Raw genomic sequence first — 123,577 nt, 5'->3', positions numbered from 1 at the left:
CAAGTTTCAACCACAGCTTTTTGGTCCCTGGTAACCTGTTTTGCCCATGTCAAACAACAGCAAAAAGACATAATTTCAAACTCCATTAAGTTCAGCCTGCAAGCAGCCGATTGAAGCTGCTCCTTTATGGGCTTCCTTGGTCATGAATGTCAGTGTAGCAAGAGGTACCATTCAATTTAGTGACCCTACACAACTTTAAGTTACCTTCACTGAGATTCCCCCCAGGGCTCTGGAACCGCTAACAGGGTGAAAGGATGGACAAGGAGCGTGAAAAGCCCCTCTGAAGGGGAGGTCTTAAGTCCAACGCAGGGAAATCCTAGTGCTTCTGCCTTGCGCTTCTGGATAATGTAATCCAGGTTCTGAGCAGCAGAGGGCGCTGAGACCACGCTGTTTAGAAACAGCTTTGGCAACTGATCACTGTCCTTTATCAAAGGGAGAGGCTCTGTTCATTTTCAAACGTAGCCAAGAGACATTATTCCGGGCTTTACTTCAAGACTCCATGTGGCTCAGCTGTCGGTGTTTAAAAAAAAAAAAAAATGAGATCCTCCAAGATTTCCTGGTGGAATGACCACGGAGTCTGATTTGTGAAAATGGTTGAGCAAAAGTGCCTCCAACTTTAAGCAAGGGACACTGGCTGATGAAGTTAAGTTTGCACCAAGATCCTGCTTCTCTAACACCATTTGTTATACTAAAAATTTAAGAAACAACTGAAATGTCAAAGTAACTTTTACGGTGATTCAATAAAAAATAATGAACCATCAAAGTATATTTGGGACCTAATAATTGCATTTTGTGATAGTGATTCAGGTAGAAAATCTAAAATGTGCTTCCACCATTTTATGGAAAGAAAAAAGGGAGATGGGGTGGTTTAAAAAAGGAAATGAGGGGAGGCACCGGCCCCTCCCACCGTTGCCGAGATGTGACCCCGGGGGCCGCACTCGTGTGCGGCTCCTCTGCAGCTGCACCCGCGTGAATCCAGACCCAGCTGAACCAACTACAACATGGACTGCTCCTAGCAGATTGTTTCCTGCCAGAGAACTAAGCTGCGACCCCATGCCCGCCGGGGAGGGGAAAGGTATTTCTCTCTCTCGCCTGTCCCTTCCCAGGGATGAAGGGCGAGGTGTCCGCCATATTATGACGACCACAGATGGGGTTTACAAGCTTGCAATGATAGAATATCTGGAAGAAATCTCCCTTGACTTAGTTGTTAAAGTACAGAAATACAAAACCTCATTTCTCTTCACAGCAGGTCTGACTCTAGTGGGGTGCTCCTAATAATAATGGTGAGGTTTGTGTTGAAATATTGAATGTAACCAAAGTAAATAGAAAGTAAAGTGAAATTTATCAGTTACAAGGCGGGGGGGTGCAGGGGTGGGCGGGATGGGAGGTGTACTGTGGTTTTTTTTTTTTTGTCTTCGGTGATGGGATATGGGCACTGGTGAAGGGATGGTTTTTTCAGCATTGTATGACTAAGACTTAAGCCTGAAAGCATTGTAATTTTCCACATGGTGATTCAATAAAATAAAATTTAAATAAATAAATAAATAAATAAATAATAAAAAAGGAAATGAGGGAGGGCTGAATAATGTAGCAGAGAAGCTTTTGCCCTGCATGAGATCAAACCAGATTCAGTCACCTGCACCCCAAGTCTCACCAGGGATGACCCCTGAAAAGAGCCAGAGTAACTACCCGAGTGACTCCTTAGCTGTGTCCCCCAGCCCCCCCAAAAAAAGATTGTCAAAATGTATCAACTGGGGCTGGAGAGATAGCACAGCGGGTAGGGCGTTTGCCTTGCACGCGGCCGACCCGGGTTCAAATCCCAGCATCCCATATGGTCCCCTGAGCACGGCCAGGGGTAATTCCTGAGTGCAGAGCCAGGAGTAACCCCTGTGCATCGCCGGGTGTGACCCAAAAAAAGCAAAAAAAAAAAAAAGTATCAACTATTTTGGCAGTACATGGAGTACTGATTCAGAGAAAGAATAAGGGAACTGACTAATTCTAATCCAGGCTTAAAAAGTCAGGCCTTGAGAGAAGAAGCCGGGCATTCTCGTGAGCAACGTGGCCGGAGAATGCTCCGGACCCGAGACCTGGCCAGCAATACCGGGGATCCAGACGGAGGAGGTACAGCCGGTACACCTTCTCCAGATGGAGCCCCGGCGACAATGAGCAGCACCTAACACGGCTCTGGGATGCAGGACTGGGATAGCGGGGGGGGGGGGGGGGGGGACTGGAACTGGAGTGGGGCTGCGTCAGCCCAGCGTCCAGGTGGCCCCGGCCGCCGGAAGTCACGCCCTCGACCCACCCTCGGCGCCATCTTGCCACATTCAACAGAGAAGAAGCTGTATGTTTTCTAAAAACTGAAAACATACAATCTTTTAATGGAAAACTAATTATCAAATGCTTCCTTGGTAGTAGGGCTGTCTTTCTTGGGGGGGGGGGGAACTCCAACAACAATAGTGAGTTTTGTGTTGAAATATGGAACGTAATCAAGGTAAAGAGAAAATGAAGTGAAACTCATCAGTTATACAGGTGGGGGTGGGGGGGCGGGGCGGGGGGTATACTGGGGTTTTTGGTGGTGGAATATGGGCACTGGTGAAGGGATGGGTGTTTGAATATTGTATAACTGAGACATAAACCTGAGAACTTTGTAACTTTCCACATGGTGATTCAATAAAAATTAAAAAAAAAGTGTGAAGAACAGAAACAAAACAGAGCATAAAAATACATGGTCCTATTGGGCCAGAACAGGGGCTAAGGCACTGGTTTTGCAGTGCAGCTGACCCTGGTTCAACCCCAGCATCACACAGGGTCTCCCAAGCACCAGCAGGGAGCCCTCCTGAGCACCAAGCTGGCAACAGGTGCTAGAGCAGAGGACACCTGTCCCTGCACAGCAGATCAGATCTGTCCCTGCAGTGACCCAGTGGGGAGTGTCTGGGGGCATTTTACGAGCACCAGGTATCCGGCCTTGAGTCTCACCCAAGCTCCCAAGGATGGTCACCTACGCTTAGCGAATCATTCCTAACTTCAGCACCCAGCCCGAACTGGGATTGGGCCGGGGCAAAGCAGAGTTGGGAAGGCAATAGGTCAGAAATGCTGAACTTTAGGGGCCGGAGCGATAGCACAGCGGGTAGGGCGTTTGCCTTGCACGCGGCCGACCCGGGTTCGATCCCCGGCATCCCATATGGTCCCCCAAGCACTGCCAGGAGTAATTCCTGAGTGCAAAGCCAGGAGTAACCCCTGAGCATCGCTGGGTGTGACCCAGAAAGCAAAAAAAAAAAAAAAAAAAAAAGAAATGCTGAACTTTATGTGATTGGACCTTTCTGTAAGCCGAGACCCTCCATAAAATGTGTGTATTTGCAATAAAGCGAGCGGCCCTCAAAAAAAAAAAAAAGTCAGGCCTTAGGGCTGGAGCAATAGCACAGTGGGCAGGCGTTTGCCTTGTACGTGGCCGACCCAGGTTGGATTCCCAGCAACCCATATGGTCCCCTGAGCACTGCCACGGTTAATTCCTGAGTGCAGAACCAGGAGTAATCCCTGTGCATCTCTGGGTGTGACCCAAAAAGCAAAAAAAAAAAAAAAAAAAAAAAAAGTCCGGCCTTGTGATCTGTACTGGGGTTGGGAATTTTCTTCAGCATCTGATGAGACCCTTCCACATCCCTGGTGGTTGGTGTCGTGTCTCAATTCACTGTGCCCTTTCCTTCACCATATAAGGACCTTTGGATTAGCTACATTCTGACTGGGTTATTATTTTTCAGGGCCACAACCTGGTTGTGCTCAGGGGTCACTCCTGGCTATGCCCAGGGATTCTAACCTGGGTCTGCTTCACCTAAGCAAGCTCCTTAACCCCTGTACTATCTATCCTGCCCTCACACATTTAAAGACTAGGCTCTAAACAGTTCATCAGTGCAGCCCATTGTAACTGGAGAGGAGTGGATTTGGGCCACACAGCACTCCTCAGGGCTGATCCCCTGGCTCTATATACAGGGATCAAGTCTGGTGGCATTCTGGGTACCTAGTGTTGTGCCCAGAATCAAACCTGGGTTGGCTGCACGCAAGTAAGCATCAGACCTGCAGGTATTATCTTGCCTTGCATGAATTAGAACCAGAGTTCTAAACACCCTATGCTTACTCCCCATCCTGGACTGGGTGTGGCCCTGGAGGCTCCCATTTTGCCAGGCCTAAGCACTGAACTATCTGGAAAAACCAAGAGACACAGAACCATATTGTGGTATAAGTAGTTAATAAAAGTAAAAATATATATATATATGAGAGCCTCTCAAAGAATGCTTGGGGAGTCACTCCAGAGGACACTCCAACTGTGCCCTATAGTTCAGTGCTGGTCCAAAGAGGTGCTGCTGAGGGCCACTGAGGCCACCCCAGAGGTACCAGAGACTCAAGGCCTCAGGCAGGCAAGGCACACTTTCCGGTTCTTTGAGGTAGCTCCTTGGACCCTTTGTGGGTACAAAAAAATGAAAAAAAATACAACACCACCCATACACCAACTCTTGTCAAGGACATGAAAGAAGTAAAATCTAACACACTGCTTTTAAGTACAACCATATGTACTGGCATTTGGCATTTAAAATTATATATTGGGCCAGAGAGCTAGTACAGAAAGTAAGGCAATTGCTGTGCACATGGCCAACTACAGCTGGATCCCCAGAATCACATGTGGTACCCTTAGAACTAAGAAGTGATCCCTGAGCAGAACCAAGAAAAAGCCCTGAGCACAGCCACGTGTGGCCCAGCACCCCCCACCCCATGATATAGTCACACACCCTGTGATTCGGGCATCGTGCGCCAAGGAAACAAGATAAAAGGGAAATACACATTTCAAGTATCTGTAGTTTTAATTATAACTCACAATGATGCATAAACAGAGAAATGAATAAACAATAGTGTTACACCACAAAACATCTCAGCTATATAAAAAAGAATAAGCTACTCATACAACTACCATTACTGGATCTCAAAATGAATGAGGCAACTCTGGACAAAAGAGTAAACTCTTTAATATATCAGAAAAGCAAATCAATGCTTACCTGGAAGGCAGAGAGTACAGAGGAGGTATTCCTCCAACAGCAAGAGAAACCATAGCGTATCTTCATTACGTGACAATGATGGTTTTAGAGATTATACGAATGTCAAAACTTACTGAGTGGAACTGTTCAAGTACAATTAGCTGACTGCATGTCACTTCATATTAAAGCTTTAAAAATGTGGTTCAGGACTGGCAAGACGGCGCAACAGGCTCAGCACCTGCTCTGTATGGGGGGAAGCCAGGTGCTGTTCCCAGTACTGCAGTCGGTCCCCCAACACCATGGGGGTGGCCCCCAAACAAAAAAGTAAATCTAAGTGGTTCAAAATAATTCTTATTTCCTATTCTATGGAAAGCAGCTCTACATACCTGACCCTACCATCTTTCCTCGATAACAGCAAATATCCACAAGCAATAACCCTTTCTCATCTGGTTCAACAAAATACTGACAGGCCACACTGGTCACTTCCTCCTGCTGCATTCCTCAGAAGGAAACTTTCCTTCCACTTTTCTTCATGTAAGCAGAACCCAGCAGTTCACAGAGCGAAAAGAACCCAAGGTTAAAGGTGACTTACTAGATAAGGATTCCAGGAGCCAGAGCAACCGTGCAGCAGTACAACTGTACAACTATACTCGCCTTGCACATGGCTAACCTGTACTTGATCCCCGGCACCCCATATGACCCCTCAAGTCTGCCAGGAGTGTTCCCTGAGCGCTGAGCCTGGAATAAACCCTGAGCTCCGCTGGGTGTAGCCACAAAAAAACAAAAAAAGGATTTTAGAGTCTCAAAAACTATAGGCAAGTGCCAAGGCCAGAGAGCTTAACAGTAGAAAGTTCTCTAAGGAAACCTCTGGGAGATGAACAGGAGCTCTAAAAATGCTAGTCCATATTTTCTTTGTATAAGATAAGCATAGTTCTTTGGGCCATAAATAAGTCTAGACACCTAATTTTTAAAAAAGAAAAAGGAATGAATACTCAGGGTTCTTCCTACAAATGACAGCACATTGTGGTATGTTTCCCTCAACACTCTGGTCATCATAGACACTTCCCAAGTGGCAGAGGTGAAATGGCTTTTGCTACAGAGCAATTTTATCAACCTGGTAAGGGCCCTGATACAAGGCAGTACAATAGAGCAATCTCAAACACATGGGATTTAAGGTTAATTAGAGGCATGAAGTTCAATACTGAAGGATGACACCAACACAAGTACTGTTGTACTGAACACACAGTAACCATTCACTGCAGTTTTTCTGAGGTCAACTTTAGGGTAAGAGTGAAGCCTTTCTCAAATTCACTGAAATTCTAAGGCCTTCCCTGATGACGAATTATCAAGTGTGTAGTGAGGAAAGATTTTTGACTAAATGATTTTCCATATTTATCACAATGATTTCTCTGTGAACACTATGAAGTTTTAGGAGGCCGGAGTTGTAGGTAGAAGTTTTTCCACATTTGAGACACCATAGGCGCTTTCTACTGTGTGGACACTCCTGTGTTTAATGAGACTGGAGTTCTTAGCAAAGGATTTCCCACACTTACTACACTTGTAAGGCCTTTCTCCACTGTGAACTCTCTGATGCTGAAGTAGGGCTGAACTTTGGCTAAATGCTTTCCCACATTCCTTGCATTCATAAGGCCTCTCTCCAGTATGGACACGCCGATGTAGAATGAAGTTAGAGTTATCAGCAAAGGACTTCCCACATTCATTGCACTCATAAGGCTTTTCTCCTGTGTGGACACGCCTATGTTTGATAAGTCTGGAGTTTTCGGCAAACGATTTCCCACACTCAGTACATCTGTAAGGTCTGGATCCAGTGTGAAGTCTCTGGTGCTGACGGAGAGCAGAGCTTTGGTTAAAAGTCTTCCCACATTCACTGCATTCGTACGGCCTTTCCCCAGTATGAATTCTCCGATGTTTGACAAGTGTAGAGTTCTGGCTGAATGACTTACCACATTCATTGCATTCATATGGTCTTTCCCTAGTGTGAACTATCTGGTGTATATTGAGATTGGACTTCTGGCTAAATGACTTTCCACATTCTCTGCATGAATATGGTTTCTCTCCAGTGTGCACTTTCCTGTGTTCAATAAGTTCGGATTTCCGTCTGAAGGATTTCCCACACTCCTCACACTTAAAAGGTCTTTCTGTACTGTGAACACTCCAATGCTGAATGAGATTGGGTTTCTGCCCAAAAGCTTTCCCACATATCTCACACTTAAAAGGTCTTTCTCCAGTGTGAACCGTCTGATGGCGAAGGAGAGAAGATCTCTGACAGAAACTTCTGCTACATTCACTGCACTCATAAGGTCTTTCTCCAGTGTGAATTCGCCTGTGCTTAATGAGTCTGGAATTTTCAGCAAATGATTTCTCACAGTCAGTACACTTGTAAGGTCGGGATCCAGTGTGAATTCTCTGATGCTGACGGAGTGCAGAGAATCGTGTAAAGGACTTGCCACATTCTCTGCACTCATAAGGCCTCTCTCCAGTGTGGATTCTGCGATGCTGAAGGAGAGTTGAGCTCTGGCAAAATGCTTTTCCACATTCATTGCATTCATATGGTCTTTCTTTGGTGTGAACTCTATGATGGACAATGAGGTTGGACTTCCGACTAAAAGACTTCCCACACTCCACACAATCATAAGGCCGTTCACCAGTGTGCACCCTCTGATGAGTTATCAGGTTGGAGCTTCGCGTAAATGATTTCCCACATTCCTCACACTCATAGGGTCTGTCTCTAGTGTGATCTCTCTGGGGCCCAATAAGGGGGGTCTTTGTAAGTAAGAGTTCGCATTGCTCTGATGAGAAAGGTCTTTCTTTCGTACGGACCCTCTGATGCTGGCTGAGGCTAGCACTTTTGCTAAAGGAGCTTCCACATTCATTGCACATAAAACAACTTTCTCTCAGGAATCTCTGAAAATAACCAAATGCTTTTTTGCAGCTGAAGGCTTTTGTGTACTCTTCCCATTTGTGAAAAGGCTTTTCCTTCTGAAAGGACACCCTACACTCATTTCTACCATTTGACTTTCCCTTTATATTAGCAGTCCGTTCCTGGAGAAATTCAGAATTGGCCAAGAAGGCCTGTGCAACCAGTCTGCAGTAAAATGGCTTTTCTGATAAACGACACCTGCAGTTCCTCATGAACACAGTCCCGTCCACATCGCTCCTAACAGGTCTCTCAGCACCACATTGCCTCCAATGCTGGTGAAGATTTGAGCACAAAAACAACTGTTCCCCACACGTCCCACAGCTGTGTAGCTGCTGCTTGTGATATGCACCATGGGGCTCCTCCAAGTGCAAAATGTCTCTCAGTATCAGGCCACACATTTCACAGGGATGGGTCTTCCTGGGAGACAGAGGTACTTTAAGAGTCCTGATGGGTGGGACTCCTTGAGCAGCAACACTTTGATCAAAATGAACCTCCTCACTCTCCACTTTCTGGCAACAACCTGAAAGCAAGAAGAAACACTGGGTAAGAGCATGCTGCCGCTGGTGGGAGGAAACTGTCTACATCCACATACATGCCTGAGGACCCAAAGAATGAGGCCACAAGATAACCTGCAGGAACAGGGAGCCAGGTTCAGACTGGTAATGGAAATGTCTAGCAGGCCTCAACTCATAATGATGGTGGAGGCCACATGAAGTGAAGTCTCACGTGGTGTGATACAGAAACAGGGTGTGCGCAAATGACGGGGCAGGTTCACACAGTATAGATAGGAAACTCCACCCAGAGAAACAGCAGCATTGATTAGGACACAGTCAGACTGAAATTCTTACTACAAAACACAGTGGTCAGTATTGGAGCCCACTTCACTGAACATGGATTTCTGCCCATCTGGGGAGAACCGAGGGATGTCAAACCCACTCCCTGACTGAGTGTAGGTGCTGGGTGACACAAGGACTGAGGGAGGCACAACATACACACAGCCAATGTTCACTTACAACAGTTCACCCCATCTTATCATAGAGAAAATGTATCGTAGAGGAAACATTACAGACACTGTCTGAGGTGGCCTTTCGAGAACGCACAGGGAACACTTCAAAGACTAATTCCTGGTGAGGAAAGCAGTGTTTCTCAACTGGGGACCACATGGCCCTGCAATACTTCAAAAATGAGATCCACAGTACAAATAGAGGCCAATCATACAGAACCACAGGAAGAAAATGATGGCTGAAAAACACTGATGCCGAGGGAGTGAGGAAGCCGATCCAGAATGCAAAAGACTCAGGTCTGGACACTGTGGACCAGCCAGAAGAGGACAAGTAAGGGGGCTGAGTGCAAGACCCCCCAACCAAGAGCCTTCTGTAGGACCACAGGAAAGCAGCTCTGGTTGTGTTCTAGACAATAGACAACCCTAGCCATGGAAATGGTCCTAATGGGAGAATAGAGAAGAACTTCTGGAGAGAAGCAAAGGACAGAGAAGAATTCAGGAAAGCAGGTAGTGGGGGCTAGCAGAGAGTCGGTAGAGCACCTGCCCTGCAGTGTGATTCCCAGTATTCCCTACTGTCCTCTGAACACTGCCAGGAGTAATTCCTGAGTGCAGAGCCAAGAGTAACCCCTGAGTACCACCGGGTGTATCCCCCCACCCCCCAAAAAAAACACAACAAAAGAACCGAAAGCAGGAAACAGGAAGATCTGAGATGTTACTTACCCAGAGATGTTACGATAGCCAAGTTCTCCAGCATGACGTCACAGTACAGGCGCCTCTGAGCCTCATCAAGCAGGTCCCACTCCTCCCAGGAGAAGTATATGGCCACATCATCAAAGGTCATAGTGCCCAGCTAGGATGGTGACAGAAAAACCAGGAATGCTTCAGTGCCAAGAGTCACAATGCATTTTCCCAAACACCAATGCTATGGCACCCAGATCCAAAGATTCTCCACCCAGTGAGCAAACAACCCTGCTGGCAGAGGGGTGCCTACATCCTGACAGCTCTGACCACCAGCTAAACGAAGCTGAGCCACAGACTCCCAGACCATGGGCCAGTGCCAGCTCTAAACTGTGTTCCATCCCTTCCTGACAGATCTCCCTGGCACAACCAGTCAAGTTCCTCATAGTGATGCTGGGGCACCAGAGAACACCTGCCTGGGCCACAGAACCTGCTGGCTGCAGCCTTGATCTGGTGCCCTTTGGCTAAGATGGTATCTAGGCCACACCTCATGGTCCTCAGGAGACCAGGCAATGCCCAGGGCTGCACCTGGGCTCCCACAGGCTGCGCAGACACTCCTGGCCCAACTACATGGCCATGCTCACCCCTGCTGTCCCTGAGAGCTCACCCCCGCTGTCCCTGAGAGCACGTGGACTGAAGTTTCTTTCTCCTAATCTTGTTCCTGTGGCACCTGAGGACCTATAGCTGAGCAAATGAACATGCTGACGCCAGTGGTGCAGCTGTGGTTCATTAAACACTCAGTGTAAAAAACCTCGATGCGCCAATAATCGTGTCGATCCCTGCTCTGAGGAGCCACCCAGTGAGGTACTCTCAAGACAGGAGAGAAAAGCTCTGTGAGAACAAGAGAGGGGGACCCTCAGATTCCAGGGGAGGGAGTGGTGGGCTATCCGAATTTAGTGAGCCGAAATGCGAGTCCCCGTGCCACCCTGTGGAGACCGTGTCAGGAGAGTACAGGGTCCACAAACAGTCACTAAGGGCTCTGCGTCCATCACTTGGTCAACACACGCCATACCCAGTGTACAATAGTACATTCAGCATCTAGCAGGGAGCCTAGCAAACACAAAGCAAACACAACCCCAATGATCTGTCATCGCCTGACCAGTCCCTGCCCAGACATACATAGACCCCGCCCCCATCCCGTACTACTTCTACAATTACTTGCTGTCACCTCAGAAAATAGGTGGCCCCAGAATTCTCAAAACTCAGCCCATGAATCAACCAACCCAGGCCCAGGGGCTATCACCATAACTAGCCTTGACCTACTCAGCTGAATGAAATGCCCCCACTAGTCATCTAAAATCACGGGGAGTTTATAACGCTGAACAGGTACTTCCTCCAGTCAGGTGTGGGGTGTATGCCTGAGGGGGCTCAGGACCATGTGGAACCCTAGTTGCAGCAACTCTCCAGTCCCTCAAATTGTCATTTGTATCCAGGAGACTTCTGCTTCTCTGCATTTCACTCAAGTCTGTTCCTCCCTTTCAGGCCTGGTGGCCCCCAGATCCTCAGTGCATATACCCGCCTCTGACCCCCGTTTATGAAGCCATGTAACATGTCCATCACTGTGTTTAACGAGCCAAGCGGACCAAGCAAAGGATCAGCAGATGGTCTGTTTTCCCTCTAGGCCTCAGCACACTTTGCTGTTTGCTCCTGGGCTCATTTCTGTAGTGAGCAACATTAACTTCTCTCTAGTCTGAAACAGACTCTGGGCAGGTCTCTGGGCACGCATTTCTCCAGGGAACTAGAAGAACACCACGGAGAGTCCCAGAAGGTGCTGGGACACCCACAGCTGTGTGAGTTCCAGGAATGCTCCTGGGCAGGAAAGCTGAGTGGCCTGGGAAATGCAGGGACAGGTGTGGGTGGGGTCCCCTGGTCCCGGGTCAGATGGACAGGTGGTGGTGGGGCTCCCGGGTCCTGGGTCAGATAGAGGGGCAGGTATGGGTGGGGTTCTCTAGTCCTGAGTTAGATGGAGGGACAGGGTGGGTTTCCCTGGTCCTGAGTGATGGAGAACAAGTGTGCATCAGGTGCCATTGGGCTGAATGACCTCTGCACTCAGTTCTAGAACCAAGTGGTCTTGACGCTCCTCAATGGCCTCATCACTCCTCTCCAGTCTATTGATTTTCAGAGGCTGCGGGTAGGGGTGGGGGCTGAGATAGTACGGTGGGCAGCACTTGGCCTGTACGTGGCTGACCTGGATTCGATCCCCAAGAGCCCGTATGACCCTGAGCCCCCCCCCCCCCCGGAGTGATCTGTGAGCGCAGAGCCAGTAGTAGGCCCTAAACCCCGCCAAGAGTGGCCTAAAGAAAAACTGAAGCAACAAAAATAGAAAACAAGCATATCAAGAGATTAGAGGGATAGGGCAAGGTTATTGCTGACCCCAAGTTATTCCTGGGCACCACTCAGCACCCCAAACATTGCTGGTGTAGTCCTCAGGCCTGAGCACCACCTCTGAGCTCCGCGTGCTCCGCTCTGTCTGAACCACCAGTCTGGCTGGCTGAAAAAGGCCCCAGAGCACTATAAGGGAGACTCCCAAGGTAAAGTACTAAAAGTGTGCCTGTCATAAATGTGGTGAAAAGACACCACTGTGGATGTGATCTAGTTCGGCCTCTATGGAAAACAGGTCTGGAGTCTTCTGAAAAATAATGGAGGGCTGGAGAGACAGGCTGCCAAAGCCTCCTCAAAATTTCCCTTTACTGCGTGGAACTGGCTGCCACAGGAAGGTCCATGATGTAGAAACCAATTAAGGTCGGAGGTCAAACCACCACACACACACATTCCCCAGTCAGTGACTCCCTGGGTGCCAGGCAGCCCTGTTGATAACCAGGACATCTCACCTGACCCTCTGACCAAAGCCCTTGGAGTCTGCGAAACTAGCCAGGAAGAAACAGGAGAAAAGGGTTCAAATATCCATAGAAATGTCATTTACAAAAACTAGAAAAACACTAATATATTCATGCAGACATGAGCAAACCAACAGTGATACATCAACCATTTACTTCTCAGTAGTATAAACAAGATGAACTATTCTTATTAGCACCATTAATGAATCTCTAAAAAGCCACACATTACTTCATAAAAAGGGGACAAAATGACAGGACAGTGGGGAGGGTGTTTGCCTTGCACACGGACGACCCAGGTTCAATCCCAGCATCCCTTATGTTTCCTCAAACACCCAGGAGTAATTTCTGAGTGCAGAGGTAGGAGTAACCCCCGAATATCACCGGTATGACCCAAAAAACCAAGAGAAAACAAACAAAAAAACACTTCACTTTAATGAAAAGCAAATAAATGGTGACCTGGCATGATCATTACTGTGACTGCTCACAACCAAAGGGTCTGCACAGAACAAAAATGTAGCAAACAGATCATCACTTTGACACATTTTAAAAAAATGGTTCAAGACAAATCTGCATTTCCTATACTTTATGGAAAACAAGTTTGACAAACCTGTACAAATTCCACCATCTCTTACCTCGTGGCACAGAAGGGTGCCTGGCCTCAACGACAGGCCACGAAGGCCACATATCCACTAGAGATGAAGACCCATGGCAAGGACTCTCCTCCACCCTCGTGTTCCACCCTACACAGTAGCAGCCTTAGTACAAACAGCTCTATGAGGCTAACCAAGACCTACCAAATATTTCATCTCCACCTCAGCTACAGAAGACCATGATGTGGAGGTGCTGCGAATTTGTGATTTTGTGTATCCCTTAACTGTCTGAGTGACATGCTTGGCCCTTTAAGAGACCATTCCACAGCAGTCTCTTCCTAACAAACTCAGTGTTCCTGTAAAGTTAGACCCTGCACCCATATAAACACAAGAATTGTGAAGCCACTCCCATTCTGTGAGAATAGATATGTCTCCACTAGAAAACCTGGGGAATAATTGTACTCACAGGACTGAGCACAGTACAGTATACCCTGTGAACGAAGATGAGTCTAGTTGTTCACAGAAACAAAGCTGCTCATATGTTATGGGCTCTTCTCATGGCCAGTCATGAATTTCTATCTGTAACCATGGGGGGATATGAGCTACATTCACTGTAGAATAATTTCACAATCTACACATGTACTGAGCTGTACTGTATACTAGAATTAAGTATGCTGTTAATCAATAGAAAAACAAAAAATAAACCCTGTTCTCCCCATGCCCCAGTTGGTTTTCACACTGCTCTCTCCAGAGTTACATCTGAATGCTGAGAATCCAATAGCATCTGGGATGTAAATAAGGAACACACATCCCTGCAAACTTCCTTGACGCCATGTATATTCTAAGATTTTAGGAGATATTGGAGATACAGGTCTGTTATGCCACTAAACCATTCCTTGAGGCACACAAAGACTGAGCAAAAATTGTCACCCCTTCATGTTAATACAACTGTTTTCAAATTATCCCACCCAGTGACAGAAACTAAAAGAAATTAAAAGTGCCTTACTGAGATAGGCCTGCATTTGCTCACAAAAATGAGAAGGAGCAGTAGATGGGTGGGAGGGAGTCAGTCTCAGGGTTGAAAGCTGAAGGGTGGGAAATGCCAGTACAGGACTTATGTGAGAACTGCTCTGAAGAAAGACACCTATGCTTGTAAATCACAAGTAGAGTCCTTTGGACCCCAGATTATTTTTTCTTTCCTTTTTTGGGTCATACTGGGTCAAATCCATACTCAAGGATTACTCCTGGCTCTGCACTCAGGAATTACTCCTAGTGGTTTTCAGGGGACCATATAGGATGCCCCCACCTTTCTTTCCCTTTGCTTTTAGGATCCCAGATTCTTAAACTGATCACAATCCATGTGGAGTCACAGAAGTGAATGTGGGGTTCATGAACATTCTGATGACAAAACATTTTTGCATGTGGACAATGATCGAAAAGTAACTCAAGGGGCCAGAGAAATAGTACAGCAGGTAGGGCACTTTCCTTCCATGCAGATGACCGTTTGATCCCCAGCACCACATAAAGCCCTCTGAGCACCACTGGGCGTAGCCCCCCAAAAAGCAAATGGGGGTTGGAGCAATAGTACAGCAGGTAGAATGCTTGCCTTGCATGTGACCGATCTGGGTTTGATACCTGGCACCACTTGTACTTCCCATGCCCTACCAGGAGTGATCCCCGAGTACAGAGTCAGGAGTAAAACTTGAGGACAGCCAGGTGTGGCCCAAACCATACTCCAAAAAAGGGGGAAAAAGTATTTAAAAAATCAAATGTGTCTGGGCTGGAGCAATAGCACAGCAGGTAGCCTTGCATGCTGCTGACCCAGATTCGATTCCCAGCATCCCATATGGTCCCCTGAGCACCGCCAGGGGTAATTCCTGAGTGCAGAGCCAGGAGTAATCCCTGTGCATCTCCGGGTGTGACCCAAAAAGAAAAAAAAATGTATCAAGAATCTGACGTATTTCTGGCAACACTCAACCATGTTATATTTTCAGGCAAAAAAGCTTCATGAGTAGGAAAAGTTAAAAAACCTACTCAAGACCAGTGGTCAGTCAGCTGTTTTTTATTGCTGCAACCCATGTAAAAATCTAAAGGTAATGTAGAGGGGCCCGCTCAAGCAAAAATGTAGAGGGGCCAGAATGACAGTACAATGATGTAGGGTGCCTACCTTACATGTGGCAAAATCGGATTGATCCCCAGCACCACATAAGGTCCCCCTAGCTAGCCCGGTGAGATCCCTGAGCACTGCTAGGTGTGACCCAAAAAGCAAATAAATGGGGGTTGGAGATAGTACAGCAGGTAGGGCACTTGTCTTGTACACAACCAACTCAGGTTCAATCCCCAGCATCCCATATGGTACCATGCACTGCCAAGAGTAACCTCTGAGCACTGCAGGGTGTCCCCCATACTGTCCTCAAAAAAAAAAAAAAAGAAAGAAAGAAAGAAACTAAACAAGAACTAACACATTCTGGGTCCATCAACTAACTGCTTCTCTGTTATAATATAGTATTCAGAGATAAAACCAAAGCTTTTGTTACTTTTATTGCATTAATAAGGCCTTTTCTATGAATTCTCCAGTGCATAATGAGCTAGAATTTTGATGAAAGAATTACCAACCACCCACTGGGAGTTGGAGCAATAGCACAGCGCGAAGGCCTTGGATACGGCCAACTCAGGTTCAATTCCCAGCATCCCATATGGTCCCCTGAGCACCGCCAGGAGTAATTCCTGAGTGCAGAGCCAGGAATAACCCATGAGCACCGCCGGGTGTGACCCAAAAAAGGAAAAGAAAGAAAGAAAGAAAGAAAGAAAGAAAGAAAGAAAGAAAGAAAGAAAGAAAGAAAGAAAGAAAGAAAGAAAGAAAGAAAGAAAGAAAGACAAGCATTAATTACTCTTAGGTCCATCAGCCATTGTGAACATTATTGTATATAAGATTACTCAAGGGGCTGGAGAGATAGCACAGCGGGTAGGGCGTTTGCCTTGCACGCGGCCGACCCGGGTTCAAATCCCAGCATCCCACATGGTCCCCTGAGCACCGCCAGGGGTAATTCCTGAGTGCAGAGCCAGGACTAACCCCTGTGCATCGCCAGGTGTGACCCAAAAAGCAAAAAAAAAAAAAAAAAAAAAAAGATTACTCAAGAGGGGCTGGAGCCGGGTTCGATTTCCAGCATCCCATATGGTCCCCCGAGCACTGCCAGTAGTAATTCCTGAGTGCATGAGCCAGGAGTAACCCTTGTGCATCGCCAGGTGTGACTCAAAAAGCAAAAAAAAAAAAAAAAATTAGCTTAGAGTTTCCATGTTCACTAGTATACACACTTTCTGTAACGCAAACACTTCTGTGCTCAGTAAGACCAGAGACTGTAATCAAGGGTTCCCAATACTCACTACATTAAGGCCATTCTGCAGCGGGAGGGCTCCAAGGCTGTGAGCAGACCTTCAGCGGAGTCACTTCTAATAGTCTCTGCATTCCTACAGTCTTTCAATAGTACATTTTTCTACGGTGTTTGTGCTTATTTGATTTCCCACATTCCTCACACTCCTAAGGCCTTTCTCCAGTGTGAATGTCAAAGGAGTGAGGAGACGTGGCAAAATGCCTTACCGCACTGGCTGCACTCATAAGGTCTTCTCCAGTGTGAACTCTCCTGTCTTGAATGAAAGAGGATTTATCAATGAAGGGTTTCCCACATTCAATAACACTCATAAGGCCGTAATCCAGTGTGATGTCTTGATCTGACAGAGTCCAAAAATTACAAAAAAAGATTTCCCACATTCACTGTACTCATAAGGCCTTTCTCCAGTGTGGATTCTGCAATGCTGGAGTGAAGAACACTGACTAAACACTTTCCGTGATCACTGCATTTATATAGCCTTTCTCCTGTTGCAGGAAAACAGAAACTTTGTTAAATGTCTTCCCAGGTCTGCTGCATTCATGGCCTTTCTCCAGCTGAGCACTTGCTCTGAGGTTCAATGAGCTGGGTCTCTTTGTTAAATAATTTCCCATAACCCCCACAGTTATAAGAGCTTTCTCTAGGGTGAATTTTCAAGTGTTTAGTAAGCTGAGACTTCTGCCTGAACATTTTTCCACATTTCCCACACCTATCAGGGCCTTTCTCCAGTGTGCACGCTCTGATGCTAAAGAACTGGAGTTTTGGCTAAATGCTCTCCCACACTCAACGCACTTTTAGGTCTTTCCCCAGTGTGAATGAACTCTGTTATCCGTGAAGAGTGAAGATTTCTGGCTAAATGCTTTCCCACACTGACTGCACCTACAAGGCCTTCACTGGTGTGAAATCTCTGGTGCCCAACAAGAAGGAAGTGACTGCCAAGTAATCTCCTGTACTCATCACATTTCAAAGGATTTAAGAAAATGCAAACCTTTCGATACTGACTGAGGTTGGGTTTTTTCCCTAAATGATCCACATTCCCTAAGGCCTCTGTCCAGTGTGAACTGTCTGATGTCCAAGGAGTAAATAATTCTTGCAGAATTTTTCCACATTTGCTGCACTAATAAGGCCTCTCTCCCACATGAACTCTGTGTTTACTGAGTCGACTTTTCAGCAAATGATTTCCCAGGGCCACTGTGCTCACATGGCATTTGTTTAGTGCAAACTTTCACATGCATAATGTAGCTGGAGCTTATGGTAAAGTGATTCCATATGCAGCACGTGTTCATAAGGTCTTTCTCTGGCATTACCAGCCTGTGTTCAATGGCATGTTCAATACTATCCCACAATCTCCAGATTCAAAAGTTGTTGTTTTCCCATCATGAACTTTCTGACTGTGATTAAGGTTGCAGCTCCTATTAAAGGATTTCCCATATTTGCTGCACATGAAATTTTTTTCCAGTGAGGAATTTCTGGTGCTAAACAAGTGTAGGATTCTAGCTGCAAACTTTCATCCATTTTCCAGAGTTTTCATGAGTTTCTACTCTCAGAAATTTTGACCTATACTCAGTTCCATGATTTAACCCTTTCCCTGGGGTAAGTGGCCTCTTGCTGGAGAAACTCAGAGCTGGCCTAGAAGTCCTGTACAATAAGGCTGTTGTGAAATGGCTTCCTGGACACATGGCATTTACAATTAATCATAAAAAAGCCTCCACTCACATGGCTTTCAAGGGTTCTTTTCTTCACTTACTGTACTACTTCTTGTGCTGAAGAAAGTCTCCATTTACATGACTTTCCCACATACCCCACAACTATGTAGTTTCTGTTTTGACCACGTTCCCTGATTCTCAAGCAAGTATAAAACATAACTTGTCGGGACACACGTTTTACTGGGGTGGGGGTTCTTGGATGACAAATATGCCTTGGGAGTCCTGACCTGTGACATTCCTTACACTGAAATACTCTGCTCAAAAGGAGCCTCCTCATTCTCCACTTCTTGGCAACAACGTAAAAGCAAGAAATGTTGATGAAACTGTATGTTGACTCTGGGGGAGGGAACAGTCCATAGACAAGTGTGTGCCTGAAATCACTGGTGACTCCTAAGAAAAGGGGTTGAGGACTAGAGCAATCATAAAGTAGGTAAGGATTGCCTTACACACAGCTGACCCAGGTCTGATCCCCAGCACACCATATGGTCCCCTGAACACTGCCAGGAATGATCCCTAAGTGCAGACCCAGGACTAAGGCCTGAGCAACGCTGAGTATAACCCCAAAATAAAACAACAGAACAAAAAAAGAATAGGGGTTTGGGGGACAGAATGACCATACAGCAGGTAGGCTGCTTGCCTTGCACAAGGTTGACTATGTTTCAGTTGCCAGTAGCCCATATGGTCCCCTGAACCCTTTCAGGAGTAATCCCTGAGAACTGCCAGGTGTGGCCCCAAAACAAAAACAAAGAACAGGGGACTGGGTTCAGGGTGACGATGGGATTATTTAGTAGGACTGCTCCAAGGCAGGGAATACTGCAAATGATCCCAAGTGGTATACTCCTTTCCCTGAAAATAATTTTGCCAGTGACACATGACTCAAGTTAGATGAGTACTCCAAACCAAGGACAGAGAAGCTGCTGATCCAAGACACTTAATGGAGGATTCCAAGATTGGGAATGTATTAAAAATGGAGCAGACAGGGATGACTCCCAAGAACAGAGCTAGACACAACTGAACACTGCTAGGTGTGGTCCTAAAATAAAAACAAACAGCAAAAAGGGCTGAAGAAGAAAAACAGAAATGGGATTTGGTCACTAACATTAAGGATTAGGTGTCCAGTATAATAGGAACACAGAACTGACATTTCTCTCCCCAGGGAAACAGTGCTTGTGTAGGTCCCACACAAGCTCATTTTGATGAGTCTAGACTAGCATCATCCGTGGACAACTCAGGATGGTTCACACCACTCCAAGGTGAACAAATGCAGGGATGATGCAAGAACTAGAGGAAAGACAGTATCACAGGAGCAACTATTGCTAATCCATCACCAAAGAGGAAAGAAAAGAAACAATATAGAGAGAATCATGGAGGGGCCAGGGAGAAAGTATTAGGGCTTTCTCTCCCTGAAAGTGTAACAGCGATCCTCAATATCCCCTATTGTACCCGGTCACTACCAGGAGTAATTCCTAAGTACAGAGCAAGGAGAAATCCCTGAGCACCGCCAGGTGTGGCCCCAAAATTAAAAAAAAAACAAAAAAAAACTAATAAAAAATAAAATAAGGGGCCAGAGCAATAGCACAGCGAGCAGGATGAGGACCAGATAGTACGATACATAAGGCTGAATGCATGACTCTGACCACAGATTCTTCCACAGGATGGTGCATGCAAACAGGTTTGCAGCCTGCTCAAGCTAAAGAGCCAGGAGAAGTCCATGGCCCCAATATGCCAACATACTTGTTTCTGGGGATAATGACAGGACAGGGACTGGTTCAGAAAACTAGAAGATTCTGAGGTCTTACCCAGGGAGGTAATAAGTGCCAACTTCACCAGCATGACGTCACAGTACAAGCGTCTCTGAGCCTCACCAAGCAGATCCCATTCCTCCCAGGAGAAGTCTATGGTCACATCTTCAAAGGTCACACTGCTCTGCTATGATGGTGACAGATGAAACCAAAATTCAAATATGAAATTTCAAATTCACTCTACCATAGCCATCCACCTTCCAATGTTCCCCCTTCAGTGGACAAGTACCTGTACAACCAAGGTCCTTCACATCTGTTCCAACTGCTCAAAGGACTCACCCCCCCCCCAAAAAAAACAATTCAGTTAGACAATCGGGTATTTTACCTGTTGGCCTGGCACAAAGGCCCATCCTGAAGGCCATCTGTCCAGTGCGGCCCCCGTGTCTAGTGATCAGTGCAGTACTCTGGAACCAATAGATGCCCCTCTGAATATACATCCTTCTTCAGAGAGCATCTCTCTCAAGATTAGCACAGGCAGGATCACAGCCACCAAAACTTCACTGTAGGCATCTCCCCTCCTTACATGCCTCATGCATCTAAATCACTTTCTCTTAATCCCATTCTTACACTCAGGTGGCACCCAAATGCAGGATACCTAAGAGTAGACAGTTGACACTGAAAGCAATTTAGTACCCAGGTAAATTCAGAGTCTCTACAGTAAGACTACAGATGATACACAACACTCATCTCTTCAGTTTCAAGAAAACCACAGGTCTATACAACTGTGTTCTCTGTCTGAAGATTAGGTGGCAAGAGAAGTAGTTCCAAGGGGTGGGGGTGGAAGGTAAGGTGCCAGAGAGGGTAGTATCAACAGTAACATCATTTTGCCAGGTAGTCCAACAGAGCACCAAGGTGTGGCCTGGACATGCATAGGCTCAGGTCCTTGAAAGAGTACTGATACTGATGAGGGCGTCAGGAAGTCAAGCTGACACAGCACAGGAAACAGAGACGCTTCATGCACAGAGCAGAAAATGCAGCCACCTACATGCACAGAGCAGAAAATACAGAAGCTTTCATTAACAGAAGAAAACGCAGAGGCTTTCACACACAGTGCAGGAAACACTGAGGCTTTCATGACCAGAGCAATGGAACAATACAATCAGGAAACAAACCAGGTACCTTGATTGAAGGCTGAGATAAACCCACAGAAGTTTTTGCCATTCAGGTGGCAGAAGTCAGTAGTCATGAAATGTACCACTGGTTCAGAGTCCTGACTGACAAATGGTTCCGTGAACCTGACATATACAGCTAGAACTTAAACCTTGGATCTGATGGCCCAAGGAGCCTAATGAGAGCTGAAAGAGTTTCACCTATGTCTGCTTCACAGCAGAAGTCCTCTCTGCAGCAGGACTTTCAGATGCATGAAGTATTTTACGTCCGGACCTGGGGTCATCACCAGGCAGCATTCCCCTGTGCCTGATCCATGCCTGAAACCTAGAAACACTGGCCACAAAAATGTAACCCTAAGTCACTGGAAACAGATCTATGTTCCACCTCCTCATTATCAACAACTCCCTCCTGGAAGCACACAGACAGAGGGTTAAGAGTGGTGTGAGACAAACCATAAGGTACATTGAAGACAAGGTCGGCGAAACCCTCCACGATATTGAAGATAAGGGTATCTTCAAAGGTGACACGGAACTAAGCAATCTAGTAAAAACAGAGATCAACAAATGGGACTACATTAAACTAAAAAGCTTCTGCACCGCAAGAGATACAGTGACCAGAATACAAAGACTATCCACAGAATGGGAAAGGATATTTACACAATACCCATCAGATAAGGGGTTGATATCAATGGTATATAAAGCACTGGTTGAGCTCTACAAGAAGAAAACATCCAACCCCATCAAAAAATGGGGCAAAGAAATGAACAGAAACTTTACCAAGGAAGAAATACGAATGGCCAAAAGGCACATGAAAAAGTGCTCTACATCACTAATCATCAGAGAGATGCAGATCAAAACAACCATGAGATACCACCTCACACCACAGAGACTAGCACACATCCAAAAGAACAAAAGCAACCGCTGTTGGAGAGGATGTGGGGAGAAAGGGACCCTTCTTCACTGCTGGTGGGAATGCCGACTGGTTCAGCCCTTCTGGAAAACAATTTGGACGACTCTCAAAAAATTAGATATTGAATTCCCATTTGACCCAGCAATACCACTGCTGGGAATATATCCCAGAGAATCAAAAAAGTACAATCGAAACAACATCTGCACATGTATGTTCATCGCAGCACTGTTTACAATAGCCAGAATCTGGAAAAAACCCGAATGCCCCAGAATGGATGACTGGTTGAGGAAACTTTGGTACATCTATACAATGGAATACTATGCAGCTGTTAGAAAAAAGGAGGTCAAGAATTTTGTAGTTAAGTGGATGGGCATGAAAAGTTTCATGCTGAGTGAAATGAGTCAGAAAGAGAGAGACAGACATAGAAAGATTGCACTCATCTATGGTATATAGAATAACAGAGTGGGAGACTAACACCCAAGAACTGTAGAAATAAGTACCAGGAGGTTGACTCCATGGCTTCGAGGCTGGCCTCACGTTCCGGGGAAAGGTCAACTCAGAGAAGCGATCACCAACTACATTGCAGTCGAAGGCCATGTGGGGGAAGGGAGTTGCGGGCTGAATGAGGGCTAGAGACTGAGCACAGCGGGCACTCAACACCTTTGTTGCAAACCACAACAGCTAATTAGAGAGAGAAAGCAGAAGGGAATGCCTTGCCACAGTGGCAGGGTGGGGTTGGGGGGAGATGGGATTGGGGAGGGTGGGAGGGACACTGGGTTTACGGGTGGTGGAGAATGGGCACTGGTGAAGGGATGGGTTCCCAAACTTTGTATGAGGGAAGTGTGAGCACAGAAGTGTATAAATCTGTAACTGTACCCTCACGGTGATTCTCTAATTAAAAATAAATAAATTAAAAAAAAAAAAAAAAAAAAGAGTGGTGTGAGAGGGGGCTGGAGTGATGGCATGGAGGGTAGGGTTTTGTCTTGCATGTGGCCAACCCGGGTTCAATTCCCAGCATCCCATATGGTCCCCTGAGCACCACTAGGAGTAATTCCTGAGTGCAGAGCCAGGAGTGATCCCTGTGCATCAGCAGGTGTGACCCAAAAAGCAAAAAAAAAAAAAAAAAATAGAGTGGTGTGAGAGAGGCAATCCCAGGCCAGGGATGATTCAAAGGGACAGTGTTGCTCTGCATATGGGAGCCTTGGGGTCTGACCCCCATATCACAAGCTCCCTAGAGCATGTGCTGGTCCCACTCCCCAAACATCACTAGTGTTCCCCCCAGGAAATTAAAAGAGAAGAAAACCTTATACAAAGAGCAAGCAAGCATTAAACTAAAAACTAAAGACAGAAGTCTTGGGCCAGAGCAAAGTAGAGGATAAGGAACTTGCCCTATACACAGCTGCCCGGGGTTCAATCCCTGGCATCCCACAGGATCCTCCGAGCGTACCAGGAGTAATTTCTGAGTGCAGAACCAGGAGAAATCCCTGTATATCACTTGGCATGACCCAAAAACCAAAAAAATAAAGATAGAACTCTTGGGCCAGAGAGACAGATCCACAGGCTAAGCACACACGAGGTCTAGATTCCGTCCCTGGCAACACACAGTCCCCAAGAACCACCAGGAACAATCTTTAGCAATGAAGCAGGAGTGGCTCCCAAATGCCATCAGGTGTGGTACAAACCAACCATGCAGGACACCCTAGAGCCTATCGAGAGCTTAGGAGACCCAAGCTCAACAGGGTGTGGCCCAAGATGAAAGAGAGAGAATCTGGAGAGCAGAGCAGGAACATAGGAGCACGTTCACAACAAACGGGAAAAGGAGGGGGCTGGAGCAATAGCAGAGCAGGTAGGGCATTTGCCTTGCATACGGCACCCAGGATCGATTCCCAGCATCCTATATGGTCCTGAGCACCGCCAGGGGTCGTTCCTGAGTGCAGAGCCAGGAGTAACCCCTGTGCGTCGCCGGGAGTGACCCAAAAAAGCAAAAAAAAAAAAAGAAAGAAACAAGAAAAAGAAGCCGAGGTCAAGCACAGCTGAAGAGCATGAACATCCAGGCACCATATGGTCCCCAAACCTACCATGATAACCTGTGCACACTGAGTCAAACAAGAAAAGAGCCAGGCATGGGGCTCAGAGGTACAGCACATGCCTTGTGAGTGAGACCCAGGTCCCATCACAGGCACAACATGCACCCTCTGGAACTGTCGGGAGGGGCCCAGGTCCTCAGGATGGCCAGGAGTGACTGTTCAAAAACAAAAAAAACAAACAAACAAACAAACAAAAAAACCCAAGAAAAATAAAAATACAAATATTTTAACCTGAATCTAAAGGAACTACAAAATAAAACAAACAAATATGAAACTTAATAGAAAAAAATAGGGACTGGAGATAATGAGTACAAAGGGAGGGCAAGCACTTGCCTTGCATGCAGCTGACTGGGGTCCAATTCTCGGCATATCATATCAAGAATCACTCCTGGCAGTGCTGGGAAACATCTGAGTGCAGAGCATTGCCAGGTGTGGCCCAAAAATGAAAAATAAAGTTAAAAAAAAAAAGAGTGAGGTGACAAAGATGTATCGAAAAACAAAAATTAAAGATTTGTGAGGGGTGGCACGCCCAGCTACCAGAACCTGGGACCCTGAAAAGCCTTCATCCTGGCCAAGCTGCCCTTGGAGCACCTGGCCAAAGGGGAGCCTGCAAGCCTTAGGAGTGTCAGAAGTGAACTCCAAGCCTCAAGCAGGCACCAAAGAGACCCCTCCCCCTTCAGGTACAGCAGTTCGGGGAGGGGGTCGCTCAGGCGGCCACAGTTATTTTTCCCTCCATTACCGAATTCTGAAGAGGATATCCTGGCTATCCCAAACACATCAGGCAAATAGTCCACTAGCCTGTTCCAATCTAAATACTCCCAAAACTCACCAAAATAACAGTAAACACAAGAACCCGACTAAGCCTAATGTAAAAGAACACATCCCCTAAAGCCGCACATAAAGGCAGAGGAGCACCAAAGAGGGAGTATTCTTAAAGGGGGAAAAGGAGACCACCATCGACCAAGCCCATCTAGAATCCTCCCTTGCAGCAAGAGGGGGTCATTGATAGTGAACTGGAGGGACCCACCTCCATACTACCACAGCAACATGAAGAAACAGCGCAGATCCCCTCCACAAGGAATGGATGAAGAAAAGAGCCCTGAAGCCTCAACAGGGAGCACCCACAAATATAATCTCTGTGACAAAGAATTCAGAGATGAAATGTTAAGGATATTCAATGAGCTCAAAGAAATGTTGGAACAGGCATCCAGTAAATTAAAGGAAGACTTTCATGAAAGAAACAATGGAACGGACAGCCAACAAAATACAGGAAGAAATGAGAGCAGAAATAAAAAAGCTACAGTGAGGCTGGAGCAACAGCACAGTGGGCAGGGCGTTTGCCTTGCATGCGGGTTTGAGTCCCAGCATCCCATATGGTCCCCTGAGCACTGCCAGAGGTAATTCTGAGTGCAGAGCCAGGAATAACCCCTGTGCATCGCCAGGTGTGACCCAAAAAGCAAAAAAAAAAAAAAAGAAAGAAAGAAAGCTACAGAGGTGTAGCTTTAAAGGCTTCGGTAGATGAAATTTAAAAAATTAAAAAACAGTGGGTGCCCTCAACAGTAGAATAACAACAGCCAAAAATAGAATCAGTGAGCTTGAAGATGAGCTGCAGAAAGCATACAGGAAACAAGACATAACAGAAAAAGACCTCAAATAGCACTCGGGCGAATAAGAGACCTAGGGGATGAATTCAAGAGGAACAACGTAAGAATCATCTGAGTACCAGAAGGACAGGAAGCAACTCCAATGAAGTAGCAATAGTTAAAGATATCATTGCTGAGAAGTTCCCAGAGCTGAAAAATGCAGGCCTCCAGATCCAAGAAGCCCGAAGGGTACCACCTAAAAGAGACCCTAACAAAGACTCCAAGACATTTTATAATCAGATTGGCGGATACCACAGATAGAGAAACAATACTGCAAGCAGCAAGGTCAAAGAAGGAAATCACATACAAAGAAAAACCTCTTAGATTTACAGCAGACTTATCAGAGGAAACCGTCTGAGCCAGAAGACAATGGTGGGATACAGTGAAAAAAAAAAAAAAAAAAAAACTCAGTGAAATGAACGCCTCACCAAGAATACTTTATCCAGCTAAACTCTCACTCAAACCCAAAGGAACGAAGGAACAATACACTATTTCAACAATTTTAACAACAGTTTTTTTTTAACAACAGTTCAGGAACTTCATAGACTCAAAACCAACTTAAAAGAAGGACTAAAGGGGTAAGCTACTGTAAGACAAGAAAAACCCCTACAACCACAAAAAACCTCTACAGAAAGATGGCACAAAACACCATGACAATAATCTCTCTCAATGTCAATGGTCTAAATGCACTAATTAAAAGACAGAGTAGCAAAATGGATTAAAAAACTGAACCAACCCAACATTCTGCTGCCTACAAGAAACACATCTGAACAGTCAGAGCAAACACTGACTCAAAGTCAAAGGATGGAAAACAACCCTTCAAGCAAACAACTCCCTCAAAAAAGCTGGGGTGGCGTACTATTACCCGACAACATAGATTTCAGGCTGAAAAAGATTAGAAGAGACAGCGATGGCCAATTTTTAATAATTACGGGATATGTACATCAGGAAGAAATCACACTCCTAAATATATACACACCCAATGAGGGGCCAGCAAAAACAACTGCTAACAGACTTCAAAGATGACATTAGTAGCAATACAATAGTAGTTGGAGACTTCAACACCACCCTATCACTTCTTGATAGATCAACAAGACTAAAACTCAGCAAGGAAGTAATGGATGAGAGAGGGCTAGTAGATATATACAGGACTTTTCACCCCCCAAAAAACAAATATACAGTCTTTTCCAGTGCACATGGAACATTTTCCAAGATAGATCATGTGCTGGGCCATACCTAAAAAGAATCAGGAAGATAGAAATTGTATCAACTCTCTTTTCAGACCAAGATGCACTGTAGAAGTTAATCACACACAGAAACTGAGAATCAAATCAAACACCTGGAAATTAAACAACTCAATGTTGAACAACGAGTGGATTAGGAAGGAAAACAAGGAAGAAATAAAAAGATACTTGGAAGCAAATGAAAATGAAGACATAAGCTATCAGAACTTGTGGGACACTCCTAAAGCAATGTTAAGGGGAAAATGTATAGTTGTGCTAGAGTAAGAAAGGGCCCACATAAATAACCTGACTTCATAGCTCAAGATCTTAGAAAAGGACCAACAAAAGGAGCCCAAACCAGGCAGGAGGAAGGAAATAATAAAACTCAGCAGAAATTAACTACATGAAAACCAAAAAAAAACAATCTAAAAGATCAATGAAACTAAGAGCTGGTTCTTTGAGAAAATAAACAAGATAAGACTCACAAGGAAAGAGAGAACCCTAATAAACCGAATCAGAAATGAAAAGGGGAACATCACAACAGAAACCAAAGAAATTCCAAAAATCATCAGGGATTACTTTCAAAGTCTGTATGCCACAAAACAAGAGACCCTCGAAGAAATGGATAAATTCCTGGATTCCTATAATCTCCCAAGGCTGAATCAAGATTTGGAATACATGAATAGACCTATTACCATCAAGGAAATTGAAACAGTAATCAAAAGTCTTCCCCGAAACAAAAGCCTAGGTACAGATGGATTCACTAGCAAATTCTTCCAAACATTTAAAGAGGATCTATTACCAGTCCTTTTCAAGCTTTTCCAGGAAATTGAAGAAACAGAATCTCTCCCAAACGGTTCCTATGAGGCACATATCACCCTAATACCAAAGGCAAACAAAGACACCCCTCCAAAAAAAAAAAAGAAAATTACAGGCCGATATCCCTGATGAACATGGATTCGAAGATCCTCAATAAAATATTAGCAAATAGAATCAATCCAACAATTCATCACAAAGATCATGTACCATGAAAGTGGGATTCATCCCAGGGATGTAAGGATGGTTTAACATTTGCAAGTCAATCAATATCCATCATATCAATAAAAAAGATAAAACCATATCAATATCAATAGATGCAGAGACAGCATTTGACAAGATCCAGCACTGGTTTATGACGAAAATCCTAAGTGAAATGGGAATTGAAGGAACTTTCCTCAATACTGTCAAAGCTTGTATAGACAAACGTATGGCAAGCATTATCCTCAATGGGGAGAAACTAAGCGCCTTCCCTCTAAGATCAGGGAGAGACAAGGTTGCCCACTCTCACCACTTCTGTTAAGTACAGCTTCTCTCCCTCTCTCCCCTTCTCTCCCTCTCTCTGCTTCTCTCCTCTCCACTTCTCCCTTTCTTCTTCCTGCCCCCTCCCCACCCCCCGTCCCCCCCACCTGAACCCCCCTGAGGTTATTTGGAGGGCATCCAAACAGGAAAAGAAAAAATCAAACTCTATTTGCAGATGACATACTGTATTTAGAGAACCCTAAAACCTCTACCAAGAAGCTCCTAGAAACAATAGACTTGTACAGTAAAATCGCAGGCTATAAAATCAATACCCAAAAGTCCATGGCTTTCCTAATGCAAATAATAAGACAAGAAAGTCTTATTATGAAAAAAGCAATCCCATTCACAATCATCACTCAGAAAATCAAGTACCTCGGAATCAGCTTAACTAAGGAGGCAAAGGACCTGTGCAAAGAAAACTACAAAATGCTACTTGAAGAAATAAAAGAGAGGGGGCTGGAGTTATAGCACAACGGGTAGGGCATTTGGCCGACCCAGGTTCAATAACCAGCACCCCATATGGTCCCCCAAGCACCGCCAGGAGTAATTCCTGAGTGCAGAGTCAGGAGTAACCCCTGATCATTGCCAGGTGTGACTCAAAAGCTTTTTTTTTTTAAAAAAAAAAAAAAGGAAAGAAATAAAAGAGAACACAGGAAGTTGAAACACATCCCCTTGCTCATGGATTGGGAGAATTAACATTATCAAAATGGCAATACTCCCCAAAGCATTCTACAGATTCAAAGCAATCCCTATAAGGGTACCCACAACATTCTTCAAAGAAACTGATCAAACACTCCTGAAATTCATATGGAACAATAAGCCCACAAAATAGCTAAAGCAATTCTTGGGAGGAATAAAAGATGGGAGGCATCAACTTCCCCAGTCTCAAACTGTACTACAAAGCGGTAGTAATTAAAATAGCAAGGTAGGGCTGGAGCGATAGCAAAGCGGGTAGGGCATTTGCGTTGCATGCGGCAGACCCGGGTTCGATCCCCAGCATCCCATATGGTCCCCTGAGCACCGCCAGGAGTAACTCCTGAGTGCAAAGCCAGGAGTAACCCCTGTGCATTGCCAGGTGAGACCCAAAAAGCAAAAATAAATAAATAAAAAATAAAACAGCAAGGTATTGGAACAAAAGCAGATCCACAAATCAATGGAATAGGCTTGAACATCCTTCACATGCCCTCAAATAAATTATCATGATAAGGGAGCAAAAAATGCTAAGTGGAACCAGGAAAGACTCTTTAACAAATGGTGCTGGCAAAACTAGACAACTACATGCAAAGAAAAAATGGGCTCAGAACTCTACCTAACACCATGCACAAAAGACAGATAAAAATGGATTAAAGACCTCAACATCAGACCAGAACCCATAAGGTACATTGAAGAAAAGGTCGGCAAAACCCTTTACAACACTGAACTAAAGGTATCTCCAAGGACAAAACGCCACTGATCAAGCAAGTGGAAAAAAAGATAAACAAATGGGACTGTGTTAAACTAAGAAGCTTTTGCACCTCAAAAGAAACAGTGACGAGAATACAAAAGATAGTCTACAGAATGGGAAAGGATATTCACCCAATACCCATCTGATAAGGATATACAAAATATCAATATCAAGGATATACAAAGCACTGGTTGAACTCTACAAGAAAAAAACATCCAATCCCATTAGAAAATGGGGCGATAAAGTGAAAAGAAACTTTCTCAAAGAAGAAATTTGAATAGCCAAAGGCACATGAAAAAGTGCTCTTCATCACTAACCATCAGGGAGATGCAGATCAAAACAACAATGAGATATCATCTCACACCAGAGACTGGAACACATCCAAAAGAACAAAAGCAACCAGTGTTGGCATGGATGTGGAGAAAAGGGGACTCTCCTTCACTGCTGGTGGGTATGCTGACTGATTCAGCCTTTTTGGAGAACATGAACATTTCTCAAAATCCTAGAAATTGAACTCCCATTTGACCCAGCAATACCACTTGTGGAACTATATCCCAGAGATAAAAAAAAAGTACAGTAGAAATGATATCTCCACTAGTATGTTTATTGCAGCACTATTTACAATAGCCAGAATATGGAAAAAACCCGAGTGCCCGAGAACAGATGATTGGTTAAAGAAACTTTGGTCTATCCACACAATGGTATACTATGCAGCTGTTAAAAGATGAAATAATGAAATTTGCATACAAGTGGATATTCATGAAGAGTATCATGTCAGAAAGAGAGGGACAGACATAGAATGACTGCACTCCTTTGTGGAATATAAAGTAATATAATAGGAGACTAACACCTAAGGATAGTAGAGATAAGGGTCAGGAGGATCACTCCATGGCTTGGAAGCCCATCTCATATGCTGGGGGAAAAGGCAGCTGGGATAGAGAAGGAACCACTAAGTAAATGATGGTTGGAGGGCTTGCTCGGGATGGTATATGCGTGCTGAAAGTAGACTATGAACAAAACACAATGGCCGCTTGGTGCCTATATTGCAAACCATAATACCCAGAAGGAGAGAGTGAGTAAGAGGGAATGTGCCTGCCACAGAGGGAGGTGGCAGGAGGGATACTGGAAACACTGGTGAAAGAGAATTGTTAGAGTGGAGGGATGAGTACTCGAACATTGTATGACCAAAACGTAAACATGCAAGTTTGTAAGTCTGGAACTGTCACGGTGATTCATTAAAATTTAAAAATTAAAAAAAGGGGGGGGGCTGGAGCGATAGCACAGTGGGTAGGGCGTTTGCCTTGCACGAGGCCGACTCGGGTTCAATTCCCAGCATCCCATATGGTCCCCCGAGCACCACCAGGAGTAATTCCTGAGTGCAGAGCCAGGAGTAACCCTTGTGCATCGCCGGGTGTGACCAAAAAGCAAAAAAAATTTTTAAAATTTAAAATTAAAAAGGAAAGGAAGGAAGAAAGGAGGAAGGAAGGAAGGAAGGAAGGAAGGAAGGAAGGAAGGAAGGAAGGAAGGAAGGAAGGAAGGAAGGGAGGGAGGGAGGGAGGGAGGGAGGGAGAGAGAGAGAAAGAAAGAAAGAAAGAAAGAAAGAAAGAAAGAAAGAAAGAAAGAAAGAAAGAAAGAAAGAAAGAAAGAAAGAAAGAAAGAAAGAAAGAAAGAAAGAGAGAGAGAGAGAAAAGACGCAAAGGATCAGTAAAACTGTGGCCAGAGCAACAGTACAGCAGGTTGGGCACTTTGAACTGCACATGACTGACCTGCACACAGGCAAGCACCCTATCTGCTGTACTACCTCTCCAGCTCTAAGAATAATTTAGAATAAATTTTAGGTTAAGTATACCTTCTAAGGGGAAGGTACTGGTCTTTTTTTTTCAATTATTATTTTACTTATTTTTAATTTTTTTTTTACATGAATCACTGTGAAGTACAGACTTACAAACTTTTGTGCTTACGTGTCAGTCATACGGAAAGGTACTGGTCTTGCAAGCAGCCAACCAGGGTTCAATAACAGCATCCCAGATGGTCCCCTGAGCACAGCCAGGAGTGATCCCTGAACATAGAGTTGAAGTAAGCCCTGCACCACCAGATGTGACACCCAAAACAAGAAAAAAAAAACAAAAAGAACTGCACCTGGCTCCCTCTGTGAAAAGGGCTACAGGCTGGGAATACAGTACAGAAATAAGACACTTGTCTTGCACTTGACAGACCCCAGTTCAGTGTGAATCCCCAACTCCACATAGTCCCTGAGCACTGCTGGGGTGACACAGGCAGCCCCTGGTTCTGAACTGACAGCTCAGTGTGGTTCACAGAAGCAGAGGGCGGGGCATCAGCCTCCTGAGCCCCACTCAGAATGCTGTCAAAGAAAAAAAGCACAACCCAGGAAGGGTGGACACCGATAGTCTGCAAGCAGTGTGGAAGGGTCAAATCCACTGGCCTCCAGCCTTAGCTAAACTGCCAGCTTATGGAACAGGGTGGCGGTTGGCAGGTGGAGAGGCTGAAGCCTGACCCACCTGGAAGTACACACACCCTGAATAAGGAAGCTGGGGAAACCAGTTATTAAAGCTTTACTAGGTATTACAGCATATAGTCCCACATCCAAAAGAACAAAAGCGACCGGTGTTGGCTCGGATGTGGGGAGAAAGGGACTCCTTCACTGCTGGTGGGAATGCCACTGGTTCAGCCCTTTTGGAAAACAGTATGGATGCTTCTCTGTAAGAAATCATGCAACCCGGAGATTCTTCTTGCAGCGATTTATTCAGAGACCTTCTCGGGAAAGAAGAGGAACGAGGGACAAACGAGAAGAAAACCCCCCTAGCTAGGCAGCTTCCCTCCTTATCTAACCCTCGCTGCCTGCTTACGCCCAAGTGTCTGCAGCTGATAAACTAGTTACAGCTCGTGGCGTGACAAGACATCCTGATTCCTTATCAGGTGTTATCTACGAAGTACGGTGTAATTAACAAGAAACAGGTGTCCACGAAGCACGGTCCCGTGGCGGCTCTCCACACTTCTCAAAAAATTAGAAGTTGAGCTCCCATTTGACCCAGCAATACCACTTCTGGGAATATATCCCGGAGATGCAAAAAATATAGTAAAAGTGACATCTGCACCTATATGTTCATTGCAGCACTGTTCACAATAGCCAGAATCTGGAAAAAACCTGATTGCCCGAGAAAAGATGACTGATTAAAGAAACTTTGGTACATCTACACAATGGAATACTATGCAGCTGTCAGAAAAGATGAAGTCATGAAATTTGCATATAGGTGGATCAACATGGAAAGTATCATGTTAAGTGAAATGAGTCAGAAAAAGAGGGACAGACATAGAAAGATTGCACTCATTTGTGGAATATAAAGTAACAGAATGGGAGACTAATACCCAAAAATAGTAAGAGATAAGTACCAAGAGGAGTACTCCACAGCTTGGAAGCTGACCTCATATGCTAGGTGAAGAAGCGGCTCTGATAGAGAAGGAATCACCAAGCAAAGTGTCCTATGTGGGCCCACTAGAGATGGGAAATACGAGCTGAAAATAGCCTATAGGCTGAACATGATGCATACTTAATACCTCTGTAGAAAACCACAACACCCAAAAAGAGAGAGCGAGCAAATGGGAATGCCCTGCCACAGAGGCAGGTTGGGGGTGGTGTGAGGGATGCTGGGACCATTGGTGGTAGAAAATGGGCACTGCTGGAGGGATGGGTACTCGATCATTGTATGACTGAAATGTAAGCATGAAAACGTGTAAGTCTGTAACTTTGTCTCACGGTGATTCACTAATAAAAATAAATAATTTGGAAAAAAAAAAGGCACACAGTGCTGGGCCTAGCCTTCCCACAGCTTAGTAGATAGTCACCAAGGTAAGCTTGGTGGTCACAGACATCCTCAATCTCAATAGCAATGTAAACCTCAGTCACTGTGTGAGGCCTATCCATCGCTCAGGCGTGGACACAGAAGCAGAGAGCTCCAACATATCCTTGGCTCTGTACTTTTCTACAACTAATCGCCATCACCTCAGCAGACACTAAACTTGCCACCCAACTTTCAAAGTATGACCCCAGGAATCACCCTGCACCGGTGTGTTTCTCTCAGAAAAATCCCTGGCCATCCACCACTACGTTGTACCCAGAACCCCAACCCCCACCGCAAGTTCACAAAACAGACAACTTGGTCCACCAAGTTCTTCCTACACAGCACTTCTGGGCCCATCTTGAATTTGATTACGCAGTTCCAGCTTTTAATTTGCGAGACCCTTCTGAAACCCATTTGGGATCCATCTGGTCACATTAGCTGTCTCACACATCAAATCTTCCCCTCAAGTAATAACTAAAACAGCATGGTACTGGAACATAGACAGACCCGCACACTAATGGAATAGGGTTGAATATCCTTACACACACCCTCAAATATATGATCATCTAATCTTTGGTAAGGGAGCAAGAAATATAAACTGGAGCAAGGAAAGCCTCTTTAACAAATGGTGCTGGCAAAACTGGACAGCTACATGCAAAAAATGGGCTCAGACCTCTACCTAACACCAGGCACACAGATCAAAATGAATTAAAGACCTCAACATCAGACCAGAATCCATAAGGTACATGAAGAAAAGGTCAGCAAAACCCTCCACACGATACTGAAGCTGAAGGTATCTTCAAAGATGAAACACCACTGACCAAGCAAGTGGAAGCAAAGATAAACAAATGGGACTATCTTAAACTAAGACGCTTCTACACCTCAAAAGAAACAGTGATCATGATACAAAGATGGCTTGTGGAATGGAAAATGATACACACCCAATACACTTCTGATAAGGGGTTAATATAAAAGATATGCAAGGCACTGGTTGAATTCTAGAAGAAAAAAACAACCAATCCCTTAAGAAAATGGGGCAATAAAATGAACAGAAACTTTCTCAAACAAGTAATTCAAATGAGAGATGTGATCCTGGGGGCCGCACGTGTGCGGCCTCTCTGCAGCTGCACGTGCATGACTCCAGAGGCCAGCTAAACTACTTTTGGTACCGGCAGCTCCTTGCAGAATGTCTCCAGACTGAGAACTAAGCCACAGCCCCATGCCTGCTCAGGAGGGGAAAGGTTTTTCTCTCTCTAGCCTTGGGGGGGAGGTGGGAAGGGCGTGGCGACCACCATATTATGAGGACCACAGATTAGAGTTACAAGCTTGCAGTGATCCAATACCTGGAAGAAATTTCCCTGGACTTAGTTGCTAAAATATAGAAATCCAAAACTGCGTGGCCGTGACCTCATATCTCTTCACAACAAGTCTGACTTTAGTGGGGAACTCCTAACAAAAATAGTGAGGTTTTGGTTGAAATATTGAATGTAACCAAAGTAAAGTGAAATTTATCAGTTGGGGAGGGGTGGGATGAAAGGTATACTGAGGTTTTTTTTTTTTTTGGTGGTGGAATACGGGCACTGGTGAAGGGATGGTTGTTCGAGCATTGTATAACTGAGACTTAAGCCTGAAAGCATTATAATTTTCCACACGGTGATTCAACAAAATAAAATTTAAAAAAAAAGAAAATAATCATTAAAAAAAATCATACTCTGGGATGGAGTAATAGTACAGTGGGTAAGGCATTTGTCTTGTACGTGGCCAACCTGGGTTTGATCCCTAGAACCCCGTTTGGTTCCCCAAGCACCATCAGGAGTGATTCCCTGATCTGCTGCATGCAGCCCCCAAGCAAAAAATAAAAACAAACCCAAAACAAAAAAAAACAAAAAAAGAAATTCAAATGGCCAAAAGGCACATGAAAAAATGCTCTTCATCAGCGAGATACAGATCAAAACAATGATATATCGTCTCACACCAGAGAGACGGGCACACGTCCAAAAGAACAAAAGTGTTATAGATGTGTGGAGAAATGGATTCTCCTTCACTGTTGGTGGGAATGCTGACTGGTCCAGCCTTTTTGGAAAACAATATTGACTTTTCTTAAAAAACTAGAAAAACTGAGCTCCCATTTGACCCAGCAATACCACCTTCTGGAAATATACCCTGGGGGCCCAAAAACACACAGCAGAAACACCATCTGCACTCTTTTTTTTTGCTTTTTGGGTCACACCCAGATGCTCAGGGGTTACTCCTGGCTTTACACTCAGGAATTGCTCCTGACGGTGCTTGGGGGACCATATGGGATGCCGGGGATCGAACCCTGGTCGGGCGCGTGCAAGGCAAACGCCCTACCCGCTGTGCTATTGCTCCGGCCCCCATCTGCACTCTTATGTTCATTGCAACACTATTCACCATAGTCAGAAACTGGGAACAACCTGAGTGGCCAAGAACAGACAAATGGGTAAAGAAGCTATGGCACATCTACACAATGGAATATTATGCAGCTGTTAGGAAAAAATGAAGTCATGAAATCTGCCTATAAATGGATGGATTTGGAGAGTATCATGCTGAGTGAAATGAGTCAGAAGGAAAAGGATAATAGAATGACTGCATTCGTTTGTGATATATAAAATATATATATAGTAGAAGAATAATATCCATGGCCAGGGAAAACAGGGATTAGGAGGAAATAGTCAATGGTTGGAATTAACCACAAGCATGTGTGGGGCTGAAGATAGGTAAGATTGCATAGAAATCAGTTATGACAATAATAGCTTGGAATGATCACGCTGGACAAGATCTAAAGATTGAAAGTGGGTAAGGGATTCTTGATAACCTTTCAGTACCAATATTGCAATCCATAATACCCAAAAGGGGGGGGGGTAGAGAAAAAGAGAGAGAGAGAGAAGAAAAGCACCTGCCATAGGGGCAGGCAGTGGGTGGGGGATGGGGGTTGATGGGAGGGAACCTGAGGACACTGGTACTGGGAAATGTACACTGGTGGAGGGATAGGTGTTGGAATACTGTATGACTGAAATCCAATCATGAACGGCTTTGTAACAGTCTATCTCACAGTAGTTCAATAAAAAAGTTAAAAATAAAATAGCACTGTAGCACTGTCATCCCGTTTTTCATCGATTTGCTTGAGTGGGCACCAGTAACGTCTCCATTGTGAGACTTGTTACTGTTTTTGGCCTATTGAGTATGCCATGGGTAGCTTGCCAGGCTCTCGGGATACTCTCGGTACCTTGCCGGGCTCTCCAAGAGGGACGGAGGAATCGAACCCAGGTGGGCCACGGTGCAAGGTAAACGCCCTACCCGCTGTGCTTATAGTCCCAGCCAAAAATCTTCCCCACATTCGCGCGGTCCACAAAGCCCAATACACTAGCACCACACCTAGACAAGAGTTCAGTGCATTTTCATGAGTCCTAGAAACAGTACAGCGGGTAAGGCGCTTGCTATGCATGCAGATGACCCAGGTTCCATCCGCGACATGGCTTGGGGTTACCTGCCACCCGCCGGAGTGAGCCCTGAGGACCGCCGAGTGGGACTCAGACACCACAAGAAAAGCAAGAAAGAAGAAAAAAGCCCCCGGGAGCGGCGGTGCGAGGTGGTGGGACAGACACCGAGAGAGGCCCACTGAGCTACAGGGTTCCGAAGTCGTTTCTGCAAGGACCGCCAGGACGCTGCATGCGGGATCCGTGCAGCGCACGCATCCCGGCCCTTCCAGAGTCCTGCAGCGCGGCGATCCGCGAGGGTCTCACCGCTGCCTCACGCTGCTCAGCGGCCCAGGAGGCGAACGTCCGGCTTCTGGTGCCCGAGCTGACACCCCTGAACCGCTCGTCAGGGCGGCCTCTGGGGCTTCACGCCCCACATGCTGCGGGTTCCGCTCCCCTGCCCCCTGCCTCGCTCTGCTCCCGGGGACACACGACTCGCGAACGTCCCGGTCCCGCACGGGTGGGCCCTTCCTGGCGGGGATCCCCGGGAGACCCGCCCCCCGCCTTCAGACTCGGCGGCGAAAAGCACGCAGGGCCTGGAAGATTCGCCATTTACCTGAGCCGGGGCCCTCAGCTGGGCCGCCGCCATGGGAGTAGGGAACGGAGGGGTTGGGATCCGAACGGGCAAGGGATCCAAGAAAAGCGAGCTCCAGCGCGGCGCGGGCCCGGGCGGTGCTGCCGGGCCTGAGACGTCTTTCCGTCACGTAAATAACTTATCTCGCGTAGGCTCGGCCCCGCCCCAGGTTTTCGGAGGTTTTGAGAAGGTGAAGAAGCCGGCGAACAGCGATAAAATTGACCACGAGGAGACGCCGGAAACCCGCCCAGATTCTAGGGCCTCACACGGAACCGACTTTGTTCTTTGACCCCATTGGCTCAACGAGTGCGTCGTCCGCGCAGTGTCTACTGGGAAGTGTAGTTCTATAGGTCTTAGGCCTAAGTAAGGGGGAAAGTACTCTAACTGTCCCCAACCACAGAGAAGATCAGGTTAGAGCCCTTAGGGCGATACCTGGCAACTGTGTTATGCATCTAGTCACCTGACCTCCGGACCAATTGAGGCAACAGATCTACCAACAGACCCAAGCCAGGAGGGCAAATTTGCCCCAGATGTGTAGGATAACACTGGTCTGTCCTTTCCCCTTGCCCCAGGGAGCTTAGGTTTATTGAGTTACACCATTCACAGTGCTCTCAAGGCACTCCCATTCCTCTGTGTTTATCTTTATTTTATTTATTTATTTATTTATTTATTTATTTATTTATTTTATTTTTGGGTCACACCCGGCGATGCACAGTGGTTACTCCTGGCTCTTCACTCAGGAATCACCCCTGGCGGTGCTCAGGGGACCATATGGGATGCTGGGATTAGAACCCAGGTCGGCCGCGTGCAAGGCAAACGCCCCACCCGCTGTGCTATCGCTCCAGACCCTCTCTGTGTTTATCTTTAACCTCTTCTCTGTGCTGTTTCCCCAACCAGTTAATTGATTACCTATATACCCAAATCAGACTTGTGATTTGTAAGATCAGAACCTTCTAATGACTCTGGATTTTGTATTTGTACATGAAATATTACTTTTCTCCTTCCCTATGTCCTTTGCACAGTTTACTTTAGAGCAATGTCCTTTTTGTATAGACACAGGAAGACAGTTAATACTATGCTTTTGTAATTTGGTAGTTGGCACCAAATAATATTTACTCCTGGCATCTCTCATATTTCACTCGACTTAAGCCTCAGTTGCCCTTAGTTCCAAGCACCCTAGAAGTAGGGTCCCAACAAAGGGACTGGATGGACCCAGGACAAGTTACCCTGGCATCAAAATGGGACAGGTTAAGTGGCATAAGACTTACAATAAGCTAAGAGCACAGTTGTAGATGAATTCTGTCATGACCCAAAGAAAAGTGATTGGACAAGGACCCTGCTAAGGATTAGGAAGGACTAAGCTGGCCTGAGAACTATGGTCTGGGATCTAATAGCGAGATGTTCCCCAGGAGAGCCACCCTATAAGATTAATATATCTCTTACTGTGTCCGTACAAAATGACTAGAAAGATTATTAAGAAGTAAATCTAAGGTGATTATTTATAGACTAAGGAAAGGAGAAGTATATCCTTAGATGAAATTCCACCCTTCTGCAAATTTCCTAGAAAGATGAGATCTTTGTCTTTGAAAAGCTTACCCTAAAGGTCTTTATATATATTGATTGTGCTATCCGACTTAGGTGTAGTTGCTATCCCGAATGCTGGGAGGTTGTACTCTAGACTAAGGCTGCGAGACACGTGGCCGACCCGGGTTCGATTCCCAGCATCCCATATGGTCTTCTGAGCACAGCCAGGGGTAATTCCTGAGTGCAGATCCAGGAGTAACTCCTGTGCATTTCCAGGTGTGACCCAAAAGCAAAAACAAAATAAAACAAAAAAACGAAATTCAAGCTCCAAACCATCACCAAACTGGTTTCAGCTGGAAGTCACAAGGGAAAGAAGAGGAGCCAGCTTCAGAGGATCTACGGCGAAGGCCTCTAGCCCTTTAACATATAATGAGTTCACATTGAGAGCTTTCCTTATACCCCTCTTTTACAGGTTGTGGATTGGACAACGCCAGGCCTCCATATTTTGAATTAACAGTACTTTACTTTTACCCTTTACTTGGAATTCACAGGTTTCTGAAGGAGAAAAGAATGACTTTTAGCAGGAACACCTTTTCATTTTTCTCTAGGATATCCATTTGTATTGGAGCTTTTTTTAGTCACAGGCATGAGACCAAACCCCAACTGTCAAAACCTACGATAACTATAAAAGAAAGTGTTTTTTCTCAAACGTAAGCTAGGTTGCACATCGATAAGTGCCAATGAACCTGACCAGAGAATGGCTGCATTTCCCTGCTTAAGTACTCCTGCCAGAGGTTGTGACGCTCCCGTTCCAACTTCCTGATCAGTTGCTCCCAACTGATCCAGTGCTTCCTGAAATTTATCAGACTCCTAATAGCTGCTCCCCTGGGACTCGTTGCTGCAACCACTACTGAGGCTGTTACAGGAACAACTCTTCAGTTTTGATGCAGATACTTCATTTTTTCAGGACAGAACTAAATGACTCTCATCATTGGTGACTCTTATCACCCCTGGACAGTGCAGGACAATTGGACGCTTTACTACAAGCACTGCTCTGGGCCCAGGGTCGGACTGAAATCTTAGTACAACTAATAGGACTGTATTGTGATTTGGAATTGTGTTGTGATTTGGAATTGTTCCTCATTTTCAAGTTTTGTGTTTTTGTAAAAAGAAAAAGGGGGAGATGTAGGATAACATAGCCTCAGGTAGTTTAGGTTTATTGGATTGTTCCCATCACAGTGCTCCCTTTCCTCTGTGCTTATTTGTAACTTCTTTCTTCGTGCTCTGTTGACTTGTAAATATTGTTTTTCTCTTCTCTTTGAGTCCTTTGCATAGTTTATTCAGAGCAATGTGCTTTTTTGTATGAGCACAGGAAGATAGTAGTAAATGCTTGGCTTTTGTAACCTGGGAGTCATTTGACTGTACATGATATTTTCCTCCTGGGCATCTGTTCTCTCTACCTAAGCCCCAGCTGCCCTTACTTCCTAGCACCCCCAAAGGCAGGACCCCGACGAGGGACGGGATGGACCCAGGGCAAGCGGTGAGTTATGTGCTATCCTGGTATCGAGATGGGACTGGCCAAAGTGCCTAATGCTTAACTATAAGTTAGAGCTTGGTCATGGACAAATGCTGTCATGATCCAAAAAGTAATAACTAGATTCGGACCCTGATAGTGTTAGGAGTGATTAATCTGGCCTGAGCGCTGTAGTCTGAGTTTGGCTAGATGTTCCCACGAGAGCTGCCCGAGAAGCCTCAATGTATCTCCTACTGTGTCCATACAAAAATAACTAGTATTAAGATGTTGATGGTGGGCTGGAGTGATAGCACAGTGGGTAGGGCGTTTGCCTTGTACTCGGCCGACCCAGGTTCAATTCTCAGCATCCCATATGGTCCCCTGAGCATTGCCAGGAGTGATTCTGAGTGCAGAGCCAGAAGAGTAACCCCTGAGCATCGCTGGGTGTGACCCAAAAAGCAAAATAATAATAATAATAATAATAATAATAATAATAATATGTTGATGGAGTTTTTGGACTGAGGAAAGGAGAAAAACACCTTACGAGGTATTTTGCCTGCAGGCAGTCAGGATGGGCTTTGGAATACCTCTAGGTAGTGTTTCCTTTGAACCTGGTTACCCCTCAGGCTTTTTAATGTTGATTTTGCTACCAGACAGTGTGTAGCCCACAGGGGAAGGTGGAGAGAGACAAGTAAGGGGAGACACTAGTGAAAAGGGGCAGAATCCAGAGAGCTGGGATCGAGGAATGAAGGGCAGTGTGAGACTAGAATGGGAAGTTTAGAGAGACTGGAACAGGCACATGGAGAGAATGGAATAAATGGCAACTGATCAATCAACCGGCTTGGCCTCATTTCCTCTTCCGTCTGCCCCATGTCCCGGGCCTGGCAGATGTTTTTTACAGGTGAGACTGGAAGGAGGCAAATAGAGACAAGATTGGAATAAACTACAACTGATCACCAACCAATCTGGTGACCTTGTTCCTTCCTTCACATGGTATGTATTCAAAAAATAAATACGAAAGCCCTCGGCTCTCTCTCTCTCTCTCTCTCTCTCTCTCTCTCTCTCTCTCTCTCTCTCTCTCTCTCTCTCTCTCTTGCCACCTGTGTTCGGTGGTCTCAGGCCACTTCCCCAACGTGGGGACAGCCAATGGCAATGGGCAGATGAAGGAGGGAATGAGGCCCAGGCTGGATGGTACCTATTGCCGTTATCCCAATCTCGTCTCCATTACTCTTCCTTCTTTCTTCCCAATCCTCTTCATTCTCCTTCTCTCGATTTTCCTCCTTCATTCTTCTCCATCCTTCTTCTAGATCCCCCAGCCCATTCTTACAGCCTTAGTTACATCCCAAGGCATGAGGGGTTGGGAATTACACATAGATGTGGTAATACACCTGTGTTCATCCTTCCCTCAGGGGAAGCTTCTTCTAGGACAAACTCTCTTTCAGCAGAATGACTCACCCAAGGGCACAATACCATCTATGGGGGGTTGGAGCGATAGCACAGTGGATACGGCATTTGCCTTGCACCTAGCCAACCCAGAATCCCATAAGGTCCCCTGAATACTGCCAGGAGTAATTCCTGAGTGCAGAGCCAGGAGTAACCCCTGTGCATTGCCAAGTGTGACACAAAAAGCAAAAAGGTACCATCTGTGGGTGGGTGTCTCCTTTTCTTAGTCCAACAAACATAAACATTCATAATATTAGTCATTTTGTATGGACACAGTAAGAGATACATTATGCTTATGTATCTCTTGGCGGCATTGCTTTCCTGGGGGCATCTTGCTATAGATCTCAGACTACAGTGCTCAGGCCAGATTAGGCTTTTCTAACCCTAGCAGGGTCCTAACATAGTTGTTACTTTTTGGATCATGACAGAATTTTTGTCCATGATCATGCTCTTAACTTATAGTTAAGTATTATGGTGCTTTGGCAGGCCCATTTCAATGCCAGGATAGCTCACAGCTTGCTCTGGGTCTATCCAGTCCCTTATCGGGACCCTGTTTTGGGGATGCTAGGAAGTAAGGGCAGCCAAGGTTTCAGTCGAGAAAACAGATACCCAGGAATGAATATTATTCAGAATTAATTAACTCCCAAGTTACAAAAGCATAATATTAACTGTCTTCTTGTGTCTATACAAAAAGGACATTGTTCTGAAGTAAAAGGACATAAGAAGAAGAGAAAGGCAGTATTTCACTTATGAATACAAGTCCAGTGTCCTCAGAAGGCTCTAATCTTATAAGTTAACAGAGTCTGATTAGGTGGAAAAGGTGATGGACTGGTAGGGGAAGCAGAGCATGAAGAAAGAGATTACAGATAAACAAAGGAATGGGAGTGTCTCAGGAGCATTGTGATGGGATCTAACCTGATAAACCTAAATTCCCTGTGGCAAGAGAGAAAGGACAAACCAATGTTATCCTACACAAATTACCTCAGATTTTGAGATGAACAGGATTTATTCCAAGCTATTTGTTACTGAAACAAGCATATTTCAGGCTACCTAATTCTGAAATGGGCCTCATAGTTAAAGCAACAATAAGCATTATATACATAATGCTCTGCCTTTGAATCTGAAATGAGTATACCTCATGCATGATATTTTATGCTGATTTTAGTATTTCTATGTCTGATACTGGTGCAACCTCTTATTGCCTAGTTCTCCCTCTCAGAGAACCTGGCAAGGTACCGAGAGCATCCTGCCTGCACGGTAGAGCCTGGCAAGCAAGCTGTGGCATATTCAATATGCCAAATACAGTAACAATGATGGGTCTCATTCCCCTTACCCTGAAAGTGCCTCCAATGTGGCACCATTGGGAAGAACAAGTAACAGAGGCTGCTAAAATCTCAGGGCTAGGAAGAATGGAGACATTACTGGCACCCACTCAAGCAAATCGATGATTAATGGGATGGCAGTTATGACAGTGATACAGTGATGTCTGATACTGTGATTTAACTAATTTAGTTTTCTTTTAGTCACAATTATCTCTGTTCAGGAAACTAATGGAATGGAATGGAACGAAGGTCTCCCATTTGCAAAGCATGCCAACTTTTATTTTATTTTATTTATTCTTAAATTGTTATTGAATATCTGTGAGATAGACCATTACAAAGGTGTTCATGTTTGGGTTTCAGTTCTACATTGATCCAATACCCATCCCTTGACCAGTGTACATTTCTCACCACCAAAATCCCCATTTTCCTCCCATCATCACCCAACAACCCCCCTCCCCTCAGTCTGCCTCTATGGCAGGCACCTTTCTTCTTTCTCTTTCTCCTTTTGTGGCATGCCTAACCTTTAAAATATCTCTTAGAAGTATTGTGATTTACAGTAAGAATATTTATTTGGGGGAGCTTGAGCAGTAATAGAGAGGATAGGGAGCTCGTCTTGCATTTAACTGATCCAGGTGCCATCCCTGGTACCACGTATCCCCATCCTGCCAGGAGTGATCTCTGAGTTCAGATTCAGCTCTGAGAAGTATGGGCATGATACCCCTTATAATAATAATAAAATAAGAATATTTGTTTAGACTTAGAGATAGGAGAGTGGTGGAATTTGTTTAACACCCCTTAGCCTGGAGCAGCCACAAAGCCAGCTCCCAAGCAGCACCTGATGTGACCTCAAAATGAAACAAAAAAGTTATTTTTATTTGATCTTTGTTTCTAATAGATTTGAGAACCCTGTCTAGTGCAGACAGAGGGAGAGAGATGAATAAAGTGAAGGAAATAGGAGAAAAGGGATGCTCTCCTGTACGGAACTTTACAAACCTCTGATGAGGATGGAGTAGAGTATTCTGATGACCTTGGGGGAGAGTAAGCAGACTTTTATATTGTCTTGGGCAGGAAAAGGAGAGAAGGGAACAAAGACCAGTGGAACCGACTGGTGTGGTTGGCTGTCCTGTTATCTGTAGGGGATGGATATGAGAAAGCATGGACTGGGCCTGGCAGCCTCCTGTTGCCAGTTGGGCCATGAGTCCTGTTTTCCACACTGGGGTCAAGGTGATCTTTGATTCTTGGAATATCACTATTTCATCTGCCAGCTGCCATTCGGTTTTATTGTAGACTACCCACTTGGCATAGAGTTCCGAAAAGCTTTATAAATTCGTAAGTAATAAAATAAACTAATGTGGGGCTGGAGTGATAGCACAGCGGGTTGGGCTTTTGCCTTGCACTCGGCCGAAGCGGGTTCGACTCCCAGCATCCCATATGGTCTCCTCAGCACCACCAGAGGTAATTCCTAAGTGCAGAGCCAGGAGTTACCCCTGTACATCGCCAGGTGTGACCCCAAAAGCAAAATAAATAAATAAATAAATAAATAATTAAAATAAACCAATGTGTCCCAGCTAGTCTAATTCATGACAAAGCCCACGGAAGACAGCATTCAGGACCTGAACTCTGATCTGTTCTGGTACTTGCTAGGGCCCTTGGACTACATTACTCAGAAGGTGGAGCGTGGTCAAGTCTTTGGGACTACATTGCCCAGAAGGCCACGCGCCAGGGCCGCGCTGCACCAATGAGGCTCCGGATGGGGCATTTCAGTTCCTGCGCTGGAGGCGGGCTAGGACTTCCGGCCGCTTCCTGGCCGCCATTTTTGCCTCCTCCTTTCCATCTCTAGATCCTTGAGAGTGGTCGGTGGTGATCAGGCCTGCGGTGGGCCTTAGTGGAGACTCGGTCTCCTCCGCACGAACCTGACTGAGGCCCAACAATGTCGCCCGGAGCGTCGAGCCAACTCCGGGATAGGGACCGTCGTGCCTGGAGTCCGTCGACTTCGTCAGCTCCCGGCCTCGCTCCTCGTCAGACGCGGATGGCGGTGGCACCGCGGGCCCCGGCACAGGTAAAGGCTGCCCCGGCGTCTCTGTGCCTTCACCCCCGCCAGCTTCCGCTCCCCGCGGGCACCGAGGCTCCTGTGCGGCCGGGTCTGCGGCTCAGGAGCGAGTCCCGGTTGGCGGGGACCCTGGACGGACCTCGCGGTGAGCCGGCTGGCCACAACGACTGAGGCGGGCCGCAGGGTTGTGGCGCCCCGTTAGGAGCGAGAAGCACGTGGGCTAGAGCCGGGCTTAAGCGTCGGTGGCGAAAGGCAGCGGCTGGGGGCTGCAGACGCGTTCCAGGACGCTTAGGTTCGCGCCGGTCACCCCGGACAGGAGCCTCCGCGGGACTGACGGACCCGTCCCGGGCTCCGCACAGAATCCCCCGAGCCTCACCGGATGGAGTCCCGGGCACAGAGTCGGGAATGAGCCGGGAGCACAGAGGTAGAAGGCGCGGGGTGAAAATGGGGAGAGGCTGCATTGAGTCCAGGTTTCCGTGTCCTTAACAGCCGGTGGAATCTGCTCCGGGGGTCGGGTCGCTCATGGGTAAAAATGTTACTCGTTTTTCTTCCGAGTAACACACCGTTGTCATTGGTCCTGTTCAAGTATTTTGTAGAACTGTGAGTGTAGACAAGGTGGGTAGCTTGGGCAGTGTAGCTCTGGAAATTGGGACAAGAAGTGTGAGGACGGAGACAACCAAGGCAGGGGTGCACAGTGGAAACACAGAGATGGGGCCTACTGTGCAATTTTCCTTTCTCCTTCTCACAGTTGTACAAGCAGGAGAAAAAAGGCAAAAATTTAGTAATAACATGTGTCTCCTGAGTATAAGGGAAACACCAGGGAATGTGTGTTTTTCCCCTTCTCCCTGGTGATTGGGGGCAGCTCTTGGTTATACTCTATATATTATGTGGTGTCAGAACGTAAACCTATGGGTCTAGAGCAATAGCACAGCGGGAAGGGGGTTTGCCTTGCACGGGGCCAACCCGGGTTTGATTTGTAGCATCCCTAATGGTCCCCTGAGCACCGCCAGGAGTAGTTCCTGAGTGCAGAGCCAGGAGTAACCCCTGTGCATCAACGGGTGTGACCCAGAAAGCAAAAAAAAAAAAAAAGAAAGAAAGAAAGAAACCCTAGGCCTTCCATCCACCCACAAATCCTGCGCCCTAAACTTTGGGGTGGGGGGAGAAACACCTTGGTTAGGGGCCTGAACAATAATACAGTGGGTAGGGCATTTGCCATTAGATCTCTGGCATCCCATATTGTCCCCTAAGCACCACCAGGAGTGTAGAGACCCCATATATACTCCTACAGAGCCAGGAGTAACCCCTGAGAATTGCAAGGTATAACCCAGAAAGCAAAAAAAAAAAAACCTACACACAAAAACCAAAACCACCTTGATTACTCTACCTTTTTGAGCCTCCAGCCTGTAAATTACTTTTCTTTCCCCCCTCCACCCCCCAAGAGGATACTGTGTTTGGGTCCCACTTTGCCATGCTCCAGGCCTATTCCTGTTTCTGTGCTCAGGAGTGGACTTTGCTGGTGCTCTGGGGTACTGGATGTGGTGCCCAGGATTCAGACTGAAGTAGGTCACGTACAAGGCAGTGTCTGACCTGTTGTACTATATGTCTGACCTTATTGCGTTGGGGTCACACCTGGCATTACTCAGTTACTCCTGCCTCAGTGCTCAGGTATCACTCCTCTGCTGGAGACTGATCATATGGGATGCTGGGGACTGAACCATGGTTGACTACATGCAAGGATGCGCTATATCTCTTGCATAGAGGTATGACTCAGTATAGATTTAAATTGTTGCTTATTCCATTGATAAGAGACAGATCTGTGGGGGCTGGAGCGATAACACAGCACGCAGCCGACCAGGGTTTGAGTCCCTGCATTCCATATGGTCCCCCGAGCACCGCCAGGAGTAATTCCTGAGTGCATGAACCAGGAGTAACTCCTGTGTACCCCTGGGTGTGACCCAAAAAGCAAAAAAAAAAAAAAAGATCTGGAGCAGATGTCATATGTGAGTCCCTGTGCCTGTCAGGTGACCATCAGGGAGTGGAAAGAGCAGTATTATGGCTGTTGATGGGAAAAGAAGTAAGTGCAGCCACAGAAATGGAAAAGCCTTGTTTATCTGCAGTTCAGTGTGCTTCGGGGTCACTAATACTGATGTAGAAATGGATACCTTCTAGGTCCTCAAGCAGCATTTGGGCATTTCCCCAAAATCATAACTGTGGGAGTACAACTGGGGGCCTCAGGATGTGGGAGAGGCACATCCTACAAATGTAGAGCACATTAAGAGCAAGTATGACCACACAGTTGCCAGTGTATTAGGGTTACAATCAAGGAGACCCCAGCAAAATTAGTGACAGGATGGGTGAAACCTGTTAGGGCAGTGTCAGAATTTGGTTGACATCTCTGTGTGCCCCCATTCTTGCCTATTGTTTCTAAGAGCTGAAGGAGACCCTGAGAATTCCATAGCATAAGTGGCACTAGGACCTGTAATTCCTTTGAGGTCTGGAGGAGGATAAACCTTGGGTAAATATGGGCATGATGAATTGTGCTTGCTAAGAGTGTATTGATGATGTCATCTGTTTCTATCTGAACAGGACAGCGTGACCTTTGAGGACATTGCTGTGTACTTCTCTTGGGAGGAATGGAGACTCCTTGATGAGAACCAAAGACACTTATACATCGATGTGATGCTGGAGAATTTTTCTCTCATATCTTCACTGGGTAAGATTTTTGACTGCCTCGCCAGTGACCTGGATGAGGCTTAGCTCATTGCTCCAGCAATTCTTTCTTGTATGTGAATCTTTGAAAGTGCTCAGTTCCCTGTTTTGTTTTTTTTTTTTTTTTTTTTGCTTTTTTTGGGTCACACCTGGTGATGCACTGGAGTCACTCCTGGCTCTGCACTCAGGAATTACCCCTGGCGGTGCTCAGGGGACCATATGGGATGCTGGGAATCGAACCCGGGTTGGCCGCGTGCAAGGCAAACGCCCTACCCACTGTGCTATCACTCCAGCCCAGTTCCCCGGTTTTTAGGGGTACTTCTTTGTGTTGCTGGAGCTGGTTTCTTTGCTTAGCTCTTTACTCTTTGCTCCAGCTTCAAGCCTGCTTTTTGTAAGCATTCAGACAAGGATTTACGGTTCTTGCAGTGATCCATCATACTTACTCTGAGTCACTGTGTCCAGATCCATATTACTTCTGTAGAACAGGCTTTAATTTTTTAGTTAACACTTTTTTCTGGTCTACATTTCTATATTACAGGAATATAGACTATAACAGTCACTGCTTACCTGAACCATTAACTACTTTATTACACTTCTGCACAATTAAAGTGCTTAGATTTCTTTTATCTCAGGCCTCTGTATTGTTGCGCTTTAAGAGTGTATGTATTTGGGGGGCTGGAGCAATAGTACAGTGGGTAGGGTGTTTGCCTTGCATGCTACTGACCCAAGTTTAATTCCTGGCATTCCATATAGTCCCAAGCACTGCTAGGAAAGTCTTCTGAATACAGGGCCAGGAGTTGGGTGTGGCTCAGAAACACAAACAAAAGGTTGCATGTATATGGTACAGAAGAGATGGTACAGGGGCAAGGTGCATGGGACTGATCCAAGTTTGATCCCCAGCACTCCATATGGTCCTACAAGCCCTGCCAGTAGTGACCCCGGAGTTTAGAGCAAGGAGTAAGCTTTGAGCACTCCCTTGTGTGACCCAAAAGCCATTGTGGATATTTAAGGTGTATATAAGGCCAGAGTGATATTACAGTGAGTAGAGTACTTGCCTTTCATGAGGCTGACCAGCGCCTCGTATGCTTTATGGTGACCCTCCGTACTCCACCAGGAGTGATTCCCCGAGTACCATTTTATGTGGTACAAAAGAACTGTCACTGTCACTGTCATCCCATTGCTCATCGATTTGTTCGAGTGGGCATCAGTAACGTCTCTCATTGTGAGACTTATTGTTACTGTGTTTGGCATATCCAATACATCATGGGTAGCTTGCCAGGCTCTGCCGTGTGGGCGCGATACTCTCAGTAGCTTACCGGGCTCTCTGAGAGGGGCTGAGGAATCGAATACGGGTCGGCTGCATGAAGAGGAACGCCCTCCCACTGCGCTATTGCTCCAGCCCACAAAAGAACAAAAACCAAAAAATAAAAAGTAGTGTATAGTGTGATGATTTCATATTCATATGCATTGTGAATCAATTACTATCAGTGTCTCACTGTATCACTGTCATCCCGTTGATTATCGATTTGCTCGAGTGGGCCCAGTAACTTCTCCATTCATCATAGCCCTGAGATTTTAGCAGCCTCTCTTTACTCATCCTTCCTACTGGTGCCGAATTAGAGGCTCTTCAGGGTCAGGGGGATGAGACCCATCATTGTTACTGTTTTTGGCATATGAATACACTATAGGGAGCTTGCTAGGCTCTTCCCCATGTGGGCAGTAAACTCTCAGGTAGCTTGCCAGGTTCTCTAAGAGGGAGAACTAGGCTATTGGATGTTGCTCAGCTGCATCATGGCAGCAAGCTTCCGGGAGCTTGGTTTTATAGTCTCTGGGTGTTGGCCGTTGATGGGATTACACAGTGCTAGGGGCAGTGTGACCGCCTAGCTACTGGAAAATGGGGAATCTGGGTGGAAAAGGCCCAGTCCCGATCTGACTGGGCTTGTAGATCTGAGCAGGCTTGGAGATCGCAGCCCCAGGTCTCGCATACATGGGTTCCTCTGATGGTTCCTTCTTGAATGAGGCTTGTCCAAACATGTGTAGAGTGGCCTTGAACATCGCTGTGGCTGGGTAAAATTAATTGAATATTTGTCACTTTTTTTTTTTTCTTTTTGGGTCACACCAAAAAGCGATGCACAGAGGTTACTCCTGGCTTTGCACTCAGGAATTACTCCTGGCGGTGCTCAGGGGACCATATGGGATGCTGGGAATTGCTCCAGCCCCTTGTCACCTCTTAAAGGTCTCTTACACCTGACTCTTCACTTACGGGTCACTTCTGGCAGTGCTTGGGGGACCCTGTGGGATGCCTAGGATTCAGCACACATCAGCTGCATGTAAGGCCAGTGTCCTACCTGCTGTATTAACACTCTAGCCCCTTCCTAGGGGCCTTGAGAGATAGTGCAGTAGGTGAGGTATACACAACCTAGGTGTGATCTCCAGAATCCCATATGGTTCACTGAGTGCCTCCAGGTGTAATTCCTGAATGCAGAGTAAGGAGTAACCACTGAGCATCACTGCTTGTGGCCCACCTTCCCCCTACTCCCCCCCCCAAAAAAAAATTAATTAATATGCTTAAGATCAGTCTAGAGAAGGACTCAGTGGGCTGAGTTCATGCTTTCCATATGGGAGCTCTGGATTCAATACCTGGTATAACGTGTTCTCTAATCACCTCCAGAATACTCCAACCCTCCAAAAAAAAAATCCATTCTCAGTAAATTTCAGTGTAAGATGCATCATTAATGAGGGTCACTATGTTGTACTTTACATCCTTGAGACTTTTTCACCTTAATGTATGAATATTTTAAATTTTTATTTTAATTTTGCGGCTACACTCAGCAGTGCTCAGGGGCCATGCCTAGTAGTTCCTGGGGGCCATATGCAGTGTCAGGATTGAAAGAAGGTTGCCATGGCAGCCACAAGCAGAAAAAGTTGTGTTTTTTTTCTTTTTGGGTCACACCTGGAGATACACAGGGGTTACTCTTGGTCCTGCACTCAGGAATTACTCCTGGTGGTGCTCAGGGGACCATATGGGATATATGGGATGCTAGGAATTGAACCCCGGTCAGCTGTGTGCAAGGCAAATGCCCAACCCACTGTGCTATTGCTCTAGCCCCGAGAAAGCGTATTTTCTCTCTGGGTTCTCATTGTATTCTTCAGCACAGAAATTGATTCTTCTTTATGGCTGCTTTGGTGTTGGTTTCTCCTGTCTGAGCTTCTAGCTAGTGGCTATGAGTATGATGCTCATAGCAGGGACTCAAGTCACAACTGTGGAGTCTGGTTCTGGAACTGGGTAAACGTGGACCAATTATACTTTGGAGTCTATGGCATAGATAGGGTCTAGGGTCTGGCAGCCTTAGGACCTGGAATAAATGAGTCTTACAAAGGGCTAACACTTTTTTTGGGGGGTGGTCACCTGGCGATGCTTAGGGGTTACTCCTGGCTTTGCCCTGAGCACTTCTGGCAGTGCTAAGGGGACCATATGGTATGCTGGGAATCGAACCTCGTTCGGCCGCGTGCAAGGCAAACGCCCTACCCACTGTGCTATCGCTCCAAGGGTTAGCACTTTTAAAACTTTTTTACTTTTGAGTTTTTGGTTCACATTTGACAGTGCTCGGGGCTTACTCTTGGCTTTGCACTCAGGGATCACTCCTGTGATGTTTGGCGCATCAAACTGTCCTCAGTCATATGCAAAGCAAGTGCCATACCCCCTGTATTATTTCTGGCCCAGAAAGGGGTGCCTTAACATGCTCTTTGGTAAGTCCACGTACTGATGATTGTTGATGAATTTAGTCATTTATACATACCCGGTGGTACTCAGGGCTTACTCTTTTTTTTTTTCTTTTTGGGTCACACCCAGTGATGCTCAGGGGTTACTCCTGGTGGTGCTCGGGGGACCATATGGGATGCTGGGGATCGAACCCGGGTCGGCTGAGTGCAAGGCAAACGCCTTACCCGCTGTGCTATCGCTCTGACCCTCAGGGCTTACTCTTGACTCTGCACTCAGGGGTCAGTCTTGGTCCTGTTGGGATTTTGGGGACTTGGTAGGATCCAGGGATTGAACCTGGGTAGGCCACATACAAGGTAAGTATCATATGTTCTGTATTATGGCTCTAACCCAATTGTTGATGACTTAATGGGAAGGTTCTTGTGAAAACATCCAGGTGTGCACACACTGTAACCATTATATCCTCTGTGGTATACACTGGAGGTATCTGCCTGTAGCAGGTTGTGCTGAGGTCTTCTGAGATCATGTCTGCTAGGATGTCTGCTAGGATCCCTTAGATAGCGAGCAGAGTATTTGTGAATGCCACAGTATCTGCCCTTGGAATATTTTGTAGAGCCATTGACCTCATTTCATAGCTACTACCAAGGATCTTTTATTGTTTGGGGCAACATCCAGTGGTACTCAAGCTGTTCCTGGTTCTCTGCTAGGGTGATCCTGGGTGGTGTTGGACCCAGGGTCTCTATCCCAGTCTCCACAATGCGAAGCGAGAGCTTCACCTTACATACTATTTCTCTGGTTCCTCCATGTTTTTATTTATTTATTTATTTGGCTTATATCTGACTGTGCCTAGGGTCCCCTCCTGGTAGGTCATGATCCACTAAAGCTGGGGGTCTCTAGTACTGCATCCTGTAGCCATTTGGTATGAAGATTGAACTTGTACTATTTCCTATCCCTTATACTGAGTGTGGTTTTGTCTGTTTATGATATTTTTTGTATTTTTGGGTCACACTTTAACTGTGCTCCAGGCTTACTCCTGGCATTGAGCTCAGTGATCACTCCTTGTGTGCTTGGGCGACCATATGAAGTTCTAGGGATCAAACCTAAGTGCCTTTACCCATGGAACTGTCTCTGATCCCCTTGTAATTTTTTTTTTCTTTTTGCGTCACACCTGGCTCTGCACTCTGAAACTACCCCTGGCAGTGCTCAGGGGACCATATGGGATGCTGGGAATCAAACCTGGGTCGGCCGTGTGCAAGGCAAACCCCCTACCCTCTGTGCTATTGCTCCAGCCCCTCCCCTTGTACTTTTTTTAAAAATTATTTTTATATTTCACTGTGTTGTGACAACAGGGCTCTATTGGTGTGGGGGTTGGGAAGCTACCCCCTAAAGTATTCATGGGACCTTGAGGTGCCATGGTTTTTACCCAGGACATTTGTTCACCCCTTTGAGCCATCTCTCTGCTCCTTCCCTGGGTTCTTAAGCCTTATAGGAACCACTTTTCTTTGTTAACAAATTGGTTTTTGTTGATAGTGAAGGTTGCTTTGATCAGTGTTACTTAAATCTCTTTTCTATATCTGTTGTGTGGGATTTGCTCTGGACATTGCTTCTTCACTTACCCTGTTTATCCTTATACCTCTATCACTATGTCTCAGATGTAGACTTAGGGGAAACTTGTATCAGAGGATGGCTGTTACTGCGGCCATCACAAGGGGGCACAGTCAGGATGCACTCCTGTGAATAGCCGATAACATCAATGTCAAGGCTGTGTTTTTAGCAGGAACTCTCCCATTCCTTCCTGTGATTGCAGTATTCCTTCCCTGTGGTTAATAACAGTGTTAACATTCATCATTTCATTCTTTTAGTATGTGTGTGCGGGGGCGGTGGAGGTGCAGGGGCATGGTGGTGGGTGGTAGTGCTCAGGGTTTACTCTAGGTTCTGTGCTCAGGGATCATTTCTGGTGGTCCGTGTGCCAAGGTTCATACTTTGGTTGAATGCAAGGAAATTACTTTATCCCCTGTACTGTCTGACCCTATACTTGTCACTTTTTTGGGGGGGTAGAATGGGAGGTGGGTAGACCAGGAGTTATTCAGGGTTTACTGCTGTGACTCTACTCAGAAATGACTCCTGGCAGTGCAGGGGGGACCAGATGGGATGCTGGGGATTGAAATCAGGTTACTTGTGTGCAAGGCAAGTGCCCTACCACTGACTTCCGGCCCAGGATGTCTGTCCATTGGGGCTGCACATTTCACCTCCCCTATCTCTGTCAGTGCTTTTGCTCTAGCATTTGCCATTCGTTGATCACATACTGAGATGATCACAAACTCAAAATGTGCGCCTGAATAGCAGCTAGCCCATTGCAATAGGATTTTAATAGGCTCAGATCTACTCAGCTACCCCAGCTACAGTACATAATATAGTGCAGGAAGGCAGAGACATTGGTTGCATCGACCTGCCTTCTTGCATCATTTCTCACTTGTGTCTCTCTTCTCTTTCTACTCTCTCTACCATTTTGTAGCCTTGGGAACCAGTCATGGATGACACTCAGCCACTCCTTCATTTAATTTCTAACTCATTTATGGAAAACCTACTGTAAGCTTGTTCCTACATGTGACAAATGTAGGAACAATCAGCATGAATTTGACCATTTTTTGTTTTTTTTCCCGGTCTACAGGCTGCAGTTGTGGAGAAGAGGATGCAGAGGCCCCTTTACAACAGAGTGTTTTTGAAAGCCTGTCACAGACCAGGACTTCCTGGCCAGCTTCATCTTCCCCGAAGACCCACTGCTGTAAGATGTATGGCCCCATATTGAAACACATTTCTCTCATGGCTGAGCATCAGGGAACTCAAACCAGTCAAAAGTTGTTCAGGTATGGAGTGTGTGCAGAAAGATTTTATTTCAGTGCAAAGCAGCAGCAACAAGAGAAACACATGGGAGAAAAAATTTTCAGAAGCATTGTAGACATGGCCTCATTTGGTGAGAATGGCTGTTTCCAAGAGTTACGAGAATCTTTTGCATTTGAGGAAAGTGGGAGCGACTCTTTGGCCATTTTAGGACATCTCCAAGAACAGAACACTTTAACTGGGGATAAGTCAAAGGAAAATATCCAGCATAGAACATTACAAGGCAAAAGTCCCCACACTTTGGAAGAATGCAAGAAAATCTTTGATCCCAAACATACACTGGCTCCAGATCAGAATGTTCAAAATGGACAAGAGTTTTTTGTGTGCAGTGTATGTGGGAAAACCTTCAGATACAAATTATCATTTATTATGCACCAGAGACTGCATAATGGAAAAAAGCTTTATAATTGTAATGAATGTGGTAAATCTTTTAAGTTAAGCTCAACCCTTAATCAACATCAAAGAATTCATTCTGGGGAAAGGCAGTGTAAGTGCAGCAAATGTGGGAAGTTGTTAAGCCAGAAATCTGCACTCATTTATCCCCAGAGATGTCACAACCAGGAAAATTGCTATGTGTGCGGTGAATGTGCAAAATATAAAAGCTGTAGTTCAGTGTTCATTCGCCATAGGAAAGTTAAGACTGGAGAAAAGCCTTATAAGTGTGGTGACTGTGGGAAATCCTTTACCTCTCTTTCTGCACTTAGTTATCATCAGAGATCTCACACAGGGGAAAGGCCTTATGAGTGTGCAGAATGTGGGAAATCCTTTATTTCTAAGCCTGACCTTCGTTATCATCAGAGAGTTCATTCTGGAGAAAGACCTTTTGAGTGCAATGAATGTGGGAAATCTTTTATCACTCGTACTGCTCTCCGTTATCATCACAGAGTTCACACTGGAGAAAGGCCTTATGAGTGTACTGAATGTGGGAAGTCCTTTACTCGAAGAAATAACTTAATTATACATCTAAGAGTTCATTCAGGAGAAAGGCCTTTTGAATGTAATGAATGTGGAAAATCTTTTACATTCAGCTCCAGCCTTCGCTATCATCACAGAGTCCACACTGGAGAAAAGCCTTATGAGTGTACTGATTGCGGAAAATCTTTTAACAATAGGTGGACACTCATTCGACACCGAAGAATTCACACTGGGGAAAAACCGTATATGTGCAATAAGTGTGGGAAGTCTTTTACCTGTAGCTCCACTCTCCAGTATCATCAAAGAGGTCACCTTGGAGAAAGACCTTATGAGTGCAATGAGTGTAGTAGGTCTTTTACCACCAGTTCTGCCCTCCGTTATCATCAGAGCGTTCACTCAGGAGAAAGACCTTATAAGTGCACTGAATGTGGAAAATCTTTTATCTCTCGCTCTGACCTTCGTTATCATCAGAAAGTTCATTCTGGAGAAAGGCCTTATGAGTGTAATGAGTGTGGAAAATCCTTTATTCGAAGAAATAACCTCACTTTACATCAGAGAGTTCACACAGGAGAAAGGCCATACCAGTGCAATGAATGTGGGAAATCTTTCAATAATAAATGGACACTTATTCAGCACCAGAGAGTTCACACAGGAGAAAAGCCTTATGTATGCAATGAGTGTGGGAAATCTTTTACCTGTAGTTCCACCCTCTGTTACCATCAGAGAGTTCATGCAGGAAAACGACCTTATGAATGCAGTGAATGTGGGAAATCATTTACTTCTAGTTCCACTCTTCGTTATCATCAGAGAGCTCATACAGGAGAAAGGCCTTATGAGTGCCGTGAATGTGGGAAAACGTTTACTTTCAGTGCTAGCCTCCGTTACCATCACAGAGTTCACACTGGAGAAAGGCCTTATGAGTGCAATGAATGTGGGAAATCCTTTAAAGATAAATCCCAATTCAATAAACACCAGAGAGGTCACACTGGTGAAAGACCTTATGAATGCAGTGAATGTGGGAAAGCCTTCATCCACAAATCTTCCCTCTCAATACACCAAAAAATTCATGATAGAGACAGGTCTTATGAGTGTAGGGCATGTGGGAAATCTTTTACCTCTCTCTCTGGCCTTGGTTATCATCAGAGAGTTCACAAAGGAGAGAAACCTTACGTGTGTGGTGAATGTGGAAAATCCTTTACTAATAGCTCAATTTTGATTCGACACCAGAGAGTGCACACTGGAGAAAGGCCATATGTGTGCAGTCAATGTGGGAAATCATTTACCAGTAGTGCCACCCTCTCTTACCATCAGAGAGTTCATGCAGGAAAACGGCCTTATGAGTGCAGTCAATGTGGGAAATCCTTTACATCTAGTTCCACCCTCCGTTACCATCAGAGAGTTCACTCTGGAGATCGTCCTTATGAGTGCAATGAATGTGGAAAATCGTTTATCACTAGCTCCAAACTACGTTATCATCAAAGAGTTCACACTGGAGAAAGGCCTTATGAGTGCAGTGAATGTGGCAAGTCCTTTAGAGATAGTTCCCAATTCAGTCAGCATCGAAGAGGTCACGCTGGAGTAAAGCCTTATGAATGCACTGAATGTGGAAAGTTTTTTATGCGAAAATCCACTCTCTCTCAACATCAGAAAGTTCACACTAGAGGAAGAACTTAGATGTGATATGAATGTGCAATTGTTCATTATAATAATATCAGAGAAAACTCCTGAAAGCATCTGAGTTGAATTTCATACATCTGAACATATCAGTGGGCATTCTCTACAGTTTCAGTTATGTGGGAAGGCTGTTAAATCATACTTCCTAGCCTTCCTAGGGCTCTTTACAGGCTTTTGTCACCACTGATTTGTGTGGCAAAAGCCATTTCACAAGTCTGCTCTCTGGCAGATCCCCATAGTGTACATCAGCATCAGTCACCTTCCAGTTTTCTCAAGAAAGCTAACTGTTACTCCATGTATTGGAGCAGATTTAACCTGAACCCTTAGGATATCGGCTTTATAGTCCCATATCGAACTAGGCATGAACCTGGATCAGTGTTACTCCAGACAGTATCATGTCTCAAGCTGACAGCTTGCAGAGAATAACTAACTTCTCCATGGATATGTTAATTCTGAAATTTTTTACCTTTCACTTTGGACCTGTTCAACACATTGCATTTATTTATACAATGATCACGGCCTCACCATTTTCATTCTCTTTAATCTTGGATGTTCTGTTTACCTTGTGAGTAATTTATTTTATTTTATTTTTTATTTTTTGGCATTTTGGGTCACACCCGGCAATGCACAGGGGTTACTCCTGGCTTTGCACTCAGGAATTACTCCTGGTGGTGCTTGGGGAACCATATGGGATGCTGGGAATTGAACCGGGCCAGCCGTGTGCAAGGCAAACACCTTACCCGGCTGTACTATCACTCCAGCCCCCTTGATTAAGCCTCTTAAAGTATGAAGGGGGATGGACAACTGTTACAAACTTCCTCCTCTGTCTGAAGAGGGACAGTATGATGGCAGAAAATGACTTGCTAACTGAACAGTTCTACTTTCTTGTCCATAACCTGCATGGCTCTGCTCTCTGCTTCACAGAAGGCATGAATGCTGCAAGTTTTAGGCAGCTCAGTGATCAGAGGAAGGGAAAGGTATGAGGAATTTTAAGTGTTCTTGAAACAGTACGATTACCCGCATTTCTCACATTTTTCAAGGCATGATCACTGTTGCAATACTGTGTCCCGAGTCCATGGTACACTTTTGCAGGATCACTGCTGACAAGTGGTCAGCACCAAATATCAAGTAAAGAATTTGTGGGAGTGGGATCAGAGGACATTATTGTCATCCTGATGGGATGTTTCTGTGACTGATTCTATAGGATCAGAATGTACCCAAAACTCTGGATCATCATGTACTGAAAACTCTGGACCTCCTGGCTTATTTATCTTGTTCCACTGAAGTCATTGTCAAAAAATAGTATCACAATTAGGGTTGTGGTTTTTTTTTTTTTTTTTTGCTTTTGCTTTTTGGGTCACACCCAGTGATGCTCAGGGGTTACTCCTGGCTCTGCACTTGGGAATTACTCCTGGTGATGCTCAGGGGACCATATGGGATGCCAGGGATTGAGCTCGGGTTGGCTGTGTGCAAGGCAAATGCCCTACCAGCTGTGCTACTGCTTGGCCCCTCAACCATTAGTTTTTGTGGATACATGTAACTGTTCAGTGATACCAGAAGGCATTAATACCCAGGAATGGAGGAGAGAAAAAAGGATTTGTAATCCCTACATGGTTTATGACCCAGTTTGTTGCCACTGAGGCAGTATTCTTGGTGTGAGAAAATACATGGGAAAGACAATATTGGGCTGTCAGATTTTTTTTTTTTTCTTTTTGGGTCACACCCGGCAATGCACAGGGGTCATTCCTGGCTCATGCACTCAGGAATTAGCCCTGGCGGTGCTCAGGGGACCATATGGGATGCTGGGATTCGAACCCGGGTCGGCCGCGTGCAAGGCAAATGCCCTACCTGCTGTGCTATCACTCCAGCCCCTGGGCTGTCAGATTTGTTAATTTTTTTTTTGAAAAGTTTGACTTACATGTAATAGCCTGCATATAGTTAATGTGTAATACTGTGTGTGTGTGTGTGTGTGTGTGTGTGTGTGTGTGTGTGTGTGTGTGTAATACTGGATATCAAATCCAGGACCTCCTATGTGCAAAACAAATACTCTACCAAAGTGTTATCACTAGATCTATCGCCAGGCAGCATTTGATGAGTTTTGACATAAACTGGAATTCAAGGCCAGGAAAGATGATAGGAGGTAAGGTACTTACTTGCCTTGTATGTTCCTGACCCTGGTTTGAATTCCAGGCACACCACATCGTCCCATGAGTTTTTAGGAATTACTCCTAAACATAGACCTAGGAATATATACTGATTAACACCTGGTATGGCCCCAGAATTGGAATGAATAAAATTTGAATCTTGATTAAGTCCATATAATGACAATATTTGTCAAGGTCTATTTACGTTGTGTTTTTTTTTTAATTTTATTTTATTGAATCACCATGTGGAAAATTACAATGCTTTCAGGCTTAAGTCTTAGTCATCCAATGCTGAAACCATCCCTTCACCAGTGCCCATATACTACCACCGAAGACAAAAAACAACCACAGTACACCTCCCATCCCGCCCCCCCGCCCCCCCCCCCCGCCTTGTAACTGATAAATTTCACTTTACTTTCTATTTACTTTGGTTACATTCAATATTTCAACACAAACCTCACCATTATTATTAGGAGCACCCCACTAGAGTCAGACCTGTTGTGAGGAGAAATGAGGTCGCGCGGTTTTGTATTTTGGTACTTTAACAACTAAGTCAAGGGAGATTTCTTCCGGATATTCGATCATTGCAAGCTTGTAAACCCCATCTGTGGTCGTCATAATATGGCGTCCCCACGCCCTTCATCCCTGGGAAGGGACAGGCGAGAGAGAGAAATACCTTTCCCCTCCCGGGCGGGCATGGGGTCGTGGCTTAGTTCTCTGGCTGGAGACAATCTGCAAGGAGCAGTCTATGTTGAAGTTGGTTCAGCTGGGTCTGGATTCACGCTCGTGCAGCTTCAGAGGAGCCGCACGCTCGTGTGGCCCCCGGGGTCACATCTCGGCAGTGGTGGGAGGCTACGTTGTGTTCTTATCCCACTAATTCATAAAATTACAGGTTTCCTTTCTCACTTTTCTTTAATTCATGATTGGAATTTTTTTTTATATCAAAGCAATATTCATCCTAATGAGCTCTTTTCGTGTGAAGCCTCATATCAGTGCCTTGTGGGTGCTGGAGTATTCCTGGCTCAATACTTATCACTCTTAGCAGGGGTCATTGGTTGTTCCAGGTGTTACTCAGGGATGCTTTGCTGGGGGACCAAATCCAAACCTTCTAGACATGAAGCATGGACACAAATACTGTATTTTCTCCCTAGCCAGTAGCCCTTTTTTTCATTGGTTTTGAATAATATTCCTAAATTTAGTGTATACCATGCTTAATTTATCCCTTCACACTTTTTTTGGTGTTTGGTATATTTTAAATTTTGAGTATTTTAAATCTTTTTTTTTTTTTTTTTTTTTTTTTTTTTTTTTTTTTTGCTTTTTGGGTCACACCTGGCGATGCACAGGGGTTACTCCTGGCTCTGCACTCAGGAATCACCCCTGGCCGTGCTCTGGGGACCATATGGGATGCTGGGATTCGAACCCGGGTCGGCCGCGTGCAAGGCAAACGCCCTACCCGCTGTGCTATCGCTCCAGCCCCGAGTATTTTAAATCTTGTGCAAACATTTTACTATTAACATTAAGTTTTTTTCTTTCAGTTTTTTAAATTTTGTCTCATTACAGGACTATCTTTTGTCAAAAATGTAGAGTGTAATGTCTGAGTCACAGGTAGATGAATGTTTAATTTTTGCAGAACATACAAATAAGGATCTAAAGTTATTATACTATTTTCATTTTCCAATGGTATTTCATTTCTTCAGTATTCCACTGAATACTTTTTTTGGCGAGTTTTCATTTTGGTCCTTTTAATTTTTGTTTCGGTGAGACCACTTTTTCTTTTAACTGCATTTCCATAGAGTTTCAAGGATAGTTTTTCAGATTTCACCTTGGAGATGTGTTTTGTTATTAAATTCCAATAGAAGGGTATTGGTAAAGTTCCACTAGGAAATATCTGGGCACTTTTCTACACTGGTTGACGTAGGGCTGGTAATGGTATTTACTTTGGTTCCAGGAGGCTCAGAGTGACAAAACAAAATATTTTACAAAAAACTCTATAGTTTTCTGTACTTTATAATTTGTTTTGAAAAATTGTTACTAATATCCTAGTTCTGGTTTTATAGAATGCCATGTAAATTAATGCATTTATTGTGAAATTTTACCGAATCCATGAATGTATGATGTTACAGCTTAGTTTTTATTTTTAATTTTTTATTGTGGTTTTTATTTAATATGAATGCAATAATGTTTCATGATTTTGATGAACAGAATTATTGCCCCTTCACAAAGATTATCTACTTTTCTCCTTACGCACTCTAGGTCACCTCTTTTTTCCTCACTTCCTGGCCTTATTTTTTCCTTTTAATCATTTAACACTGTAATCAACACTGAGAGCAAAACCATCAGTTGGTAAATGATCTCAAGAAAATAGTTTTTTGGGATTTGGTTTTGCTTTGGGGGCCACACTCATTGGTGCTCAGGGCTACCTCTAGATCAGTGCTTGGGGGTCACTTCTTCAGGACTCTTGAGATTATGCAGTGTTGGAGATCAGACTTAGGGCTCCTCCATGCAAATCGGGTTTATTGGTCTCCACAGCCCCTTCTAAGAAATATTTTAATTCTATTTGGGTTTGGAGCATGCTTTCGGAACATGGTTTTGGAACCTAGTGTTCAGGACTCCTCCTAGCTTTACCTGGGATAACAGGTGGTGCTGCCATGCTCTCCAGTCCATTGAGCCATCCCTCTGCCCCTCAGAAATATTTTTACTTATTTAGTACTAAAAAATCTTTTTCGGGGCTGGAGCAGTAGTACAGTGGGTAGGGCTTTTGCCTTGCACACAGCTGACCCAGGTTTGATTCCCAACATCCCATATGGTCCTCTGAGCACCGCCAGGAGTGATTCATGAGTGCAGAGCCAGGAGTAACCCCTGTGCATTGCCAGGTGTGACCCATAAAGAGAGGGAAAAAAATCTTTTTCTGGTGTCTACTTGCCATAACTGTGAAATTATATTCATAAGTTTTGCAAAACAATTCTGTGTTAGACAGCAGCAGTGCACATAGGGTGTCTGCCTTGCATGTGGCTGATGCAAGTTCTATCCCTGGCATCCTATTGTAATCCTGAGTCCCCATTACCAGGAGTGATTCCTGAACATCGCCAAATGGGGTCCTAAAACAAAGCAAAATGATTAATCCAGTTATTTTCTGTTAATCCAGGTATTTAGGTATTTTTCACTTATTTAAAGTAATCCTGGGGCTGGAGCAATAGCACAGCTAGTAGGGCGTTTGCCTTGCACGCGGCCGACCCGGGTTTGATTCCCAGCATCCCATAATGTCCCCCGAGTACCACCAGGAGTAATTCTTGAGTGCGTGAGCCAGGAGTAATCCCTGTGCGTCACCAGGTGCGACCCCCCCCCAAAAAAATGTAATCCTTAGGGTTGGAGAGATAGTACAGCAAATGACATTTGCCTTGCACATTATTACCCAGGGTTGATCCTGAGCATCACATATGCCAGAACCTGAGTGCAGAGCTAGGGATAAGTCCTGAATATTAATTGTTTGGCCTCAAAACCAAAGAAAGAAATGTGTCCTGTTCCTCTCTTGCCTCAGGAGTAATTCCTGAGCAGAGATACCCTTAAGTATCACCAGATATGGCCAAAAATTCCCCCTTCCCCTCCAAAAAAAGTCATCCTTAGGCCTGAGAGATAGTACAGTGGATAGGTTGTTTACCTTGTATGTGGCCAATCCGAGCTTGATACCCAGAATAACAAAAGTAATTTTTTCCCTCCTAGATACTCAGAAAAGATGCAGTGGAAGTTTTTGTTGTTCTAAGATTTTGTAGTCACACCTAGAAATTCTCAGGAGCTATTCCTGGGGCCATGCCTTGGATTAAATTGAACTCCTGCAGGCAGAACAGTACAAGTTTTATATAAGTGAATAGTGTGCGGGGTGGGGAGATGTATTTTGGGTCTCACCCAGCAATGCTCAAGACTTACTCCTGGTTGTGCATACAGGGGTCGTTCCTGAAGGGCCCAGGGGACCATAGAGGTTGCTGGGGATCAATCGTTTGGGGGTCATCTGCAATGCAAGTGCTCAACCCTTGTACTATTCCTCCAGACCTGTTTCTGAAAATGTTAATAAAATGCTTACAGCATTGCTATTTACTTGAATTGTGTGTTTATAATTATCTTAAAATAACTTTTTCAGTATTAAAATAACTATTTCAAGTGATTTAAAAAGAATTCTTAGCTGTAGAGAAACCTGAAAGAAAAACAAAAATACACTTACTGGGATCAGAGGTTTGGGTTAGTTGCTTGCCTTGCATGCCCATACTGCTACTTGGTTTGATCTTTGGTACCATGTGAGTGATATCTCACCACAGTGTCAGGGGGAAATTGAGAAACCTCCAGGTATGGTGCAAAATTAAAAAAAAAAAAGTACAATAGGAAAGCTCACTAGCAAGCCAGAGAAGGTACATCCTGTAAGGCATTTTCCTTCCAAACAACTGACCAGGTTTGGTCTCCAGAACTTTCGGAGTTAGCACAGAGCAAGGAGTAACACAGCTGGTTTGGCCAAAATCTAAACCCAAAAACAAACAGCATTCTGGAAGAACCTGAATTAATGAGGTATTTTCTGCCTAGAACTCTGTCGCTGATTTGTAAGAGAAAGAATGGGGGGGGGGGTAATGTGCTTGAGAGATAGTCTGAATAAGGTGCTTTCCTTGCATCTGGCTAACCCAGGTTTGATTCCCGGCATCCCATATGGTCCCCCGAGGAATGCCAGTAGTAATTCCTGAGTGCAGAGCCAGGAGTAACTCCAGAGCTTTGCTAAGTGTGGCCCCACCACCCAAAAAATTGTGGGAGAGAGTACACACTCCTTGGTTGCAAGTAGATAACATTTGATTCCAGTACTACATAAGCGCCCCCCCACTGCCACCACCATGAATGAACTCTGATCACTGCTGCGTTAGCAGTTTCAGCAACAAAAATGTTGCTGAAACCCAAACAAAAATACAATGTTTTGTCTAATGCAGTGTTTTTTTTGTTTTGTTTTGAAGTGGGCTATGATGCCCACTGGGTACCTTAAATGATTAATCAAGTCTTATCTGGTAGCTTGGGATGCAATTGTGAGCAGTATATGTTTGCTTAAAGAAAGATTGTGCAGGGAGGAAGTAAATTTATTTTCCTAAATGGGAGCTATAGCCCAAATCAATCTCGGGAACCTTTGTGCTCATGTTAGTGACAATTACTCTAGCTGGAACTTTTCTTGTGATTTCGCTTTTTATAATCTTACCCTGTTACTCAATTGCCCCAGCTCATGGTCAGAGATCTAGTGAATGGTGACAATAAAAAGTTACAAATAGGACCAGAGGTAGTTGAGGTGAGGGGGCGTATAACCATGCAAGATGCTTTTCTTGTATTCCACTCTTCCAGGGGATGCTGTGGCTCCTCTCACAACATGTGGTCCCCTGAGCACTGTCAGGGTACACATTATGATCTCTTGGTGTGACCATGTAATTTTTAAAAGCCTTGATGCTTTCATTTTTACTTTTTTTACATTTTTACTTCTCATTGATTAGGTTTCACTTTCTTGGTTGAGTGATAATATTAATGCTTCAGAGTACGCACATTTCAACTTCCGCAATATCTACTATCTTGCATTAATATGAACACTTGCATTAATACTGGACACGTATCTGAACGTCTAAAGGAATTTCGTTTGTTTGCATTTGCAGCCTTTGTGTACATACTTGCTTACCTTCTCTGAATCTGAACTATCTACAAAGACAAGCGATAAGCCCAGAGATGTGTGATCATGTAGAGGTGTGATTGTGGGTCCTTCAATGGATCAGCCAAGCCCGTTTGGATATTTCAGAAGGTGGTCACTTGGGCCCTGTTTTGATCCCTAACATCACGTGGGTTTGCCTCTGCGGAATGCAATTCTTCTGCCAGTGTACTCTGATCACGCCCACTCACTCTATGGACTACATTTCCCAGGATGCTCTGAGTCGAGTGGCAGCGGTACTATCCAATGAACCGTCGAAGGAGAGGCGTTTTTCTCCTGCGTCTTACGAGACGGCAGGACTTCCGGCAGCCTTTCGGCGTCCAGATTAGGAATTGGCCTTTTGTTTGATCAGTGTTCGGAACGGCTGGGGGAATCGATCTGGGGGAGTTCGGCAGATGTGAGGCTGAGCGACGCCTTCCGGAACCCCGCGCCAAGCCGGGTTGGAATCTCAGCTCCCTCTAACCCGTGCCCCGCCTCCCTCCATGGCAGCCGCAACGCTGAGGGTCTCTAGGGTCCCAATTCAGGTAAAGGCTCGACTCCGGGTAGTCAGCTCTCCCCCTCGAGTCCCCGGGACCCTAGGGCAGGTAGGGCAGCATAGGGGCCTGTTTTCTCATGTGCTGTGGCTCTTACGAGCCATTTCCCCATTTGAAAAGATGCTCCCGTTCCAGAGCGGAGGTTCACCTAGGGCCAGGAGGGCGGTGGCTGCGCCGTGCCCGCACTGCAGGTGCAGCTGAGTCAGAGTGGGGATGACGGTTAGTTTGGGCGCAGTGCAGGGTCGCGCAGAGGAGGCAGCTAGTCCACCATGGCCGCAAGGCCGACAGCCTTTTTTTTTCCCCCCTTTTGGGTCGCACACGGAGATGCTCAGGGGTTACTCCTGGCTCTGCACTCAGGAATTACCCCTGGCAGTGCTCAGGGGACCATATGGGATGCTGGGAATCGAACCCGCCGCATGCAAGGCAAACGCCCTACCCGCTGTGCTATTGCTCCATCACCGGAGACAGCATTTTTCAGGTTATTATGGTGGAGTCCTGGGAAAGGCAGAGGGCAGATACCGTCCCCATGTGACAGCTCAGCTCATGTACCAGAGAGGGCTCAGGAGATAGGCGTCTCCTGCTCCTGTGTTTGTTTCAAAAGACCACAGATTATTTGGGGAGGGGGGGGGGAGGATGTTGTGTGGAGGTGGGCGTACACCCAGCAATACTTAGGGGTTCTCCTGACTGCACTTAGGAATCACTCCTGGTGATTTTGGGGGGATCACATGGAATGCTGAGATCAAAACCCCGTCAGCTGCGTTGAAGGCAAGCGCCCTACCCGCTGTACTATCTCTATGGCTCCAAAGTGCATTTTCTTTTAAACTGTTTTAAACATTATTTTTTTTGGGGGGCGCGGGTTTGTGTTTGGACCACATCAGGTTCTTCTTATCCACGTCTTGATGTTTCATATGTCACCCTCAGTGGGACTCAGGTGACATATGGTGATGGGGATTAAACCTTGGCCTCTTATATGCAAAGTGTGTGTTCCAAGTCCTTTGATCCAGCTTCCCAGCTGCTCAGGGATCACTCCTGATGGTGTTCAGACACTATATAGAGTGCTGGGGATTGAATCCTGGTTGATTGCCTACAAAGCAAGCACCTGTCTTTGTTGTACTGTTTCTCTGCAATTTTTTTTTTTCTCAGTATATTTTGGACCACACTGGATGGTGCTCAGGGCCTATTCCTAGCTCTGTGCTCAGGGATTAATTAGTGGACCATATGTGGTGCTAGGGATCATTTGTTATATGCAAGGCAAACACTTTACCCCTGTACTCCCTAAAGCATTGTCAAAGGTATGTTTTTCTCATATGAACTGTGATTGAATGAAACGGAGAACTTGAATATTCTAGGGTTTTATTTTTCTTAGTCACCGTGGAAAAGGTATTTCCATAGATTGAAATGAAGTTGGTAGTAGGAATATTATTCACAGGAAATAGCAGGAGCTTCTTAGATGTTTGGAAAACACAAAGGTGAGTAAGTGAGCTGGGATGTAGCTCAGTTGAAGAATGACTACCTTGAATGTGAGGCCCTGGGATCAAACCTCGGTCACCCCTTGGCCCTCCTGCAGAGTAGTAAGCTACTCTCCTGGGCTATGAGATCCTGTAAAGGATTCAGGGTGGCAGCAGCATGACTGTTTGGGTCACGGTGAATGAGCTATTGGTTACATGTAAGAAAAGTTATTTTCTAGTTAGTCTGGTAAAATTGTTAGGGTGCCAGAAAATGGGGACAGTTAGGGGATCAGCACTAGATGTCTTGCTTAGTTACATGGGTAATGGTGAAGGATATAAGTAATCATGAAGTGAGTTGGAGAAATGGTACAGTAAGTATGGAGCTCTCCTTTCATGGAGTGACTTGGTTTGATCCCTGGCACCACAAACAGTCCCCTGAACTATCCCAAAAGTGATCCCTCAGAACAGAACCAGGAATGAGCCCTGAACAGCATTGGTGTCAAAAACAGAATCTCCAAAAATCATGAAGCAAACCATGAAGGAAGAGTTGTTCTGGGACAGGTAGCAGGCAGGTAAAGGTACTGATAGTGAAGTGGATTGAATGCAGAGGGACCGGAGCAATAGCACAGCAGCTAAGGCATGTGGCCGACCCAGGTTCCATCCCTGACATCTCATTAGGACCCAGAGCACATCCAGGGGTGATTCCTGAGTGCAGAGCCAGAAGTAACCCTGAGTATCACTGGGTGTGGCCCAAAACAAGAGAAATAAATGAAGAGACTTAGCAGCAGTGAAGGTAGGATAGCACTCAGGGTTGAGGTGGTACTTAGCTACTATAGTAGGACCAAGATTTTGTGATGATTTTGGTGGTGTCCTGTGTGTTTCACTCAGCCTGGAGGCTTGTACGGTATCATTACCTGTGAGAATTGATAACCTTGAGGTGGGCCCCAATGAGACCTGGCTTTGAATATGGATTAGATAACCGAGGAAGATTGTGACTGCTGATGGGCCATGAAATTTAGCACAAATGCAAGTAGTTCATGAGTGTTCCAGATTTGGTCCTTGAAGCTGTCTGAAGTAACAGAAGGGCTCCTGGGACTCTATGGTGCTGGAGATGGAACCTTGGTGGGCTGCATGTCCCCTCCCTACTTCTCTCTGGCCCCACTAGAATAATGAATATTGTTTGTATCTGTAAAGTACACTGTGTGTGCTGTCACTCATTGTGGTAAAAGACCTAAAAGAGGGCCCAGTGTTATGCACTGCCTTTACTTCTGGGGGAAGCCAGTAGAACCTGAAAGACTGTGTGTACCTTCTCCTTGGTAGACAATCTCCGCATCAGAGTGGCCGGCTCCTGCTTTCCCCTGTTATAGGGGTTTTATTTCCTACCAGCCCACTGAAAAAACAAAAAGGTTTTTTCCCCCTTTCTAGGGGTGGAGGGTTTACACCTGACTGTATTCAGGACTTACTCTGTGCTCAGGATCACTCATAGTGAGGCTCAGAGGTGTGCCAGGGTCAAACCAGGGTCAAACCCAGGTGGGCCTCATGCAAGAAAGGCACCTTCACCACTGTGCTATTGCGCTTGACCCCACTGAACTAATATAAAGCAATGGCAGGAACCAGGAGATCCCCATTCTTTACTATTTTTTCTTTTATATCACTGTTACTTTCACTGTCATCTTTTATATATATATATATATATATATATATATATATATATAAATAAATTACCATGAAATACAGTTACAGACTTACAGACTTTTTTTTTTTTTTTGCTTTTTGGGTCACACCTGGCGATGCACAGGGGTTACTCCTGGCTCTGCACTCAGGAATTACCCCTGGCCATGCTCAGGGGACCATATGGGATGCTGGGATTTGAACCCGGGTCGGCCGCACGCAAGGCAAACGCTCTACCCGCTGTGCTATCGCTCCAGCCCCCAGACTTACAGACTTTATGATTACATTTCAGTCATACAATACCATCCCTCCACCTGTGCCCATTCTCCACCACCAATGTTCCCAGTATTCCTCCTGCCACCCCCCCATCCCCCCCAATTTTTTTCTTTTATTTTTGATGGAGCTGGGGACTGAACCCAGACCTCATGAATGTATGGCATGTGCTCTACTGATGAGCTACATCACCAGTCTAAACCTTACCCTCATGATTCTGTATTCCTTGCATCCTGCAGGCTGTTTGCCCATTTCTTTGGAGGCAGTCTCTCTCTGTGGGTAAGGTGCCCTCCTCCTTTATATGATTAATAAACTGCTGTCCATCTCCTTTAGACAGGGTCATTGTCGTGTGTTTGGCCAGCCCTGTAGCCCCAAGATGGGAATTGTGCCCTCACCCATGCAGTAACAAGTAGGTGATAAAAATACAAGCAACATGGTGGGCAGGAAGCTTCCTGTGGGTGGGACTATGTGATCATGGGTATGTGGCTGTGGGATTCACTCTCAGAAATCATGCATGCTTTGAGAGGCAGAAGGACTGATCCTAGGTTCCTTATATGGTCCTAGTGTATTACATTACATAGAATGTCACTTATATGTAAGTGACATTAGCCACTCCAGCAAAATTGTCTGCTGTGATTCCGTGCTTGACCCAGAGCTTTGCTATCTGCTTGTTCACGAACTACTATTTGATGATGGCTGGCCCATGTGATCAGTGGCTTAAGATCTCGGGATATTAGGGGGATGGACATAGGGTAGATGTGTGAGGAAGGGACTGAGAGTTCTCTGAGAGGCTTGCAGTGGTTCATCTGTTCCCATCTTGTCAGGGTAGAGTGACCTTTGAAGATGTGGCTGTATACTTCTCCTGGGAGGAGTGGGATCTGCTTGATGAGACTGAGAAATGCCTGTACCACGATGTGATGCTGGAGAACTTGGAACTTGTAACCTCCCTGGGTAAGGTCTTGAGCTAGTCTGCCTTTCCTTTTCATCCCCAGGAGCACATTTAGCATCAGTTCAAGACCTGGGCTTTGCTTCCTTCCCTGGGCCCTTGGGTAGGTGTTGTGGTTGGTTGGATTATGTGCACTGCTCCTCTCATGCTTGGAGCAGGGCCCTGCACGAGCTTCTGTCAGAATCAGAGTTAGGAGTCTTATACTGAACCTGATGGGTACTAACTACCTTACTTGCTTCTGCCTTCGTCCAGTCGCTAGTGAGCTACAGCTCTATATCCTTCTTCTGTTTTGGGGTCACACCCAGCAGTGCTTGGGCTACTCCTGTCTGTGTTCAGTTAGAGGCCACGTGGTATCAGAACTCAAACCCAGGGCTCACACACATAGCATGTACTCTTGACACATTTTGTTATCTCTCCGGCCTCCTACTTTCTGTTAAGTGACATTTTCTTTTTGGGATTTTTGTTTTGTTTTAGGTTTTTTGTTTGTTTTGCTTTTGGGTCACACCCAGCAATGCTCAGAGATTCCTCCTGGCTCAGAACTCAGGAATTACTCCTTGTGCTGCTCGGGGGACCATACGGGGTGCCAGGGATCGAAACCAGGTTGGGCACATGCAAAGCTAGTACTTTACTTGCTGTACTATAGCTTTAGCCCTTAGGTGACATTTTCTTATGTTTTCTAGTCAGAACTTACCCTGACATGATAAACATACCAAGCACCCCCCTTTTTTTGTGGGGAGGGGACAGGTGAAGGGATGATGGTGGGCGACACTCCCAAGCAGAGCCAGGGGGCCTGGGCAATTCTTTTTTTTTTTTGCTTTTTGGGTCACACCTGGCGATGCACAGGGGTTACTCCTGGCTCTGCACTCAGGAATTACTCCTGGTGGTGCTCAGGGGACCATATGGGATGCTGGGAATCGAACCCAGGTCAGCCGCATGCAAGGCAAATGCCCTATCCGCTGTGCTATCTCCCCAGCCCTGGGCCTGGGCAATTCTTGACCAGCCAGGCCAGTGAATTAATATGAGGACCTGAGTAAGTAGTGTTCCTGGGTCTTGTACTAGGGCTTACCTCAGTAGTATTTGGACCTTCAGGGCTACACCCTGTAGTGTTTCAGGCCTGTATGGTATCAGGGATGAAGGTCAACTGCATGCAAGGTATGTCTTAATTCCTGTGCTGTAATTCTAGCCCCAGGAGCCTCTTGTGAAGTGTTCTGTAATATTTCATTTCCTATGAGAATCATTACTCTGGGTTATTGGCTAGTTTTGACTGTTCACTGGTTTCTGTCTTCCCCTTAGTACTTGTACCATCAAGGGTCACATATTTTCTTATTGAGGAAGTGGAGTTGGGTTGAAGAACCCACTTTGGGTCAAATGATGTACATGAATCTACATGTTCTGAGCAAGGAGCTCAGAAGGAGATAATGTCAGAGCCATGTCAGAATCACAGTGGAAATCAGCCATTTGTCTGATATTGCCAGTGCCAATGATTACATCTCACTTCCTTTGTTGGTACTCAGCAACAACAGTACTCATCACTTATGCTGTTGGGGAAGGATGGGAAGGCCTTACCAGGTGCTCAGGAAGCCCAGGAACCCCTCCCTACAGTTCTCCAGTTCACTGCAAGGGCTCAGATAAGTGCTGGGAATTACCTGGGCCATCTCTGCAGTGCTCAGGAGCCTCCAGGGCCACACCTAGCAATGCTTGCCTGGAAACATGTGGTGCCAGGATTGAACAGGGATGGCCATACGCATGACATGAGCCTTAGCACCCCTGTCTCCCTGGCCTCCCTTGTAGTGTATCTTTGACTTCCATTCTGGGGCCACTGTTTCATTTAGACTCCATGTCTCACTTGCTTTTCTTTTCTGTTTTTTAGGTTTCGTTGTTGTTGTGTTTTGTTTTCATGTCTCATTTTCTTTTTGTTTGTTTGTTTTTGTTTGGGGGCCACACTTGGGAATTACTCATGGCTCTGCACTCAGAAATTGCTCCTGGCAGGTACAGGGACCCTATGGAGTGTGGGGGGTTGAACCCAGGTGGGCCGTGTGGAAGGCAACCACCCTACCCACTGTATTATCTCTGTCCCCTCACTTGTTTTTCTTAACCACTCAGTCTGCTTTACTTTCTGCTTTGGTCCCTATGTGTTGCATAATGAAGAGTATCAGTATTCTTAATTCTTCTTCTCTTTATTAAATTTTTAGAATTGAAATTCCATGGGGCCTGAGCAATAGTACAGCAGGTAGGGCATTTGCCTTGCAGGCAGCCGACCCAAGTTTGATCCCCGGCATCTTATATAATCTCCCAAGCACCTCAAGGAGTAATTCTTGAGGCAGAGCTAGGAGTAACCCCTGAGCATCGCTGGGTGTGACCCAAAAAGCAAAAAAAAAAAAAAATTGAAACTCCATCAATTAAAAAGTTACAAGGGGGGCTGGAGAGATAGCACAGCGGGTAGGGCATTTGCCTTGCACACGCCCGACCCGGGTTCAAATCCCAGCATCCCATATGGTCCCCTGAGCACGGCCAGGGGTAATTCCTGAGTGCAGAGCCAGGAGTAACCCCTGTGCATCGCCAGGTGTGACCCAAAAAAAGCAAAAAAAAAAAAAAAAAAAAAAAAAAAGTTACAAGGATATTTGTGATGAGTTTCAGGTGTATGAAGTTCCAACACCAATTCGTTCACCAGTGTTTAAATAATTCTTAAGTTCTAGCTTAAGAATTTAAGAATATGACCAGCTGCATTGTCATATTTTCCTCAAATCTTAACATACTTTTCTACACATTATTATAACAGAAAAGTTTTTTTGAAAGTTGTTTGTAGAGAGCAAATTGTACTCTGTATCATAGCACATGGTTGTGTTCTTTGCCTTGTGGGGCCTTTTCTGTTCTCTACAATTTATTTAATTTTCTAATTTTTGGTTTTGGGCCATACCCAGCGATGCCCAGGTGTTACTCCTGACTCTGCATGCAGGAATCACTTCTGGCAGTGCTCAGGGAACCATATGGGATGTATGGGATGGCGGAGATGAAACCTGGGTCAACTAACTGTCTGTACTATTGGTTGTTATTGTTGTTTTTATTGTTGTTTTGACTTTTTGGGTCACACCCAGGAATGCTCAGGGGTTACTCCTGCCTCTTTACTCAGGCTGGGGCGATCATATGGGATGTTGGGCATCAAACCCCAGTTGGCCCTGTGTAAGGCAAATGCCCTATGTCTGTAACTATCGCTCTGGCTCCAGCTATTCTGGTCCAAAAACAACCTCAAGCTTTATCTAAACAACTTTCTTACCTTGTGAACAATATAGTGGACTTGTTCCTGGATTTGTTAGATACACATTTATGTAGTAGCTGCCTTATCCTCCAAAGTCAACATACACTTTACCAACATTTCTTCCTTTCAGGTTGCTGGTGTGAAGCAGAAAATGAGAAAGCACCTTCTAAGAAGAGAATTTCTGTACAGGGGTTGTCACAGGTGATAACACCCATAGCAAATGTGTTTCCACAGAAGACTCATACCTGTGAGGTGTGTGGCCCAGACTTAAGAAATATTTTGCATTTGAATGAGCACCAGTCGATACTTTGTGGGCAGAAATACTACAAGATTCAGGCATGTGAGAAACAATTGTGTTTCTGTGCCAAACTTCACCAGAAGCAGCACACTGAAGAGAAATGCTGCAGAAGCAATGTAGTTAAAGTTTCCCTTCTAAAGGATTACCAGTCCAGTTTGTCAGAGGACCCTGTTTCCTATAAGGAGCTTGGGAGGGACTTCCTGGATAGTTCAACTTTTCAGCAGCAGATTACACATGCCAGGGATTTGTCAGACAGGAACAATGAAGCAGCCACACACAGGGAAAGTACCCTTAACTCTGGAAAAGGCAGGGAAGATTTTAGTTACAAATACACACATGTTCGTTTCCAGAGAATCCTCCCTAGAGAAAGGTATTATGTGTGCAGTGAATGTGGGAGATCTTTTAGCAAGAGCTACAGCCTCAGTGACCACTGGAGAGTGCACACTGGAGAAAAGCCATATACGTGTGGGGAGTGTGGGAAATCCTTTAGGCAGAGCTCCAGCCTCATTCAGCACCGGAGAGTTCACACTGGAGCAAGGCCACATGAGTGTGATCAGTGTGGGAAATCATTTAGCAATAAGTCCAACCTCATTAAACATCGGCGAATTCACACTGGAGAAAGGCCGTATGAGTGCAGTGAGTGTGGGAAATCCTTTAGTGAAAGCTCCGCACTCCTTCAGCACCACAGTGTTCATACTGGAGAAAGGCCATATGAGTGCAGTGAGTGTGGGAAGTTCTTTACTTACCACTCTAGTCTCATAAAGCACCAGAGAGTTCACTCTGGATCGAGACCCTATGAGTGCAGTGAATGTGGAAAATGCTTTACTCAAAACTCTAGCCTCATTGAACACCATCGAGTTCATAGTGGGGAAAGACCTTATAATTGTAATGAGTGTGGGAAATCTTTCAGCCAAAGCTCTGCACTCCTTCAGCATCGGAGAGTTCACACTGGGGAAAGGCCTTACAAGTGCAGTGAATGTGGGAAATTTTTTACTTACAGCTCCAGTCTCTTAAAACACCAGAGAGTTCATGCTGGATCAAGGCCCTATGAATGCAGTGAATGTGGGAAATCCTTTACTCAGAACTCTAGCCTCATTAAACACAGAAGAATTCACACTGGAGAAAGACCTTACGAGTGCAATGAATGTGGGAAATCTTTTGGCAATAGCTCCAGCCTCATTAAGCACCAGAGAATTCACATTGGAGAAAGGTCTTAGTAGTGCAGGGAGTTTGCAAAATTGTTTAGCCATAGCTCCAAATCGGTGACCACCATAATGTTCACCCTGAATAAAGATTTTGTGAGCATTTGAATATGGGCAGTTATTTCCCTCCAAGTCCTTATGTTGAATGAAGATCTGTGAGTGTGTTGGGTGTGGGAGACATCTAACCAAAATCTAGCTTTTTAACAGTGAATAAAATTCACACTGTAGAAAGACCCTGTAAATGCAGTGAATGAGAGAAAGCCTTCCGTTGAAGGACTTGCCTCTTAAACCTATTAAATGTGTAGATGCTGTTTCTTTATTTGATTTAACAACTTTGGAAATCTCTTAGGAAGTTGCCACATGCTTGTGTTGAACCTCATACATCTGAGTACTTACATAAATTCAGGTATGTGAAACCTTTATTGTAATTTTTAATCTACCCAGAGCTCTTGCCAGATATGTTTCACATTTCTGTAGTAGAAATCATTTTACCTCTTTTACCTAGCAAGTCTGCATAGTGTACTAGATTCTGCCTTCCCATTGTGTTCTTTAGAAGTACATGCCAGTGTTCTCCTAAGTGTGAAAAATTTACAAGTTTAAGTTATCAGAGCACTTTGTTATTCTTATGACTTTGTTTTCTTTCCCTCACTAAATTTTTGTAATGAGGGCCAGAGAGATAGTACACTGGGTAGGGCATTTGCCTTGATTGTGGCCAACCTGGTTTTGATTTCCAGAATCCCACATGGTTCCCTAAACACTGCTAGGAGAAATTCCTGAGTGCAGAGCCAGGCATAACTCCTGAGCATCAACAGGTATGGCCAAAACCAAACAATAGCAAAAAAGTTTGGTTATGACCCTTAACTTGTTTTGTCATAGAGGTCTGTGTTGGTAAATTAAAAGAATGGGCCACATTTATTCAGGGTCTCATACTGTGATAGAATTTTCCAACCTCCAAGTCACCAGGTTGGGAAGTCGGCCATTTCCTAGTTTATATGATAATAAAAATCTTATTTCAACTGAGGTTAATTGTAGAGTTCTACTCATTGTATGGGTGCTTTAAGATGAGTTGGATTTGCTAGCATGATAAGGTGAAGAGTTTTGCTTGCAAATTGTGTGCTTTTGAGATGACAGTTTAATGCTTTAACACTTTGTGCTGCTTCAAGGGAAGACTGAAGGTCTTTGTGGTTCTAAAATGTAGCTTAGATGGATGCCATGATTAGATTCATGGTTTAACTTCAGGAAAGGGTAATTGTCACTATATCTATTTCTATCCACTGCTTTGCAATCAAATAAATTTTCTTTCTTATTCACAGGATATAGCATTAGGTTTAGCACTGGGAGGAAAGTGTCTCATGTCCTAAACTGTAGTCATGGGTTCCTGCATGTTGAATTCTGTAGGTAACATCATTGGTTTTAGGATTCTAGGCTATAGATGATTGTTACAGAAATATTGGATTAGGTAGGTAGAGTGGAGAAGATTCCCAACAACCAGGTTCAAATGTGCCTATTTGAAGAGTGTTCTTAGTGTTCAGTTATTGTTGCTGTAAACAATGGGCAGGTTCAGAATTTACAGTTCTAGACCAGAGTGATAGTAAAGCAGGTAGGGTGCTTACCTTGTATGTGGCCAACCCGAGTTCGATTCCCAGCACCACATATGGTTCTCTGAGCCCACCAGGAGTAATTACTGAGCAGAGCCTTGAGCACCACTGGGTGTGACCTAAAACCCCCAGAAATTCTCTGGAACACTTTGTTTTGTGTAACTGAAGTCACTGTAATAATAATAATTAAAAAAAAATCTAACTAAAGCTTTGTGAATTATAGTAGCTTTTCAGGAAAATAAGGCTAGAAGGCTTATTTACTCATTATTCATGGACACCTGATCCAGCCAGTATTGCCCTGGAATGGAAACAGCTTCATTGCTTCTCTACTTGTGCTGTCACAAGGGCAAAATGCTTCCTCCACCACACACACACACACACACAGAGGACAGAGCGGAATATCCATTTTCCCCTCTTTCTTTGCTTTTCTTTTCATTTTATTTCGGTCAAATGCTAAATACATTGTATGGGTATTTTTTTTTTCTTTTTGGGTCTCACCTGGCGATGCACAGGGGTTACTCCTGGCTCATGCACTCAGGAATCACCCCTGGCGGTGCTCAGGGGACCATATGGGATGCTGGGAATCAAACCAAGGTCGACCGTGTGCAAGGCAAACACCCTACCCGCTGTGCTATCGCTCCAGTCCCTGCATGAGTATTTTATATAGCATAACTTTGTAGCAGGAATAAATAGGTTTCATAAACAAAAAAAAATGCTTCCATAATCATTTTTATTCAAACTCTTAGAACACATGGTAACAACTCCAGAATTGTGCCTTTCCCCCCATTAAATTCCACTGATAACTGACAAGCTCTCTTGAGGATGAAGACTGCCTGTTTTGAGCATAAGCAAGCACACTCCCACCATGGTTAAACAATCACATTGCAGCACTGTTGCCTAGGACAAACATTTTCTTGCAGACCTCTTAAAGGTGACCAGGCTCCCAAATTTATTTTCTAGAGTAGGAAATCCTGACTTTTAATTTGGAATATTTCAAAATTTAATAATTTTTAAATCATATGCAATCAACTTCACATATAAATGTGCAATCTGATACATTTTGACTTTCATATGAATCCAGGAAATCCAGCTAAGGGGGCTGGTGTGCATATTTCACATGTCAAAGGTCTGGGTTTAATCCCTGGTTCATTGTTCCCACAGCAAGCACCACTGTGTGAGCTTGTGAGTGGCAGGAGACACAGGGCAGCAGGGACCCCTGTTCAATCCCCAGCACCTTATATGATCCCAAGCCCATCAGGAGTAATCCCTGAGCACAGAGCCAGGAGTAAGTCCTGAGCACTGCCGGGTTTGGTTCAAAAACAAATGAACAAAAAAAGGCTTAATTTAGCATTGTAATCAAGAGTAAATGTTGCAGCTCCTGTTAGCGCATCAGATGTAGGTAAAGGAAAAAAGATTCAGTTGCTTCCCTACAGTTATTATCTAATCTGTAGGATTTACTTAGATTTTGCTAATAGGTCTCCAGTGTCTTTTATGGTTAGAGAAAAGATAGCCTGGGATCATACATGTGTCCTGTAAATGTCTGGTAAACCCCATCTCTAATTCATCAAATCGCTACACAGTGACTGGTTTTATAAGCAGTTGCATATGTTTCTGAAAAAGTTCAATTTGCCCAGCAGTGAAATTATGATTCTTTGTAGCAAGGGAAGTGAATGAGGAAATCAAAAGTCTCGGGTGCTTCTAATTCCCTCAGATGAAGTAGAATAAATTTAGACAGAATTCCTCCAAGGACATAGCATATCCCTTGTATATCTAAGGGCTTTTTTGGTGTGTGGTTCTGTGGTTCAAATACAGGACCTCATATACACACAAGACAACTATTCTGCTGACCTATATCCCCAGGGCTTGAAGGGTTTTCTGAGGTTGAAGTCAGTAGTGATAAGCAAGGTTTAACTTCCATATAAAGAATTTCACATATTGTATGCACAAATGAACCCTTTACCCAGTGTGCATTCTCTTCTCCAGGAAGCTGGAGAGTAAGTCTAACATTACTCTGGTCACTACACTTAGAAACTGTCAACTGTGAAATGCCTGGTGTTTAGCACAGTATTATTGGACCTCCCACTGATCCCATGTTACTACAATACTTTTGTGGACCACTCCCAGCTGTGCTCAGGAACTACTTGCTCAGGGATCACTCCTGGTGCTGCTCGGGGAACCATGTGCAGATTCAGGTATGGAATCTGGGTCAGTCATGTGCAAAGCAAACACCTTACCTAAGCTCTGTACTCACTCTCTGGCCCTCCTATGGCATTTCTTAGTGTAAACTCACTGATGCTAAGAGTCATATTGCACGCATAGCATTTCCCACTCAGTTCATAATTCACTCACAGGTTCTTTCTCCAGTGCGAACTCTCTGGAGTTGTGTGTGAATTTATGCAAAAAGATTCTGTCCCTGTAATTCTGATGATGTGGCTCAGAGATAGAACTCTTCTGGCATGTGTGAAGCCCTGGCATCAGTTTCCTGCATCATACATAAAGTCTACAAAAGTAAAAATGATAATGCACTATATTATACTTTTTTTTTCTTTTTTGGGTCACACCTGGTGATGCGCAAGGGTTAATCCTGGTTCTGCACTCAGGAATCACCCCTGGCGGTGCTCAGGGGACCATATGGGATGCTGGGAATCATCCAGGGTCAGCCACGTGCAAGGCAAATGCCCTACCCACTGTACTATTGCTCCAGCCCCTGCACTATATTATATACGTGAGGTCTTATGTACATGGTTTTGATTACAGAAACTAATATTCTCTAAATAATGAAAAAAATGATGTCACATGTTAAAGCAAAAGAGTAACAATGGAAGACAAGCAACAGGAGAAAAATAAAATGGATGTATTATTGGCAAAGCATGACTGCTAGTTTTGACTTGGGTGTGGTGTTGCATATGAAGCATGCACTCACTAGTGAGATACACCTGTTGAATTACAGTTGTAAGCATTTTAAGAAGTGACATTGCTTTGTCCTTTCTCCTCCCATAGGGAGCTTAGGTTTATTGATTTACACCCACCACAGTGCCCCCAAGGCACACCCAATTCCATCAGGGCATTTCTGTCCTCTGCATTTATCTTTAACCTCTCCTTTGTGCTCTTCTTCCCCTATCTGTTGATCACATATATCCCCAAATCAGACCCTGTAACTTGTAAAGACAAATTCTTCTGAGGGCTCTGGATTTTGTATATGTAAGTGAAATATTTCTTTTCTCTTTCCCTATGTCCTTTGCATAGTTTATTTTAGTGCAGTATCCTTTTTGTATAGGCACAGGAAGACAGTTAATACTATGCTTTTGTAACATGGGAGTTAATTGACTCCAAATAATATTTACTCCTGGGCATCCATCATATTTACTTGATTTAAGACTCAGTTGCCTTAAGTTCCTAGGACCCCAAAAGGGGGTTCTGGCAAGGGATAAGGATGGATCCAGGGCAAGTCATAAGCTACCCTGGCATCAAAAAGGGACAGGCCATAAGAAGTATAGGGGCTAAAGCCTAAAGCACAGTGGGTAAGGTGTTTGCTTTGTATGCAGCCTACCCAGGTTCGATTCCCAGCATCCCATATGGTCCCCTGAGCACTGCCAGGAGTGATTCCTGAGTGCAAAGCCAGGAGTAACCCCTGAGCATCGCCAGGAGTGACCCAAAAAGAAAAAAAAAAGTATAATCAGGAGTGACCCAAAAAGAAAAAAAAAGTATAATAAGTTAAGAACACGGTCATGGAACATACTGACATAAACCCCAAAAAGAAGTGACTTTAATAAGGAACCTGCTGGAGTTAGGAAAGATTTAGATGCCTTGAGGACTGTGGTCTGGGATATATAGCGAGATGTCATCAGGAGAGCCACCCTTTAAGCTAAATATATATCTTAGGGGCTGGAGTGATGGTACAGCGGGTAGGGTGTTTGCCTTGCACACAGCTGACCTGGATTCAATCCCTGGTCCCCTTAGCACTGGCAGGAGTAAGTCCTGAGCATCGCCATATGTGACCCAAAAAGTAAAAAATGAAAAAAACAAATAAAAATATATCTCTTCCTGTGTTCATACAAAATGACTAGAATTATTAAGAAGTCAATTTAAGATGATTATGTAAATGGATTACTAGCAAAGGAAAGGAGAAAGCAATATGCACTTAGATGGAATTCTGCCCTTGAGCGGATCTCCTAGTAGAAATCTAGAGTGCTGGGATCCCTAGATTAGAGTGTGACTTGGGTGAAATCTCCTAGAACTTCCCCCTGAAGGAAGGTATTTACATGTGTTCATTGTTTATGGTGTTCAGCCACACCCATGTGTAATTGCTACCCCCCAACCCTTCATGATTTCTCTACAACTAATGCCATGAGACTTGAATAAATGGCCACTGATTACCAAACAGCCCGTGGCCCCCATTCCTTTGTCCATCCACCAGGCAGGGAGACAGTGATCAGCACCAAACCACCAGGGGACCCTCAGCTCACCGGAGGACAGTGATCCCAGAACAGTGACACACACCCTCTGTGTTGCACTGTGCTTATAGGTAATAATGCAGAGAACTATCACAAAGAATAGAACTGAGACAACCCAATCACAAGAAATGACACCTTAGTGGCAAAAAAGGTTTGTAGAGTACACACACTTTATATATATAAGATTCTAATTTAGACATCTTGGCTTTAGTGCCACACTTGGTGGTGGTCTGGGTTTTGTGGAGCGTGGCAACAGGCACCCGAGGAGATAAGACCTGTCCTTGCATAGTGACCCAGTAGGGAATGTCGGTGCATTTTACAAGCACCAGGTATCTGGTGTTGAGTCCCATCCCCCAAGAATTATCACCTAGCTGCATTCCTAACTGCAGCATCTAGCCTTATCTGGGTTTGGGCCAGGGCAAAGCAGAGTTGAAAAGGTGATAGGTCAGTAATACTAAACTATGTGATTGGACCTTCCTCTTAAGGAAGAGGACCTTCTCGACCTTCCTCGAGACCCTCTATAATATATGTGTAGTTGGCAATAAAGTGAGCGGCCATCAGCTATCTCCCGGAGTGGTTTCTCCATACAACTGTCATCCTTCGCTATGCGTCTGCCTTGAACCCAGTGAGCAACATGTCAGGGCAAGTTGGGGAAAAACTGTTCCCCAACAGGGTTTATTTCTGGTTCAGTGCCAAGAACATATAAAGAAGTGACATGATGAAATCAGTGGGCCCCATGGGTGGCTCATGTGAGGTGGGGAGGAGAGAGACGTCACTTTCTCTCGATCTGCTTCTGCCATCCGGGACTTGTTGGAGAGGTTGGAATTGAGAGTCTGCGGAGTGCACAGGTCAGAGCCCCACCAGCCCTGCCATGTGGCTGTCAAACCACACCTGACATCTGCTTGGTCTTCTACATAGAGTTGATCCCCACCACCCAATTTCTCGGGGAGCCATGGACTCAGGTTGGGGCAAGGATTTGCTCTTTGCAGGAAAGGAAAGTCAGTCCTAGGCCTTATCCAGGGCTCAGGGTCTCTTGTCTTGCTTCAACGAAAGGAATTTCAGAGTAGACAAACAATTAAGTAAAAATATTTTATTTGGAGACTTTTTAGAAAGGGGAATGAGGGAGAGAAATTGAGAGTAACACACTCAAGAGAGAATGCAGGCTTATCCAAAGGCGGAGAGAGCCCTACACACATTCCAGCATTCGATATGGAAGCATGAAAGTACACATCTCAAGAGGGGAAACAGGCACCACGTGCACACAAGTAGCACATGGGCTCAGGCAGCATATGAGTGCACTTCCGTTGTTCAAGGTGGCTTTTATAGAGTTTACCCAACCTGCCCCCATGTGGGGCTTCTACCTAGATTAAAAAAAAAAGTCCATTGCTAGGGCAGTTGCCAGGGGGGTAGAGTTGGGAATGGTTTTCTTTGAAATTCCTTTCCTGCCTTTCCTTTCTGCGGGAGCTTCTCTCGGAGGGTGGTCCAGTATTCTTTGGGTCTGTTACCCGCCAGGTGAAAGGCTTATTGCGCCAGGTGAAAGGCTTATTGGGCCAGAGCTCACAAGGTGAGTGGACCCTTTGCAACACTGAGTTATTGCTTTTATTACATCCTAGGAATTCCATTGCCATAGGGGCCCTTCCCTGTCTAACATTACATATGCCTTGCACCCGGCCTACATTACATCAATGGGGCTGGAGATCATATAGTGGGTAGGCCCGTTCTCGTTCTATCCCTGGCATCCCTTATGGTACCCATATGGTCCCCAATCACTACCTGAGTAACCTCTGAACATCACCAGGTGTCACTCCAAAGCAAAAAAATAAGTAAAACTCCTGATACTCATATAGCAATTATCCGCATATCAGAGCCATGCATGGAGCCCCACTAGGCCTTCCTGACTCCCACCACTGATGCCTCAGCCAGGGAAGGCACTGGACTCTGTCCTGGCCACTGGACTCCGTCCTGGCCACTCGCTCATCCTGCTGGCCCCGCTTTTTCCCACACAACTGGAGCCCAGTCGGATTGCACCCCGGAACCCCTCCCCCCAAGGTCTCAGTGACAACAATGAAGACTCCAGGAGCTGCCTCCTGAGAGCCTCCCTTCCTCTATTGTGACACAAATGCCCAGTCACAATACCCACCCCCCACTCTGGTCCCAGCCCCTGCCACCCTCTCAGATTTCATCTTTCCTGGGAATTCTGCTGGTGCTAGCCTTGGGGAAAGTTCTGTGTTCAGAACTTGTGATCAGCTTCAATGTCTTGTATGTGCACCGGTTCCCAGTGACTCTTATTTTTTGTTTGGGCAGTGCTCGGGGATCACTCCTGTCAGGGGAATCGAACCTGGCTCAGCAGTATGCAAGGCCTGCACCTTGTCTGCTGTCCCAACTCTTGGCCCCAGGAGAAGTATTTTGTTAAAAACCATTACCATTACTAGGGCCAGAGAGAAGACAGGGGGTCGGGGAGGTGGGAGGTTTGAAATAGCCTCTAGGCATCTCAGGACTGGGAGTCGCCAAGACTCAAGCCTGGACAGCCAGCTAGAGGCCAGTGCTTGGACTCCACTGCCAATCCTGCCATGCTTGGGGCCAGCCTCCAGGCCTAGGCCACTAAGGAACCTCTTCACCTAGAACAGGCATGAGTGGCAGCGGCGTCTAGCCAATGAAAGCCCAGGTAGGCACTTTGAGTAGGACTTCCGTCGCATGCTAGAGGTTCTCAGCGGGGCAGGGGTGGCTGGGGCTCGCCAGGTGTGGAGGTGGGAACTGTAATTGCCCAGTGAACTGGCTTTTCTCCGGACGGCAGCGCAGAGCCTGGGGTGAACACCGCACCTCTGGGCAGTGTGTTTGCCCAGGGATTGGCACGGATTCTAAGGAAGGAGAGCCTCATAGGCTCGGCTGTGGGCCTCCCTTTAAGAACTGCCTCTAGGGGCTAGGGCCATAGCACAGTGGGTAGGGCATATGCCTTGCATCCTGCCTACCTGGGTTTGATTCCCAGCATCCCTTATAGTACCCTGAGCACCACCAGGAGTAATTCCTTGTGACCCAAAAAGCAAAATTTTTTCAAAAAGTATTAGAACTGCCTCTTTTTAAATTTTGGGCCACACCCAGTGGTGCTCTGAATTTACTCCTGGCATCTTGGGGATGACTCCTGGCGGTGTTCAGGGGGCTGCCTGGGTGCTGGGATGGAACGTGGGTCGACCTCATGCAGGGCCAGTGGCTCTCCCTGCTCCGGTCTCTGAGAGCTCCTCTTTTGTTAGTTCCCATGGCTGTACAGGTGCTTGTGGCACCTGGTCATCCCTGGGGTCTCTCAGCAGTTGGCTTCCCTGCTTATGGTGTCATGAGACTTTCAGCTGCCATCTCCAAGTCCTGTAGTTTGGGAGTGAGATGTGGAAGCTTAGGACAGAAACAGATACCACATTGCTTAGAGATGAGACGAAGCTGCTCTGGGAACTGTGTCTTAGCTGGGCTTCCACTCCAGAGGAGCAGGGGTCTGGAGTAGAGGGGATGGTCATCTTCTCCAGCTCCTAGTGGACACCATCTCAGTGGCCTTATGGATATATGAGAAAGGCACAACCACCAGTGGCTCCAGGGGACAAGTTCAGGCATGAACTTGTCCATAAGTGAAGCCGCTCACAGTTGCATCTGTCTGTATGCTGGCAACACAGTGTGACCTTTGATGATGTGGCCCTGTACTTCTCCTGGAAGGAGTGGGATCTCCTCGATGAGGCACAGAGATGTCTGTACCAATGGATGCTGGAGACCTTTGCACTTGCATCCTCCTTGGGTAAGGCTGCCACTCCCATCTGGATGCACTGCCTGGGCTCTGGCCTTCTCTTTCCCTGGAGGTCCTGGTGCTTCTTTCCCATGTTTACTGATTACTCTGGTGGAGCTGAGTGCAAGCCTCTTCTTCCTTTTATCACCTCCACACCTCACAAGATATTGGGGATCAGTATAGAGGCTACCCTGATAAGTCCCACCTGCCCTGACCTCTGCATTGCTGGATGCCTGCCTCCATCATAACTCTCTAGAATCACTGGCCTTCTGATTACTGGAATTTAGTCATGAGTTGTAGGCACTCACCGTCACTACTTACACCAACAGTTCTTACATTATTCCCATCCAGGTTTCTTTCTGGAGAGGACTCCCAGTCAGTGCTCAGGGTGCCAGGGGCTCCTCCCATTGTTTTTTTTTTCTTTTGGGTCACACCCAGCGATGCTCAGGGGTTACTCCTGGCTCTGCACTCAGGAATCACTCAGTGGTGCTCAGGGGGCCATATGGGATGCTGGGAATCAAACCCGGGTCGGCCGTGTTGGTGTACAACATCCCATAATCTCAGGCCTAGCTAGGTTTAGATGTATATATCATTTTTTCTGTTGCTGTTACTTTAATGGACTATACTAACGGCTATATAACTGATTTTGATACTGTTTCCCTTGACTAAGTTAATTTGCATATTCTGCCTATGTGGCTGAATATCATTGGTTAAAACATCAACCTAGTTAATAAAAGGGGGCTGAATAGGCTACTCTCCACAGGCCACAGCACAAAAAACTCCAGAGACAGTTATGTGATCCTCCCAGAAAATGTATATTTCTTTCGTGTGCATATCTTAAATGCCTCAGACTTCTAAACAAACCTTACTGCAACATATGTTGCAACATATGGCAGCCAACACAAGGCTCGAAGATAAAGGCCTGGTAGGGAAGAAATAGAGATAGAGAAAGGAGAGAGATAAAGGGAATGAAGAAATAGAAAGGAAGAAAGGAAAGAAGAAAAAGAAAGGGAATAAAGAAATAGAGATAGAAGAAAAAGAGGGAAGAAGAAAAAGAAAGGGAATAAAGAAGTAGAAAGAAAGAAAGAAAGAAAGAAAGAAAGAAAGAAAGAAAGAAAGAAAGAAAGAAAAAGAAAGGAAGGAAGGAAGGAAGGAAGGAAGGAAGGAAGGAAGGAAGGAAGAAAAAGAAAGGGAATAAAGAAATAGAGATAGAAAGAAAGGAAGGAAAGAAATAGAAAGAAAGGAAGGAAAGAAGAAAAAGAAAGGAAATGAAGAATTATAGAAAAAAGAAAAAGAAAGGGAGAAAGAAGAACTATAGATAGAAAGAAAGTAAAGAAATAGAAAGGAAGGAAGAAGAAAAAGAAAGGGAATAAAGAAATATAGATAGAAAGAAGAAAAAGAAAGGGAAAAAGAAGAAATATAGATAGGAAGGAAGTGAAGAAATAGAAGTATGCAGAAGAAAAAGAAAGAAAGGGAATAAAGAAATATAGATAGAAAGAAGAAAAAGAAAGAAAAGGAGAAAGAAGAAATATAGAAAGAAGGAAAGTAAAGAAAAAGACAGAAGGAAGAAGAAAAAGGGATTAAAGAAATATAGATAGGAAGAAAGAAAGGGAAAAGAAGAAAAGGAGAAAGAAAGGGAGAAAGAAATAAAGAATAAAGGAAGAAGAGGAAAAAAGGGCAATGGGTAATTCTGTAATGTCTCAGCAGGATGCCTATGTTGACACTCTGAACTCCCTAACTTCCTGGTCTGCCTTTAAAGGAACAGATAAAGCTACACCTCTTTAAGAGGGTAAAAAAGTATTGTCATATGTTTAAGCAAAAAGATAGAGAACAATTTAATTTAAAACTATAAAGTAGGAGAAAAGTTGTATCATGCACACATTTTCAAAGCAACTTACAGAGAAACTCCTGTGTTAGAGAAGAGTGGGGAAAAATCTTTGATATTGCCAAAATTTTGTGCTAAGCCAACAGCATCTGTATTGTCTGAATATCAAATTGATGATTCACCTGCCAGGTCTGAGTCTGACAGGTTCAAGTCAGACAGAGAATTCAGTTTCAAAAGAGGTTGTAAGCGCCCAAGAATTGAGAAAAGTTAATAAAAAAATTAGATAAATTAATTAGACAAATGAAGTACCTTGAGATGCACCACCCTTCTGAAAGAAGGATAATGCCTGCTGTACAGGGTATCACTGATCCTGACCCTTTGGTAGTTCCTTCCCCTCGTCTATATAAGAATAGGGAAGAGGAATCTCTATGTTGCCATTTTAAGCTTACTCCTGAGTTGCATTCTCTGATGCAAAAATATGAAGCTCCTTTACATAAAGCAAAATTGAGCCAATAGCCTGCTCAGTTTATGGCTTTTCCAGTCGTTTGTAATCCTGATGTGCAAAGAAAAAGACAGGCAGGGGAATATGAGCCTGTTCCTTTTAAGTTTCTTTCCTCGCTTAAGCAATCTGTGACCACCCATGGTGTTACTTCTAACTATGTGCTAGCCCTTCTTGAAAATTTTGCAGAAGTTAATACTGTAATTCCGCTTGATTGGCAAACTCTTGCAAAGGCAATGTTAGAAAATTCTCAATATGTACAATTTTTTTTAATTTTTACTTTTTGGGTCACACCTGGCGATGCACAGGGGTTACTCCTGGCTCTGCACTCAGAAATCCCCCTGGTGGTGCTCAGGGGACCATATGGGATGCTGGGAATTGAACCCGGGTCAGCCGAGTGCAAGGAAAACGCCCTACCCGCTGTGTTATTGCTCCAGCCCCCATCAATATGTACAATTTAAATCTTAGTGGAGAGAAGAGGCTGAGAAATTTGCTAGAATTAAAACACCAAAACAAGTTGATAACACTGTGAACCAGATTAGGCACTGGCAAGTGGGCTTTAGCGGAAGAACAAGTCCGTTTAGAGGCAAACATTTTAGAAGCTGTTAATAAGACCTGTCTAAAGGTGTGGTGTTATCTTGAGACCTCTGTAAAACGTACTATGCCATTCACAAAAATCTTTCAGGAAGTAAATGAACTTTACACAGATTTTATTGCCAGACTCCAAGACTCTCTTGAAAAGGCTATACCTGATGAAGGCCTTTGTTAAATGCTTATTCTAACTTTAGTGGTGGAAAATGCTACAGCAGATTGTCAAAAGGCAATTCAAACTACTAAGCTAATGGGAAAAAACTCCCTGGATGATTTTATTAAAGTATGTAGGGAAGTGGGAACACCAACCCATCAGGCGCAAATAATATCCGATGCTTTTAAAAGAGTAAACCAGATAAAATGTTATGGCTGTGGAGCTTTAGGACATCTCAGGAGAAATTGTACTAGTATTAGCTCTAGGATGAGAAAAGAACCAGGCGTCTGTAGACGATGTAGGAAGGGGAAGCATTGGGCCAATGAATGCAATTACAAAAGAGAAAAATTTAGAAAAACTAATGAACCATCGGGAAACGGGAGTTGGGGCTCGATCCAGGGCCCCTTCAACACTACGGGAAATCTTGAATAAAATCTAAAATTAAATTAAAGAGTCTTTTTTTTTTCTTTGGTTTTTGGGTCACACCCGGCGATGCACAGGGGTCACTCCTGGCTCATGCACTCAGGAATTACTCCTGGCGGTGCTCAGGGGACCATATGGGATGCTGGGATTCGAACCCGGGTTGGCCGCGTGCAAGGCTGTGCTATTGCTCCAGCCCCAAATTAAAGAGTCTTTCATCCCCTACCATGATAACAATCAATAAACCAAAGAACATTAGCAAGAAACTGTCCTATATTGACCTTGTGAGAGCAACAGAGGAAAGTGTAGCCGCTGATATTTTAGTTTTACAGGATTTGTTTCTGACTCCTAATAAAATTGATAAAATTCCAAATAATGTTTATAGCCCCCTTCCAAAAGGAACAGCAAGATTGATCTTAGAGAGAAGTAGTATGACTCTGTGAGGTGTTAATGTAAAAGTGGGACTCATTGACAGTGATTTTGTGAATGAAATCTCAATTACAGTCACTGTTCAAGCGGATATTAGAATATTAAAAGGGGAACGTATTGCTCTACTGCTTTTTCTTCCGTGTATACTAGGAAAAAATACACGCATGAAAAGAAAGGGTGGGGCTGGAGCGATAGCACAGCGGGTAGGGCGTTTGCCTTACACGCGGCCAACCCGGGTTCGATTCCCAGCATCTCATATGGTTCCCTGAGCACCGCCAGGAGTGGTTCCTGAGTGCAGAGCCAGGAGTAACCCCTGTGCATCACCAGGTGTGACCCAAGAAGCAAAAAAAAAAAAAAAAAAAAGAAAGGGTGATTTTGGAAACACTAATGCAGAAATATTTTGGGCAAAAAAGATTACTGATTATAAGCATACTTTGGTTATGACCTTTGAGGATGGAACAAAACTGGAGGATATGTTAGGTTCAGGTGCTGATGTTACTGTTGTTGCCTCCCATCATTGGCCTAAGGGTTGGCAAAAGCATTGTGTGGACGTTACTTTTTTTGGTATGGGTGTGGTCACTGATGTTCAACAGTGTGTGCAACCTCTTCGTTGTAGTGATCCTGATGGAGACACAGCAGTCATCAAGCCATATATTGCTCCAATAGCTATCACCCTATGGGGACGAGATTTGTTAATCCTTTATACATTGTTCATATTCGAGCTCATACGGATCTTCCCGGTCCATTAGTTCAAGGCAATGATCGAGCTGATAAGTTGGTTGCTTTAGTAATAAATGCAGAAAAATCTCATGCCTTGCATCATCAAAATGCTTGTGCATTGAAAACCAAATATGGCTTGGAGGCAAGCTAAAGACATTATTAGGCAATGTCCTACTTGTCAAGCAATTGATATACCTCATATGCCTTTGGGAGCTAACCCTTGAGGTATAAAGGCAAATTAAATTTGGCAAATGGATATAACTATTGTCCCAGCTTTTGGTAAACAAAAATATGTTCATCAGTCGATACCTATTCACATTTTCGATGGGCTTCTGCGTTGTCTTCGGAAAAAGCAGGAGCTGTGATTACTCATTTGTTGGAAACATTTGCTGTTATGGGTGTTCCTAAGACAATGAAAACTGATAATGTGCTTGCTTATACCTCCGCAAAAATGTGTAATTTTTTCTCTGCTTATGGTATCAATCATACTACGTGAATTCCGTATAACAGTACAGGACAAGTCATTATTGAAAGAGCAAATCGTGAGCTTAAAGATATGTTACTTAGACAAAAAGGGGGAATATATGCGGATTCTCCTAGATAGCAACTATCCAGAGCACTATTCACCTTGAATTTTTTTAATTGCTCTGATTAAATGACATCAGCGGAAAATCATTGGGAAATTCAGGATAGTTCAGAAGAAATAAGTTCTAATAGAATTAAAAATGATTTAGATAAAATAGGAGACATAAGGTCCTTTACAGGGACCCAGTCTCTGGGAGTTGGATGCCAGGCCAGGTGGAAAGGTAGGGACAGGTTTTGCTTTTATTTCAGCAAACAGAAACCACTTTTGGTGCCCTACAAAAAGACTAAAGCTTCTCAGTGAATAATGGATAGCAAAAAAAAAACAAAACAAAACTGCAGTATGGATTCCTTTTTCATGGATTTTTGCCGGCTTTGTGAAAACAGAAGCGCTTCTCTTCTTTTTGGACCCAATTTTAACAAGCAGGAGACAGGCTAGTTGGGCTGAGAAACCGGGGATAGTCCCAATCATCTGACAGGGAATTTTTGCCCTGGGGACTGCCCTTCCTTTCTCTATCCATCAGTTTTCCTTCCCTGGTTCTTGAAGGATCAGATCAATCGATGAGGTATGTATGAATGCAGATGCATGTGATTTTGTTGTCTTTCTGTATGACTGTCTGTGTTAAGTGTTTAAATATTGAAGTCAGATTGAAACCAGAAGTAAAGGTTAGTAATAAGTACTCCAAAAAATTTTTAAAAGTTTGAGTGTTTTTTTGGAGCTTATTAAGAGTTGTAAAATTAGAGCATGAAACCAAGGTGAAAACTGTTAAAGATTGATATAAAATGTTCATGATTTAAAATATCTAAAGTATAAGAACTATTAAAATGAATTAAAAAATGTTTTCCTCATGCTTTGTAAAAATGATACGTTTTTATTATGGTAATACATTTTTCTCTCTAAATATTTATAACTTTTGTTTTTATCTGCATTACGGTGAGTTGTTAAAAGAGAATTGAAATAATTGTATATAAAAATAGGTTCAAAAGGTACTGGTTTGGCTCAAGGCATAAGTTTTAAGAGATAACAGGTTTATTATATAAAACTGGAAAATATTCCATGCATATTTTATCGGGACATCTGTGAAGTTTGAGAAGGAAGAAGTTTTTAGTTTTACTTATGGATGCCAGTGATTCTTCTTTGTCCATGAGAGAGGAGTCTGATAACGGGAGTGCTTTGGCAGTTACTGATTGTGGAAAAACCTGGACTGTGAAGTTCATCCAGAAAAGGAATGAAAGTGTTGTTTTTGTTTAGAGACTAATTAGTCTTTGTTGACAAATGTCTCTGGACCAGGACTGGAACTGAGATATTGTCTAATGTGTGTAAACTCTGTATATGTAAACTCTGCATTGTAAAGTGAAAAACAATTTCTGTAGAATAAAGTTAGATTTTCTTAAGATTTTCTTGAGGTATTACTGGAAAGATTTGTGAAAATGTTTGTATTGTTTATTACTGGTCATGTTAAACAAAAAAGGGGGAAATGTTGGTGTACAACATCCCATAATCTCAGGCCTAGCTAGGCTTGGATGTAAATATCGTTTTTCTGTTGCTGTTACTTTAACTGACTATACTAACAGCTATGTAACTGACTTGGATACTGTTTCCGTTGACTAAGATAATTTGCATATTCTGCCTATGTGGTTGAATATCACTGGTTAAAACATCAACCTAGTTAATAAAAGGGGGCTGAATAGGCTGCTCTCTGGCAGGCCACAGCACAAAAAACTCTGGAGACAGTTATGTGATCCTCCCAGAAAATGTATATTTCTTTCATGTGCATATCTTAAATGCCTCAGACTGTCTAACCAAACCTTACTGCAACATATGTTGCAATAGGCCGTGCACAAGGCAAACGCCTTACCCTATAAGCTGTGCTATCACTCCAGCCCCTCTCCCACTGTTTTTAACCGACTGGCAGTTCAATGTGAAGCTAGAGGGTGCAGTGCTGCTTGGACCTGTAGTGTGGGTCAGCCCGTGGGATTGGAGGCCACCAGGACTACACCAGCAATGCTCTGGGATGCCAGGGCTGCACCTGGCAGCCTGGAACCTCTAGGGTTACATACTGTGTGCTCAGGACCATGTTGTGCTCAGGATCTAACCGTATTTGGTTACATGTGTGGCCTCCCCGCAACACACACTATTTGGGCCATAGCTGGCTATGCTCAGGACCTGGCTCTTTGCTTGGAGCTTACTCTTGGCTTGATGCTCAGAGCTCACTCCTGGTTCTGTGCTTGAGACTCACTCCTGGTTCTACATTCAGGGATCACTCATAGCTGTGCTCAAGGCTCACTCCTGGCTGTGCTCAGAGCTCACTCTTGGCTCTGTGCTTAGGGATTTCTCTGGCTGTGTGCTCAGGGATCACTTCTGGCTCTATACCAGGAAATCACTCTTGACTCTACTTGCGGCTCACTCCTGAATGTGCTCTGAGCTCACTTCTGGTTCTGTGTTCTGTGCTTGAGCTTCACAGAGCTCATTCCTGGCTCTGCACTCAGGAATCACTCCTGGCAGTGTTCAGGAGACCATAAGGGGTGCCAGGGATTGAACCTGGTTCAGCTGTGTACAAGGCAAATGCCCTACCTGCAGTACTATCTCTCTAACCCCCATGTCTTTCTTTTCTTTGCCTTTAATTGTGGTAAATATACATATAGTGAAAATCTTATTAGTTTAATTTTTGAATTTTTGTTTGTTTTTGGGCCACACCCGGCAATGCTCAGGGGTTACTTCTGACTTCCCTCTCGAATTACTCATAGGCATGCGTGGGGGACCATATGGATGCCAACGATTGAAGCTGAGTTGGCTGTGTGCAAGGCAAGTGCCTAGCTGCTGCACTATCTCCTTGCCCACACTCCTTTTATTTATGTTTTTTTCTTGGGCCACATCTGGCAGTGCTCAGAAGTTACTCCTGGCTCTGCACTCAGAAATCACTCCTGGTGGGCTTGGGGGGACCAAAGGGGATGCCAGGAATAGAAGCAGATTGGCTGTTTAAAAGGCAAGTGCCATAGTTGCTGTCCTGTCTCTCTGGCCTCTCTCTCTCTCTTTTTTCAGGTAATATGGGGTCAGAGTGATAGTACAGCCAGTGCTTGTTTGCTTTGCTTGTGGCTAACTTGGTTTTTTTTTGGGGGGGGGTCACACCTGGCGATGCACAGGGGCTACTCCTGGCTCTGCACTCAGGAATTACACCTGGCGGTGCTCAGGGGACCATATGGGATGCTGGGAATCGAACCCAGGTCAGCCGCGTGCAAGGCAGATGCCCTACCCTCTGTGCTATCGCTCCAGCCCCATTGTGGCTAACTTGGGTTTGATCCCTGGTATACCCCATGTAGTCCCCTGAGTCTGCCAGTAGAGATCCCTGAGTACAGAACCAGGAGTAAGGCCTTAAGCCCTGAGCACAGCCAGGCGTGGCTGCCCTCCTCCCACCAAAATAATAATAATAATAATAATAATGATAATGATAATAATAAATAAAAAGGTAATATTTAGTCTGTCTTATGTATTACTACATTATATTTTTGTACTCATCCACTGATGGACATTTGGGTTGCACCTCTTAGGGGTCCATATTGGGTGCCTGTATTAAATCCAGGTCAGCTGCATGCAAGGCAAACACCCTGGCCATTATACTATCTCTCTGGCCCCTATTAAAATACTCTTAATCTGGTATGTGGGTCAGTATTGAGAACTGGTATGTCTAGTTTTCTCCTTAGAATCCAGATCATCTGTGTCCCATGCACTCACTCAGCTGGAGGAAGGGAAAGAGTGCTCTGTACTTTTTATTTTTATTTTTTAGCTTTTTGAGTCACATCCAGCGATGCTTAGGGGTTACTCCTGGCTCTGCAATCAGGAATTACTCCTGAGTATGGTGCTTGGGGGACCATATGGGATGCGGGAATTGAACCTGAGTCGGCCATGTGCAAGGCAAATGCCCTACGCGCAGTGCTATTGCTCCAGCCCCGAGTGCTCTGTGCTTTACAAGCTGGAGCAGATTCCAGCCTTGGCACAAAAGCCTCAGAGGGGGCCTGAAACAGGTGAATGCAAGATGGGTGGGGGGAAGAGGAGAGCAGGGGGACTTATGTCAGACTCTGACCCAGTCATACCTGCAATTTTTCTGCTTTGATTTCCTTATGTTTGGGTTCTACTAATGTTATGGGTGTTGACATCCCACTTCCATCTTCCCTTCTCTTTATATCTTGCCAAGTTATCAGGGTTGCCAGTGTTTATTCTGATTTTCTTGACTGCTTATTGCACTCATTATTTACACTGTACATTTGAATATTCATTTCTTTCTTCCAGTCATATTTTTCTGGCCCTGGACATAGATTTTTGTACACAGACATATGTCAAAAATAGAAGCTTGGGGCTGGAGCAATAACACAGCTGGTAGGGCGTTTGCCTTGCATGTGGCCGACACGGGTTCGATTCCCAGCATCCCATATAGTCCCCCGAACACCACCAGGAGTAATTCCTGGTGCATGAGCCAGGAGTAACCCCTGTGCAACACCGGGTATGACCCAAAAAGAAAAAAAAAGGTCTGGGCTGAAGCAATAGTACAGCGGGTCAGGTGTTTTTCTTGCATGCCACTGACCCAGGTTTGAGTCCTGTTATCCTATATGGTCCCCCAAGCACTACCAGAAATAATCCTTGAGTGCACAGCCAGGAGTAACCCCTGAGCACTGGGTGTGGCACCAAAACCAGAATCAAAACTAAGAATGCATTGCAGAGCATGACTTCACCCTGTAGCACCCGCCCTTTCTTCTGTGCTTGCTGAGGTCTCTATCCTCTGTGGGTTTAGGCATCAGTACTAGATAGCAGCTGCATCCTCTGCCTGACCCAATTCCCTTTCCTAAAAACACTGCCTAGGATTGATTCTTTGATAAATCAGATTACCTCTATGGGGAGCTTTTGTTCGCTGAATAGAGTTAGCATTTATTTCACTGTTGCTTTCAGGTTGTTGGTGTAGATCGGAGGAGGAAGTGGCACTTTCTGAGCAGAGCATTTCTACAGAAAGAACATCACAGATCAGGACTCTTGAGGAAGCTCTATCTCTCCCAGAGTCCCCAGGCTTTGAGCTGTGCAGCCAAATCTTGACATTACTGAGCACCAGGGCAAACATTTTGGACAGAAACTTTACACTTGTGAAAAGCTCTTCTGTTTGCCTGCCACTGTCAGCAGCCCCACAGGCAACTTATTAAAGAGATGCCCACCCCAGGTTTTGTGGCTCGAGACTTATTCATTAAGATCTGCATAGGCCACATTAGGAAAGCCCTCTCCCTCTGAAGATATTAGAGGAGAATTTTTGGCCAGCATGAGATTTTTTCCATCAATAAGTCACTCACACAGGGGAGTAGCCAAATTATACTGAGTATGGGAATATCTTTTACAGTAGAAAAAGTCACCCCAACTGGAAAGAGTATAGAAAACCATTCAGCTGCATAGACACACTTATTCAGGACAAGAGTTCTCACTAAAAAAGGTTTCTACAAGTGTAGCGAATGTGGAAAAAACTACACCAAAAGATGTAACCTCATTCAGCACTGGAAAGTCCACACTGAAGAAAGGCCCTTATGAGTGCAGTGAATGCAGGAAATTCTTTACCTATTATTCCAGCTTCATTATACATCAAAGAGTTCACACTGGAGAGAGGCCTTAAATATACACTGGTGAAAGACCTTATGAGTGTAGTGAGTGTGGAAACCTTTCAGTCAAAGGTCCAACCTCCTTTAGCATCAGAGAGTTCACACAGGAGAAAGACCTTCTGAGTACAGGGAATGTGGGTAGTCTTTTAGTAAAACTTCAGCCTCATTTACCACCAGAGAGTTCACACAGGAGAAAGGCCTCATCAGGGTGGCAAATGTGGAAAAGCCTTTAGTCAAAGCTCCAGCCTTATTCACCACAGAAGACTTTATACTGGAGAAAGGCCTTATGAGTACAGCAAATGTGGTAAATGCTTTAAGGAGAGCTCTAGCTTCAGTTCTCATAGGAAAATCCACACAGGAGAAAGACCTGAGTGTAAGGAATGTGGCAAATCCTTTAGCCAGAGCTCCAACTTCAAGAACCACTGGGGAGTGCACACTGGAGAAAGGCCTGTTGAGTGCAGCGAGTGTGGGAAATCCTTCAACTGTGAACCTAACCTCATTGAACACCTGAGAGTTCACACTGGAGAAAGGTCTTATAAGTGTGGGGAGTGTGGGAAATCCTTTAGCCAGCGCTCCAGGTTTACTCAGCACCAGAGAGTTTATACCTTTGGAGTGCAGTGAACGTGGGAAATCCTTTCCCTGCAGTCAACACCAGAGACTTCACGTTTGCAAAAGGCGTTGAATGGGGGATCTGACACTTCTTCTACTACTGGAGGAGAGAAAGTTTGATTTAATTTAATTACCTAAATTAAGTTAAGCTCTACACCTGAAAATACCACAATGTGGAGAATCTCCTCAAGTTCCAGGAATGTAAGACTGTTTAGGAAACTCTTTTCTTTTCTTTTTGTTTTTTTGGCCACACCCTGTGATGCTCAGGGCTTATTCCTGGCAGGCCTCAAGAACTGTGGCATCCAGGGGATTGAACCTGGGTCAGCCATGTGCAAGGCAAGTGCCCTACTGGTTGCACTATCACTCCAGTCCTACCATATGCTTTTTATTTTTATTGTGAATTATTATTGTGAATAACATAATCTCTATCGTGTTTCTAAATTTAGACATTGATACAAAGAAATCCTGTCTTACAGTGTTTCCAACCATGAGATAGCTCAAAGGACTGGAGCACATGCTTTGCCATGGGAGGCCTGGTATTGGTACATGGCACTGCATGGTCCAGTTAGCACTGCTGGAAATAACCTGCCAGCACTATTGCCTTTGAGCACCCCTGGTGTGGCCCTAAAACCAAAACCAAAAGTGCATCTGTGAATGTTTCTGTGCCTGTGACTACAGGGTTGTTTTATACAAAAACATAACAATCTTCACTTCTGTGTGTTCACAAAAAATGTGTGTGGGCTCTCGCCATGTGCATTCGGCAGCCATGAGCCGCTTCCCCACCCTGGCCTGCAGCCGCCACCAGCAGACACATGAAGGAGAGAACAGGGCCACCAAGCTGGTTGGTGATCAGTCGCTGTTTATTCCATTCTCCCTGCATGCCAGTTCCAGTCTCATTGCGTGCCCCATTCCAGTTTTCCCATGCCAGTCTGCCTCTGTCTCAAGCCTTATTCATGGACCCCAATTCAGTCTTTTTATGCCCCCCTTCCCATCTCCCAGCATTAGTTAAGAGCCCAACATCCAAGGCTGAGGGTAGCAACAACACATAAGTGAGACAGCACAATAAACATATGAAAGCCTTTCCTTCCAATCTGCTCAAGGGCAGAATTTCATCTAAGGGTGTATTTCTTCTTTCCTTAGTCCATAACCATTTAAACAGTCACCTCAGATTTACTTCTTTTTTGGGGGGAGTCACACCCAGTGATGCACAGAGGTTACTCCTGGCTCATGCACTGTAGCACTGTTGTCCCGTTGTTCATCGATTTGCTTGAGCTGGCACCAGTAACGTCTCCATTGTGAGACTTGTTACTGTTTTTGGCATATTGAATACGCCACGGGTAGCTTGCCAGGCTTTCCAAGAGAGACGGAGGAATCACACCCGGGTTGGCCACATGCAAGGCAAACGCCCTACCCGCTGTGCTATCACTCCAGCACCCAGATTTACTTTTTTTTCTTTCTTTTTGGGTCACACCTGGCAGTACACAAGGGTTACTCCTGAGTGCAGACTCAGGAATCACCCCTGGCGGTGCTCAGGGGACCATATGGGATGCTGGGAATTGAACTCAGTTTGGCCGCGTGCAAGGCAAATGCCCTACCCACTGTGCTATTGCTCTAGCCCCCGCAGATTTACTTCTTTCCCCCCCCCCCAGTCCCCGCATATTTACCTCTTAATAATCTTTCTATTCATTTTGTATGGACACAGTAAAAGATATATTAAGCTTAAAGGGTGGCTTTCCTGGAAACATCTCGCTGTAGATCCCAGACTACATCCTTAGGCCAGATTAGTCCTTCCTAACCCCAGCAGGGTCCTTGTCCAGTTGCTTCTTTTTGGGTCATGACAGAGTTTGTTCATGACCATGCTCTTAACTTATTATAAGTTTTATGGAGCTTGGCTTGTCCCATTTCAATGCTGGTAGCTTACAGCATGCCCTAGGTCCATCCAAGTTCTTTGTCAGGACCCTCCTTTTGGAGTGCTAGGAACTAAGGGCAACTGAGCCTTAAGTCAAGTAAATATGAAAAAACCCCAGGAGTAAATATTATTCAGAGTAAATTAACTACCAAGTTACAAAAGTATAGCATTAACTGTGTTCCTGTGTCCTTACAAAAAGGACCTTGCCCTAAAGTAAACTATGCAAAGGACATAAGGGAAAAACAATATTTCACTTACAAATTCAAAATCCAAAGTCCTTAGAAAGGTTTGACCTTATAAGTCAGAGGGTCTGATTTGGGGATATAGGTGATTAACAGATGGGGGAAGCAAAGCACAGAGAAGTTAAAGATAAACACAGAGGAATGGGAGTGCCTTGGGAGCACTGTGATGGGTCTAACCCAATAAATCTAAGCTCCCTGCAGCAAAGGAGAAAGGGTGGAGGAAAAAGGATAAACCAACTTTATCCTACAACTTCCACGACCAAACAAACATTGAGGATCCAGTTCCATCCAGGAAACATTAGCCCCTCTTCCTTCACCAACTATGTGACTATTCACAGAGGTCAGGGAGCCTGGAGACCGATTCTGGTGATAGTTGGTGGACCAGAAGCTTCAATTCTAGGGTCCAGATCACTGCTGAGGCCCTTTGATACTGTGGACATGTTTGGGGAGCCTGAGGTCTACACCCTGTGGCATCAGGGACCATATGGTGTCAGGGATTGATACAAGGTCTGGTCTCTATAGAGTATATGCCTTGACCCTATGCTACCTCCCCAGCATCCAGAAAATGATTTGAACCTGGTGGAGTTTTGAATCACAGGATTCTCTCTCATGAGCATAAAATTAGCACAAGTTTGCTAAGGACAAAGGTAAGCTCTGGAGATCCTGGGGAGATAAAGAACTGGGACATACAAATGCTTTAAGCTCTGCATTTAATCATTTGAGTACCTTGCGGTTTAGCTCTGGGGTCCCCAAACACTGCTGGAAGTGGCCCTGGTGCCCTTGTGAGTAGTACATCAGGGCCTGATCACTGAGTCATCAATACATGGAACTGGGGTGAGCATCACTGGGAGTGCTTCCTAGAGTTTCCTATGGCATTACTTAGGAGGCCCCTCATCTCTAAAAGTAACCATTAGGGCTGGAGTGATATTGCAAAGCAGGTAGGGTATTTGCCTTGCATACTGCTGACCTCGGTTTGATCCCTAGCATCCCATATGATCCCCCGAGCACTGCCAGGGGTGACCCCTAAGTGCAAAGCTAAAAGTAACTACTGAGTATTGCTGGGTTTGTCCCCTAAAAATCACTGGGCATGACCCTAACCTCCAAGTCTCCCCAAGAAACAAAAACTGCCCATGTTCCTGGTATTTCCTTTTTGTCTTTGTATAAGGTAAATTGACATTGACATTTACATCAATTGGAACTCAGGATGTCCCCAATAGCATGGCCTTTGTGACCTAATCCAGCAACCAAACTTCATTGTTTCCCTTAATAAAATCAAGTCATTAGATACAAATGGTGTGATGTGTGTATGTGTGTACATACATATATGTGTGTGTATGTATGTGTGTGTATGATTGCCCTTTTTTTTTCTTTTTGGGTCACACCTGGCAATGCTCAGGTGTTACTTCTGGCTTTGCACTCAGTAATCACTTCTGGTGGTGCTCAGGGGACCATGTGGGATGCTGGGAATCAAACCTGGGTCGGTCACGTGCAAGGCAAATGTCTTACCAGCTGTACTATTGCTCCAGCCCCATGACTGCCATTCTTATATCTGCTGGATGTGAACACACCTCCTCACAACACTTCTGGCTGTCTGGTTTCAACCCCTGCCTTTTATTATCCTGCCATGGGAAGCATCTCCTAAAGGGCTGGCTTTCAGGGTATGCCCACATGGGCTTTCTTGAACCTCTATCATGCTATGTCTCAGCAGTGACAGTAGAGCTGTTTGGATAGTGCAAAGACCAGTGGCAGCATGGACCTGAGTAAAAGTTCGCGGTTAATCACCCACAGTCAATTATTTCTTTCAATACATTTCTGATAATCTCTGAATCAGAAATATAATTTTCTGTAAATTACATTTCACAACTTTTTTCTCACATAGTATTAATACTTCATGCATAAAAGTCTCTATAATCACAGGAGAAATGATAACCACTTCCTAGTGAGTTGAAATCACGAATTTAAAGTTATCCTCTACATTTTTGGGGTGCAGAGCAAGTGCAAGTCAATCATGCACCACTAAATACTGTAGTTATGGCTTATATCAAACTAGCAAGTCTTGATTCTGGAGAGATAGTGCAGAGGATAAGGCCCTTGCCTTGCACACAGCCAACCGGCTTCAATCCCCAGCATCCCCATGTGGTTCCCCAGCACCACCAGGAGTGATTCCTCAGGCAGAGCCAGGAATCTCTGAACATTGCTGGGTGTGACCCAAACACAAAGCAAAAACAGAAGAGTAAATCTTTTATTCTAGTTTTGAAACGATGTCAAATTTCTAAAAGGAAGTGATCCAGGCTATACTAGCTATCGAATGGATCAAAAGTTTGCTCAATAAATTGAACACAGTGGTCAACTACCGTCTGTGAGATTTTCTTTCTGCCGTAATTGCAGAGGTTCACTTTTCCTCCAGTTGCACCCGGCGTTCCACCACTAGTGCCACTGTCCCGGTCCTTTATCTGGAGCTCTCTGTTTGTTTGCACCTAGCATGCAGAAACGGGTTGAAATAGTGAATGGATTCACGCTACATCGTTTATTACCTTCGGCTCCCAGTGGGCACAGGTGGTGTCCTCAGGGATTGTGTGGAATGGTGTGTGCATCTGCCCCCTTAGGAAGCGTGTAAGTGTGTGAAGGGCAGGCTGAGCGACACGATACACCTGCAAATACCCATGTACCCGTCTCGGGCCTGACCTCTGACTCTCCGGGAGGGTAGAAGACCGGCCTCCCCGGCCGCGGCTTCTGGGCGGTGCTCACCGTTGTGGAGTAGGAGGCGGGTCGGCCGAGAGCTCCGCGGCGGAGGTTCAGTTGTGGGGGCCGCGGGGACTAAACAGTCCAGCATGCTCTGCGCCCGAACAGCCAATGAGGGCTCGGTACACGGACGGTTCCGTGTCCGTCTCCGAGCTCGGGGCGGGACTTCCGGCGTCCACCTCCGGGCGGTCATTTTGGCTGGGTGTGATCGTCAGTCCCCAAGTTCCATGACTCTGGGTCGGGGCCTAGCTCCCCGCGCCGGAAGCCGGTGGAGCAGGGGCAGCCCCCGCCACAGAGAGCGAGCCGGAAGCTCGGCGAAGCCTCCCGAGATGGTCCGCGCCCGGACCGGTGAAAGCAGCGCCTCCCCCGCCGCGACGGCCCGTCGTGCTCGGCCCGGCTCTGCCCACAGAATCGGATGGCGGCAGCCGCTCTGAGGCCCGGCGCAGGTAAACGCCGCCCTGGCCCCTGGAGCCGAGGTCCGGTTCGCGGCTGCGCCTCGGGCAGGGAGGCGTCTCGGGCAGGCCTGGGATGCGGAAGGAGGCAGGCGCAGCGCGGGACGGCGCCCGGGTCCTGTGCCGACCCCCCTTTGGCCCTGCCTGGTCCTGGCCTGGCCGTCGCTTGCTCCGCGAAGGCGAGGGAGAAGGGCCCTGAGCGGGTGGCGGCGGCGTGTGGCGCTCTGGGCTCAGATAGATTCCCGCTCGGTGCCGAGCGAGTTCGGGGCCACACCGACCGTGGGTCCCTGCGATTCCCACCCACGGGAGACCTGCGTCCCGGTGCGTGGACACGGAGAGGCTGTTTCCTTTCGGGGTGGAGCGGAAGAGCCACCGCTCTTGAAACGTTTCATTCCCAACCCGGAGACGACTCCTTCGTTTCGTGGCCTCGTGGCCTCGTTTGGTCCTATTAGCTCCCGGTGTTCCAGCGCCTGACCGTGGGGGAGAGAATTTCAACTGGGACTTAGGAGCAGGAATGCACGTGTTCAGTCTTGCTTCGGGGCCACACCCGGTGGCGCTCCGGACCCCTCCTGGCCCTTTGCTCAGGGTTCACTCCTGGTGGGGCTTGGGAACCAGATGCGATTTGGGGGTCGAACCCTAGTCACCTGTTGCAAGGAAAGTGCCCAGCCCTCTGTATTGTCTCTCTTATCCTAAACATCCACCCTTTAGTGGAGCGAAGGATTTAAACTGGCCTGAAGGAAGTTTTGACACAGGAAGTTTTGAGAAGTTGATAGTATGAGTAATTTTCACTGCAGATATCAGGAACATGGTTTTAGTCATTTTAAGAGTATAAAATGTTGGGGACGACCAGGGACTGTAAATGAGATAAGGCATTTACCCAAAAGAACAAATAAACTTTACTAAACATTTATTGACTATTTTAACATTTGTGTAAGGAAAAGAGATTTTGTGGCTGTGACTCCCACCAGCGGAGGAGTAGGGTTCCCTGGTGACTTTTGTGAAATGGGCAGAGTGGCTGCAGCCCTGGAAAGGAATGTAACTGCTTCCCTCTCTCCCTCTCAGTTCCAGGAAGTCTAGCACTGATGAGGAATGTGTAGACCTCATGTCTCACCAGCCCACCAGCTGCTTGTCAAACCGCGCCTGGGTTCCACAGTATGACAACTGTTCCCACCATCCAATTTCTCTGGGAACCTGAAGCCAGGTGGGGGTGAGGAATTTCTCATTGGAGGAAAAGAAAGTCCTAAATCTCACCCAGACTTTTTAGGTCCATCACCTTTCCTCATAGGAAAGAATTTCAGGAGGAGACAAATAATGAAATAGGACAAGTTTTGGAGGGGGGGGGGGGATCACCGAGTGTGATCCAAAAAGAAAAAAAAAAAGGTCTGTGTCTCAGGCAGATGTGGGCCAAAGAGACGAGGGAAGGCTAAGGAAGTCTGCATCTCAAGAGGAGTTGAGGGCAATGCGCTCCTCTTCTCTTTCAAGTTTATATACAGTTTTCTCAAACTGACCATTGCTAGGATGGGTACTAAGGGTACTAAGCTTGGAGCAGTTGGTGGACTTAAGTGTTTTTCACGTGGCCTTTCTTCTAGTGGTGGAGTTCTTTTAAGGGGCCCAGCTTCCTTTCCTTTCAAGAAGCATCCTTGTACATGGCCTGGAATTCTCTATCACAGTGGTTTTCTGGGCTATTGACAGGGTCTTTCGAGTCAAAGGTTTAGGTCCAGGCAGTGTTTTCATCAACATACACTCTCAGAGCCACCAAGCTTTGATTACCAGAGTACCCTGGATTTACCTATTTCTGTATTCTGAAACTCTAGATCTGGATTAGCTTTCCTGTCAGTGACAATTTCATTGAGAATTGGTGACATATCTGGGAAAATGTATACTTATTTTCCTGGGATATTCCACATAGGTTGAGAACTTTAGGAACATCAGTGATGTTGGGTCATGTGTTTGAGTCTTAACGTTATGGGCTGTTATCTTGATTCTTTGCAGATATAAGCAGCAAGTCCTGTCCATTCCCAGCAGGAGCCTTTCCAGACTTTCCCTTGAAGCCAGAGTCCCTGCACTGTTCTGATCTTGGTGAGCATAAGGGGCTGCTTTTTTTTAACTCATTTATGCTTTATTCATTCGAATGGCCCTGACTGGGAACTCAGCCATTAACTGATGAGCCCTTTTATTCTCTAGTTTCTCAGTTATTTGCAGTTTTTCTTTTAAATTTTTTCTTTCTTTTTTTTTTTTTTTTGCTTTTTTGGGCCACATACAGTGATGCACAGGGGTTACTCCTGGCTCTGCACTCAGGAATTAACTCCTGGCGGTGCTTGAGGAACCATGTGGGATGCTGGGAATCAAACCCGGGTCAGCTGCTTGCAAGGCAAATGCCTTTCCTGCTGTGTTATCGCTCCATCCCCCATTTTTCTTTATATAATTAATCGTCTTAAAAACTGTGCTTGTTAATAATCTGTTTAGATTTTGACATTCAGCATTTAAAAAACCTTTCACTTAATGTAGGGTTATCCAAAGATTATGTTCATATTTCAGGGAATTTCTTGAGACTATAACAGGGGCCAGGGATAGTATAGGGTCTAGGTGCTTGCCTTGCATGCAGGTGACCCGGCTTCAATTCCTGTTACGTCACCATGTGTTCCTTGAGCACTGCATGAGGAGTAAGCACAAAGTACAGCCAGGTGATATCAGAATACAACTAATAGACTCCCACCCTTGGTCCCCCCTACCCCCCCAAAAAAAAGAGAATTATATAGTAATGAATTCCCTTCAGATTTGTCTTCAAGCAGTATACTTAATTACACCTATAGCTGCAAGATGAAATGATGTATCTAGGAAGAGCAATAAGCTCAATAAAGTTTATTAGCTTTCAGCTACAAGGGGACACTCTCTGTGACTGCATTGGAATATTATATCCATTTGGATTTGTAACCTTGCGGGGCAACTGCACTAATACTTGTAATCTGTGAGAGCTTGGGAGCATGCGGAACATGATGGAGTGTGAAATTTGTCTCTAAACACCTAAGATATCAGTTGCAGAAAACTCCTTCCGGAATCTGGGCATGGCCCCTTTAAGAAGGAAGTTAACCCATCTACTCTTGGAACCAGAACGTCATTTCCCAAAGCCCTTTGTTTTGGGAAGTTCCAGTGCAGAACTTTGAGAACCACATCACCCCAGCAACTGCAGCCCTGAACTAATGAAGGTCCAAGAGAGGGGTGTTTCCACCTTTGTTGTCACACGGGGCAGGGCTTCAGGCATCCTCTGCATGGTGATCACTGTGACTCCTTCGATCTATTCCTTGGATCAGAATCTTGACCACGGAATCTGGACTGAGGTGACAGAGCCTGGAAAGTGCGGGGGTGGTTGTCCCCACTTGCACTGGCCTGCTCCCGGCCTTGTTTCTACATAGACTCTGATGGCGACAACTGCTCTGAGGGATCCGAGGGACCCAGCTCAGGTAAGTGCTCATCCTCATTCCCATTCCCAGTGGGCCAGGGATGAGACCACTCATGTCCCGGCATCCAGGATGGGTAGGTGGGGGTAGAGGGGATTCTCAGACTGACCTGTGTGGGGACTGGGGAAAGGCCACAGGCAGAGGTACTAGTGGTTGTAAGATGGGAGTATGGCGGGAGTATGGTGTATGCTGGGGGAGTAACTGCCTGTTCTCATGCTTCTCTCCCGAAATATGCTGCTCAGTCTTACAACTGCCTGAGTACTTTGAAACCTGGCATTCTCAGAACATTCATCTGGGACCCTGTAGAAATTTTGACAAGACTAGGGGTTATGTGGCAGTGTACTTACTTGGGGCAGTCAATTAAATGAGGTTGCCTTGTGCACAGGTAGCAGAATGTAAAATTTTGGAGGTGTTTTTGTATGTGTGTGTGTGTGTGTGTGTGTGTGTGTGTGTGTGTTCCCAGCCCTGATTTCTTTTTTAAATGACTTTACTTATAGTATTGCTGGTGTGTGTGTGTGGTGTGCTGCTTCCAGATATTTTCAAGGAATCCTGCAGTGCTGTGGATTGAACAAAGATCTCATGTGGCAGGCTTGTGCTCCAACTTTTGACTATCTTATTTAGGCAGGGAGGGCAGAGTTGAGGGTGAGCCACATCTGACAGTGCTCATCTGACTGCTCAGTTGTGACCCCTGGCAGTGCTGAGATTTATGGTGGCCAAGGAAATTCATACCAAAGTCTTGAATGGTGTCAGCGAATGTAAGACAAATGCCCTAACCCTTCTCTTACTGTCTCTCTTGTCCTGGATTTGTTTTTGTTTTGTCTTGGGGACCACACCTAGCCACACTCTAGTTCTTAGAGGCTCTTCCAGGCTTAGTGCTGGAGAGTCACCCCTGGTGGTGTTCAGAACCATGCTTCCTGCCTGCAGAGCAAGTGTTCCAGCCTGTGGATTTATAGCTTTGGCCCTGGATTTATGTTAGGAGCCAATCTGAATTTCTAGTGTGGCGATGGGAGAGGTAACTCAGTTGGCTGGGCACTTGCTTTGCATGCAGCAAGCTTGGGTTTGAGTTGAGTCCTGCTACCTTTGAGCACCTCAAGGTATGGCCTCCAAACCAGGAAAAGAAAAGAAAAAAATTCTGAGCTGGAGAAAGTATGGTAGGTAAGGTGCTTGCTTTGCATTTGGCGGACCTGGGTTCAATCACCGACATCCTGTCTGGTGGTCCCCTGATCATTGCTAGGAGTAATTCCTGAGGCAGAGCTGTGAGTAAAGCAATCAAGACAATTTCTGTTGTGGAGAATGAGAAAAAGTGGCAAGAGGTAGGAATGATCATAAAGGTTTTTTGCTGAGGAATTGGAGAAGGCAGAAGTAGGAGTAATTTTCATTGGTAATTTTCATCAGTAATTTGGGGGTTGTGTTAAGAGTCTGACATGTTTCCAGAAACACTGGTCCAAGTTAATGGGCAGCTAGATATATAGGACTGGAAGTTTGTGGTGGTTTCCCTGCAGTGGGTACAAAGAGACCGAGGCTATTTTGTAGCAGAGTAAAACTTTATGTCACATTTAGGGAGGGTAAATGGGTGGTAATATTCACCAACCACGAATACTGGATGCAGAGTCTGTCTCTCTCTTGTGTGGAGGCAAGTAACCTCTGAAACACAGATCACAGAGAGAAGTAGCTGTGACATGAAACAGAAAGGCCCAGGCTTTCAAGGGCAGAGGGGCCAGGTGCTGAATGCAGAGGAGGGGCAGGAGATGAGGACTAATGGCTCCTGCTGGAGTTAGTGTTCCCAGGAGTATTCTCTGTGATCCCTGGAGTATTTCAGTCAGGTCAGTGCATGAACTAAGAGAAAGAGAAGGTCATCTGTGAGCCACTAGACTTGTATTTGTCTTGCTTGGCTGTTGGGCCACTGGGTGCTTCAGTCGCTCCTGGAGCCCCTTGGACTCTCCTAGTATCTCAGGCTGAATTTCTTGCTTCCTTGCTTCCTTGCTTTCTTGTTTCCTTACTTTTTGGGTCACACTCAGCGATGCTCAGGGGTTACTCCTGGCTTTGCACTCAGGAATCACTCCTAGCGGGAGCCCCTTGGACTCGCTCTCCTAGTATCTCAGGCTGAATTTCTTCTCCTCTTCTTCTCTTTCTCTTTCTCTTTCTCTTTCTCTTTCTCTTTCTCTTTCTCTTCTTCCTTCTTTCCTTCCTTCCTTCCTTCCTTCCTTCCTTCCTTCCTTCCTTCCTTCCTTCCTTCCTTCCTTCCTTCCTTCCTTCCTTCCTTCCTTCCTTCCTTCCTTCCTTCCTTCGCTTTCTTGCGTCACATCCAGTGATGCTCAGGGGTTATTCCTGGCTTTGCACTCAGGAATCACTCCTAGCAGTGCTGAGGGGGCCATATGGGTTGCTGGAGATCGAACCCGGATCGGCTACGTGCAAGGCAAACGCCCTACCTGCTGTACTATTGCTTTGGCCCCACAGGCTAAATTTTTATCTGAAGTTACATTCTTTTTCTTTTTTCTGCCTCCCCCCCCACACCAAAATTTTTGGTGGTATGCAGGACTGTGTAATCCTGAGGTTTGAATCCAGGCTTCCTGCATGCAAAGCGTTTGCTGTAGCCATTTAAACCATTTCCCTGGCTTTCCCTGCCCACCTCCAGTACCCTGAAGTTACATTAAAGTTATAGTCCCCAGTTTCTCAGAATATGATTTCCTTTGGAGATGATGTCAGAAGGAGGAAATTAGGTTAAAATGAGTATGCACCTTTTGCCAGAGCTGTAATACAGCAGGTAAGGTACCTAGTACCATATATATCCCCACAACCCTTTCAGAGGTGATCCCTGAGCAGAGCCCCGAGCATTTTGGGTGTAACCCCAAAACAAAAAAGTGTGAACCTTGATTGACTAGTGTCCTTTAAAGAATAGAAAATTAATGGGCCAGAGAGATAGTACAGCTGTAATACAGATATCTCTGTATCCCATCCTTCCCCATGATATGTATATGCCATCAGTTATGCACAGAAGTTAAACAGGACCTATACACTACCAAAGCCTCCCACAGATCCCACTTCAGAAGTCCCATTGCCAGCCTCCGATCCCTATTTCCATCTCAGCCCTCCAGAGCCACGTGTAAAATTCACACACTCAGAATCATCTTCCTATTCATTTTGCTGTTGTTTTTGTCACACCTGGGGTAACCCTGGCTCTGCCCTCAGGAATTACTCCTGGCACTACTTGGACCATATGGGATGCCAGGAATTGAACCCAGGTCAGCAATGTGCAAAGCAAATGCCCAATTTGGCCCTAGTATGGCTCTGATTCTAAGGCCATCATTGTGTGACTTTTCATATTCACCTCACTACTGTCCCTTCCCATCTACTCAACCCTAATTCAAAGCCAAGTCCCAGTGGCCTCCTGAGGGAGGATTTGGTAGGCCATGTATAGTAAATCATCACACATAGGGTAGTTTGACAATAAAATTTTCTTTTTTGGCAGTTCTGGAGACATCAAATCAAGCGAGTGTTGGTTTCTCTGGTGACTTTTTTTCTTGGCCCATAAGTGGCTTTCATTTCTCTGTGCCTTCAGTTCTTTTACCTGTATTTCAATTTTCTATTCTCTTTTGATTTTGGTTTTGATTTTTGGATTCTGGGTTGCACCTGGCTCTGAGCTCAGGGATCACTGCTGGCAGGCTCAGGTAATCATATATGGTGCCAGGGACTGAATCCATGTCAGCCTTGTACAAGCAAGTACCCTACTAGCTGTACTACGGCTCCTGCTCCTTAGCTTTCTATTCTTTTTGTTTTGGGTCTATACCTGGTGGTTCTCAGGTGTTAACTCCTGGCTCTGCACTCAAAAATTACTCCCGGTGGTGCTCAGGGGACCATATAGGATGTTGAGGATCAAACTTGGGGTGGCTGTGGGCAGGGTAATCACTCTACCTGCCGTGCTATTGCTCCAGCCCCTCAGGTTCTTCCTGCCTGCCTTCTTGCTGGCTGCTGATGGGACTTGGAGGAGAGAGTGGCATCCATGGCACCAGGGCTTGTAGGAAGAGAAACGAACTTGGGTAGAAGAGTGGCCCTTGATAGCGGGGCTGTTTGTGGTTTCATCTCTCCCATCACGGCAGGATAGTGTGACCTTTGAGGACGTGGCTGTGTACTTCTCCTGGGAGGAGTGGGGGCTCCTGGACGAGACTCAGAGGTACCTGTACCATGACGTGATGCTGGAAAACTTTGCGCTTGTGACCTCCTTGGGTAAGACTCTCACACCCTCCCTGTTCCTTGAACTAAACTTTGCTCCTTTGCTCTTCTTCCTTGTTCTTCTCACAACTGAAATTTTATTTTAGTTGCTTTGGTTGATGGGGCTGGCCTGAGCATCTATTGCTGCTTAAACACAGTGGCCAGGAAGAGGCTCCCCTAAAGCTTCACAGGGTCAGAAATAAAACCTGATGGGTCATACTATTGTCCCTCTTTCCTACTGGTTAAAGAATTTCAGACCCATTCACCTCTAGCTGAGGGGTTTTTTTGGTCCACCTTCTAGTGATGTTCTCTCTCAGTACCAGGAATTGCTGTAACATTAGTTCACTATTTTGGGGGACATTGGGCTGTTCTTACAAGATGCTCCTCTAAGGTTCTTTTTGTAAAGCATTGTTCCTGTGTTCTGTTACATGCAGAATTGTCTTGGGCCAGTGTTAGTCCTTCACCTATTTTGCCATTGACTCAGAATTTGTAATTTCCCAAGCATTTGTTCACATGTGGTTTAGGATTTGTCCTGCTTGTTTCTCATGATTAAACCTCTGAGATCTAACCCTCATGAGTGGCACCTATGAGATGATCAGTGCTAGTTTCTTTTCATACCATGCACCAGTCTATGTTCTCCCAGTGCCAGTAATTATAATTCATTTCTACCTTTCTTTTCCTATCTTTGTCTGTGTTTTGATTTCTGATCCCTAACTGCCCCAGCCTCTCTAACATCATGCATAACTTTCCCCAACTTGAAATATCCCCTCCCCACAGTGTGTTGTAAGGAATGTACATATGTTTAGAGCATCTTTGGTCACTGTTTAATGGGATGTAGATGGAATTTCCTGGCACATGAGCACCAGGTTTCACACATTACTGCTATAGAAAGACACTGGCAGAGGAATAAGTTAGAGACCCTGCTTTTTTCCTATGTCATACCCTGTAATTACATCCTTCATCTTGTGAAGTGAGGCCTCCCTAATTCATATGATTATAGAATCTCAGAAGTGTGACGCCTTACCTAGAAAACATCTCAGTGCTTATTCTATTATTTTTAACACCCACTAATCATGGGGTTGCTTTTCTATTTAAAGACAGTTTGCCCTTCACTAACATTTCTGTGCTTCCAGGTTATTGGTTTGGAATGGAGGATGAAGAGGGACTTTCTCTGCAGAGCATTTCTGTCGAGCCAGTATCACTGAGCAAGACTCCCTCCTGTGAGAAGTGTATCCTGGTTGAAAGAGAAACTTTGTACATGGCTGATTATCAAGGATCATCTCCTATACAGAAATCCTACCACTGTGAGGCATGTGGAAAACAATTTTGGTTAAGTCCAAACCTGCACCAGCACCAGAAGCATGGTGAAGAGAAGCTGTTTCGGAGGGATACAGAAAGCTACAAGTTACACGGGTCAGAGAAGCCCTTTACCTGTTGGGAAGTCGGGAAGGATGTTCTGGCTATGTTAAGTCTGCTACAGCATCAGGCCACACTCAGAGAGGCAAAGCCCCACAGCAGCTGCAAATATGGGGAGGCCTATCATAGTGGTAAAAATCATTATAAATGCAGCGACTATGGGAAACCATTCAACTGTGAATACAAGCCTTTTCAGCATCAGCAGATTTACACTAGAGAAAGTTGTTACAAAAGTTATTACGGCTGTGATGACTGTGAGAAACCCTTTAGCCAAAGTTCCTTTCTTAGCAATTGCCACAATGTTAACACAGGAGCAACATCTTATGAATGCAGTGATTGTGGGAAATCCTTTAGCCAAAGCTACAGTCTCATTCAGCATCAGAAAATTCACAATGGAGCAAGACCTTATATATGCAGTGAATGTGGGAAAGCCTTCAGCTACAAATTCAGACTTGTTCAACACCTGCAGATTCACACTAGAGTCAAGCCTTATGAGTGTAGTGAATGTGGAAAAGCGTTTAGCTACAGCTCTACTCTCATTAAACATCAGCGAGTGCACACTGGAGCCAGGCCTTATAAGTGTGGGGAGTGTGGGAATACCTTTAGCCAGAGCTCCAACCTCATTCAGCATCAAAAAATCCACAGTGGTGCGAGACCTTACAAATGCAGTGAATGTGGAAAGACCTTTAGCTACAAATGTAAACTTGTTCAGCATCTGCGAATTCACACTGGAGAAAGGCCTTATGAGTGTGGTGAATGTGGGAAATCCTTTAGCCACAGCTCTACCCTCAATCAGCACCAGAGAATTCACACTGGAGCCAGACCTTTTAAGTGTGATGAATGTGAGAAATCCTTTAGTCAAAAATCCAACCTCATTCAGCACCGGAGAGTTCACACAGGAGAAAGGCCTTATGAGTGTGGGGAATGTGGCAAGTCCTTTAGCCAAAGCTCTCACATCATTCAACACAGGAAACTTCACACCAGATAACATCCTCCTGAGCATAACAACTGATAACTGGGAAAAACTTCAGCCAGTGTCTGCCGTAAATCAGCATAAAATCAGTCTAGATTGGCTTTATTTGGATATTAAAGCAAATTTGGAAGTCTTCATCTAAAGATCTTACCTCATTCAGCCCCATAAAGTCCCACAGAAGGACCTTAGGTCTTGCAGTGAACACGACTTCTTCCTTCAGTGTGCTAGAATTAGCCTTCTGTGGGGAGCAGTCTGCTTGCCGGTGAAATCTAGGCCTCTGAAGAACCTGAATTGTCCCTGTTATCTAGGTTCATGGGGAAGCATTTAGGATCCGTGCTGCATCCTACCCTGGTAATTTTCTTGCCTGAGTTATGTTTTTGCCAATGTGGCAGAAGTCTTCTCATCTCTGTCACTTTGGAGGTTTCAGTAATTTGTATCTGTCATCTGGATGTGATCAGGAAGGCAGATAGCCCTCCGTTCTGCTGTTCCTTGGAGAATACCATAAAAAGTCTTTTTTATGACATTCAGGGGGACCTGGCCCGTTTTTGACCAAGGTCAGGCTGGGTGCTGGTAGCAACTTGAAACTGCTTACTTTCTTCCAATTCTTGGACACTTGGTTTGTTACAGAAAGACTTTCTAGGAAAGACAATGGGCCTTTTGCTTCTAAATTGTAGCCTGGATGCGAGGGGTATTTGGGGGGCCCTGAGGTCTTCCTGAGGGAGAGTGTAGTTGTTATATGACAACCTCTAGTGCTTCTTTGAGAAGTGTACATTTGTTCCCTTTTCCCAGGGATATTATATAATGCTGAGCACCATTGCAGAGAGGCTGTTTCCCCAGGTACTGCAAAGCAATCATGTGCCTTCCTGTCTAGTTTGGTCTCTGGGGTCACTGTTAAGATTACAAGGGCCGGGCTGAAATTGTAACTTCTGTAGAAACACTGGATGTGACCGATGTGCACGGGAGGAGACTGCAGTGGGTGGTGGGGCCTCTTCTGAAGGCGCATGTGCAGTGGGGCCAGTGACTGGCTGTGGAATGAGTACACACTCAGCTTGTCCCTTCCTGTTGAGACCATTGTCAGAGCAAATAAAGCTCCGCTGATGTTTTTCTCTGCCCTCTGTAAAAAAAAGACTAGACTAAAGAGAGAGCCTGTAGTACAGGGGTTTAGGTTTTTGACTCGGTGACTGTAAACTGACTCACTAGAAATGATCTTGTTTGTTCATACTTCCTGCCACTGCTGTAGGGTCACGTTTCCTGGGGCGTGAGAAACAGGTGTGGAGTCAGAACAGGGCTTCCCAACTTTTGGTTACGCTTCTGTTTGAACCATTTTTTACTAATGGTTTTTATATATTGAGGTATAATTAATATGCTATAGACTTCACCTGTTTAAATTGTACAATAGGACTAGTTTTGCCATAGAAATGCACCCATAAAATTATCAAAATCATAATGAACCCTTGCCCTTTCTAAATCTCTTGCCCTCACCCGACCACTATTGATTTATTTCACAGCAAATAGTGTTTTATAGAATTTGATATGATTGAAATTATAAAATGTTTACTTTTGAAAACTGGCTTCCTCCACACTGCATTGCTCTGATTGCTGAGTCCCTCTCTGCTGTCTGATGTGCTATGATGTGTTAATCCACTTCTCTGTCGGTGAACACTTGGCTTGTTTCCAGTTTATGTTTATTATAAATAAAACTTTGTATGTGTGCACGAATGAAAAGGAATGTATGATGAAGTATTAAGAATGCCCCCATCCAGCATTCCATCATTGTTCATCATGTTAGAAATGCTCCGATTTCCTCTAGCATATTTCCTGCATTACTGCATTATTTTATTTAAAATCTCACACATTAATTAATAAGCATTATTTAGAATCTTATTACTAAAATATAAGGATTCTTTGATAACTCCAAAAGCTACTGTAACCAGGTTTAAACATGGTATCTATTGTTTTCTGAATTCTCACTCAAAAATGTTTCTTGGGAGTGTGCAGAGAACATAATACAGCAGGTAAGGCATTTGCCTTGTATGCAGCTGACCTGGGCTTAATCTCCGGCATCCCGGGTGGTCCCCTGAACCTAGGAGTATCGCTAGGTGTGGTCCCAAAATAAGAAACATTTCTCTTGGGGCTAGAGCAATCATACAGTCAAGTGGGTAGGGCATTTGCATTCCATGTACCTTGCCACCTAGTATTTCCCTCATCACTGAATGCCAAGCCCTGAGCACTGCTGGGTGTAGCCCCCAAACAACAAAAACACATCTCTAAGGCAGGCTCTTGGAGATATAGCTCAGTGTTAGAATATATACGTGTGAGACCCTGGGATTGTTAACTACTTTAGAATTGCAGTTAGCATCCAGTCTTTTGTGAGATTTTTGGAGTGATAATTTTATAGTGAAGTAAAGTAGTTTTAATTAAACTTACTAAAAAAATGTGAGGGTACATACGAATCTCTGAACCAAGTAGCTCGCTGCAGAACTGACTCCAGACCTCAATTATTTAAATTTTTATGATCCCAGGAGTGTGTGATATACTTTTTTGTTGTTGAATCACTAAGACAGACCTTTACGGAAATCTTATACTATTCATAACAAGCAAGTCAGAATTACCTAGCATCTGCCTGTGGAGCAGACATGAGTGGTGGTGGGAAACTTTGAAATACTGGTGGTGGGAAGGTGTAATGGTAGTGGGATTGGTGTTGAAATACTGAATGTAATCAATTATTGTGAACAACTTTTTGATAAATTTTTTTAAAAAGTGAGGGTAGGGGCCAGAGCACAGTGGGTAGGGTATTCGATTCCCAGCATCCCATATGGTCCCCTGAGCACCACCAGGGGTAGTACCTGAGTGCATGAGCCAGGAGTAACCCCTGTGCATCACTGGGTGTGACCCAAAAAGCAAAATGAGGGTAGAGAACAATATGTGTTAGAAAACATGTACTTCTCCAGATAGGCAAATACAGAGATTCATCTCAGGCTGAGGTGCAAGCCAATCTTCAGGGTTGGAATAAGCCAACATTTTTTTTTATTTTAATTTTTTTGCCAACATCTGTTGTTTGATGTTGATGTTGGTATTTGTAAAGGAAGGTGAAATACTTCAAGGTAAATGTAACTTCAGGGGAAGTTGGAAGAAGTGACAGGACTTAGAGCACTGATCCAAGTGTTCAAAAGGAGTAAAAGCAGCTGCTTTCTTTTCTGGGTCAATATAAAATACTGGCATGTTTTCTTTGTAGATATTGTGTAAATTGTGAAACTTGGGACAGGTCCTTACAGACCTTACAGAGAGCAGTGTACAATACATAAACACAAAACCAAAGGAAATGTTTGAATTTTGACATTGGTGAGTTATTTGGTTTTTTTTTTTTTTTTTTTTTTTTGCTTTTTGGGTCACACTCAGCGATGCACAGGGGTCCATGCTGGCTCTGCACTCAGGAACTACCCCTGGCGGTGCTCAGGGTACCATATGGGATGCTGGGAATTGAACCCAGGTCGGCCGCATGCAAGGCAGATGCCCTACCCACTGTACTGTTGCTCCAGCCCCAGACATTGGTCAGATGTTTTATTTTTTAAGCTTAGCTTTGTATTGAAACAACATTCTACTCTGAATAACACTCATGTCAGTCACTGTTCCATTATAATGACAGATGGGTAAAATCTTGAGCTTAAGAAAATAGCACTTCAAATTGAAACATTTAAAATAATATGCATATGATATTGAGATTGTTTAAAAACAGTTCACACTTTATTTTTTTACTTCTTGAGTCACACCTGGCGATGTACTCAGGAATACTCCTGGCAGCGCTCAGAGGACCATATAGGATGCTGGGAATTGAACCTGTGTTGGCTGTGTACAAGGCAAATGCCCTACCCGCTGTGCTATTGCTCCAGCCCCAGTTCACACTTTTTTTTTTTTGCTTTTTGGGTCACACCCAGCGATGCTCAGGATTTAGTCCTGGCTCTGGACTCAGGAATTACTTCTGGCAGTGCTTGGGGGACCATATGGGATACCAGGGATCGAACCCAGATCGGCCACATGCAAAGCAAATGCCCTACCTGCTGTACTATTGCTCCGGCCCCCCAAGTTCACACTTATATAAACTAAATTTTTGTTTGTATTTGGGCCACACCTGGCAATGTTCAGGATTTACTCCTGACTTTGCGATTCAGGGATCACTCCTCATGGGGCATAAGGAGCCATATGGGGTGCTGGGAATTGAACCTGGTGGGTTGGCTTTGTGCAAGATACCATACCCACTGTGCTATCACTCCTGCCCTTTAACATTTTGTTTTTGTAACATTTTATATATTTTTTCCTTCCACTTTCCTTCCATTGTTCTGGGGACCTGGAGCTTTGCTCACATCTGGCTGTATTGCAGTTTGGAGGTCATAGGTCACACAGTGTGATGCTTGCACTTGTGTTCACAAATGGGTGCACTCTTAGCTGAAGCCCACAAGTTAGAGCTTTGGTGTTCACCATAGGCTACTGTGGTATTCACATCTGTTTGGCTCTTAAACAGCTGGAAATTGCTAGCAGGGCTCGGGATCACAGACAGCAAATCCTCTGGGTCCAAACTCCTGAGCCAGCACTATCTAGTTTGGTCCTGTGGGACACAGGGATTTGTATGGCTGTATGTTTGCAAGGTTTTTAAGCCCCCAGGGATCACTCCTGGCAGTGAATTCCATGCGGATTGCCAGGAATTTAAACTGGGTTCGTTGTGGCGAGGGGGTTGGGGGTTGGTCCAGGGTTTACGTGTGTGTGTGTGTGTGTGTGTGTGTGTGTGTGTGTGTGTGTGTGTGTGTGTGTGTGTGTGTGTGTGTGTGTGTGTGTTGGTCCAGGGTTTACTCCCAATGGTTTTCAATCTCCCGGGGCAGAGGTCCAATACAGGGACCCAAGGATGCTCTGAGGCTTCCAGTGCCATGCCCTTGGTGCTCAAGGGACAGTGTGGTGCTGGGGATCAGTGGGTTGGTCACATGCAAGGTAAGCAGCTTAAACCCTCTTCAGCCCCCACCACCTACTTTTCTTTAAGGTTTCTTTATATCCCGTAAAAATTTCTTTGGTGCTAGTGGAGAAATACAGGGGACCAGGGCTTTTGCCTTGCCCACCACAGTAGCCCATGGTCCCCCATCACTGGCATCACATATGGTACCCCAGACCCTGTCAGGAGTGATCTCTGAGCACAGATTGAGGAACAAGTGAGCACTGTCAGGTATGGTCTTTGTCCAGAGCAAGTCATGAGCACTGTCAGGTAAGCATCAACAGGCTTAAATCTTTCTTTACATAATTGACTTAACATTAATAGGAAAAATTAAAAGGGAATTTGAATTGTACTATCCATCAGCCAATAAGTTATGCAGTCTCGTTCTGAGTCACCATCCTGTGGTGATCTCGGGGTCCCCTGATGCGTTCAAGGCTGGTCACTGTTCCCCAGCTGGCCAACTGGATAAAGGAACGGGCCCACAGGCTGGTTGGTAATCAGTGGCCATTTGTTAAGTCTCCTGGTGTTAATTACAGAGAAATCCTGAAGGTTTGAGGAGTAGCAGTTACATACAGGTGTGGTTGAACATTATGAGCAGTCACATGTAAAACCCTTCCTTCAGGGGGAAGTTCTAGGTGATCCATCCAAAGGACAGAATCTCATTTAGGGGCTCAAGCAACTTTAGATTCCTACTAGGAGATCCACCCACAAGCAGAATTCCATCTAAGGGCTTATTGCTTTCTCTTTTGCTAGTAATCCAGTTACACAATCATACTAAATTGACTTAATTCTAGTCATTTTGTATGAACACAGAGATATTAAGCTTAAAGGGTGGCTCTTCCTGGGGACATCTAGCTATATATCCCAGACTGCAGTCATTAGGTCAGGTCAGTTTTCCCTAACCCCAATGGTCTTTATTTAGTACTTTTTGGGTCATGTCGATTTGTTCCATGACCGAACTCTTACTATATTTCTTACAGCGTTTAGCCTGTCCCTTCTTGAAGCCAGGGTAGCTTATGGCTTGCCCTGGGTCCATCCAAGTCCCTCGGCAGGACCACACTTTTGGGAAGTTACATACTAAGGGCAACTGAGGCTTAAGTAAATATGACAAATGCCCGGAATAACTATTATACAGATTTAGTTAACTCCCATGATACAAAAGCATAACATTGTCTTCCTGTGTGTATACAAAAAGAACATTGCTCTAAAGTAAACTATGCAAAGTTCATAAAGGAAAGAAAAGCTATATTTCACTTACATATACAAAATCCAGAGCCATCAGAATATTTGACTACAAGTTACAGGGTCTGATTTAAAGATATTTGTGATTAGCAGGGGAAACAACGCAAAGGAGAAGTTAAAGATAAACAGGATTGGGCATGCCCTGATGGAATTGGGTGTACCTTGGAAGCACTGTGGTGGGAGTAACTCAATAAACCTGTAGGAGGAGAAAGGACAAACCAATGTTAAACCTAAAATGCTAAGAACTATAATCCAGCAATGCAGTTTTTGCACATTTAATAATGATTTTGCAGATGTCAGCCTTCACAGTCCTAACACTATGGACTGGTGTGCTTTCTTAGAAGCTCTGCTGTCCTGATGTGTGCCCACACACTGGACATCGCTCAGATCACTCCAAATTCAGTCAACAAGGAAAGAGATCATAGCCTGGGATCTTAACCACACGGTACAACTTCCAGCTGGGGCAGTGAAAGCGGTAACGTCACCACGGTGGGCGCCCAGATGGCACACCCACTTCCGGTAGGGGCGGGACTTTCAGGACACTCGGGTGGATCCTTCTCAGTCCTGTCCAGCATCGAGGCTTGGAAGTCTGGGAATCCCTGGCTTCTGGGAGGCGGCTTTGAGGTTCAGCGAAACCGCCCCTAATTTTTCTCGGGACGTGGATGGCTGCGGCCTCGCCAAGGCTTCCGACACAGGTACAGGCTCATTCTCGGGGTACCCTGAGGCCTGGAGGGCTGCGACCGAAGTCTCAGAGCAGGCGGAGGCTCCTGGAGCCCGAGTGAAGCCTGTCCAGGGCGGGCGCACTTGCCCCTTTCAAGGGCTATGAGGTCTGACTGCATTCCCGCGGGCCGAGAGTGCGGACCGCAGAGCCGGAAGCTGGCAGGGAGCGTTGCTCAGCCGGCCGCATCCCCCTCCAGGCCTTGGCATTGCAAAGTGTGCAGTGTGCAGCTCCGTGTGGACCGAGGCGGGGTGTGGGGTCCGACAGCTCCAGGTCGCACACACTGGGGCGTGAGTGCAGTGCGGCTGAGGGAATGGGGCTTGTGGTGCAGCCACAGGTCGTGCTCTTTGAAGTGACATCGAGGAGGACCACAGTGGACACGGCGTTCTCCACCCTGAACATCCTGTGGGGTGAGGGAGACAAGGCTGAGCTTTGTGTCCTGGTGCATGGACATAGTGGCTGAATCTGTATATGGGAGAAGTGGGTGGTTCTAGACAGGCATCAGGCATGAGGCTGGGCTCTTGCTGTTATAGCTGAGAAAATGGCCAGGCCCGCTCTCCGCCAATGTGCGGAAGTTAGGAGAAGTCATTTTCATTTGCCGTCAGGAATTTTGATGTCTCAAACAGAGGTATTTGAGAGAACATTAAGGACATAGTTGACCGCACATGATTGGTACCCTGGCTCAGGCTTCACAGTAGATACATGATGGGCAGTGTGTGGACCCAGGTGAGGTGTTTCCATCATTAGAGGGAAACCTCTTTGTCATCAAACCATCAAGAATGGGAGCTTGGGGACCCAGGACTGGGTATCTTACCTGGGACAAGGTTAGGGCATGTTAGATATCACAAACAGGGTATCTGGAAAGTGTGTGTGTGTAAGAGAGATTCAGGAAGAGGAAACACAAAGCCAAGGCCAATCCAGGTTCAGCCCCCACCATCCAGTATGGCCTGTGAACCACTGGGGGTGATTCCTGAGTGCACAGCCAGGAGTAAGCCCTGAATACTGCCAGGTGTGCTCCTCCCCCCCCAAAAAAAAAATAGAAGAGAAAATGTTAAGGCAAAAAGACAGGCTATTCAAAACTGTAGATTCACCAGGGTTTTGTTGTGACCATGAACATGGCTTGAGTCAGACCAGTTGATTAGTTTAGCACAGAATTTCTCTGGGAAATTCATATGGGCTAAAGGGACACTTTGGGGACCGGAGTGATAGTCCAGCAGGTAGGGCGTTTTCCTTGCATGCAGCAGCCAACCTGGGTTGTATCCCCGGCATCCCATGTAGCCCCCCAAGCACCAGCAGCAGATTATTCCTGAGTACAGAGCCAGAAGTAACCCCTGGGCTTTGCCGGATATGACCCAAAAAGCCAAAAAAAAAAAAAAGGGGGGGGGGACACTGTGTTAAATGTTTTGCAAGGATTACAAGGAGCAAAACATTCTGACTCTGAAGAGGATGTCAGGTGCAGCATAAGTGGAATGGGTGCATGAGTACCCAAGATCCGCTTGGCTCCATGTGGCTGAAGGTGAGGCAAAGACAGGAGGTAGCCATCCTAGGAGTATTCTGCCTGCTTTCAACCATCAGGATCAGGGACTGTACTGGATCATGTTTGAATTTGCTAGACTTGCTTCATGCCTTGTGCTGGAAAGGCTTGGGAGATGTCTGATGTATGTAAGTGGTTGTGGTGTGAAAAGAAGTAAAGATAGAAAGTGGATAGATAGGAAGTGAGAACTGATGGATCTAAAAATCTGGTATTAGGAACATAAGAATAAGGGGTAAATTTTTGTTGTTGTTTTTTATTTGTTTGTTTTGTTTTTGGGCCATACGTGGCGGTGCTCAGGGGTTACTTCTGGCTCTACATTCAGGAATTACTCCTGGTGATGCTCGAGGGACCATATGGGATGCTGGGAATCCAACCCAGGTCAGTTCCATGCAGGACAAGTGCCTTCCCCACTCTACTATTGCTCCAGCCACTCATGTTGCTTTTTATTGGGAACTCAGAGCCTGGAAATTTCCAGAGAATTGTCAAAGCAGGAAACAAAGGCTGTGTGTCAGCTGTGAACTCACTGAGCGATCATCTGATACCTTCTTGATGATAAGAAGTGGGGAAGATGGTGAGAAGGATGAGGAGATGAATTTGGAATCCTGGTGAGAAGCTTATTATAGAACCTAAAGTTTCCTTCATGGCAGTGTCAGATGACCTTTTGAGATGTGGCCATTTTCTTCTCCCAGGAGGAGTGGGAATTCCTGGATGAAGCTCAGAAGCATCTGTATTTCAGTGTGATAATGGAGAATTTGGCTCTAAAGTATTTATAAGACCCTCAATCCCCTCCAGTAGCAGAACTGTCGCTTTGCTACATGCAGCTCTCTCTTCCCTACCATCTTGCCCATGTGTTGGCATATGAGCAGTAGGTGAATGCAATGGGCTTACTGAATGTAATGCTTTGAACAATACATTCATCCCAGCCTGGACTTTCGCTGCTTTGAATGTACAGGAGGCCTACAGTCAACCTAATGGGTCTTATTTGTGGGCCCTTTCCCTAGCAGAATAATGGTTTACAGATCCTTGGTTGCACTGAGCTCCAGATTCAGCCTTCTGGACACTTTTTCATGAGAATTATATGCCAGGTATTGCAGGTGTGCTCAAGGTCACTATTTATGTGATCTGCCAATTTTCTACATAGGTTGCCTCCTTTTCTGTTTTTTTTTTTTTTTGGAGCCACTTTTAGTGATCCTCAGGGAACCACATGCTACTGGAAATTGATCCCCGGTGTTCTTTAAGCCATATCCCCAGTATTCCTTTTTTCCACTGTTGTGGGATTTTTTTTTTTGGTTTGTTTTGTTTTGGTTTTTGGACCACACATGGTGTTACTCAGGGCTTATTCCTGATTCTATGCTGGCATGGCTTGGGGAACCATATAAGGTACCATGGATTGAACCTGGGTCAGCCATATGCAAGGCAAGCACCTTATCCACTGTACCATCTCCACTCTAGTGTATTCTGTGTTCAGTTGATCTTTGCTGTGCTGGCTACTTAATCCTCCTGTCTTTGTGTTTTGGTCATTAGGAGACATGTGATCACACAACTGGGAATTCAGGGAGATCCCTGATTTCTTCAGAAGGTGAAAATTTTTGTGTTCTAATCGTGCCTGTAACTAATATTGTGTTTTCACTGTTTTGGTGGAGATACCACTGACCATGCCTCGTTTACCTCTTTTTTCCTGACAGAATTGACATACTGTCATTTCATCTATGACTATCACCTATACCTTTCTTTTTTTAAATTTTTTTATTAGTGAAACACCATGTGGTACAGTTGTGGACTTACGAACTTTTGTGCTTGCATTTCAGTTATACAATGATCGAGTACCCATCCCTCCACCAGTGCCCATTCTCCACCACCAATGATCCCAGTATCCCTTCCGCCACCCCCACCCCATCCAACACCCCCCCAGTCCGCCTCTGTGGCAGGGCATTCCATTTCTCTCTCTCTCCTTTTGGGTGTTGTGTTGTGGTTTGCAATAGAGACCACCTACACTTTTCTTTGCTGTGTACTCTGAAGTCTGAAGACTTTCTGTTGTGACTCTTGCAGTGTGTTATGAAGTGTGCACACATTCTTGAAAAACCTAAAGCAGGAGCTACTCTGGACATGTTGGGGGTTTGTGAGCCTTGTCACAGTCAGTCTTCAGCACAGCACTTTTATCACCACTGTAGGTGCCCTTTAGAAGCACTGTGGTGAATTCTAGGTACTTGGGTGCTGCTCTCGAAGAAATGCATGACCACAAGTATATAGTTGGACATAGAGAGCTCCTTTTGGGTGGTGCTGTGCCAGATGTGATGAAACTTCCCTAGTATGAGATATTCCCGAAGCAATGGGATAGTGTGGTGTTTATGGGACAGGGGTCTAGACTGCTGCTTACTTACCAAGATGAAGTATTCAGGAGCTGGAGTAATAGTACAGTGGGTAGGGAACTTGCCTTGTACTGACCCAAGTGTGATTCTTATCACATGTAGTCCCCTGAGCCTATCGGGTGTGCTTCCTGAGTACAGAGCCATGAGTAACCCCTCAGGACCTGGAGCATGGCCCAAAAATAGACAAACCAAAAAAAATGGAAAAATAAAACCAAAAGAAAGGTATAGGTGATAGTCATCTTTGGCCAGAAATCCTGGCTTATTTGACTCCAATTGGGTATAACTTTATACTGAACAAAGCAGTGAGTCCAAAATTATTAAAAATAGGGGCTGGAGTGATAGCACAGTGGGTAGGGCGTTTTCCTTACACACGGCTGACCTGGGTTCAATTTCCAGCATCCCATATGTCCCCCCGGGAACTGCCAGGAGTAATTCTTGAGTGCAGAGCCAGGAGTAACCCCTGCCGGGTGCGACCCCCCTCAAGAAAAAGCAAACTTACTAAAAATGTGTTTTGTCAGTATTTCAAGCAATTATGTTTTGTTTTTTTTTCCAGTTTTTGTTTTGTGACTTTGTTTGGTGTTTGTTTCTTTTAGTTTTATTACTCTGGTTCCTTCTTGTGTGATATGCTTTCTCTTCCTGAGCCATATTCCTAGCCCTTTGTGGTAAATGTTTTGAGTTTGGTATTTTATGAGCATTAGATATGATTGGTTGTAAAGTAAAAAGAAGGACTAATACTACACATGATACATCTTTATTCTATTTGTGTAGAGTTTCTTTGTGGAAGAGTGATTTGGAATCCCTGTATATCCCTTTGCTGCAACCATATATTCTGTCCTTCCTAATATGAGACTTTAGTCACTGTGTAAATATTGAGACCCAGTTATATAACAGTTTATCTGCTAGCTACCTTACCCTCAAAACTATGCCATGGACTTACTGTTTGACCCATCTCACACATCTGTGATGGGACTCTTTCCTACCAATGTTTTCATGCTCTTCACATCTCTCTGCTTTCAGATTGTTATCAAGGAAAAGAGGATGATAATACACCATGTGAACAGTACATTATTCGACATAGAATGTCACAAGACAGGT

The 123,577-nt window shown here is 45.1% G+C and overlaps 5 protein-coding genes and 1 pseudogene across 12 annotated transcripts; 4 read left to right on the top strand and 2 right to left on the bottom strand.

Moving 5' to 3' along the window:
- Positions 1–3,627: 3,627 nt before the first annotated feature.
- Positions 3,628–20,101, bottom strand: LOC101547091 (zinc finger protein 883). The gene is made up of 3 exons (XM_055145311.1): positions 20,022–20,101; positions 9,686–9,815; positions 3,628–8,482 (listed from the first exon to the last, which is right to left on the bottom strand). The coding sequence occupies exons 2-3, from the start codon at positions 9,804–9,806 to the stop codon at positions 6,450–6,452; spliced, it is 2,154 nt and encodes a 717-aa protein (XP_055001286.1). The 5' UTR covers positions 9,807–9,815; positions 20,022–20,101; the 3' UTR covers positions 3,628–6,449.
- LOC129406866 (zinc finger protein 792-like) lies at positions 16,827–37,942 on the bottom strand. Its single transcript, XM_055146495.1, has 3 exons — positions 37,692–37,942; positions 19,957–20,151; positions 16,827–16,943 (listed from the first exon to the last, which is right to left on the bottom strand). The coding sequence occupies exons 1-3, from the start codon at positions 37,722–37,724 to the stop codon at positions 16,827–16,829; spliced, it is 345 nt and encodes a 114-aa protein (XP_055002470.1). The 5' UTR covers positions 37,725–37,942.
- A 7,384-nt stretch (positions 37,943–45,326) lies between these two features.
- On the top strand, positions 45,327–57,483 carry LOC101547355 (zinc finger protein 585A). Its single transcript, XM_055145309.1, has 3 exons — positions 45,327–45,570; positions 48,148–48,274; positions 54,663–57,483. Exons 1-3 carry the CDS (start codon positions 45,442–45,444, stop codon positions 57,479–57,481), a joined length of 3,075 nt encoding a protein of 1,024 aa, XP_055001284.1. The 5' UTR covers positions 45,327–45,441; the 3' UTR covers positions 57,482–57,483.
- An 8,241-nt stretch (positions 57,484–65,724) lies between these two features.
- Positions 65,725–85,766, top strand: LOC101547621 (zinc finger protein 154-like). 2 transcript variants are annotated; one of them, XR_008631225.1, is made up of 4 exons: positions 65,725–65,862; positions 70,088–70,214; positions 73,596–80,233; positions 80,269–85,766. XR_008631225.1 is itself a non-coding variant. In XM_012934627.2 (3 exons), the coding sequence occupies exons 1-3, from the start codon at positions 65,821–65,823 to the stop codon at positions 74,978–74,980; spliced, it is 1,554 nt and encodes a 517-aa protein (XP_012790081.2). In that variant the 5' UTR covers positions 65,725–65,820; the 3' UTR covers positions 74,981–80,234. The 2 variants fall into 2 exon arrangements, 1 of the variants encoding a protein (XP_012790081.2); XM_012934627.2 differs by lacking the exon at positions 80,269–85,766 and having other exon boundaries at positions 73,596–80,234.
- Positions 85,767–89,138: 3,372 nt separating this feature from the next.
- Positions 89,139–96,313, top strand: LOC129406865 (zinc finger protein 211-like; annotated as a pseudogene).
- A 4,987-nt stretch (positions 96,314–101,300) lies between these two features.
- On the top strand, positions 101,301–113,382 carry LOC101547894 (zinc finger protein OZF-like). Of its 7 annotated transcripts, none has more exons than XM_055145391.1 (6): positions 101,301–101,579; positions 102,648–102,786; positions 103,578–103,664; positions 104,897–105,046; positions 109,141–109,267; positions 110,386–113,382. In XM_055145391.1, exons 4-6 carry the CDS (start codon positions 105,005–105,007, stop codon positions 111,654–111,656), a joined length of 1,440 nt encoding a protein of 479 aa, XP_055001366.1. In that variant the 5' UTR covers positions 101,301–101,579; positions 102,648–102,786; positions 103,578–103,664; positions 104,897–105,004; the 3' UTR covers positions 111,657–113,382. The 7 variants fall into 7 exon arrangements, with proteins under 7 accessions (XP_055001366.1, XP_055001368.1, XP_055001363.1 ...); XM_055145393.1 differs by having other exon boundaries at positions 104,622–105,046; positions 109,146–109,267; XM_055145388.1 differs by having other exon boundaries at positions 104,622–105,046.
- The last annotated feature ends 10,195 nt before the right edge of the window (positions 113,383–123,577 follow it).

The sequence above is a fragment of the Sorex araneus genome, chromosome 8, assembly GCF_027595985.1.
Source record: "Sorex araneus isolate mSorAra2 chromosome 8, mSorAra2.pri, whole genome shotgun sequence".
Taxonomy (NCBI): domain Eukaryota; kingdom Metazoa; phylum Chordata; class Mammalia; order Eulipotyphla; family Soricidae; genus Sorex; species Sorex araneus.
Note: the sequence above shows the minus strand (reverse complement) of the source record. Positions and strands in the feature narration are given on the sequence as shown.

Excerpts from the sequence above, each read along its gene's own strand:
- LOC101547091 (XM_055145311.1), bottom strand. The coding sequence starts at position 9,806 with ATGACCTTTGATGATGTGGCCATATACTTCTCCTGGGAGGAGTGGGAC. Across the intron at positions 8,483-9,685 it reads GGCTATCGTAACATCTCTGG|GTTGTTGCCAGAAAGTGGAG; the intron begins GTAAGTAACATC and ends TCTTGCTTTCAG.
- LOC129406866 (XM_055146495.1), bottom strand. The coding sequence starts at position 37,724 with ATGGCGGCGGCCCAGCTGAGGGCCCCGGCTCAG. Across the intron at positions 20,152-37,691 it reads AGCTGAGGGCCCCGGCTCAG|CAGAGCAGTGTGACCTTTGA; the intron begins GTAAATGGCGAA and ends TCACCATCATAG. Across the intron at positions 16,944-19,956 it reads GTCATTATCCCCAGAAACAA|CATTGCAGAATCCACACTGG; the intron begins GTATGTTGGCAT and ends TCTTCACTCCAG.
- LOC101547355 (XM_055145309.1), top strand. The coding sequence starts at position 45,442 with ATGTCGCCCGGAGCGTCGAGCCAACTCCGGGATAGGGACCGTCGTGCC. Across the intron at positions 45,571-48,147 it reads CACCGCGGGCCCCGGCACAG|GACAGCGTGACCTTTGAGGA; the intron begins GTAAAGGCTGCC and ends CTATCTGAACAG. Across the intron at positions 48,275-54,662 it reads TTCTCTCATATCTTCACTGG|GCTGCAGTTGTGGAGAAGAG; the intron begins GTAAGATTTTTG and ends CCCGGTCTACAG.
- LOC101547621 (XM_012934627.2), top strand. The coding sequence starts at position 65,821 with ATGGCAGCCGCAACGCTGAGGGTCTCTAGGGTCCCAATTCAG. Across the intron at positions 65,863-70,087 it reads TCTCTAGGGTCCCAATTCAG|GGTAGAGTGACCTTTGAAGA; the intron begins GTAAAGGCTCGA and ends CCATCTTGTCAG. Across the intron at positions 70,215-73,595 it reads GGAACTTGTAACCTCCCTGG|GTTGCTGGTGTGAAGCAGAA; the intron begins GTAAGGTCTTGA and ends TCTTCCTTTCAG.
- LOC101547894 (XM_012934594.2), top strand. The coding sequence starts at position 105,005 with ATGGCGACAACTGCTCTGAGGGATCCGAGGGACCCAGCTCAG. Across the intron at positions 105,047-109,140 it reads ATCCGAGGGACCCAGCTCAG|GATAGTGTGACCTTTGAGGA; the intron begins GTAAGTGCTCAT and ends CCATCACGGCAG. Across the intron at positions 109,268-110,385 it reads TGCGCTTGTGACCTCCTTGG|GTTATTGGTTTGGAATGGAG; the intron begins GTAAGACTCTCA and ends CTGTGCTTCCAG.